At 45.1% G+C, this 144179-nt stretch overlaps 1 long non-coding RNA gene across 1 annotated transcript; it reads left to right on the plus strand.

The window, feature by feature from the left end:
• Positions 1 to 35297: 35297 nt before the first annotated feature.
• On the plus strand, positions 35298 to 106023 carry LOC146829605 (uncharacterized). Its single transcript, XR_014962020.1, has 4 exons — positions 35298 to 35388; positions 51845 to 51961; positions 67387 to 67495; positions 105441 to 106023. It is a non-coding gene; the product is annotated as an uncharacterized LOC146829605 (long non-coding RNA).
• The last annotated feature ends 38156 nt before the right edge of the window (positions 106024 to 144179 follow it).

Raw genomic sequence — 144179 nt, forward strand, 5'->3', positions numbered from 1 at the left:
GTTCTGCCTTCATCCTTGCCTGGATGATCCATTCCCTATACTGGGAGACAATGTCATTGGAAGATCTAGAGGTGTGTTGCCTGTTGGTCCCTGCTATCTCTGCCAGGTTGGTGCTGTCCCAGGTTCTTCAATTTATTGGTGCCAGGTAACAGACATGGGTGTGTATCTTTTCTTCTAGTTCAAAAGGTTTGGATTTTATAAACTTGCAAGTGCTCTGGCCAAGCTGTCGGAGTCTGCTTAGAGTTGGACGCTCAAGTGTTCTGGCTCCTACCGTACTGATAAAGTCCTGCCAATCTCCATTTGGTTCCAGTTTCCTGATGCTTCTGGCTTTGAGTGTCGCATTATCTGGGTTTATTTTCCGTTACAGACCTTTTTTACTTCACAAGGTGCCCTACTCGCTCAGCAGTCGTGTTGGGACTCTGGGTCTTTTGTTGGGTGTGTCAGAGAACAGACTGATTTTCTGGATAGACTGCCTAGGTATGCTTGACCTGACTGACAGACAAGGACTGGTACAAAATGGAACTGAAAACCTCAACGAGCAAATATAAGTGAGTAGAAAAAAAATGGCGCACCAGCAAGTATCCCGCAGACCGAGCAACCTTCAAGTCACCACTCAATACCACCAACTCCTGAATGACATGAAAAAGCGCGCCCTATCCAACAGCATTGAAGCCAGTTCAAACCACGCAAAGAGCTCTTCAACATTGTCAGAGAATGTGCCAAACCCTCTGCCACTGAAAACACCATCATCCCCTCCCAGGAACTTAGGGACAGCCTGGCTGACTTCTTCCTTGACAAGATCTGCTCCATCTATGAAAACTTCGAACCACATCCCACCGGTCTCCAAACCCTCCTCACTTCCACGGACACAAGATTCTCAGCGTCCACGATTTTGGGTCTTACCCGTGCAGAGGAAATCAAGCCGCATTGCTTTGGATTTGTCTAAATGATACTGCACTAGAAATACTGATTAAATTGAAGAGCCTGCTTGCTTAGATGCCCTGAACAAGCCCGTATGCAAGTGAAACGTGTTGGCTGCATCCAAAATCTACAAAGAATATGAAATAAAGGATCAAATATCTAAAAGATAATTGCTTGTCTTGTTTGTCTATGTTTGGCATCTTTGCCGTTACCTCTCTAAAAGTTGGTCTGATTGCCTCTTGGATTTTTGTGATTGATCTACTTCAAGACAGGATGGTCTAACAAGAGGAAGCTGAGTGGCAAAATTAAATCATTTCCTAAGATTCATGGTGAACTGGCATGGGGGGAGGGTGTGCATCTGTGAGGGGGTATGGCTGTTCCTCGCCATGTGCTTAAACTTCCCATTGCACTCCAATGTCCTGAGGGACATATGGGTTTGTCTGCATCAAAGAGGCATATCTATGAATATTTTTGGTTTCCTGGTTTAGATGAAATGGCTGACAATTTTTAAGGGACTGTGAACTTGGCAACTAAAGTGATAGGATAACCAAGCCTAGTGTTGCACCCTCCTATGTTTGTAAATCAGGACTCTGAGAGTGCCCTGTGCTGTGCTCACAAGGGCTAGTGCTATGTTGAAAACGCAAGTGAAAACACCCACATGCATTATGGTGCACTATATATTAGGGTACACTTACAATTGACATGACTTACCCTATAAATCCCTAATAGATAATAGGGCATGGGAATTAAAACTACCTATACGTCCATAGTATGTATAGGGCAATGTAGTTCCGAGGCCAGCAGCCCTTTCTGCACTTGCATGTGTGCACTGCTGAGCACCCGAGGTCATCTTAAAAGCAGCCCTGTATTGCATCACTGCTTTTAAAAGTAAATTCACTGCAAACTCAACTTTGGTGGTAGTGGTACTTTAAAAGGGATAATCTACAAAATTGTTGCATATTCAGAACCTCCAAGGTCTTCTCTAAGCAGGGCCCTTATAAAAGATGTTTTATATGCCGTGGTGTTGGAAGAAATTGCACATTTCATTTTCCCCATTGTAGAATCCCAGCCACATAGGATAACATTGCAATAGTTTATGAATGCATAAATATTGCTAGGAATTAAATAAATATCCTTCAAGAACTTAGGACAATGGCATTGATAAATCCAACAATATGCTATTGTTGAATTTATTCTACATTGTACAGAAAATAAGTTACAAGAATGTCTTGTCTGTAAGCCAAAATTCAGCCTTCCTGTAATCTTCCCTAATTGGTCAGGATTAACAGGATTAGCCAGGCTGCTTTGATGAAGTGATAAGTGGCTCACCCAAGGAGAGGCTTTCTGGCGGTGAGGGCACTGCTACACAGGAATGCCAGAGCAGGGGGTAGGAATCATAAAGCATAAAGCTTCAAAGGAGGAATAGGACAGGCAGAGGATGCCAGGACCATCTAGCCCCATCCACTCGGACCCAGCCAGATGGGAGGCTTAAGAAAGGGATCTGCAGTTGTTAGGGGGTGGAGAGCTATGGAAATGAGCCATACTGAGAGTTGGCTTAGTGCTTCATGCTCTGCTGAAATTTCAACAATGTTGAATTTTGGAAGAATAGTGCTCTCTGTGAGAAGATTATGCCACACTGTGGAGGACGTGGACATGCTCTGGGGTGTTGCCTTGCACCTCATTGGACATCTAGTGCTCTCCTGCTTGACCACAAAGAACACTGAATAAATATGTGAGAGGTGAAGAGCCTTTCAGATCTACTGCTTGAAACTCAGAGAAGGATTGCCATGCTGGATCCTTGATTTGCACCACCAGGTCTTGTATTTTGACTGGCTGCGCCTGTTGCGTTATCTGGAACTACAGGCCTGTGAATGTACCTTGCTTCTGAAGGAATAAAGAGTGGACTCCCGGCAAGCTACAGGTCAACAGAGCTCACCTGCATCATCACCACCAAGAGTCCATTGCCTTGGAGTGCATCCAGTGGACTTTTGCAGGTTTTGTCCAGGTGCATTTTGAGTTTGTGGTCCCAGACTTTCATTGACCTTCTTAGAGCTTCCAGACTCTTGGATTGCATGCATCATTAGTCTTTATTCGATTTAAAAAATAAATCATAAAAGACACAAACATAAATCCAGACATGACATATAAAATCCATTAAAACTTTAGAAACCATCAATAAATCCGTTAAATTTTTTTTTAAAAAAAAAGCATTAAACAAGTCAATATAACAACAAAGTTACTAATACATGATTAATAAACCCCCATCAACTACAGAATTATGAAGAATCAGTAGGCGTAATTTCAGACTGTGTTGCAACAATTTGGGCTGGATGTTATGTTATGTTATGTTAATAGTATTTATAAGGCGCACAGCTGCCCCAGCCAAGGGGCGTCCCGGCGCCTGATCAGGTACCACAACACAACAAATCGATACTAGTAAGGGAAAAGGAGGGAATCAGTCAGCGATTGGAAACAGAAAAGTTTTTATGGCGCGCCTAAAGGAAGTAAGACTGTTCAGGGCTCGTATATGGACAGGAAGAGAATTCCATAATCCTGCTGCTAATACTCGAAAGGAGCGCCCTCCCATCCTACTCAGTCTAAACCGTGTATTGACCGCCAGATGGAGAGATTCCGATCTAAGAGACCGCGTAGGAACATAGGAGGAAACAAGCTTAGCGTGGGCTGGAGGAGAGGAAAGCTTCAAGATTTTAAATGTCAGGCAGAGAGCCTTAAATTTAATTCTCTGTCTGACCGGCAGCCAGTGAAGGGAGGTCAAAACTGCAGAGACAGAACACTGTCTAGGGAGGCCAACAATGGCACGCGCCGCGGCATTCTGCACCCTTTGCAATCTAGTAGCCTCCGCCTGATTCACTCCGAGCAGCAGCGCACTCCCATAGTCCAACCGAGAAAGAATGGAGGCTTGGACCACCAGTTGCCGAGTAGGGGGGTCGAAGAATTTGAGGACCGGTCTCAGTCCTCGCAGAATACCATAACAGGTAGCTGCAACCTTCTTCATGTGGCTGGTAAAAGAGAGTGTAGGATCCAGCCAAACCCCCAAGTTCTTAACTTCGGCAGCTGGGATGGGAGTCACCCCCAATTCTGGAGGCCACCACTGGTCTCCCCAAAGCTCCGCCTGCTTACCTAAGATCAGGACCTCGTTTTTTTGGCATTTAACTGCAAACAGTTGGTTCGCATCCAATTTGCCACGGCTATGAGTCCTGCACGAAATCTGGGAGCGTTCACCTCGGGGGCACCGCTGAGTGTCACCGCCAGCTGCGTGTCGTCAGCATACGATGTCATGGTTAGGCCACATTGTCTGACGACAGCAGCCAGCGGCATCACATATAGGTTGAATAAAGTGGGGCTCAACGCAGAGCCCTGCGGAACCCCCAGCCCCAGTGGATGGAAAGAGGACTGACAAGGTGGAATAGCCCCTTTAAAAAACCGGTCCGAAAGGAAAGAGCGAAACCATTGGAGAGCAGTCCCCTCAATTCCCACTCCCTCCAAACGCCGGATCAGAATGTCGTGAGACACCGTGTCAAACGCGGCGCTCAGATCTAACAGGAGGAGCGCCGCTGTCTGCCCAGCATCCAGCACCGTTCGCAAGTGCTCGGTCATAAAGAGCAGTGCAGTTTCGGTGCTGTGTTGTGCACGAAAACCATTATGGCTCTGGTCAAGAATGTTATTTCGAGAAAGGTGGGCAGACAAGATGGAGTTCACGTGTGCCTCAGTAACCTTGGCGGTCCAGGGCAGGAGGGAGATGGGACGGTAGTTTTCTGGCAATAGGGGGTCAAGGTTAGGCTTCTTTAAAATAGGGCTGACCACTGCCTGCTTCCAGTGAGAAGGGACCACGCCCGATGTGAGTGATAGATTGATCAAATCCAGTAAAGGCTCACGACATAGGGGAGGAAGAAGTCTGAATAGCTCTGGCTTCAGCGGATCTAATGGAGAGCCGGATTTAATTTTGAGGCTCAGAGTGTCGAAAACCTCGTCAGACATTACTGGCAGGAAGGACAAGGTTTCGTGAACCGTAGCCATCACACCAGTTTGCTCAGCTCCGGGCACAGATGACGTAAATCCTCGGTAGATCGCCTGCACTTTCTCCACGAAAAAGGATGCCAAATTTTCAGTGAGAGTCCGTGCAGATTTCCACCGAGGTGGCCCGTTTCCCCATAAGGTCTTTAAGAACCTTAAAAATTAATTTAGACGGGTTGGGGCTATTCTGAAACTCAAAAGCATAGTATGCGGCCCGGGTTTGACAGATTGCCCTATGATAAATCTTAAGCTGGGCAAAATACGAAGATTTCAGGGTGGGATCAAAGGATTTCCGCCACGCCCTCTCAGCTTGCCGGCACGTTCTCTTAAGCTCGGCAAGAGTATCATTATACCATGGGCTGGGAACTTTAGCATGGCATTTCGACCAGCGCATCGGTATAAGAGAGTCAAGGGCGGCTAGGACCCAGTTACAAAACTGCTCGTATCCTTGTTCCACGTTCAGCAGATTGCCCAGGAGCTGTGCCTCCAAGATCTTATAAAACTCCTCCAGTTTGAGCTTGTGCCAATTTCTTTTAAGGAGCAGTCTATCCACAGGTATAAATTGAGGATCATCTATAGGGCATGAAACTTTAACCAGCAGATGGTCCGACCAACCTACCGCCATCGGGTCAGAGACCCTAACCCGCTCCAGTGTGGTAAAGAAGGGGTCAAGGATATGACCTCCAATGTGGGTAGGGGAGGTAACTAGCTGGGTCATTTGCATGGCTTCAAGATCCGCTAACTAGGTATTAATAGGTGTTGATGACCTCTGATCAAAATGGATATTAAGGTCACCTACGATGTTAAAATTGGCACATCTCGGGGCTAAAGAGCTGACCACGTCAGTAAGAGCGGCCTTGAAGACAGTGTCATTCCCTGGCGGACGATATATAAGCATACCACTAAGTGTAAACTGATGACTGAAAGCTACCTTAAAAGAAGCGCTCTCACATGCTGGTAAATCAAGAGCTTTCCATGGAGGGGATGTTTCTGGTGTTTACCACAGGCTTGCGCCCTTAGGGTCCATGCCCAACCCAAAAATTTGGCTATAGGTATAGAGATAGTTGGCGAAGTGCTAGTGCATGAAATTCTTAAAGCAACAGCACTGCTCCTTGTGCCCAAGTTTCTACACAAAGGTGTCAGCCACACTCGTCTGGGAGTGACTAGTACTGGGCAAACAAACAGGAAATGGGCAATAGATTCTGTCTGTAGCCCACAAGCAGGGCAGATTTCCTCTCGAGGACTAGACCACCTGCCTGTAAGAGATTTGAGTGGTAGGGAGCCTGCTCTCAGCTGGAAGTAGAGCTTCCTGTCTCTGGGTTTCGTAATCAGGTCCCAATATAACTCAAGGACGGGCGTGGTCTTCACCTCTAGGTAGCGACCAGCCATCCCGTTGGGGTTTGCTCCGCTCCATACCTGGTGGTCAACTCGTTCCCAATAAATAGCTTTTATAATTTTCTTAGAGGGAAACTGTGCAGTTGCAGGGTCGCTCCATAACCCCGCCATGCCCAAAACTGTCAAGGTCTGGCGTAGCTGCCTCAGCCAGTCAATCTTGTGGAAAACGTCTAGATCTATGACATCCATAAGCCCTTTGGCATACAAGGAGAGCTCGGGAGTAGTCCATAGCCTTCGCCAGTATAAAACCGGACGAAGTCTGGCAATGTCCACGATGGCCTTCCTACCAAGCTCATACCTTACAGGAACCATAGGGGAGCTCTGGGGAGTCCTGTTATACTACGGAGGAATGAATTTTCGGCTAGGGTTAAAGAAACCAGCCGCTTAAACCCCCATAGTTCTGCCCCGTATAAAACTGAACCTAAGGCCTTTGCCTCGTAGACTTGGAGCACAGGTTTTATGGGCCTAGTAAAAGATGTTTTGTGCTCTCTAATTAGTGTTACCGAGATTTGCCTAAGCTTCAGGGCGGCTACCTCTATATGCTTGTCCCATTTGTTACTAGTTGTTATGTGTATGCCCAAATAAACAAAGTTGGAGACCATTTCAATTGGTTGCCCATCCAAGAAGAACTTTCTCCCTCCAAAGCTTGAGTGCGGATTAAAAGCCATGAGTTTCGTCTTGGCCACGTTTACCTCCAAACCATGACCAAGGCAAAAATCCTCAAAGACTAATAGAGCTCTTTGTAAGCCACTTGGGGTTTTTGATACGATTAACGTATCATCCGCAAGCATTAATATCGGAGTAATAACTCCAGCAAGCTTCGGAGCATCAGTGGTAACACTAAGCATAGATTGGACTATCCCATTAATGTATAGGGAAAACAACGTAGGAGCCATGGTGCAGCCCTGCCGCACTCCCCGTTCAACCGGGAACTCTGTAGTGACCTCACCCGCTCCTCCCCACTGGATTTTAGCAAAATTAGCCTCGTGGAGCCTCTTTATCAAGGTCAAAATTTGTACGGGGAGCCCTAATTTGTCAAGGACTGCCCACAACCGATGGCGAGGCACAAGGTCAAAGGCAGCTCTCAAGTCCACAAAGGCTACATAGAGGCTGCCTTTCCCCAAAGTAACTACTTTCCAGTGGAGTTGCACGAAACGGAAAACCTGGTCCAATGTGCTGGTTGACTTGCGAAAACCAGCTTGAAAGGGAGACAGAATCATATTATCTTCAGCCCACACTAAAAGCTGGTTCAGTATCATCCTCCCTATGATCTTCTGAATTGTATCGATCAAGCTGATTGGTCTGTAATTCCCAGGGAGGGTCCTGTCACCCTTCTTAAACACGGGGATTATGACAGCCCCCCCCAGGATTTAGGAACTGGGGCACCTACAGCAATAGCATTTGCCAATAAGGCAATATATTTACTCCAGGACTTTTTGTTATGAAGGAAGAGATCAGCTGGAATCCCATCAAGTCCTGGAGCTCGTCCAGCTGCTACAGATCCCAAAGCCATTAGTGCATCTTTAGTACTGAAAGGACCATCAGAGAAAAAAACAAGGGATTTCTCCCATGTAGGGATTGTCTGAGGGTCGCATGCGTATTGGGGTCTAAAATAGTTTACCCATTCTTCTTGCGAAACATGGTTTAAGGGTCTGTCAGGTAACCCACCCCTGCCCCACTTAATGATATTCCAAAATAGTCGCGTGTCCCTAGCATCACTAGCATCCTTTAGGTCAGACCAATAGAGCTCGTCCCAGTTCTTTTTAGCCAAGCCTATGCATTTTTTATATAAATGACGGGCTTCTCTTACGTAATTAGTACTACCACTGGAAAGAGCTGAGACTAGATTAGTTCTAGCTTTCTTGCAATCGCTGTTATACCATCGTAAACGCTTTGGGGGGGGGGTCTTTTACCTTTCCTTATTGGTTTGAGAAAAAACCAACGTAATCCCTCAAAGAATGTTTCGTGGAGATCAGTGATTGGCGAGATACCTGGGTCAGTGATCCCACGGCTCTCGATCTCCAGTATAACTTTGGACAGCAGATTATCGCCATTAACTGTTGGACAGCAGATTTTCAATGCTATCAATTGCCTTTTCATTAGTCTTAACCGCGCTCCATTTAAGCCTACGCATGTCATTAGAGGGGAATACTTCAGGTAGCGTGGAATTCACCTCCACTGCATTGGTGCTACCATTCTTCCACCAATGATGCGTTACACATAGAGGGTTATGGTCAATTTCTGGTCTAAGTTCAACTACCATATCTTTTATGAATTGCCATAACCTCGTACTACAAAGGACGTAGTCAATTCTACTCCTATGACGGCCATTGTCGAAGGTGTAGGCCCCTTCCTTGTCCCCCAAAGTTCGTCCATTCAATGCCCTCAGGCCTTTTTCATAGCAGAGGGCATTAACCTGCACTGCAACCTCTGACCAGCGTTTGATTGGGTCCATGTCAAGTCCAGGGATGCCCCATAGCTGATCTTCCTCGGGGTCGAATCCCCAACAAGAATCTGATTTAAAAAGTGGTTCAAAAATTACATTCAGATCCCCCGCGGCCAGCACTCCCCTCTCACATGAGTGCTGAGCAATAAGGGAATCCAATGTAACCAAAGTCCGGGACCTTGTCCCGTTGGTCCCTCTCAGATACAGATTATAGATATCCACATCACCCACTGAACCCAGGGATACTCTGACTAATTGGATATCGGGGGACCCAGTATTGATCTCTTTTGCCACCGAAAATAATTCTTGGCGAACCCACATTGTTAAACCGCCCATAGGACGCCCTTTGGGTCCCTTAGATGCGGGGACATGAAAGTTCAAGAAACCCGGAAGAAGCTGAGGCTCACAGGACCAAGTCTCCTGAAAGAGGCAGACATCAAAGTTGCCAATGAATTGAACCCACTCTGGGGAGTCCATTTTTGTCTTCAGGCCGGCAACATTCTATGAAATCATTGAGCCCACTCCTGCTCCTGATGGGTTAATCTGATGGGTAGTGCTAGAGGTTCCATCTTGATGGTTGGAATACTCTAAATACGTGGGGGGGAGAAATCAACTTCATCCCTTCTGGCCATGGGCACAGCTCCAACTGCTGTGGCATCCCTTAAGGTCTGGGATTCTGGTCAATCAAAATAATCTAAATTGCAGTTGGGATTGTGATAATCGGGATGGGGAATAATGATTTCTGGCAACATTCTCGACTCTCCCCAATGATGAGTAAATTTATCAGCCTGGTAAATTGCCGAGTTATAAAAATAACCCAGGTCATGCACCCCTCTCCCCGATTGATCCCCGGAAAGCGAGTCATCACAGATAGAACGCACTATGCGTCTATCTTGGAAGTTAACGACTATAGAATCACCCTCAACATCTTTTGGTCTTGTTCCGACCCAGCAGACCCTTCTGGCAAACAAGATTTTCCCATTCAACCCAGCAGGAATGGGTCTGTTTTTATTTAACCAGAAGGTTACTTTATTTTTAAGTTCAAGGTAAGATTCAGTCTTGCCATCTTTTAATTCCGGGACGCCAGTTAGTACTGCTACGTAAGGAAGAGAAGCTGGTGGAAGATAGATATGGGCATTTGGAGATTTTGCAGGATTAGTATAAGTAGAACTGCTTGGACCGTCCTTCGTACCCTTGTTTGCCCTATTAAGGTTCCCCCTGGTATCATTACCCCCAGATTTTCTTCTAGTAGGACCTGTCCGTGGATTAGTGTGGCTAGCATTAGCCGGAACAATAGGAGGGTCAGTTCCTGGTCTGTCTCTAATGGTTGCAACAGGGTCGACAACAGGGATAGATGTAGTAATTGTTGTGGGTACTGCCATATCTGTTTGGTTAGAATTAGAATTGGCTCTCTCTCGTGTTGCAACTTTAATGACATTTTTCAGGGAACAAAAATTATCAAGCATCGTCTGCTCAAGGCGTTCAACTTTTGTGTTAATCAATTTAACCCTCTCAATCAGTGGGAGTAATGGTGAACGCACCGTCAGTTCAATTTGGCTAATCATCCCATCGGATTGTAGCTGATCAGGGGATTTCTTCTTGCCCACCCCATTAGTTTCACATTCCCTCAGAGATGAAGTACGAGAAACATTATTTGGAATATCAATTTTTTTAGAAAGTTTCGGCTGCCTCCCACCTTGGGTATCCCCGGTCCTTTTCCTTTTAGGATTAGCCATGCCTTTAGCTTTCTTACTAGCCCGTGTCTGAGGATAAATTACTTCAGGTCTTGTAGAATTTTCTTCTACAGGCACGACCTCACCAGAGGCCTCGAAAGTCCCTATGCTATTTCGGATCATAACGGGACTTTCCTCAAGGTCCCCGAGCTGGGAGGTGTTATCCACCACAGGTCCATCGGGTCTAATAGGAGATTTAACCAACGCTAGAGGTCCCATAGATGAACGTCTTGTCATTAATGGTTCAGTGGAAAGCCGCCGCTCAGTTATAGCAATTTCATGCTCTAGGACTGAGACGGCCCGCGTTATAAACTGGTCTAAGGTGCCAGTAACGGTCCCACCCCCCCCGTACGTTTGCCCTTCCCCGCCATTACCCAATCTGTAGTTAGAGTACGGATCAAGGAACTACTTTAAAATGTTAGACTATGATGGAAAAATCAGAGTAAAGCTAGATTAAACTGGAAAATATAATATAAAACAATTATGTAGCCGTAATAATAGGCATAAAGTTACATCCGTGTATACAAATGTAAAACCCACAGGATTCACGAAATATGACTCTGTAAAAACAATTAAACATAAAAAGAGAGAACAAGTTTGCGCCCTCTACAGGTTTTATATACAAGCAAATCACAGCCCCAGAGTCAAAGCAAGTAGGGATAACAAGCCCCGTGTTGGTCACAGTACCTTTGCAGATGAAAACCAAAGCTAAGAGGGGGGGGGCCCAGCCCTGCCTCTTCCTGGCGATGACGGGCGCGAGACGGGCCCGCCCTTGGCCCGGGCTTCGCCCGCGCGCGTCCCGCGCTGCTGTATGCCCTCGCTGCCTTTGAGGGCTCCAGGCGCCACCTCCGTGATGCGGATGCTGTGCGCGTCAGCGAGACTTCTGGGGATTGGAGTTCCCAGGGTGCGAGAATGCCGTTCACCTCACGGCGCGATTACGGACAGAACAGCCGTTCCCCTCACGGCAACGCTACAACAGGAGTCCTCCCAGCCGTCGGATTAATCACCAACAGGTTGGTGAGCGCGTCTTGGATTGCGTTTTTGACACTTTGGGCCCTCAAGTGGAACTTCAAGAAGAAGTTCCAGAAGTTTAGAGAAGTTTGGAACAACTTTGGAAAAAAGCTCCATAAGGTGGTGACTCAATCGCAAGAACCAAGACGGCTACCTTCAACCGCGACCTGGCCCGAATTCCAGGTTCGTTCCACTGAAGAGCTCCGGGTAGAACTTCCACAGTTTGACTGGGAGCTCCCTGAAAGTCAAGCCAGCGAACCCTGTCCGAAACTGGAATGGTGAAAAGCATTGAGAGACCCCGGCAGAAAAAGCTCCAGAAACATTTCTAAATCTGAAGGTAAAATTTTGACATTTGACTTTTAGGAGTAGCAAAGTTAGGAATCCTAACTTTACCACTCCTAAGTGCCTTTTGTGAATACCGAGAGTCGTATAGTTATTATTTTGTCTCAGTTTAGGCATAGTAAAATTAGGAATCGTAACTTTGCTCCTCCTAAATGCCTTTTGTGAATACCGAATGTCGGAAAGTTAGGATTTTTCTCAGTTTAGGAGTAGTAAAGTTAGGAATCCTAACTTTGCTACTCCTAAATGGCTGTTGTGAATACTGGAAGTCGTGAAGTTAGGATTTTGTCTCATATCACTTTTGTGAATTGGGCCCTTAGTTATTTACTGAATTGTTGTTTTTAAATGCTTTACATACCTGTCTCTTAAGTTAAGCCTGCCTGCTCATAGCCAAGCTGCCCAGGGTTGAGCATGGGAATAATTTACTGAGACCTGTACTGAGCCCTAGATTATGTTAGTGGCCTTATTGCCAGTGGTAGATGCATATTTACCACTACTAATAACCCACTTTCCAACACCTACCTGGTAGCACGTCCAGAAGGACCTTGGTAGAAGTTGGGACTTGACATTCTGGGTCCATTCCATGCAACAACTAAGGAAGAAACATACACCATAGTTCTCGTAGATTATTTTTCCAAAAGGCTAGAAATGAGATTGGATGTGATGATTATTCTTTAAAAAATATGTTTTTCAGAGAATAAATCTCAGAGTTTGTGGTTTCAGACAATGGTCCACAGTTTACCCATGATAAGTTCAGGAAGTATTTGGAGTGATGTTGTGTGACTAATAAGAGGATACCAGGTAGAACATTTCAATTGTCTAATCAAAGAATCTGTGCAATAGGTGGATAGTGGAGGCTTGGAGGGGTGCAAGACCGTGATGGTCACATTCCTTTCTTATCGGTCTACCCCCAATTCGGTTAACATTTTTTCCCCATTAGAGTTATTGAGAGGCTGCTAACCCAACATGCAATTGGCCCCATGGTGGCTGAAAAATAAGTTGAAAACAGCAGGGTTACCAAGAATGGTCAAGATGCAACTCTTCAGGAGGTGCAGTTCAGAGTCAATGGGTATAAACAGAAGATGGGTTGGAATTGAGAAGAAGGAATAAAAGGCACTTAGAACGGTAATCTAGGCTCTGGATATTGGCTGCGAGTGAAGCTACCCACCAGGGGAGAACAATAGTTCAAAGCGGTTGAATGCACTTACAGTGACAACGTTGTTGAATGGGGCTGTTTGAGTGGATGGAGATTCAGTGTGGAATCTCAATAGGGCATCAGTCTTTAGTTGTCAGAGGAAGCCCATGGTTTCGGTGAGAATGAAGACACAGATGCTCCATTCTTTGATGTGAATTCTATACCGACGCTGGATGGGACTAGTGTCCCTACAGAGACTGACAGGTGACGATTTGCACAGGAGGAGAATAGTGTTCTTAATGGTATCCTAGGATACACAAAATGTTGGTTCTGATGACGTTGGTCTGAGAATGAGTCAAGGAAGCAAGAAAACACCTGTGCATTGTCAAGTTATGAACTTCTCTCATCTTTTATATTTTCTATATTTTTGTTAGAAAAGTATATACTGAGGATAGTTTGTTCCTTGAATTGTTTTACTAAGTATTGTACAGTTTTGTTGTTTTTGAGCCCTTCCTGAAGGTTTTTAAGAATGTTCTTTTGTGTTGTTGCAAAATGGAAGGTTTGTGGGATCCCATCTAGGTTCCATTGGGCAAGATTCCTAATGATATCCTTAGAAAAGGAGGGGACCCTTGAATCGAAGTGGGAGTTAGAGTGGACGGCGGATAGAGGTCCGTCTCTGGGGCTGCTTGCTGCTCTTTACTATACTATTTATACTAGTGATAGGGCCGGATTCTTGCCTACCTTGTTATCTCCAAGAAACCTCACAGGTCGCCAGGATCTTTTTATCTGCCTTGATAGCGTGGAGGGGATGAACACAATTATCAAAATATATCTACCACAATTAGACTTCATTTGGAAAGGACCACTGGTTCCGAATCTAAAATTTGTAAGATTTTATTACAATCAAAAACAACTGGACATACAAACACCTCAGTACCAGGTGCAAAAGGTAAATAGGCACTAAAACAAAAGTAAGCCTACGCAGGATTCTCATCCGACTCAGAACGAAAAGAATTACAGATTCCAAAATCATCAAAAAGGCTATACTTAATCCGATGTCTAAATTCGGAATCATTAGTAAAAAAAGAAAGCATTAATCTATCCCTACTCTACCTCTAAGGTGACATCCCTACTTAGCATTCCCATCTCAGGCAAGAGAATCAAGGAAAAAAGGTGTCAGAAGTAAAGACTTCCTAAGAAGTACATTCACTTAGTTAGAGCTCGATCTAAGATGCTCCTTCTAGCTTCCCATCTAAGCCTCATCTGCTCCGCCCACGGGGCACTGTCCCTAATACAAAACCCCAAATTCGTAGAACAAGCCCTTCGACACACCTCTTCGGCCAGGTCTTCTCTCTGTACTTTTCCATCAAAATTGTCTGTCGTCCAACGTCCGTTAGCTTGACCTTGGGTCCCAGGTAACTTCCTCGCTAGGAGTAACTTCTTCACATTCTAAGGCACTCCCCTGTTGGCTTCTCACAGTATCGTAACTCCTAAAACAAAGGCTTATTCTCACTAACGAGCTAAATGTCCTTGCACCTGCAACAGAAACATGGGAACGAAAAACCATTTCGTCTCTTTAAGATTTCACATTTTCCTGCACCCAAAGCCGTTACCAAGGGAATCATTTTTCGGCCTACAACATTAGCTAACATAAGAAAATGAACAGGCCTTCTCTTCTAACGTATATGCGATCAGGCCTCTACAAAATTAAACACACCATTACATCACACTCTAAGCATTTGTTCATTACTCTCAAATGTGTAACCAAGCAATCTATAAGTGCAACTTTAACTTGGCACGCGTTTAACCTAATGCATAACATTGCACAAAACTAATAATTATACACTTAACTGACTACATTCACAATAATCTGCAGCGTTACTCTTCACGAAAAGCATTATTACATTTTAATTAACCCTATGTTAAACAATTACAGCAAATGCATTTCTATGGCACTTTTAAAAATACATCGATTAATATGCGGGTGGTGACTAACGGTGAATATAATGCACCCCTACAAATTTCAGAATCTCATGGCGGTCTATCACCAGCATTGGTTCATAATACTTAACTCCACTTTTTTGACCATGAAAATATATATGTCTTCAGGGTACTGAGATGGGAAGCTCAGAATGAAAAATGTATACTTGCCTATATATTTCCTCAATATTTTGGCCTGGATAATTGGGCTATGATACTTTAGCAGGTCGATACTTTCCAAACTGTCCTCTCTCAAAGAACCCAAGAGATGCAGCACCTCAAGCACATTGCCCGCCCACTGCTGATTCCTCATAGCAGTACTAGCAGTTGCTGTGGGTTACGCGGCTCTTCAAGTTGAAGACCCATCAGAGCATTAAGAGCAGCATCAGTCAGGACCAGTATCAGAGACAGGGTCACATATGCACCTTGAAACTGGTGAAAATGCCGCCTGGCATGTGGTAAGCAGGTTAGAAGGCACGCACATTTGTTTGTGGATTGTGTTCATGACAAATATAAAAACAATGCTATGCTGGTTAACAAAGTATCTATGTGTTCTCTCACACAGCAGGGGAAGGTCCGCTACCTGCAACAGCTCAGGTAACTCTCTCAGGAGCCTCCCCCATCGTTCAAATATTACAATTCTACATGCACACGATAACTGCACTATATGTTGCACAATGCTACTTTCAACACACCCAAAAGGAAGGTAACAACGCACAGTCAGTACAAGACATGATACTGTAGCGAGCGGTGTGATGAAGATTTTTTCCATAATGAAATGCTTTATACATCTATCAAAAATAATGTCTCACGCAAATGCATTTTCTGCCCGTTGTTGTTACTTTTTTTTTGTAAATCATGAAGCTTTTTTTAATGTCAAAAAGCTGAAGCATTAAGAATGTGTTTGCAGCACTTAGACATAGATGCCTTTCTAGATTCCTTTAGATCACCTGTTCGAACTTTTTCATCACCATGGGCGATGGACCATTAGAAATTGGGTCTCTATCAGGTTCTGAGGTTGGCCACGCAACAGCTATTTTACATGCCGACCACAAGTCACTCGGAACCACAATGTCAAACAATGTGTTCAAATCAACCCACAACACCTTCGAGATTTTGACAAAGCGACCAACCTGCTTATACCATTCCACAGGCTTCTCCCTTAACCGGGTAAAATAATTTGTAAAGGCAGCCAAGTCACCCCTACTCCAAGGTACATGCACATAACCTCCATTCTGTACCACTCGCAAAGGGTAATTCCCTACCTCCGTCATCCCCCCACCTGGAGGTGGTATCTCTCCTATTGTTCTCCTAGAGCTTTTCTTCTTGGACCACCTTTCTTCCCACTTATCAAGCATGATCCATGCACGCATTGCTATGATCAAATCCTTGATATGGGTCCTCAAACCTATGACCCTTTTCTCTTCCAATTCTTGATCGCTATACTGCAGTCTATGACTTCCTTGTAATGATTTCGTTTTAGACAAATCCACATCATACTTTTTGGCCAATTCAGACAGCTTCTCATGTGCAGTTCGTGCTTTGCGAGTCACATCCTTCGCTACAAAGAGTAACTCATCTTGTTCATACATGTATGTCCTCTCAAGAGGCAAGTTTCCACTTATTATCTCATCTACTTCTGCCTTCAACCTCACAACATCTAACATTCTCCCTTTCAGGGCTCCCTTCAGTACTTCTCGACAAGCTGCACCATCTCTTTCATCAGAATCGCACTCCCGTTCCTGAGATCTACTCTCTTCTGACATACTCATAGGACCTGAACGGTTCACTATTGTGCCTTGTTCGCTTTCTGCTGTTCTCACACTCTGATTCTGTCTTCTCACTGGTGGTGCCCATGCTGCAGATCGGAACATATAAATTCTCCCTACTTCCACGGACAGAGTAATTCCACAGTCATACGCACATACACTCATCATACGCTAGGGCCCATCACACTAACATTCATTTTATTACTCTATCCACACTGAATATATAGGAGAAATCCTAAACAATATGCGTCTAAAGCGAGGTCAATGCAACCTAAAGAAACTGTCTTGAGTCATGATTTTTAAGCATTAGAAATACATTTGAAACTCAATAAATGACAAAGAAATAACCACCCGACACTGTAATTCAAACAAAGGTCATCTTTATCTAAATTAGTTCAAAAGAAAGTCAATCAATAGCAAAATCATTATTCTCATAGTTACCTATTCTAGCTATATGTCGTAAATGGGTCAGGACAGGTCTCTCAGTAAAGTCTCCCGAGTCGCCGTCCTCTCAATCAGCGTCGATCCTCTCGAGCATAGGTTCGGGAAGAAGTGGCCTTAGACCCTCTCTAGTCTAACAATATTTATATGGAAACTAACAAATTGAAAGTAACAAACAAACTCTAAACGTCCGTTGAGCCGTTGAGCAGAGCGAGCAGGAAAGGATGTTGACTCGCAACATTTAGAAAAACCTCCGCTCACAAAAATCACAAAAATAAAAACACGGAAGAAGGAAGCTCAAACTAAAAAAATGTTACATCCATGAATGCTCTTCCTCGGAATCATAGTGAAGCCACCGCAAGTTTATCAGAGTTCATTGTGGCTTTATTCTTCTCCAAGGGCAACTGGCAGCATGCCTGGAGCTGCTGTCCTCACGGAAACTTTTAATACAGTCAGAGGCCGAAGTCAGGTGGTTTCCAACCATATTCAGCGAGGCCTCTCATCATATTTCATCTACTCAAATGCGGGCTGTAAATATCGGCCATCTTGGATTAGGCCAAAACGGACCATCTTAATTAAAAGAAATACAAAACAACGTTACTACATCGTAATGATTAATCAGTGTTAATTCCCTCTAATACCCTTATGTGTATGTAATTATCTAGCCATCTGCGACATAAAGAAGCATTAAAAGCACGTTATTTAAAAGCGCAATCACGAAACAAATAGCACTTTAGCAACACTTATTTTATTAATTTGCTCACCAACTTAGTTCACGTTTTAATAAAGCAACATAAATGCAATCCCGCGTGTAATTCTTTCATTAGTAAGGTTGATTAGTCAGAAACTTTAACAAAATTAATATTTAATAATTAATTATCAGTAATTTTAATTATGACATATAAATATAAACTGGAGTTTAAATCTCAATAAATTTTCAATAGAAAACCCTGCTCCAGTAATCCCCCCTTTGGTGATATATTATCACCACAAAAACCAACCCAAAAAAAAAAATGTAGTCCCCATTTCTTAGGAGAAATTGAAATGTCGTTTTATGACACTACACACCAGACTCTCTTTCATCATCCCTCTTCGACTCCAAGTAAACACTCTCCCTCAATTCTTCTAATTCTATTTCTTGTGGGTCTCTCTTTGACCTCTTTTGTTTCTTAACAGAATTTTCTCTAATAATTCTCTTTTTCCCTCCCCTGTTTTTACAACACAAACACCCTAATCTAAGCATCAATAAAGCAACAATTACACATGTCAAAGGAAATAATATTTTACCAATAATGGTACTACCTATCTTAGCAATAAAACTCTTAACAGCAAGTAACTTATTAGCCATTTTAGTCCAGATACTTTCAGCTTCCAGTGGTACTAATTCTTCATGCAAATCAGTAATATTTTTGATATAGACCTTTAGATCTCTGCTTTCGTCAGGAATGTAAGTGCAACAATGTTGAACTTTCAGCATTCTACAGACTCCACCCTCTTTGGCCAATAGAATATCAAGGGCAAGTCGATTTTGCATAGACATGGCGCGTACGGCAATCATCTCCGTATTTACCAAAAGAAACCCTCCAGCGGTACTTGTCGATAAACGATCCACCACTGTTGACAGTTTCCGAATTCCATATGCATTTAATGAAATTCCCACTGCTGGAATCAAAGCTCCAAAAATATCTCCTACAATTTCTGACCAAGTTTCTCTCTTAAAGCGTGTTAGTAGATTAATTTGTTCTACATCTTCTATCTTATCTATATGAAAAATCTTTGGAAAGACCAGGCCAACATAACACGTGCCATACCAATGGTCAGGCAACCTGTAATAAGACTTATTCCCACAAATATAATACACTCCCGGGAAAACTGGATCTTCTCCTCCCTTGAAACCCCATCCTGTTGCAATAAAGTATGTATCATGACACTCACTAGTCCCAACAAAATAATTATCATATTGGGATTTCCTTCTGGTAATGCATAATTTACCCTTCTGTGGTGCATCTAAAGCCAAAGTTGGACTGGCCCCATTCTTTAACTCCTTTCCCATCTCAATGTCCCACACTGTCTCACTCATTTTATATTCTCCTGCCTTTTCATGCATGCTCACTCTCCTTTTCTCTACCATATCCAGGAAAGCTTTTTCTTCCTCTTTCAAACTGCAAGTTAAATTGTTTTTAAAAATATAATCTAATGTTAATTCTTCTATTTCAATAAAAATCTCACCAAAAATGTTAGCTTCTTTAGCAGGATTTAGTTTCTTACTCATAGGCAATTGCCCCAAAATGTTATCTTTATTAGACATCTCATAATCTATTTTCCCTAACAGATAAAAAACACTACTTAGCACACGACATGAAATCCCATACGTGGCTGGTAAATGATGATAAGTAACACCCTCTGAAACGGATGCAGGTAATTGCATACAGACGTAGCAATCCCTAACTTCCATCGTCTTTACGTATTCGTACAATAATTTTGAAAAAACATTGCTAGAAAAATCATTAATTGACCTATCCTTATGTATGTATATGTTACTAATTCTAGTTGGAACTACCTTCTGTGAACTCTTCTCTATGTTAGTCACATTTTCAGTATGTATTCCAAAAGTGTCTATTGTAATTCTAAAAGTAACTAGTAAAGCAAGTACACCCCATAACAGCATTAATAATCCTGTACAGCAGCAGCACATTCTACACCATCTTTTCAAGAAGGCACATCTACTTTGATTATTCTCTGTGTTAGCCATTTTACTACTTTGGCAGTGTCTTTTGACTTAGCCTCTTCTACTCCACTACTGGAAACACTAGAACACTAGATTATTTCAATCTGCTAGTTTTAGATTTCTTTTTTTCACTCCTCCAAGCGACTCCTTTAGTTCACTCAATTTGGATTTTCATCACTTTTTACTTCTTCTTCAGCAACATCAAATTGTATCAGATCTTCAACATCCTGAGCATCTGACTCTTCTCCAATGTCAGTCAAGATAACTTTCAGGACTCCGACTGTTTTCTCTTCCTCAACCACTTCTCGTAAGGTCCCCTCTGGATTTCCTTGATTCTCTGCCTCTTCACCTTCAGACAGTGCCACGTACGTCCATTTCGGTGACCTATACTTCTGGTTAGGTTTTCTGATTCTCTTGATCTCTTCTGGTTCCTTTGAGACCTTTTGTTTATCACCCTTTGCTTGATTCTGACTGGACACCTCGTTCACCTGTTCAGCTTTCGATGAACTTGAACTTGCACTTGCTCGTGTCAGTCTGTACCTTAGCCTCTTTATCTTGTTAGGCCAAAGATCTCCTCTTACACTCCTTTTCGGTATCACTTCTTTATTATTTCTCTCTCCGATCCAAGTTCTCTTTCTCAGAACTCGACCCTCTGATTTCTCATTCTCACTTTCATCTAATTCTGTTTCATTTGCCTCTTGTTCTTCAACAATTCTCTTTTGCTCCACAGACTTCTTCCCCACCGATTGAGATTTCCCTGCTACTGTCCCTCCTCGGGTCTCCGACACGCAATCTTCTTGCTGTCTACTTGTCCCTTCACCTAGCTTATCAGGAATGTTCCCTACACCTCCTCGGGGGTCTTCCGCAATCTGTCCCTCTCTATCTCCTTCTGACCCTACTTCTTCAGAAATAATCTCAGGTGGATTTCCAATCTCTTCATCTGACTCAGGTGTAGTCTCTGTGGAATTGCTCTTTTCTCCTCTTTGTTCTCCACTGCTTGTTGGAACTTCAGGCACTCTTACAGAATCTGAACTCTCCCCTGAAGCTCTCAATGTTTCTCTTGAAGCTTCTCTTGGTAAGAAAAAAGAATCACCTGACTCTGACTCTCTTTCTCCTTCCCCCCCTTCAGGATTCTTTTTTCTTCTCACTGGTTCAATCTCCGCATCATCACTGGAATCTGACTCTTCAAAATACTCTTTACCAGTCCCATCCTTTGGATTCGGAACTCTTAGAGTATGACTTGCATGAACCCAGTTTTTCACACCAGCACACTTTACTGCAGTTGTTGTAGTCAGAATAACTTGTCTTGGCCTTCCCCACCTTGGAACCAAGCAATTTATTCTTCTGTGCACCTTTATCCTCACCCAGTCCCCTGGACTCAGATCATGGGCTTGCTTCTTTTCAAGTGTGGTGGCATCTTCTCCAACCTGGTGAAACCCAGAATGAACTGCGTCAGCCAGGTCTTTACAGTAATCCAAAATCATGTAATGAGTTATTGTCATCAACTTGTTGACAGGCACAAAAGCATGTCTCATCGCAAGTCCCATCAATATTTCATGTGGACTCAACCCTGTGGTTCTATCTGGAGTAGACCTAATAGTCATTAGCACTAGAGGCAAGACATCAGGCCATTTCATTCCAGTGGCTAAACACATCTTACCAATTCTGTTTTTGATTGTGCCATTCATCTGTTCAACAACACCAGAAGCCTCTGGTCTGTATGCACAATGTAGCTTCTGCTGTATGCTCAATGCTTCACAAATTAAACCCATAAGCTCATTGTAGAAGTGTCCACCTCTGTCTGACTCAATTGTCACTGGGAACCCGTACCTAGGAATCAACTCTCTTAACAGCAACTTGGCCACTGTTATTCCATCATTTCTCCTAGTTGGATATGCTTCCACCCACCTCGAGAACAAACAGACTACCACTAAAACATACCTCAATCTATTGACTTGGGGCATTTCAATGAAATCTATTTGCATTCTGGTAAAAGGACCTCCTTCTCTGCCTATTGTTCCTAGGCTTACCACTGTCTTCTTTCCTGTATTGAACTGCTGACAAATCAAACATCTTTGACAGATGCTCTCTGCAATCAGCCTGAATTTTGCATTGTACCATGTTTGCTTAAAGGACCTAATCATTGCGTCCCTCCCCAGATGTCCTTGGCCATGATACATTCTTGCCATTGTTGATAGCATCGAGTTAGGCATGACTGGTCTTCCATCTCTATAGATCCAAACATGATCTGTCTCTCTTGGGGCACAACCTGCCTTGATCCAATCTCTCATTTCCTCATCTCCTGCTTCATCCTGCAACTGTTTCACCTCATCCCATGTTTCCAGGACATTAGTAAACATCACAGAACAAAAAGACATTTCCCTTTCTCGTCCCCTATTAATCGAATGATTGTTCTTTGCACAATACTGTGCTATGTCATTAGCAAAACGATTACCAAGAGTAACAAAATCATCTCCTTGTCCATGAGCAGCACATTTTACAACTGCTAGTTCTTTAGGCAGCTGTATCGCCTCAAGCAACTTCCCAATCACTTCAGCATTCTTTATTGGAGTCCCACTCGACGTCAAAAAACCTCTCTGTAGCCAAAGTTGGCCAAAATCATGAACCACTCCAAATCCATACAGACTATCAGTCATCACAGTCACTCTCAAATTTTTCCCAATCTTGCAAGCTTTTGTCAATGCCACCAATTCAGCTACTTGAGCAGATCTAACTCCCTTCAAAGGCGAAGCTTCCATAACTTCTGAAACCTTGCACACCGCATATGCTACACTCAGCACACCATCATCAGTTCTCAAACATGATCCATCCACAAACAGCACATGATCACTCTCAGGTAATGGCAAATATCTTATGTCTGGTCTGGGTTTTGTGCAGTAGTCAAGCACATCCAAACAATCATGATCAACATCATCTTCCACACTCACATTTTCTGCATCTGGCAAGAGTGTTGCTGGATTCACATTCACACATCTCTCAAGAGTCACATTTGATGCTCCCAGAATAATTTTCTCATATTTAGTCAGCCGACTGTGTGACATATATTGAGTCCTGCTTCTTGTCAAAAGAATTGCCACATCATGAGGTACGAATACCCGTACAGGATATCCCATTATTATACCCTCACTCTGTTCCAAGCTTCTGCATGTAGCAGCTACTGCTTTCAGGCAACCTGGCAAACCCACAGCTACTGGGTCAAGTGTCGATGAGAAGTACGCAATTGGCCTTCTCAGTTGTCCATGTTTCTGAATTAACACTGAAAGTGCACATCCATTTCTCTCACTGCAATACAACTCAAACTCTTTCTCATAGTCTGGCATTCCCAAAGCAGGAGCTTCACACATTCTGCTTTTCAATTATTCAAATGCTGCCATTTGTTCTGCATCCAGTTCCAATGGGTCTTTCACTTCACTTTTGGTCAATTTAATCAATGGCTTTGCTATCAGGGAGAAATTACTTATCCACTGATGACAATAACCCACCATTCCCAGAAACATCCTCACTTCTCTCTGGGTCATTGGGGCTCTCATTCCTCTGATAATTTTGATCCTATCATCGGTCACCTTTCTCAGACCCTTTTCAATATTGTGTCCAAGATAATGCACCTCTTTCTTGCAAAATTGCAATTTGGCTGGAGATACCTTTCACCCTCCATCTGCCAGATGATTCAGTAAAGCTATGGTATCTACCTCACAAGCTTCACGTGTCTTCGATGCCACAAGTAGGTCATCGATGTACTGCACTAGTACTGAGCTTTCAGGCATGATCAAACTCTCCAATGATTTCTTCAACAACTGATTGAATATCGAAGGACTCTCTGTATACCCCTGTGGGATACGGCACCATGCCAAAATACGCTGTCCAAACCGAAATGCAAAAATCGGCTGGCTGTCATGATGCAATGGAATTGAAAAGAAAGCATGACACAAATCAATCACCGTGTACCATTCAGCATCATGAGGAATCTGATACAAAATCACTGACGGATTTGGCACAATGGGACAACATGCCACCACAATTTTGTTAACTTTTCTCAAATCTTGTACAATCCTGAACTTTCCATTAGGTTTCTTTAGCCCCATTATCGGTGAATTACACGGGCTACTCAGTAACTCTCTCAAAACACACTGTTGAATCATCTTATCAATTATAGGGGTTATTCCCTCAATTATCTCTGGTGTCAATCTGTACTGTGGGATATTAGGATAAACGATTCCCTCTTTCACTGAAATCTTCACTGGATCTACATTATTCATCAATCCCACATCTTCCCCAGTAAAATCCCAAACCGCTGTTTTTACTGTGTGTCTCAACTCTTGAGGCAAATCATCTGGATTGAACACAGCATACGTACCAACAATCTCACTCTCTCTATTATCTAGAGTCATCCTGTACAGAACATCCTCATCTGGTGTCTCAAAAGCTATTCCATCCGGAGTACAGAAAATTGTGCAATTCATCTTACACAATAAGTCTCTACCTAACAAGTTCACTGGACTAGTGTCACAGACTACAAATCTGTGCATATCTGAAAATTTCCCTATTCTTACCCTTACTGGTTCGGTAAGACGAGTCTTAATTTGTGTATTAGCTACACCAACCACTTGGATTGCTTCGTCCGAGAGAGGAAGATTTCTTATATGTGCTGACCTGACAGTTGATCTCGTCGCTCCTGTGTCTACCAAAAAAGTAACACTCTCCCCATTTATTTTCCCATCTACAAATGGTCCTGCCTGGTCTATTTCTAGAGTTGCACCAAGTATGCACTCTTCCTCCTCTCTTCGGCACCGTCAATAGTCCCCTTCAGACTCACTCCCCTCATTCTTTAACCAGTACTGCTGTACCGGGTTTGAACGTCTCGGTTTGTTTACCTGCTCATCATTGTAGAATCCTGAGTCCTGGTTATACTTTTGGGACCCTCTATTCTGCGGCAAGGGCGATTTTGGCTCTTGACTCTGCTGTCTGACAACCTTCTGCTGTTGTTGCTGATGATTACACCCCTCGTTCTGCACCTGTTGATTCAATGATTTATTCTCATTACTCACTAATGGTGGATTGGTATCCAATGCCCCAATTGTCCACAGTTGTGACATGGGAACTTTTTCTTGGCCTCCTCTAAATTCCCCTTTCCTTTTCCTGACCATATCTGGGCCTATTTCCTGGATTATTTGCTTGTTCCACCATCTGTGCTTCTTGTCTTTCAGCAACTTTCACCTGTGCCCACATTGCTTTCTCTTTCAGCTTTCTTTGTTTTGCCTCAATCTCATCACAGAAGTACTTTGCATGTCTCAAGATTTCATCAATCTTTTTACTCTGCCAATCAACTGTGTGCTCTCGAATCCTTTCACTGATTTCAGGTCTCAAGCCATATACAAATCTGTATACAAAATGACTCAAATCCTTATCACCCAGGTGTTCATCTCCACTGAACTGTTTAAAAGCCAGTATCAGCCTTTCATAAAAAGCATGAACTGATTCTTTTGCTTCTTGATGTGTTCGATCTATCTTAACCCAGAGTCTGTCTCTTTCGGGGGTACCTTATTTTTCAGGAACACAATAACCTGCTCGTACTTCTTCATCACCTCTGGGTCTGGTGCTCCCGTTTTCGGATCTCTTGGGTACTCCTTTGCGGGTCAATCTACAACTATCTTACACTCTGCCCACAAGTCTGCTGGAACAATTATATCAAACAGACTATTCAGGTCAATCCACAGCACTTTTGACAATTTCACAAACCTATCTACCTGCCTATACCACTCGACGGGCTTTTCTCTCAATCGAGGAAAATCATTCGTAAATGATAAAATATCCTGTCTAGTCCATGGGACATGTACATATCCTCCTCCAGGAATCTCTCTCATAGGATAAGCATCCACTGTTTTTTCTTTTTCTCTCATAGGGAAAGCTGAATAAGTCCTGTCCACTGAATCTTCCCTTTTCTTGTACCACCCATCCTTCCATTTTTCCCCATCACCCCATTTTTGCAATAAGGAAATCATTTCCTTAATCTGCCCTGTTCTGCCAACATCATTTAGATTCTCAATATCTTTGTTGGAGAAATCCACCCTGTAAGGCTTCTGCAAAGCTTTCACCTTATCAATATCAACTCCCATTTCACTCGCTATTCCCCTCAACCTGTCATGTGTACTCTTAGCCCTCCAGGTAATACTCTTGCACATGAATAACAACTCTCCATCATGATGATTTTTCAACATTTCTGTAGGAATTGTCCCTGCTATGAGTTCCTCCAGTTCTATGCGCAACCTAGCTACATCCACTGCCTGTGAATCTTTATCCTTCTTTTGGAGAACTTTCAACCAGTCATTCAAATCCTCAGCTGTTATTTCTGTAGACCTTTTCACTGTAGTCACTCGTTCTGCCATCCTCTGTGGTTCTAAAATTGATCTTTCTAAACAACCAGTATTCAATCCTGAATTAGGCTGTACATCTGACCCTCCACCACATGTCATGTCCCAGCTGTCTCAAATTATTTTCTTCCATCCTCATTCCTGACTCTCCCAAAGAATTAACCAAACCATTTCCTACATATGGAACTGTCAAACCATTTTCACCCATTCTTTGCTTATCAAAAATAGGCATAACCGGACCTATGGTTACAGGCACTGTAACAGCTTCTAGATTTTTCGTCAGCTCTCTAATTTTCTCAGTCAGCTCAGATGTGGTTCTGGCTAATTCTCTTGTTTTCTCATCACCGATTTGATTCACTCTCTCTCGCTCTCTCTCTCTCTCCCTTTCCGTGAAAGAGCTACCACTTTTCAAATCAGGTGTCACAATCTCAGTTTTAACAATTCGTAAAGTATCTCTTATGGGAGTAGCAACCGGTGTTCTCTCTTCTGGTTCTGGTCTATATGGAGGTGGTCTCTTATAAATCATGTCATCCAAGACCTCATCCTCATAATCATTAGCCCCATACCTTCTCACTTCTGTATCAGGTACCTTTTCTGCACCTTTTCTCCCTTCCGCTTCCTCAACAGTTCTCATAGGATATAATCCCTCTGACATACTAGCATCTCGCCATCTCCTCATTCGATCATGATGAGTTTCACGATCATATTTCTTCCCAAAAATATACCTATAATTGCCTCCACTCCTCTGCTTTTCTCGCTCATGCACCTCATCTTCCCATTCCACCAACGCCTCAAACTGTGTCGGCCTTGGTCTAGGCTCTAGACACATCATCTTTTCCCGTAAATTTCTCAACACGGCCAGATTAAATGAACCATGTTCCGGGAACGCTAAAACACCATCCTCCTTAGTGTACTTAGCCCAGTTGTCTAACCAAATACAGGTATGATACCCATATTTCGCAACCATGAAGGATGCAGGAGTTCTTGTCGGAGGTAACAATTCACCTTCTCTAGTTATTATGTCCTTATCCTTGTCGAACCATCTTTTAATTTTACCGAACAAGGATTTCTTTTCCTTTTCCTCCGTTTGGTAATACATTTTCGCGTTTACCACTATCCTCTAGTCCCTTCCGCAACTGTATGATCTTTTGTCCAATAACAGCGCGACTCACACTAACGCACTAATCCTGGAGCGTCTACGTCACCCTGTACTCCTTCCAATCCCTGCGCGGCTCACACCAACACACCAATCCCAGCGCGAGCACTGTTCTAATCCACCGTCCAATCACAGCGCGGTTTGTCTGACGTCAGTAGTCGCTGCAGTCGCTTCTACCCTGTCTCCTGTCACTCGTCTACCCCTCCTTTACAAAGCCTTCTCAGTAGACTTCGTTTCAGATTCTACAAATCTATTAGTTACAACATATAAACATCTCCATTGTCTGCTTCGCTAACCACAGAATAGTAAAGAAAATTCTTTTTCACAAGAATCCCGCTTCTCTCTAGAACAGCGCTTGCCTCTGCTCTACCACGGAATTATTACTTTCGTTGACACAGTAGCACATCCCTCTACTCTGCCCTTCTAACATGTATCCATTAACTGTTTCCTCCAGGAATGCTCCAAAGAGTCTCACAATCAACTAAATGCTCATACATTCACGCACTTTCACACTAGAAAATGTAGCACATCCACACAGAATCCTGCCTTTCCTGAGAACAGCAAACAGTCTGTCCCACTACAGAATTACAACACACGTTGACCAAGCAGCGCTTACCTCTGCCCAGTCCTTCAAACAAGCTCAGAGAATACCTATTACTTCTCCAACGATAAGCTTTAACGGCAAACCTTACGGATCCCTGGGACTTAAGACCAGAGTTTCACAGATAACCTTTGCTACCATACGCACTCCTTTTATACTGAAAATATGTCTCTAATAGTAACACGCGACGATGTCACTGATTCCGAACCCAGACAATGTGACGCGCAACTTCAATTGTCACACGTTTTTCCCCGCACACGTACAGGGCCAACAATCCCGTCTTTCCCGAGAGCAGCACTCACTTCCCTCTGCCCTACTACGGAACCGTCACCAGCTCCCTACGTTCCAGAAGCCGTACACACTACATATAACTCAATACGACGACTTCAACATATAGTATTAGTACATATACCAACATCAATCAATAAATCAATGAATCCAAAAGCCTATGTACAAGCAATCTATCAGATCAAGACAATAATCTAACCATCATACTGCTACCAGGAAACTGCTGCAGATCGGAACATATAAATTCTCCCTACTTCCACGGACAGAGTAATTCCACAGTCATACGCACATACACTCATCATACGCTAGGGCCCATCACACTAACATTCATTTCATTACTCTATCCACACTGAATATATAGGAGAAATCCTAAACAATCTGCGTCTAAAGCGAGGTCAATGCAACCTAAAGAAACTGTCTTGAGTCATGATTTTTAAGCATTAGAAATACATTTGAAACTCAATAAATGACAAAGAAATAACCACCCGACACTGTAATTCAAACAAAGGTCATCTTTATCTAAATTAGTTCAAAAGAAAGTCAATCAATAGCAAAATCATTATTCTCATAGTTACCTATTCTAGCTAAATGTCGTAAATGGGTCAGGACAGGTCTCTCAGTAAAGTCTCCCGAGTCGCCGTCCTCGAAAATCAGCGTCGATCCTTTCGAGCATAGGTTCGGGAAGAAGTGGCCTTGGACCCTCTCTAGTCTAACAATATTTATAGGGAAACTAACAAATTGAAAGTAACAAACAAACTCTAAACGTCCGTTGAGCCGTTGAGCAGAGCGAGCAGGAAAGGATGTTGACTCGCAACATTTAGAAAAACCTCCGCTCACAAAAATCACAAAAATAAAAACACGGAAGAAGGAAGCTTAAACTAAAAAAATGTTACATCCATGAATGCTCTTCCTCGGAATCATAGTGAAGCCACCGCAAGTTTATCAGAGTTCATTGTGGCTTTATTCTTCTCCAAGGGCAACTGGCAGCATGCCTGGAGCTGCTGTCCTCACGGAAACTTTTAATACAGTCAGAGGCCGAAGTCAGGTGGTTTCCAACCATATTCAGCGAGGCCTCTCATCATATTTCATCTACTCAAATGCGGGCTGTAAATATCGGCCATCTTGGATTAGGCCAAAACGGACCATCTTAATTAAAAGAAATACAAAACAACGTTACTACATCGTAATGATTAATCAGTGTTAATTCCCACTAATACCCTTATGTGTATGTAATTATCTAGCCATCTGCGACATAAAGAAGCATTAAAAGCACGTTATTTAAAAGAGCAATCACGAAACAAATAGCACTTTAGCAACACTTATTTTATTAATTTGCTCACCAACTTAGTTCACTTTTTAATAAAGCAACATAAATGCAATCTTGCGTGTAATTCTTTCATTAGTAAGGTTGATTAGTCAGAAACGTTAACAAAATTAATATTTAATAATTAATTATCAGTAATTTTAATTATGACATATAAATATAAACTGGAGTTTAAATCTCAATAAATTTTCAATAGAAAACCCTGCTCCAGCACCCACATCCGCAAGTCTGATCTTGACTCGGCCAAAGACTTCGGCCTCACTGGTCTCGACTCTTCCTGTTCCCTAGAGGAGTCTGCTGTAGCTGGCAATGGCGTACTCCATTCTATAGGCTTTGGAGTTTGCTCCATTCCACTCACTGATCTATTTCTTTCTATCACACTCCTCGCTCCTACAACTGACTGCACTGAACTTCCAACCTTCTCTTGATCTGGGTCATAAAAGGAAACAATGGGCCCAATTGTAACCGGTACCTTCAAAGCATCCGGTAACCTCACACCTCTCCCAGCATCTGCGCTAGCTTCAGACGGATTTCTAGTACCCTCAGCTCCTGTCGAGATCTTCCCTTCTACTCTCACTTCTGACTGAGTCGGTACTCCGCTAGTCCCTTCTGCTTGAGCCGACCTTCCTTCACAAAGATCGGGATTGTATGGAGGTGGTCTCTCGGACAAACACCTCTCTAATATCATCTGTATCACTGTCATTATCATCTGTACTCTTTATTTTTGAGCCATCAGTTTTTACCATTAAGGGATACAACCTGTCTCGTTCTACTGTTTACACTCTCCACCTTTTCTCTTCTGCATCCCATCTTGCATTCTGAAATGCCTTAATCGACTTTTTCACCCTCTCCTGACTTCGATCTCTTTTCCTATCATGCGCTGCTCTAATCCACGCATGCAATGCTTCAAACTGGGTTGGTCTCGGCAACGGTCGTAATGCCGCCATCACAGATTTCAACTGATACAACACTTCTAATCTGAATGAGCCATATCTCGGGAAAGCTAATTCTCCTTCACCCTGGGTCATTTTATGCCAATTTTCAAGCCAAATTATAGTATGCAACCCCACATTTCTTGCCATATAATGTGCTGAAGTATCCTCGGGAGGAGCCTCTTCTCCCCCACGAGTAACCACATGTTTATCACCTCTACATAATTCTCGGAAAACTTTAAAACATTTCATGATGAACAATTTCAATCACACACAATGTTTTCGTCTACTTCCTGATGTCAAACCCACCAATAACAGCGCGACTCACACCAACCGGCCTACTGCAGCGCGGCACCTTCTGACGTCACTCTTCCTCCACTCGCAGCAGTTCCCCTCCTTCACAACTCACGTCTCACCCTTGCATTCGTCCCATTCATACGCTGAAATAACCGTTTGTCCCAAACAAGTTACTACTCTGACTGTCCGTCCACAGTCTCTCGAAGTTGTCGACCTCGGTTGGCAACTGTCTGTCCACGTCCGGCCAGACAGCCACCTCTGATAGGTTACAAATACTCAAATCCACGTATAACAACCCACGACCAGCGTCGGTTACTCACGTACTCACACATTCGCTCCCCCTATCTCGGTCCAGGTGATCGATGACGTCTCACGATCCCCTTTCGGTGGTCAACAAAATCTACCTCGGGTGTCTTCTACACCACAATCGCTTAAGCTACTCGTCGAGCCTAAGACTTTCCCGGGCTGCGCGCGCTCTCAGCCTGATCTCACAATCACTCAACATTCACTCCAACTCCGCAAGACATCACACAACAAATCAACACCGCAATCTACAAACATCTCACCCTATTCATACTCACTCCTCCTCGATCTCCATCAGCCGCCGTCGTCCGCTGCTCGCCATCCAATGAGTCACCATCACTTGACTTCTATGGGCCTCAAGGATCTCTTATCCTAATCTAGATCTCCCCTCGCTATCGGAAATAACCATCCTACTCTGCTACCAACTGATAGGGCCAGATTCTTGCCTACCTGGTTATCTCCAAGAATCCTCACAGGTCGCCAGGATCTTTTTATCTGCCAGATAGCGTGGAGGGGATGAACACAATTATCAAAATATATCTACCACAATTAGACTTCATTTGGAAAGGACCACTGGTTCCGAATCTAAAATTTGTAAGATTTTCTTACAATCAAAAACAACTGGACATACAAACACCTCAATACCAGGTGCAAAAGGTAAATAGGCACTAAAACAAAAGCAAGTCTACGCAGGATTCTCATCCGACTCAGAACGAAAAGAATTACAGATTCCAAAATCATCAAAAAGGCTATAGTTAATCCGATGTCTAAATTCGGAATCATTAGTCAAAAAAGAAAGCATTAATCTATCCCTACTCTACCTCTAAGGTGACATCCCTACTTAGCATTCCCATTTCAGGCAAGAGAATCAAGGAAAAAAGGTGTCAGAAGTAAAGACTTCCTAAGAAGTACATTCACTTAGTTAGAGCTCGATCTAAGATGCTCCTTCTAGCTTTCCATTTAAGCCTCATCTGCTCCACCCATGGGGCACTGTCCCTAATACAAAACCCCAAATTCGTAGAACACGCCCTTCGACACACCTCTTCGGCCAGGTCTTCTCTCTGTACTTTTCCATCAAAATTGTCTGTCGTCCAACGTCCGTTAGCTTGACCTTGGGTCCCAGGTAACTTCCTCGCTAGGAGTAACTTCTTCACATTCTAAGGCACTCCCCTATTGGCTTCTCACAGTATCGTAACTCCTAAAACAAAGGCTTATTCTCACTAACGAGCTAAATGTCCTTGCACCTGCAACAGAAACATGGGAACGAAAAACCATTTCGTCTCTTTAAGATTTCACATTTTCTTGCACCCAAAGCCGTTACCAAGGGAATCATTTTTCGGCCTACAACATTAGCTAACATAAGAAAATGAACAGGCCTTCTCTTCTAACGTATATGCGATCAGGCCTCTACAAAATTAAACACACCATTACATCACACTCTAAGCATTTGTTCATTACTCTCATATGTGTAACCAAGCAATCTATAAGTGCAACTTTAACTTGGCACGCGTTTAACCTAATGCATAACATTGCACAAAACTAATAATTATACACTTAACTGACTACATTCACAATAATCTGCAGCGTTACTCTTCACGAAAAGCATTATTACATTTTAATGAACCCTATGTTAAACAATTACAGCAAATGCATTTCTATGGCACTTTTAAACATACATCGATTAATATGCGGGTGGTGACTAACGGTGAATATAATGCACCCCTACAAATTTCAGAATCTCATGGCGGTCTATCACCAGCATTGGTTCATAATACTTATCTCCACTTTTTTGACCATGAAAATATATATGTCTTCAGGGCACTGAGATGGGAAGCTCAGAATGAAAAATGTATACTTGCCTATATATTTCCTCAATATTTTGGCCTGGATAATTGGGCTATGATACTTTAGCAGGTCGATACTTTCCAAACTGTCCTCTCTCAAAGAACCCAAGAGATGCAGCACCTCAAGCACATTGCCCGCCCACTGCTGATTCCTCATAGCAGTACTAGCAGTTGCTGTGGGTTACGCGGCTCTTCAAGTTGTAGACCCATCAGAGCATTAAGAGCAGCATCAGTCAGGACCAGTATCAGAGACAGGGTCACATATGCACCTTGAAACGGGTGTTAGAGCCGCCTGGCATGTGGTAAGCAGGTTAGAAGGCACACACATTTGTTTGTGGATTGTGTTCATGACAAATATAAAAACAATGCTATGCTGGTTAACAAAGAATCTATGTGTTCTCTCACACAGCAGGGGAAGGTCCGCTCCCTGCCACAGCTCAGGCAATTCTCTCAGGAGCCTCCCCATCGTTCAAATATTACAATTCTACATGCACACGATAACTGCACCATATGTTCCACAATGCTACTTTCAACACACCCAAAAGGAAGGTAACAACGCACAGTCAGTGCAAGACATGATTCTGTCGTGAGCGGTGTGATGAAGATGTTTTCCATAATGAAATGCTTTATACATCTATCAAAAATAATATCTCACGCAAATGCATTTTCTGCCCGTTGTTGTTACATTTGTTTTAAAATCATGAAACTTTTTTTTAAGTCAAAAAGCTGAAGGATTAAGAATGTGTTTGCAGCACTTAGACAGAGATGCCTTTCTAGATCCCTTTAGATGATGCCTTTTTTTTGCCTGAACGAGTTAAACTCTTGAGCAGATGCCTGCCCCACTTGTTGGACAAATGCTTATCCGGTTCATAGGTACTGCCTTTCAGATACTTCCTACATTTACACCTTCAACCTGACTTCTCCCCAACTTGTCTTGGCTTTTCCCCATTTCAGCCAAGTAGGGTTTTATCTGCACGGGACATTGAGTCTGCTTTCTGTTATCTGAGACAACTTTGTAGTGATCTGCTTTTAATGTAGTGCATTTCCCTTGCCCTGCTGTTCTCCCCAGCTATGTGATGTCATGTAGAATGTTGGGAATGTTGGGACTTGAAGAGTGGCAGTTGTGGAAGATGGGCTGAGTGGCCAGGAGGCTGCTCCTGGTGGGGCTTACTTAAGACTTACTAAAGAACCTGTAAGGATACAACTAAGAAATAAACTACGACTACGAGACCCTGTCTATGAGACTTCTTTCATTTCTACATTGGCGACGATTGGAGAAGAATTTACGCGTGAAAAGGTGAAAACATTTTGAAACTGCAACTAAGGTACTAATTTTGAACTAATTAAAATTAAAATTATCTGGCACCTGCCCCACCAGTGACCCCAAGATCGGTCGCCCTAGAAACTAAGGTTGCCAGATTCATTTAATTATTGTAAAGGTGCAGAGAAGTTATGGCGTTTTACCGATTTAAATATGAACTGTGGCAAGCTGTGAATAATTTGTGAGGCAACTGAGAGTGAGCCCTAAAGACTTATGAGTGCCATATTCAGCTGTGAAGATCAAGGTCAAGAGCCAGTGTTAATTAAATAAATGTTTAGAGATGACTGTTGGTGCGTACGCACTGCGTCCTGAGTCAAGTCTGTTAAATCGAAATCCATGTTTTCTCAGAGAATATCGACTCGACATTACAAGCTGCATGTTCTAATTTTAACTCTAAGCAAGAGCGTTTCACAAGTAATTTTACCGATTTAAATATGAACTTGAGAAAAGCTGTAAATAATTCATGAGGCAGCTGAAAGTGAGAGAATTCGACATCCATTTGTGTATGAGACATGCATCAAAAGCAGTAATGGTAAAGCGGACCCCAAGAAAAGTCACTACATATCTAACTCAACATGACAAGTCACGAAAGTACTTAAGAAGCGTGAAAGTGCATGTTATGATATTTAAGTGAAGGAAGGAACTCGGCATTGGCAATACTGAAGAGAAAAGTGAAGCGTGTCAAGCTCCTTCTTACCGTCGCTGTGGAGAGAGATTCGTCCCATGGGCTGTCATCCTCACACTAATGACGTAGTAGAATCTCCGTGGGTACTAGCGGAGTGGCAGAGTCTTCAGCATCTTACTTTCAGAATGCTCACTGTTCTTGGGGTTGTCCGGACTACATTCATGGTTAATAGTGCTTTCTGAACGTCATCGCGCAACGTCATGACGCGACGTCAAGCAACCATTTTGTAATTCTATTCTGCCTGTGTTGTGTTGTGTTCCGGTAACCAACGTTGCCATGGAAACAAAACTACACCACAATGCCGCAAAACATAAGGTGAGTGACTAAAAGCATAGTTATGAATTACCGGGAACATAAGCGCTGGCAGTTATATTCTTAAGCGCGTGTGTTATGCTTAAAAGAAGACAGGTGCGTTAGTGGACACACGAAGAAATGTCAAGCATTGGTGATTCCTTTAGGCTACACTTTGATACCCCTTCTGACTACGGAAATCAGTCATAGTCATAACGTTTCAAGGGAGCACGAACGAGCAAAATAATGAGTGAAATTAAGACTTTCAATTCCTTTGCAAGAGTGCCATCTAGTGGATTTTCGAAGTATTTTTTCTTTGTGTTTTAGTTTCACAACATGGATTTATGGAAAGCAATATTTGAATGTAATAAAACCTACTGCAAAAGTGAGAGAACAGAAAAAACGGCATAGCAACAGTGACTGTCAATTCAGTACAAGGAAAGAACAGTACTGTAGAAAAGGTTGCAAGACTAGAGTGTTAACTCGATACCCGACGGAGAGCTGAAACAGAAATGATTGTCTTTCATTAATTTGATGTGTATTTTCATTTACAGTCTATTGTAGGGAGGAGGATTCCCCCTACAATGGTCATGTCGCAAATCACATGTTGTTATTAGTAATGAGTGTTATGGGTGGAGGATGTCAATATGCTATTTCATATTTACTGGTGAGTTTACTCACGTTGCATTCAATAAGCAAAATGTTATTCATTTGTTGAGGTTCCCCATCTAGATATTTTTAGGGTACTAGGCTTTGATTGGTTTTGTGTGGGTCTTTGTGTGTTGGAGCTGGTCTTCACACACTCTATTATTCTACAGTGTGGGTTGTGCACACCCTTTACACTGATTCTACCCTACAGAGTTTTCATTTGTGCCTAGCATTAGTGTTTCAATCTGGTTACCCTTTTTGTTGTGATTTTGCTGTGTGTTTGATGGTTACCTCTAGTTGTTACATAAGGTTGAAGTGCGCAATGAACAACATTCTTATTTTATTTAGTTATGCGCAATAGTCACTATAGGGAGGAGGTTTCCCATGTTCAGTAGGTGAAGTGTGTATGCAGCAGAGGGCATGTAATACTCCCTGGTCCTGCCATTTGTATTGGGAGGAGGTTTCCCCCTTTACATTGTGTTAAAAAATGGTCGATATGTGTAGGGAGGAGGATTCCCCCTGTTCAGTTGGTGAAGTGTGTATGCAGTAGAGGGCATGTAATACTCCCTGGTCCTGCCATTTGTTTAGGGAGGAGGATTCCCCCTTTACATTGTGTTAAAAAAAATGGTCGATATGTGTAGGGAGGAGGATTCCCTCTTTACATAGAATTCTATATTTCTTGTTATTTGATTATACTTACTTATTATTATATTTACAGTATATTTCTTGCTAGATGTTTATCTTCTTTTACTATGCTTATAGTATTGTATGCTATTTCATTTTGTTAATATTATTATTATATTTACAGTATATTTCTTGCTAGATGTTTATCTTCTTTTACTACATTTATAGAATTGTGTGCTAATTCTTTTTATTAATATTTAAAGGGGGGAGATATGTAGTGATCTGCTTTTAATGTAGTGCATTTCCCTTGCCCTGCTGTTCTCCCCAGCTATGTGATGTCATGTAGAATGTTGGGAATGTTGGGACTTGAAGAGTGGCAGTTGTGGAAGATGGGCTGAGTGGCCAGGAGGCTGCTCCTGGTGGGGCTTACTTAAGACTTACTAAAGAACCTGTAAGGATACAACTAAGAAATAAACTACGACTACGAGATCCTGTCTATGAGACTTCTTTCATTTCTACAAACTTCTAATAGATTGTCTTTGCATTTATGATTTTGATTTGCTTTGAAATATATTGACTAATCCCATTCATGTATTGGCTATTGATTTACAACACATTTGGTGATTTGAATTTGTAAGTTTCCTAATATTTTTATAAACTTTCCTGGTTTCAAATCGAATACTCTCTGTTGTTTTTGTGTGGCCTAATGTTATTGAAATGTGTCGATTTCTGTATCAGCCTTGGTCGGAGTCATGAGTGCAGCCTGAACATCGAATTTGCAACAGAAACTTGCATGGTGCAACGTGCTGCATCAGGTGCATCTATTTTCGATACTACTTTAATTCTAAACTGCTTTTATGCGTGCACAAATGAGAGCCTACAGGTACAGATTGGTGGCCCTTTGGAGACGGATTTGGTCTTCCCCCGACCTTGCCTCATTTGCTAAAGAGCTTGCCGAGGTTAGGTCCCTGGAGGGTTCCGGGAGAATTCCATGGCTATGTACGGTTAGAACCATTTTGGTCCAAATGGGTCTGGAACAGTTGTGGTTGTCTCCTGGAACTAATGTGTTTCCCTCCAAACCAGAATTTAAAGCACTGTACTGGGCCTCGGTCAGACAAACCCTAGTGTCTGTTTCCAGCTCCACTAGTCTAACTGGCAGGTTCCTGGCTAACAAGCTGGACCCTTCCCGCGAGAACTATTGGGACATTATTACCAGGCCGTTGGATAAGAAACTCTACCACCAGTTTCGGGTGGGTTCTCTGCCCCTGAACACATTTGTTAAAAATTGGGGCACGGGAATAACCGAATTTTGCAAATGGTGCCCTGGCCACAAGGAGTCAGAGGGCCACCTTTTATTTGCCTGCCCCAAGTACCACGACCCTCGCAAAAAATGGTTAAAACCCTTGTTCCTACGCTTTACTTGTGGCAGGTCCGCTGAGGCTATTCGGGTACTAAAGACCAACACTTCAGAGTTGTTTGTAGTGAGCACAGCGAAATTTTTGGGTTGGGCTTGGATTATTAGAGCCCAAAAATAGTAAGGAGTTGCTTGATCATACGATTCATTTTTAAAAGTTTTAATCTAAAATTGGATATTGTACAGTATCTTAAGATGGTTTTATTTATTGATTTTATGTTTTAATAAGGAACTGTATACACAAACGGATCGTCTTAATACAATTGGGATGTTTAACTGGGATTATTTTTAAATGTATAGTTTATATTGTGTGTAAATTGGTCAGCATGTGGTGTTTATAATGTATGAATTTATCTGTTTGTGTAAACCTCGTTGTCTTTTGTGATTTTATTATCGAAATAAAGACTTTAAAATCTGAATCTGAGAGCCTGAGATGTAATATTGCAGGGAAGATCGACGAGGAGGTAATGGCTGAAGCAAGTTGGTTTTTGCCCGACAGCTTTCAAATACTCACAATCCGCTTCTTCAGCTTGCAGTTCCACAATCACCCTTTAGAGGGCAGACGTAGCTTGCGTCTAATTTCTCTTCTATTCCTTTTATATTATCAAGAATTTAAAGAAATACAGAGGTGTAGGCAGCTGCAAGGACTTTTTCCAACATAATGTTTTGACTGACTCATGTTTTGCAGAATTTGAAGAGGAACGCTCTGCGTACCTACGTAGCACGCACGTCCCTGCAAGTTATAACTGTTAGGTTGCGCTACAAGGACATTATGATTATGTTTTTCGATAGCCTTGCTGAAAACACAATTGATGCCCGCTAAGAATCCAAATGGAAACTGGCGCCTGTGTGAAATGACGCAGCATAGAGTCAAGGCCTCATCACAGGACGTCCCGGAATCTCCATTAGCACCCATGTGTCCCTGCCATCGGGCTGGGAAGACCTTTAAACGTAAGACAAGATACCTGCAAGGTTTGATTTCATCAGTAAACACGCTTTGTATACCTATATATACTCTGTATGAGGAATGAAGGCCGAGAATGAATCATTCTGAAGTTGAACTGTGTGCTCAGAAAAAGATGCAGACATGTCTGTTCTTCATACTTACGCCCACCTGCGTGGCTGCGCCCACGCCTCCGGTTCATCCTTTAGAATTCCTCCCCGGAGCGAGGTCCATGCTTTAGAAGACACCATCGGCATCATCTTTGGTGATTTATATTGGAAAACATTCCGGATTCTAACATTCACTCAACTAGGGAGACCAGCTTTTCAAAACTAAACAAGCATTTGCAATGCAACAGGTCTCGCATTTACCTGAGCATGAGCTATTGGCATTGTAAATAAAAAGGCCTTTTATTTATGTTTTGGTTTTTGAAATATAAATAAAACGCATTGTCATTTACAATGCTAATAGCTTAAACTCGCGTAAATGTGAGACATATTGCATTGCAAATGCTTGTTGTTACCAGTCATTGGTACATGCTTTTTCATCCTTGCCTCATCTGTCGACGTTCCATTTATAACCAAAAATTATTCCATCAGTTTATCTACTCATGTTCTGTATTTTCTGTTAACTTAGCTATCTGACACATGCTGGTGATCCAACATCCTTAAAATTATTAGCTGATTTTGCTTCAACCACAACCATAAATGTTTTCTTAATGAGCATTACTAACCCTAATGCTGCCTAGGCGAGACCTAAAAAAATATGTTTTGTGGTGCTAAGAAAGCAGTTTATATTCACTTTATGCTGTGTAAAAAGCATATTTGAGGAAGGTTGTTAGCAATGTATGGTTTACCACATTTTGGAAATCAAGCATTGGTTTTGTAGCCATGAATACAAATTAGAGACTGAATATTTTTTACATTTTGCATTTTTTCCATCAGGGAGCAATCACAAGGAGGCAGTGCCACCTATCGCACCACCATAAGTTTAAGATGTGGTTATAAATATATGGATCTCGGGAAAAAGAGTGTGTGTGTGTGTGTGCGAGAGAGAGAGAAAGAGCGAAAGAAAGAGAGAGGGGGAGGGAGAGAGGGAGAGAGAGAGGGACAGAAAAAGTGAGAGGGATAGAAAGAGATGAGAGAAGAGGGAGGGAGAGAGAGAGAGGGGAGAGAGATAGAGAAAGAAAGAAAGAGAGAGAGGGGGAGAGAGAGAGAGAGAGTAGAGCGAGAGGGAACGAAAGAGAGAGAAAGAGAGAGGGAGAGCGATAGAGGGGGAGAGAGAAAGGGAGAGAGAGAGGGAAAGAGAGAGGGAAAGAGAGAGGGAAAGAGAGAGGGGGGAAAGGAAGCTAGAGTGGGAGAGAGAAATAGAGAGAGAGAGAAAGAGAAACAGAATGAGAGAGGGAATGAAAGAGAGGGGAGAGAGAGGGAGAGAAAGAGAGGGAGAGAGAGGGAGAGAGAGAGAGAGAGGGACAGAGAAAGAGAAAAAGAGAGGGAGAAAGGGAGAGAGAGGGAGAGAAAGAGAAAGAGAGAGAGTGAAAGAAAGAGAGAGGGAGGGAGAGGGGAGGAGAGAGACAAAGCACAGTGGGACAGCAAGAAAGATGGAGAAAAGTCATCATGGAAGAAGCGAGGGGGAGAGAGAGAAAGAGAGTGGGAGAGAGAAAGAAAGAAAGAGAGTGGGAGAGAAAGAGCGAGAGAGAGGGAAGGAAAGAGAGAGAGAGAGAGAGAGAGAGAGAGAGAGCGAGAGAGAGAGAGAGAGAAACTGACAGGGAAAGAAGAGGGAGAGAGAGAGGGGTAGAGAGAGAGAGAGAGAGAGAGAGGAGAGCTAGAGGGAAAGAAAGAGAGAGAAATGAAGGGAGAGAGAGAAAGAGTGAGAGAGAGAGAGGGGGAGAGAGAAAGAGAGAGGGAAAGAAAGAGAGAGGGAGCGGGAAAGAAAGAGAGAGGGAGCGAGAGAGAGAGACAGACAAAGGGAGAGAGAGAGAGAGACAGAGAGAGAGAGAGAGCGCAGTGGGACTGCAAGAAAGAAGGGGAAAAGTTATCATGGAAGAAGAGGCTGAGATAGGCAAAGAGAATGAAAGGTAATAAAAGTGGAGAGAGAGAATGGCGGGAAAAAAAGATTTGCCTATTAGCTGAAAATATAGACTAGCATGCCAAAGACATGAGACAAAAAAAAGTACTAACAAAAAAAGACAACAGTAATAATAACAAGTAAAATAATAACGCCAATACAATAATTATAGGACTGCAATAGTTATTATTGATATTAATAATGATAATAACTATAAGAAAGATTTAATGTTGATACCACTATAAGTAAAGCTATTTTATCTTTCTATTTATTATTTTACTGTTTTAGTGAAATGGTCTAATTCTTAGATATGAATGGATTCAGGTGTGATATAATTATTGAACGTGAGGGGCGCCTTAAACTATTGTGAAATCAGGCTGGTTATCTAAACAAGTGTTCATTTCTGTTTATGGCTTCATCAGTGTCACAGTAGGGTCAATATTGCATTCGTCTCGGAGCCGGTGTGCCGATGTTTAATACTGGCACTGCCCACTGTGTAAGCAGTAGTGCCATATGTGGTATCCATGGCTTTAAGGCGCTGCGTCAATGTGAAATTCATATTTAAAAGCAAGTAAGAGGCTGGCACACACATCACTGCACATGCATAATCCCTTCCAGAAGCCGTGTGCCCTGCTCGGTGGGTGCGACCACCGTGCACAAAGGCCGTAGATGTCCCTCGGGCTGGGGGATGCCACGCAGGTTTGGTACAGCGCACTCTGGGCTTTGATGCTGTGCCTGCCAGCCCCCTCACATGCCAGGCCTACTCTGCGGGGGTGAGCCAGCTGCACGGGGCCTGGGGTGTGGGCAAACATATGCTCCATTTGGGAAGGCTAGGCCCCGGCCCGGGGTAGCTTGCTCTGCAAAGGGGGCTGGACTCTGATTATAGGCAAATTTGTTTACGTCTTTGATGTCCACTGCCAGTGACAGCGCTGTGCTATGTCCTGTTTTACTAGGAAACATTTAGGTCTACAGCTCGAGTAGGGGCATCTAAGTATACGTGAGTGGTTCCGGAGCGAAGATAACAAGCATTGGCAAGGTCAAGTTTCAGATTGCCGATGTCCGACATTTGTGTCTGCCAATGTGCAGTACGCCTCGGCGGGCTTCTCCCTACCTGAGCAGGGAGATGGTGGAGGCCTGCTCGCAGAATGGGCGGACCACCAGAGGACTGCTTCTGCTGTGTTTGTGTTCGGAGGGTGGAGGGCGGCTGATAATGGAACAGAAAGCAATTGATTAAAACAGCGCGTGTGGGCTTGAAGTCAAAGCAGTGCACTTCATAAATATACAAGGAAGTTAACCGCGAAGTGACAGAATCTTGCCAAATTGCATAACGGGAGCTTGTTAAAGTGCGGCCGCGAAAGTGAAAGTGATCAAACATCAAAGCGGCCGAGCGGCCGCAAAAGTGAAAGACAACGAGTGCTTTCAGGCTGCCAAATGGTGCGCGCGCCCGGAGCACATGCACTGTAGTTGGCGGCCTGAAAGCACTCGTTTGCACTTCCAAAAGTGCTTACTATAAGTCTCGCCAGAGCAGCGCTAAAGCGCTGTCTCAGGCGAGACCTAAAAACCGGGACTTTTCGCAGACATAGAAGAAGGACTACAATTGTACATCAACCCAGTGGCGCAGAATGATAGCTCTCATCAACACAGAAACACAGAAGAGGCACTAAGATAAAATGGAATTTTGAAACCCAGTATAATACTTGTTAATTAAATTGCTATTTTTTAACAGCTGCTAACTACCCTGATTTGGAACACATGAAAATGTACCTCCTACTGTTTTCAGTTGACGCTATCAAAACAAGCATTTGCAATGCAATAGGTCTCGCAATTGCGAGATTTTGAGCTATTGGCATTGTAAATGAAATTGTCTTTTATTTATGTGTTTAAAAAACCTGCAATAATACAAGGCATTGTCATTTACAATACCAATAGGTCTATGGCCCACATGCATCAAGCTAATTTGCGATCGCAAACATTAGGAATCGCAAAAAAATGCTGCTTGCGATCGCAAAAGAGCTTCTTCCAAAGCATGAAGCAAATTCGCAGAAAACCTTACTTTTCGGAAAATTAGCGATTTCTTAATCTCTGAATCTGTAATAGCGAGTCTGTATTACGGAATCGCAAATAAGAAATCGCAAACTCATATGCAACAAGAATTCGCAAATACAGAATCGCAAATTGCATCTCCTAAATAAGAAGACATCATATCAGGTGGTAAAAATTTCAAATACAACAAATCAGGTGTGAATCATTAGCAAACTACTTAAACAGTCCCAGAATGCATCAGAGTGTCACACAATGGCAGCGCTCTACGTCATAGTGAGGAGGATGAGGCTAAGAGCAGCAGCACAGAGAAGAAGGAGGATACAGGAGAGAATCTTCAGAGTGTGCGTCACTTCTCTAGGGCAGACGGAGGAAGAGATATATGATAAATATAGGCTGAATGATGCCACAATCTTAGATCTCATTGCTGATTTAGACCCAATACTGCAGCGTCAGACTCGCAGGACACATGCCATCTGCTCCCATGTGCAGGTCCTATGCTCACTGCATCTCCTAGCTTCAGGGACCTTCCAGGGAGTAATTGCAACAGCTGGCAGTGTCTCTCAAAGTGCCCTATCGCGCTTTTTCAATGCTTTCGTAAATGCCATGTTGCAGAGGATACACCACCACATTAGGTTCCCCACAACACCACAGGAATTGATGCAAACCAAATTATATTTTTATCAGGTTGCACAATTTCCACATGTCATTGGTTGCATTAATGGGACGCGTGTACCCATATGCCCCCCCTCAGTGAATGAACATATCTACCGGAACCGCAAATCATACCATTCACTGAACATTCAAGTAATCTGCAATTCAAAAACAATAATCACAGACATAGTGGCAAGTTACCCTGGCAGTGCACATGACTCCTACATCTTCAGGCATAGTGGCATACACAGACGTCTACTGGCAGGTGAATTTGGAGAAGGATATTTGCTGGATAAACAGATATCATACTGTCTTGCACACCTGTCCTCCATGGTGAAACAAAGCAGCACCTAATGTATGTCTATTTTTCACATCCTGTAGGTGATAGTGCATACGCTGTGAGGTCTTTTATCCTCACTCCCTATCTGAATCCTACAACAAGAAGGGAGCAGCGATACAATCATGCACACATTGTGACATGCAATGTTATTGAGAGGACATTTGGTGTACTCAAATCCAGGTTTCGCATCCTCCACAAAACCGGTGGGGCTTTACATTATAGGCCGGAGACATGCTGTAAAATCGTCGCTACATGTGCTATGTTGCACAACGTTGCCACCAATAGGGGCATTACCCTGGAAGACTCTGATAGCGAGCCAGAACTAGACATCCAGTCAAGAGAACCACACCAAGCAGCACGCGGTCCAGATGCAGCAGAGGGGAGACGGAGATGGGCAGAAATCACGCAGCATTACTTCTAAGGTGAGTAATCAAGACACAACACAGTATTTTCGTAAAGGTTTATTCTGTTAGGTGGGTAGTTGTGTTGATGCACACATACCATTGTCAGACAAGTGCAGTGTGGGTGCAGACAATTCAAAAGTCATTGTCTTGGCAGTGCAACATCAGTGTGAAAGGGAGTCCTATTTCTGGTTACATCACCAGATTGGTACAGGGCCAATTCACTACTTTCTCCTGCCACGCGCTCCTGTGGCCCTGTTCGTAGTCTCTGCTACCCCCGTCTTTGACCCCTCTGTGACGGCTTGACTCCTGGTACTGCGCCTCCTGTCATGTGACACATGTACCAGTAGACTGCTCAGGCTGGAACCCTCCTCACTGTCCCCCTGCATGCATGAGGCTTCCACTAGCTGCTTCAGTCTGTAGTCTTTCCACAGCAGTGGTGAACTGGATGAGGCCCCTGGCAACATCCGCGCAGCAGTGGACCATCTCCACCTGCATGCTGACTGCACGCCTTGAAAGCTGAGCTGTGGTGTGACTCAGCCTATTAATGGCCCTGGTGTAACTTTGCATGTGTGCCATGGAAGTCTGATGCCTCCTGCCATTTGTGACAAGCTCTGCCTGAATGACCCTGCCCATATCCTCAATGGCAGTCGCGACACGGTCTAGTCTCTCATTGTTCGCCCTGTTCCCTTCCACTACTGCAGTAGTTAGCTCCCTCAGGCAGTCATGAATACCACCCATGTGTCTTGATATTGTTCCCAGTTGACCCTGCATGTGACAGATATTCTTCCCTTGCAGGCGCTAGACCCTCAGCATCTTGGACTCCAGGACACTTGCGGTGGGTTCGCCATAGTCATCAGCAGGTGTGGCGATTGCCCTGGGCCTTCGCCTGCCGAACTGCACGGAACTGCGCTGCATTGTTGGCTCTGGTATTGGCGATGGTGCGGTATGTGCAGTCTGCTGTGTGTGGGATCCTGTGTTGCTGTCCTCATTCTGCAAATCAGGAAGTGGTTGTACTCTTCTCCTGCGGTGAGTGGGAGCAGGTATGGGTGAGGATGCTGGCATTTCTTGTCCCTCATCATGCTGTTCCATGTCTCCCTCGGACTCATGATCGTTAGCCACATCACTGTCCTGTGCTGCATCTGTGATTACAACAGTGCAAGTTCAGTTAATTATTGTCTGCACTTGTTGGTAACATTGCGCCTGCGCAGTTATATTAAATCTACTTCTGTCATGTGAAAAGTCTACTGTTGTCACTTCCTTGCTGTACTCTGCTGCACTAGAGCTTTGTTGGTCCCTCCTTGCCTTGCCCTTACATTTGTCTACATATAACTCCCAGATTGCATTAGGGTGTTGCAAGTAAAAGGTGGACTGGACTCAAGTGTGCTACACTATGCAGGGCATGCATTTGGGGCAGTTTGTGATTACATTTGAGATACAAACATGTTTAGCTGTGCTCTTACCTTGGGAAGTGCCCGCATGTCCTCAGGTGTCGATCTGTGTCAAACCAACAACTGCCTCTGGCTGCAAAGTGGATTCCACCATGTCCTCCAGTGGGGTGTTAGGGCGCTCGCTAGATGGTCCTCCTCCTGTTTTCTTAGCCTGCGGCTAGCCTGTCTGTCACCCTCTCTTTGGCATGGCTGCGAAGGTCATACCATCTCTTCTGTAGGTTAGGTATGTCAAGGTGTGTCACCCCCACAGCATCTACCTTGGCTTGTAACCCAAGCCAAATCTTCCTCTTCTGACTCTGCAACATGCAGGGATTGTTTCCCAAACAGCTGGTCATGTCTCTGGACAACTTCCTCAGTGAGGATTTCAAGTTCCTTGTCACTGCACTTGACTTTTCTCTTCCTGCCTTCTCCTTTTTGTTGTGCCTTTTCAGTGGCCATGGTGTGTTTTTCTCACAGCTCCTGTTCCGCAACACTTCCTCCAGGGTGTGCTCCACCAGTCTTCCTCCTCCTCCTCCTCTCCCTGTGTACAGGTGTGTTGAATCTGTGAAAGACTTCCTGGTTTGTGATGTCATCACAGTGCAGCAATATGGGTAATTCGCAATTTCTGATTCTGTAATTGTGAATTCGCAATTACAGATTCGGAAAACACGGAATCGGTAATGATATTTGCGATTTTTACCGAATCGCAAATATTTACCAATTTCATTGCTGCATTCGATTTTGTGAATCCATAATAGCGATTCCTTAATTTTCGCTATTATGGAATCGCAAACACAATTTTTTATGCATGTGGGCCAAAGTTTCTAAAATTCGAGACCTATTGCAATGCAATTGCTTGTTATCATCTGGCAACAGCACTGTGTCCTTGGAGCTTGTGCAGCACTTGTGGTGCTTGGTCAGTAGATGTCAGCACAGGCTGTCATAAATTGTGTCCATCACATTACATTGAGTATATCGCTTTGAATACGTTAAAAGAACTAGAATGTTTTTACATTTCCTGGTGTTTGGGCGCATTATTAATTGAAAATATTGCAATAAATGTGTGTTTTTATGGCATTTACAAAATATGAAGTGGTGTTTAGAAATGGATAATATTCTTAACAAAAAAAAATCTGTTATTTAAAAAAATATATATCTTGCTACCGTCTTTTAAACATCAATATCTTCCCATCGAATGCCTTATTTCTTAAATATACTGTGGCGTGAGAGACATGAGACCTCTATTGGGGCTTTAATAACAGATAAATCAAATCCTAAACCCAATTTCACTATTTGAATAATTGCGTGTTTCAGCGCAAATTATATTATCTTCCAGTTTATTGCCCTAATTTACCAACATTATTTCCGATTAGATTTCTACAAAAATCCTCGATATTTAATGCTATATAGAAGCATAGGAGAAATCACGAAAACCTGTCACTTCTGGGTGTTTCAATTTAGAATGCTGCTCGCTGTTACTATTGGTTACAGGTTGTACTTGAGGCTCAGCTTTTCGAACGCGGTGTTCTTGGATCAACAACTAAAAACCAGCGGCGGTGCGTCCATTGGGGCGCAGGGGCAGAGCCCCACTTACCGACACACGCACGCAAACCAATCCCCAGACCGGCAGCAATGGCAATGCAATGATGCGTTGCGTCGGACATGAAGGGGGTGGGGCCGGGGGGCTAGCACTGACACAGTTGACAGGCAGCGGCTCGCAATTTTATTGCGCATGCTCGAGTTTGTCTCACGACAAGCACGAGCATGCGCATTCGCCGCACTGTCTGCCACTGACTACTGTACTCGAGGAGGGGGCCGAGAGGCCGATGGTTGCCTCATGCAGCAGCCCCCCTCTCGGTATCCGGGCGAGCCCTATCTGTGCTCTTTCGCCAATCCAGGGCAGGCACTGCTAATGCAGCGTCTCTGGATTGGCTGAGAGCCTGATACAGTCTCTCAGACCCGCGGCAGCCTACGAGTAACTGCTGCTAATTGGGTGCCGCGCAACTATGGCCAATCACTGTGGCTTATGTCTGAACACAGTGACAGTGATTGGTCATGAGGTGCGCACTCCCAGCAGTCGGTCGCGTCATCACGCACGCGGTGGTGCCACACTGTCTGCATTGCATAACCTCGTGGCGGCGGTGCGTACAGAGTCAGGACCCGTCGTGTGACTGACTGAGTGACTCGTCGTGTGTGTCGTGATCACTGCATAAAAGTACCTGAAAAGTAAGTATTGCACAACCTGATAGCTGCCTTGATTGTTGTCTTTTTCCAGTCTGACTCTTGATATAAAATTGTGTGCAACTTCAACTTCACTTGACACTCCATCGTCGTGCTACTCTGAAGGAAATTCTGTGTATTAATACAGAATGAACACTGAATGTGAGACAGTACAGAACCTACAGTGTACACGGCTTTAACTGACTGAGAACTCAAGGCAATGTCTTGTGTGCCATCCCGTTTGATTTACACAACTTCTCAACCCAGGGCTAGCCCATGAATTTCTCGGTTTTTGCAGCCAGTCGAGGTGTACTCTGGGAAAGACCCGCAGGACAGCTGGAACTGTACGGGCAGACCAGTTCAGGCCCCTGCCCACGCCGTTAGGGTGGTAGAGGTCCGGTGCCTCCAGCGGCGTCTCTGCTCAAGGAGGGGGGATAGGCCTGGTACTTCCAGAGGTCCGAGCATCTCATTCTCATGCCACTACACGTCCAGAAGCGCGCCCCACCTCTCACGAGACCCCCCTGCCACCCCCGCCCTCCCCCCAGGGCTGCCAGTGCGACCCCCCCCCAGGGCTGCCAGTGCGACCCCCTCCCCTCCCCCCAGGGCTGCCAGTGCGACAAGTCCTCTTTAAAAAGTGCAACAGACGGAGCGCAGTGTTTGAGTACTAACTTGTAGGTACTTCGTAAACATGCTGCCCCCTCATGCCCTGGGGCAGCTGCTCACACTTTAACACCTGTGGGGGGTGGATACCCCAAAAAGATTTAAATAAATAACAGCGACACGTGTGAAATTCGGTTTGGGCGTGGAACAAGCGTTGAATGTGCCCTTTGACACCAGGTGAAGAGGTCCTGATGCGGTGACCCTTTGCGGGTCAGGTGACCCACTCCTAGGCGTGGGAGATGCCTAGGAGTCTCTGCCGAGGTCAGAGTTGCGGAAATAAAATGGTATCCCATGCACTCCCTATGCTATTGGTTTCATTTAGAACACACCACAAAGTCGACTTTAAGTTTACTCTTTCAAGGCGTCATGTCTTGTATTTAGAGCGTTGCATGGACTCGGACCAATTCCACTTCAGGGTCTGTTTTCATGGTATCAAGCTGTCCGACCTCTGAGATCTTCATCGGCGTTCCTGGTGCGGATTCCCAGGATTACTAGAGCATGGATAGGTGGCCGTGCTTTTAGCTATACGGCCGCCACATTATGGAACTCCCTACCTCTGGCGCTGAGGGGTAGTCAAGATCTGCTCTCTTTTAAAAGGGATCTTAAGACCTACCTGTTCCCAAGAGCACTGTAAAATACTTCTTCCGATGGTTTAATAGGGTCTCAGCGCCAGGATACCCTTTGGGTGACAGCTGCGCTTAACAAGAAATAAATACATACATACATACATACACCAGCTCGCATACACACAGAGCGTACCGGCCCCGGAAGGATGAATAGTTGAGTGTGAGCCCTGCCAAATTTCGAACTGACCTAGCGCACCGGCTGTCCCCCGGAGAGCTCTGCCGTAGACTTTAGTGCCTGGTAGACATTACGTTTCGAGATGCCGACAGCTGAGTGAGCGTTTAAACTTACATTTTTTCAGAGAAAACGCAGTAACTATTAGCCACCTGTCACTCGCACACAGCCTTGGTGCTTGAATAACATTTTCACTGGGCCTCCATTTGTGTACGGGTCTTTGTGCCTAGAAAGATGAAAAGTCGAGTGAGTCTGCATATGAGATTTTATACTACCCTCTAGAGCATGCTCCCACCTAGTCATCTAAGTTCTTGGCTTGGGGTGCAGGGCGAGCCGGTGATGTAGTGGTGTCTCCTCCCTGGCTAGACCTACGCTTTAGGGTTCAAATCCCTTGACTGTAATTACGAGAACAAACAAAACATAAAACCAAGACGGTGTTTGGCATCTGAGGCTCCTGGGTGTTCTCCAAAAGCAAATACGTGAAATTAGCATTTTTTCTCCCCAGTAATAACCAATTCTTAATATACAGGGGAGTAGCTTCAGGTGGGGGGGTGTTTGGGGTGTCACACCCCCTAATAAATGTACTTTCTGATGTTTGGGTGGGTGCATGTGTTTTCAGTCGGGTACGCTGGGTGTCTGTCGGATTTCACTAGGCATTTTTACACACAGGCAAACGTGCACACACACTCTCTCCCTCTGTTTTGAAAGTCCTCAAAAATGTTGATTATTTCAAAAGATTGTTTTCTTCTGAGCACTCCTGCCTGGCCGCATTCTTCTCCCTTTCCACTTCGCTTAAGCCACTCTCATGAACCCTGCTTGGCTTAATGTATTAAAGTTATATGCCAGCCTTGTTGTTGGTGGATCTGAAGCCCCCTTACCCTCATCTTACTGACCAAGCTACGCTCTTGTTAATATAGTGCTCTTTGCCAGTATTGCTGTGTCATAAGTGAGACACTGTATATGTTGTATGTCTCCAGGTGAATGTCTCCATGTCACTGTGTATGTATGCATGTTCCTCTGTAAACATATGTGAGCGTGTATCTGCTTGTCTCCTCAAAGCATGCCTGTGTTTTAATATGTCCGTGTGCACATTTGTGTGTATGGACAAGTGCCCAAGTATCCGAATGTGACTGCTCGTTTATGCGTTTGCATTTGTGTGCGCGTATTTCTCTCTCGGCATATGTGCAGGTTGTATGCATATGGACATGTTTTTTTGTGTGACTTATTGTTTTATTTGCTTTACCTTGGTTACAACCACATAAGAAGAAACTGTGGTAGCTTTATCGCTCAAGAAAAAGAAAACATAACTAATATAAGACTAAATAAAGCATAAAAAACGATTCTTTGCTGTCTCTCAAGTTTTTGCTTGCAAAAGAAAGAAGTTATTGGCAAACTCTCTTGCTGGAAAAGAAAACAAGACAATGAAATTATAAACACAGGTCTGGGCTAAAACGAATTAATTAACCAATAGTTGACAAATATCTTTCGCTATTGGAAAACTAAACAGTGTGCAATGCTTAGTTGTCGCTGAAAGAATGACTGACAAAATATTTGATTTGTAAATGCTCAAACTTAGCATGCAGGGGGACTTTAACAGAATTCTTGAATTAAAACTGAAGTTCATGTAGCTTTCTGTATATGGTTGTTCTGCATCAGTTAAAACTGTTCGAAGACACACAGGAACGTACTAAAATCCGAAAGTTGAAAACCTGTTCCAGGGAAAACGTTCTTTAAAATTCTGCAAGTGCGTCCAGTAAAGTAATTAAATTGCCGAAGTTACTGAATTATAGCTCAGTCACTTTGCGGAATTACTCTGTTGTGCAAGGATAAACAATGCATTCGAGTTTTGTTTAACAAAATACAAGCTAAAGAAATTTTGGATAGGTTCTTGCACATATTTACACTATTTCACAAGTTATGGTTCTCTGCTGCACTTCTTAATGTATTGATTAAAGGATAATTTGAATTTAAAATTGTGATCTATTGTATTCCATAAAGATACTGAAAGCTAAAAATCATACCATTATTACATTTAAATGTAAGCAGGTTCCAATGGATAATTTTAACGTAGCAGACTAAAAAAAGTCTGGTTTCCCCGAAAATCAAACAAAATAAATATTTTAAGAACACTGTAGTTATTTTATGTTAACTTGAAGAACTGACACTGCTAAAATTCATTGGGATTACTTGTATTTTAAAAGCAATGCTTGTCTAGTTACAGCACGTTATTTTTATTTTCAGCACCTTCTAAAGCTTGACAACCCTTACCAAATTTTTGGTCATATTTCCGGAGAAGAACAAGACCTCCTTTGCTGCTCTTTCACCCCGGCTACGACCCAGCAAACACCAGAGTTAAAGGTAAGGACACTGATGCTATTTTTTTTTAGATTGGAGTTAGAGCTATGTGTGTGGTCACTGTACATGGTGGTTGGGGTAGGCACACATTCTGAACATTGTACCCTCAGTGGATGGAATTTACTAACAGCCTTAGCCCTGTGATTTGGGCAATAACGGTTGTTAACAGCACTATCTATCCCTTGCCTTGTTCAAGGCCCTCAAGCAGTGTCTGTTTCAGTGCCTTCAGCAACCACTATGGCACACAGAGGCAGCAGGCAGTAAGGCTGTATTTTTAGCAGTCATGTTGTGCAAAGGGGAGCTGTTGGAGATTTATTGCGATACTGCACAAGATATATGTATTTATACTGAAATTTGATATTATTACACCGCACCTTATATGTTGTACTTTGATTATTGGCAGGTTTCTTTAATATATATTGGTAAGGCCAGCATCGGCATCATGAATACAGTACAAGAGCTGATTACAAGGTCATTCCAGGCACGGCCACTTCAAGAGAAAATAGACTTAAAGCAATTGGGACCTCATCGGCCTGACCTAAAACTACAGCAAACTTCCCAGGACAGAGGAAAAATGTACACACGTACATTCTCAAATGCCTGGTACACAAAAGCTGATTGGCTTACAGGGTGCCCTTTAAGAAATTCTCTGTTCTGCTTCCCCTGCTTGCTGTTTGGTGGTGAGTTTTCTTGGACATATCAAGGAGTAACAGACTTGAAGCATTTGTCTGAAAAAATAAAGAAGCATTCACGCACAAGAAAGCATATGGAAAACCTGACTAGACTGGGAATGTTGGGGGAAGATGCTCCGATTGAGCAGCAGATAAGTGATGCATACCGCAAAGCAATACAGAAACACAATGAAGCAGTTGATAGGAACAGACAGATTCTATCCAAAATAATTGATTGCATTCATTTCTGTGGTGCTTTTGAACTGGCATTGCGAGGCCATGATGAATCGGAAGGTTGCCCAAATCCTGGAATATTCAAAGGCCTTGTGGATTTAATAGCAAGCATAGACAAGGATATGGAAGCACATTTAGCACGTGCTACAGTCTTTAAGGGCACCTCTAAAACAATACAAAATGAACTTCTTGAGTGTATGCTCGAAATTATGAGAAGCCATATTGTGCAAGAATTGCAAAACACAGACTTTGTGGCTATTCAGGCTGATGACACCACTGATGTGGCCACTAAAACACAGTCCGTATTAGTGTTTCGATACATTGACAATGACAGACAAGTTGTGGAGAGGTTCTATGGTTTCACACATTTAAGAGACTCTAGTGCAGAAACCATTACTGCAGCTATACTGCGTCAACTGAGCTTAATTTTTCCAGAGCTGCCTCAAAAAAAAAAACTTATTGCGCAAAGGTATGATGGTGCGTCCGTAATGAGTGGAAGCCTTAGTGGTGTTCAGAAGAGAATTCGAGATGTGTACCCTAATGCTCATTATGTGCACTGTTACGATCACCAACTTAATCTTATTATGCAACAGGCAGTATCAAAGATCACCGAGACACGAATTTTCTTTCAGGATATAGGAGGCATAGCAGCATTCTTCTCGCGTTCCCCCAAAAGAACAGAAGCACTTCATGACATTGTAGACAAAAGCGTTCCAAGGGGATCCTCAACTCGTTGGAACTTTAACATCCGTACAGTCAACCTAATCTATGAACATAGAGAGGACCTTCTGAAATGTTTTGAAGCCATAGAAGCCAATGATGAGTTTGATTACAAAAGTCAGATTGAAGCCCATGGCTTTGGTAGAACACTACAAGACAGAGAGTTTCAGTTCTTACTGTTTTTATTTCATGATATAATGGTAGCTGTCGACCTGTTATACAATCAGTTACAAGCACGAGAGATAGATACTGTCAAAGTGCAAGTATATACTACTATGTTTGTACAAAGCATAAGCAAAGTGAGAGATGGGGTTGACAATTTAGACAGCAAACTGCCAGAGAAATCTATTTTCTCAAACCACAGGAAAAACATCACCACTATGGTCCGAATTGCAAAGGAGATCTGTGACATTGTAATTGTGCAGGCAAAAGAGCGTTTTTCTTTCACAAAACATTTGGTGAGTGCCACATTATTGCAAAGTCAACAGTTTGCCAAATATGATGAATCCTTCCCGGAGCGTGCTCTGAATGAGGCTGTGGGAGCTTATCCTATGCTCAATAAAGAAGAGCTGAGAACTGAGTTGACTGTACTGTACGGAATGCCTGTGTACCGGAAGGCCACAAGTGCCGTGTCTTTGCTGGCTTTAATACATAAACTTAATATGGAAAAGTCACTTGGAGAGACAGTGGCTTTACTTAAAATTGTCATAACCACTCCTATGACAACAGTCGAGGCAGAACGATGTTTTTCAGCCTTAAAGAGGATTAAGACATTCCTGAGAAACACCATGCTTGAGGAAAGACTCAATGCTTTGGCAATGCTCTCTGTAGAGAGCAAGCTAGTTCAGAAAATCCCGGACTTTAACACTAAAGTTATTGAAAAGTTTGCTGCTCTTAAAGAGAGACGTGCTGATTTCATTTACAAAAAGTAAACAATTTTGAATGCTGCTACTTTGCAACCAGTTTAGTTTGTTAATGTTAAATGAAAAACATCTGTGAGTGAGGTACTCAGAAATGCATTCTATCTCGAATTCTGTTATGAAGCTCTGTGGTTATACTGAATAAGCAGCTACCGATGTTATATGACATCTCTTTATTAATGTTATAACTGCACTTTCACAATTGCTTTATTAACCTTCCTGCTTTCTCAAATTTGCTTGAAAATGCACCATTTCTCTTCTCTTTTTTCAAAATTTTCTCGGGGGGAGAACCCCCCCGAACCCTCCTTATAGGGGTTCGGGCTCGCTCGCTACGCTCGCTCGCAACGGTGAAGTATACCAATCATTTTACGCCCCACCACTTTAAAATGTCACCAGCCGTCCCTGCTAAAAACATACAGAAGTCATATACATGTGTGATTAAAGTTCTGGCAGTACAGTGCATTTTAGGAGGATAACATTTGCATTCACTCTAAGGTATGCAAAGCATAGGCAGTTTTCCCGTTATTAGCTTCTCTGTGGCACATACTGGACCACTGGCAAACAAGGCAGTTTACTCTAGCCTCACAGAACCAAGCACAGAGTTAATTATCGGGTCTAAGGGAACTTTGTCCCTGTCTTTACAAATCTCATTTTGTTGACTGTATTATCCTGTACGTTTATTTACTCTCTTTACTAAAAATTCATGTCAGTTTCTATTTTGCTAATAGCAGTTTTGCAGGTGTCCAGTCACAGATACTTTTGACCCAGTCGGGGTCGGAGGTCAGAAAGCCAGGGGAGTTTGTGAAGTTGAGGTGCCCTGTGAGCGGGTTTGATGTTAACAGCTACTGGATGAGCTGGGTCAGGCAGGCTCCGGAGCGAAGACTGGAATGGGTAGCCAGCCTGGTATTATTCTAGGAGCAACCCCGCACATTATTTCTCAGATGCAGCAAAAGGTAGATTCACGCCCTCCACAAACAGCTCCACTTTCTATCTGCAAATGAACAGCCTGAAGACAGAAGACACTTGAGTTCATTAATGTACCCGTGATGCACAGCGAGGAAAGCGAGGCAGCGCTCAGTACAACAAGGCCACAAATTAAACTCTCTTACTCATGAGATCTTTAAGAAAAAGAAAAACCAGCGGTGGCGAGGTCGGAAAGGAAACGGCCGCCATTATCCAGCTGCCTCAAAAATTAAAGTGGGCGTGGCCGTTGAATGAAGCACATCGTCGTACTTGAGTTCAACAACAAAGTAAAGGGACCAGTAACCATGAGATGAATGAAATGATGACAATCAATCAGAAGACAGTATTTAGAAGAACAAACACACAAGCCAATGAAAATTATGCGTGGGACTTCTCTCCCGTACTGAACTACTCCAGATCAACCCCAGGGCTTGACCTAAAAACCAGGACATGAGACAAATGTGCCGGGACAGCTGGCAGAAAGCCGGAACTGTACTGGCAAATCCGGGATGCGTGGTCACCCTACACTCCTCCCACATCCCTTTCCAGTTGCTGTACTACAGCAAGGGTTGCAAGGACCACAGGACGCACCAAGTGCACAAGTAGGCTTTAATGAAAGACTGCATCAGCGATACATCCCATTCCTTCGTAATACATCATTAGGGTGGGAATATCATATTAAATCAGGCAATGTAATTAATACCAGCAGCAATTCTTGACATAACAACATTTATGAATAAACTAGGTGGGATTATCCATGCCTATGTGCCCTTAATAGAATTTAAAATTCATGTACATATTTGCCTGACAATTTTTGATTCTATGGCAGAGCTGCAGGCTCAGATTATGCAAGTTTAACCCCTTGCCTGCTCATGACGAAACCACTCCGTCATGAGCCACGGGCTCCGTGTGCTCATGACGGAGTGGTTCCGTCATGCTGCGGCCGTTGCGGCCGCTCCGCCACGTGGCGCTGATTCCCCGCCTGTGCGGGCGAACAATGCAAGTGGGCGGAGTCGTGACGGAACCACTCCGTCATGAGCACAGCGCGCCCGTGGCTCATGACGGAGTGGTTCCGTCACGAGCATGGCGGCGCCGCGCTCACCCCGAACCCCCCCGGCAACGCGGCAAAATTCGTGCCGCGGCGAAGGGGTTAAAGCTGCTCAACAATCAAACACAAACATTACCAAAGCCAAAAGGGCTCGCCTACTCGAGGTACAGGCTTTGCCAATGTTTTTTAGCCATGTTGTACAGCAGCACAGCAGCTGATCAATAATGAGCAAACAAATAGGAGTGACAGTGAAACCAACAAATGGGAAGCAATGGGAAGTCTCTAAGCCCAATAATAAAAAATAAAAGATCTGGAAGAGGCAGCGCATGCGTTGTCTAATTGGGACCTAAAAAGTGATTACTCACTGGCTTAAGTTAGAACTTCTTAAACATGGAGGCTCAGTTGTACAACCACTTTAAATTGGGTACAAGGCTGAAGTTAGCTTCTTATTCGGCCAGTTTCTTATTCGCAGGCTGATGTTAGCTTCTTATTCGACCAGTCTCTTATTCACTGGTTGAAATTAGCATCTTATTCGGCCACCATTTTATTTGCAGGCAACATTTTATATAAAATACAATTATGAATAATTCCGCAAACTAGAAATTTATGGGACTCTGCATTGCCATATAGTGAATATGTTGTTTTTCAAATACAACACATACCACTGTTACGTCTATTAGGATTTAGTCTGACACAAGCAACCTTTCCACCAAAATATGGGACAACTTTTCCACCATCAAAATTCATATTCATTTTAAGAAATGGAGCACTCCTTTACAATACCTGTACGTAAGTTGTCTGAGCTGATCATAATTTTTGGCACCATATGGGTCACCTTGATCTCAAGGGGAGAGAAGTTGGCTTAACAGCCAGGGCGGTCAACCTCAAATATGGTGAACCGGGTTTGAGTCTCAGCAAGGATGCGCAGCATCCTGTGATTCTGGGCAAATCACTTAATCTTCCTGTGCCTAACAATAATGAATGTGTCCCCATGTAATGCAACTGCTGCTCTTGTAAAGTGCTCTGATACCCAAAACCTTCAGGTCAAGTTTGCGCTATATAAAACTCAGTAAAAAAAGGGATCCCTAAGCAGTTATATTCTAATAAGTAATCATACTTTCCCTATAGGAAATTCACATTGGATCACAAATATTTTAAACACAATACATCCCTCTACAAGCTCCATAAGGACTTACACTGAGCCAAGCAATGTTACCACCTGTGCCCACTGTGCCACCCTCAAGCCAATGCATTCCCATGGAGTTATAGATGAATAATTAACCATCCTTTCTCTCATCAGGATCAACTTGGCTCATCAATTTTCATATTCATCCTTACAAATGGAGCTCCTGTATACACTACCTATATGTAAATTACCTGAGCCAAGCAAAATTTGTCACAACAGGTGGCACCAAACTGGTTGCCCTCACCTCAGTGCATTTCTAATGATTTACATCCGAATAAGTAATTGTGGTTCTTATATCAGAAAAACATATTGGCTTACAAATATGTATTTTGTTTTTCAAACACACCACATCCCCTACTAGGTCCATAAGGATTCAGCCTGAGCCGAGCAATATTTCCACCAAAACATGGACCCAATGTGACACCCACCAGCCAATACATTCCTATAGAGGTATATGCAAATATGCAAATAAGAAACCATCCTTTCTTCCATGAAGATAAACTTGGCTCACCAATTTTCATATCGATACTAATAAAGGAAGCTTCCCTCTACACTTCTGATATGTAAATTGCCTGAGCCAAGCAAATTTTGTCACAACAGATGGCATCACATTGGTTGCCCTCACCTCAATGCATTCCTATATAGTTACGTGAGAATAAGTAATTGTGGTTCTCTTATAGAAAAACACATTGCCTCACAAATAGGTATTTTGTTTTTCAAGCACATCACATCCCCCTACAAGCTCCATAAGCATTTACCCTGAGCCAAGCAGCGTTTTCAACTGTGCCCACTGTGCCAATTTCAAGTCAAAGCGTTCCTATGGAGTTATAGATGAATAAGTCACCATCCTTTCTCCCATTAAGATCAACTTGGCTCACCCATTTTCATACTGATCCTAATAAAGAGAACTCCCATGTATACTACCTATATGTAAATTCCCTGAGTCGAGCAAAATTTCTCACAACAGGTGGCACCAAATGGGGTGCCCTCACTTCAATGTATTCCTTTGCAGTTATGTCAGAATATGCGATTACAGTTCCCATTTAAGAAAAACAGATTGGCTCACAGAGATGTATTTTGTTTTTCAAGCACATCACATCTCTCTATAAGATCCATAAGGATTTAGCCTAAACCTAGGAATATTTCCACCATAACATGGGCCCACTGTGCCACCCTCCAGCCAATACATTCCTATGGAGTCTAGGTGAATAAAAAAACGTCCTTTCTCCCATAAATATCAACTTGGCTCACCAATTTTCATACTTACTAATAAAGAGAGCACCCTTCTACACTACCTGCATGTAAATTGCCTGAGCTGAGCAAAGTTTTTCACAACAGGTGGCACCAAATTGGGTGCCCTCACCTTAATGTATTATTTCTAAATAGGTAATTGCATTTCCCTTAAAGGAATATCACATTGCTTAGAAATATATATTTTGGTTTGCAAGCGCACCACACCCCCTATACAATCCATATGGATTTAGCCTGAGCCAAGCAACGTTTCCACCAGTACGTACTGTGCCACACTCAAGCCAATGCATTCTTATGAAGTTATAGACAAATAAGTAACTATCCTTTCTTCCATGAAGATCAACTTCACTCTCAAATATTTTGATTGGTCTTAATAAATGGAGCATTGCAAATGATTTATGCACACTTTAACGTATTTTGATACAGTTATGTCCAAAATACGATGGATGAGTTGCGTTGTGGCAATTAAGATGTCCTGTCATCTGTCAATAAGGTACCTGCAAGGCTGAAATAATGTGAAGTCTTTATCAAAAGTAGCAGGACTTAGGCTCAAAACATAAAAATATGTTGAAAGATAGCCTGTGTGTTTGAAACCTGAAAAGAACCTTGACAGTCAGAGCTAATGCTCAGGCTCCATGCTGAAGCATGCTGAAGATGTTTGTTAAGAAGGAGGCTCAAGTTCTTCTCAAAAAGCCTTGGATACATTCTAGTCAAGAAGATGTTGATGGGAAAATGTTTCTCTCTGGTTTGCTATGTCCATGAAATGAATACCCTCCATGAAAGTTTGTCTAGAGTACATATGCAAAGTATACTTCTGTTGCAGACTCTCACGCAATTATGATGTAGCAACAGCTTCTGGACTAACACCTTTACTGTCCCAGAGACAACAACCAAAAAAAACTGACTAATATGTAGTCAGACTGCTGCTGCCTTCAATTTGTATAAAATAGTCTAAGCCCCATTATCACACTCACCTTCTACACTGTATGAAAGTAAAAGATGAACCACAGCAACTCCATTAGAATGTATTTCAAATCCAAGGATTCACTTGCCCAGGTTGTACAGATATTGAATATACATATATTCTTATTGATGCTACATTGTAGATGCTGTCCAAATGACCAGTGGATGAAATAATACTTGTAATTTGTCATTTGAAGTGTCTGCTATCTGTTGAATTGATGTGGCCAGTTAATATACATGTAAACCCAATAATGTTACATTTTACGAACAGAAATGTCATAAAACAAATCACTTTTGCATTTCTGTAGGGTTTTAGTGTAGCAAATGAAGATATAAAAAATAGTTACTTTACAATCAGTTTGCTACTTCAGAGTGTTGTTTATACACATAGACGTGATGATATTTTAAAAATTTTCCTCATATGTTGCATGTACACACAGTTGCTGTTTGTCCGTAGTCTGTGATAAAAAAAATCCATAGCCGAAATAGTATAAAAAGTAAAAACAAATAGCTGCAAATGATTGTTGCTACCAACATAATTGTCAGCAGAATTTATATTGTCGTCATAATTTGCAAGTGTTTGCTCCACTTATATTTTTTCCATGCAGAGTATCTTAGGTGTACATATGCCGCCATTCATTTTGTGTATGTTCACTTCAAGCCACTCTTTTGCTGCCTTAGTATCATGAAACATTCTCATTCCCTGTCAAATGAAGAACTATATCTAAAAGTGTAAATATCAATTGACCACATTAAATGTTTTGCTTCAGTGTCTTTTCATTGCAGATGCATTTTTAGGAACCATTTAATGCCAGTCTCCCCATAGTAAATTCTATCAACAAATTTAAGACTAAATGTGAGCAGGACGACCTTATCTCTACTATTATTGAGGGAAATAATAAGATTTGTTGGATGGATTCCGATATTTGGGACCTGTACTATGAAAAAATGTTTTAGTGATCTTTTAAATATAATTTTCTAACGGCTTCAGAAACTGTCTGAATTCCCTTATCAAACTTATTTACAGATCTTTGCAGTTATAGAGACAACCTTACATATCAAATTTGACATTGCTTGTGATCCGCATTAACTATGAGACTGGGGACTTGGCTTGAAATGTAAGGTCAAGACTGCAAAGCATCCTTGACTCTCCAGATAGCTTGGTTGAGCAGTCAATGCATAGCTTACAGGAGATTGTATGAAGGATGACATGAAGTAGAGGACAACACAGTGATTGTAGCTGCACTAAAAGCTGAATATCAGGCCAAAGTAAGGTAAAATGTTGCTTCATGGATGAAAAGGATCTAAATGTAATTAAACAACATAACACAATAAAATGCAGTTGCAACACTTTACAACTAACTTACACACTGATGGCCTCATTCACAAAGGTAAACTTAAATACAGCTGTAAGTTTACTCTTGTTTGGTATTCACAAGCAAGAAGTAATAGGAACTTTACGACTGCTGACGCTCCACAATCGAGGCAGAGAACTCTGCACATTAAATGATAGGACAGGCCCGTCTTTTTATGTGCTAAGTTCTCTGCCCAGACTGTGGAGTCTCCACAGTCGTAAACATACTATTACATTTCAATTTTGTTAATACAGAAAAAGAGTAAACTTACACATAGATGTAAGTTTACCTTAAAGAATCTGGCCCACTGTGATCTGTTTGCAATCTATAAATATAAATACTACCTTGTTCATAGAACAAAGATAGCACACAAGATTGTGATCTCCCTCCCCAATCATGCCAAGTTTCAAAACATAGTTTGTGATTGCTACCCAATCGTAAATGCTAGAAAAAATACAAATATGCACAATACAATTAGGGAAACCTGTAAAGGAACGAAACACATTCCACAGCAGTAAAATCACATGTCTCTGATTCTTTGATCATAGTTATGGAATCGCGAAGATACGCTTATCTCCCACTTTGGGGTTATTATTTTCCAGTTTTTTCGAAAAATGTATCTCTCTAGACTGAGGTTTGTTTGACTCCAGATCAACATATGCACAGTATTAAGGGGACATGATGGTGGTTTCACCCCCTAGAGTAGTCAGTGTGTAGGTTGAAAGGCATGAGTGCCCATGCTGCAACCATGTAGCTCCTTTCTAGCTCTGTGAATTCAGCTAGTACACAATCCAGCAATCCTGCAATGCAAGGCAGGGGACAACAAAGTGTGTCTTGGGTACAGTTTTTCCAACACCCAAACACTTTTAGACAGGTTATGAGCCCAGGCTCATTACAGCAGTGTAAAGTCATGTGAAATCAGTGGTAGGAACATTTGGTCCCTGCAATTTACAGATGTACATTGGTTTACTAATTGCAAACATATATAGATTACTTCCAACAACTTAATATCGTGGGACAAAATATTGTGTCAAGAATATAGATTACAAAAATAATGTGAAGGTAAGTTTCTATAGGCAAGCAATGTTTTACTATGTATAACTCCACATGTAGGTACCTATACAATATATTTATATATCCAAGGTACGTAGATGTGGAGTTACGAATAGGCAATCTATACCTTCTTGCTATTTTGGCCCTCGATATTGTTGACACAGGATTCTGTCCACACGATTCTTTTGTTTCTGATTTTCTGTCAGTGAACCCGAAACAAAGATCAGACATCATAGAGGTCTCTAAATAAAAAATGTCATTGTGGTACTGGGTAAAGAAGTGAAAGAAGTGTGTAGAATATGAAACAAGGCTACATAATATGCCTTTGAAAATATATAACACATAATAGCCATGGTTTAATCGCTACACTAGCCCCTAGTGAGACAAAGGATAACACAGAAAATTGTATTTACCAATCTCTCAAAGCATTGAAGGCAAGTGACTTAGCTGTATAGAGAAACTGCTTATGTTGCATCCCCACCAAACATCTAAGGTGCCTCAAGCACTCTGATTAAATAGGCAAAACACAGAGGCTGGTTACAATGCAATACGTTATGCGTCTTCTTTTACCCATAGCCAAGATTACAACCATTCTAAATTTTGTTCAGAACTAGAAGGCTCTTTTTGTTAGACAAGCCATGACCTTTACTATGTCAGTGAAAAAGCACAACTCCTCTGCTCCAAAATAGACCAGGTACCACTACACAGTTGATTTTGACACCACAAATATTTATTATCCTGCTTTTCTCACCATAACATTATGATCCCTTCTCCCTGCTCTATTGAAGGTATCTGATTTGGTAAACACCATACATGCCTTGAAGGCCTGGTTGTCAGTGGTCTAAAATCAATCTTGGGGTACCTAAACTAACCATGCTCTGTAGTTGAAATAGCAGTCATAAATGCCCATGATAACACATGCTTTTGGTGTTGCAGAAGCAATCAAGGAGCAAGAAATGTTTCCCCTGTTACCTCAACCTCAAACACTGCATCTGGTTAATTAAAAAAACTGCACAATCTCAAAATCTCTCTCTAATATGCAGAATACTTCATGGTTTCATCCTCTCCGACATCATTTTAAACACCGGTTTGGAACACTTCTGAATGATACACCATCAAGATACATCAATATGCCAACAACACTCAACTGTATCTACAAATCTCTTTACCAAATGATTTTATTTGACTCAAACCTGCCTTAAATTAATCCCCAACTGGGCGTCAAGCACATGTCCAAAGCTCAACCCAAGAAAGCTTCAGGCAACCACAAATCCAATCTTGTCTCACTGACATGAACCACGAAGACTTCACTCTATAGCTAATAGACAATGTGAAATCATTTTGATTCACCCTCAACAAACCTTCATGCAATGTGTTCATGAATATTCAAATAACACATTGCTAGGAAAGCCAAGATAGGACAATATGAGAAATCCTCTCTGAATAAAGAAAAATCTTTTTCCCAGAAGCTGATTTTAGCACTTTCTCCTTCTTGGATTGAGGAAACAGTTTGATAAGTGGCGGCCATGACTCCATTTAAAGGTATCATATGTATTGCCATAGCATGTTCCAGTTTCTCTCATAAATTGAAAGTGCCTCTTTCCACATGGAACCTTAAAACATATATAGTCATAGGTGGCAAAGAGTGAATAACAGGAATTCTTTTATCAAGGGGTTCTGAGTTATGTCAAATTGACAAGATTGAAGCTCAACCGTCCTATGATGTAAGCCAGAACTCCGAAGTGAAAAACATCCTCATTATTCACATTCTACGCATCGATAATTTTATGCAATGTATGCCCCTCATTTCATCTACCCCTTCTTTCAAATGCTTCACAGTTATAGGGGAGCCATACATACGTGGCCTCTCCTGCCTATGCCAAATGTAAAAAAAAATCCTTGCCTCCTGTGACCCACCCCCACTGCCATGAGAGTCATCTACCTCTTTCCCATGCCTCCTCTCTAAAAGATATGCCCTCTGCTATCCATTGAGGCAAAGAGCTTGTCTGCACTGACAGGCTCTCAGAGAGTGCTGTCACAACAGTGTGGAATTCTTTAATGACGCGGCAACGGTGAGAAACAAGTTTTATTTCTCACTGTCTCGGCGTTATAGTAGTTCATTACCAGACTTAGAGTCTGGTATTCACGAAAAGGTGCACAGAGGAAGCCACACATAACAATCCACTTTATTGCTTGATCAGGATGTTGGTGATACACTTTTCAAAATTGTATTTCGTGGAACTGGTTAGTGATTAGACCTGTTTACACACTCGCTGCAATTAACAGTCTGACATTGGCTGACATGCAGACTTCTTTATCACTTCGATTTATTGTCTGATCTGTAGGTTATTCAGGCCCTTTTAGCATTGCTTAAATCTATACCCCATACTTCATCTGAAAAGTTATTTCCTTGAAAGTGTTACCGAAAAAGAAAAGGCTACATGTGGTCAGGGACAGTCCTCAAGTAGTGTGCGTGTTATAAATTATAAAATAACTTAACATAACTGGGAGGCTTACGGAAGAACAAATAAGTGCACATATTTGGCCAGACAATATTATGCAGAAAAGCTATAACTACTGCTTTGATTGTTCTTAGATATCCACAACTTTGTGAAATAGAAATTGGAGATGCCATACTCTCGCTAATGCACCACCATAGTCTCATATATGTCTCATTGATATAATTAACATAATATCAGACTATGATTCATAAATCATTTCTTACCAGACTTCAATCGAGTGTGTTTGTCTCATGATCAATGGCTCTGGATAAAGGGGGACATTGCATCTTGCTTTAACAGTAGTGATCAGAAGATAGTCAAGACGGCAGACAAATAGGTCATTTTCAGTGCCAAATGTATCCCAAAAACTTTTGCCTTGAAAGCGTGAAAATTATTTTAACCACTGAATTATTCCTTTCACCCACTGACCTTTGGTAAAATGTGCATGCACTGTCATAAGTGCTTGAATCCGTGGCTCTTTTTGTGCTATAGCCATCAACTCATGAGAAACCTGAGGATATTTCTGTATTACCAAGTGAATAACAAAAAGCAAGTTGTCAATTGTACAAGTGTTACATGATTTAATGCTTCTTCTTCCCAACTTTCCTGTGCCTGACCACGGTAAGCATTGGCTTGCAACTTTCTTCAACACTGCTTTAGGTGTTGGTGAGCTATAGTACTTAGCCTGTTTTGTTTTCCTTTTGGGTCTCTTTTTCCATTGTTTTTCATGAGTTAACACATGGCCTTTATCTTCTGAATCATGGATTAGCCTTACACCTACCTCATCACCCTGTGAAATGTCCTCTGTAGTACATTCACTCGCATGTGTGTATGTTATGTTGTGTTGTTGTTTTCTTTTAGACTTCTCACTCGTGGCACATTTTATGTTTACTAGTGCAATCTCACGCATTTTCGCCTCTACAAACTCTTTCATTAGTTGCAAAAAGACACTATGAAGAAGAAGTAACCGTACACCCCAGAAGTGACCCAACGGCGCCAAAGAACCCCAACCGAGTACCCGTATCAGCCCCTCACTTACCTCTTCATCCTCAGCTCGGGGTGCTGCTCCGACAGCCCATATCCTGCAACAAAGGAAAAGAAAAAGTTAACCAGAAGGACGGGGAATCGCGGTCAAGAGGAATGCGGAGCCAAGGAGAGAGATGGCCAATCGACAACGCTGAAGGACCAGGAAGTAGAAACACTTGGGGCGAAGGTCAGAGGAAGAGGGCGGCACCAAGAAAACACCAGAAAAGAAGAAGGAGAGAGAGACACGCATACTGGAGAAGAGAAGGAGAAAGACGTTGATTCCGATAATGAAGAGAAGTGTCCGGCTGTCCTAACTGAAGAGAAGAGACAGGAAGACGACGAGGCTCCAGAGACGTGGAGCGAAGAGTGGTGGTCGCCTGAGAGGTGTGATTTCCCGCCGCAACTCAGGAGAGTTGTGGCATTTCCCGGTATGTGCCAGGAGGGAAAGGGCGCATTCTTGGGAGCTCGGGAGTATGGGGAGGTAACGGGGAGTGGTGGAGGGCAATAACTGAGGGAGAATGCGAGAGGAACTGGACACCCTGCATGAGTATACAGGAAAGAGCGAATAAAGAAGGGAGCCTGCTAGCATGTGTGCAAGACTGTTGAGTCATATTTTTTTTTGTTTTACTTTGAGAATATGATTGCACGAAACATTTAACAAGAAAAGGAAGGAATTAAAAGTAAAGCCACCATAAGTCATCCCGGATGCTTGTAAATGTCGGATGACTATTAAAGTGGTAGTAGGCAAAGGATCCTAGTGAAAAACCCAAGAGTGCAATGCTCCTATTGAAAGAATGAGGGAATTCCCAAAAGGAGTCATAGAGGGGTGAGAAGCATCCAATCAGAATATTAGAGTACAAGACAGAATTGCACCTTGTTTTGTCTTTATTTCTTCTCATCCCCCTTTCCTTTCTGTAAGGCCTCTGTAGTAAAGACTAAGAGTACATTAATCCTTAGGCATTCAGGTGTGGTGGAGGTCTCTATCCCTTGCAAGTCCACCACATAGACCATTTTACTCACCTTGCTATCCAACCTTTTTTTGTCTTCTTCCTAAAAACCCGGGGGCGACACACCGCTGGAGTCTAAGCCTGGGATCGAAGAAACAAAGAAAGAAGAGAAGAACACTCGTGAAAGAAGGGGACTAAGGACTGAAACCAAACAACACAGACCCAAGACGAATATACGTTTATTTTTCCCCCATATAGTTTTTTTGTTGTTGTGTGATATTCCTTAATGAACCGCCACAATTGAGAAACACATTCGGCCTTTCAGGTTTATTTTCCGCCCATCCCTCACAGTCACCTAATCTCCGATGTAACCTATCATTTAAAACATTTTTTTTACAGTCCTGAACCAGTTTTCCACGGTTGCATTAGTGTCTATATGTTGTCCTTCACCTAACATTATTCCACTCTAAAGTGGTACGGTTGTGACATATTTGCCTAGCAAATTAACAAAGTGGGGACAGTAATTCGTGTTTTTTGCCTCAGAATTTTATTTTCATTTCCAGACTTCAGTGTTTTTTTCTCACTTTCAGATAAATATTTTTGAAAATGGAGAAGACTATTTTAAGGTGGATTCTTTCAAAAGGTCGTCTGTAGTGTCCGCGTACCGTGTCTTCTAACCCATCACTACAGAGCTTAATGGTATGTTTGTTGATTGATGATCTCATTTCTGTCATGTATTCAAAATATATATTTGTCTCAGTTTTCACAGTTAGAACATAGAGTACTCTCCTAAGGTGTATTTTAATCTCATTTATTTACTTGCATTTTGCAAAAGGGCAACAGAATACATAAACAACTCTTTGGCTTCTTTTCTGGCTTCCGCTTTTCTCCCTTTATTGGCCACAAGTCTAATCATGTGAGCTGCACAGATATGGACCACAGTCAATATATTTTTCTCTCCACCAGTGCACATGTTCAAACAGTGTTTTAGGTACTGAACAAGCGTAATCTGATTGACAGCCTGCATGGCTGCATGAATCATTGCCCAACTGAAGTCTACCTCAACATTTTGTGGGATGAGTCTACAGTTCGACAGCTGGACGAAATCGCAACATACACAGCTTAACAAGTGCAAAATGATTGGTGTGCTTTGGTCAGAAGATAACATATCTGCAACTGGAACTGTATGATTACTAGGTGTCTTTGTTTGAAGACACAAAGCATAATACAAGACTCTGTGGTGGGTCTCTTTGTGGTTTGCAATGACTGACCCTGTTGCATTAAGATACAGATAACAATTACCCAACGCCTGAAGGTCCTTCAGCATGTGTAGCTGAACATCGTTGTACACATGAATAACAAGAGGGATCATGCAAATATATTGACTAAAAGCATCAGCAGCCACAATTGGATCATGTTCTTTCTGATCTTTTCTTTGTTGCAGTTCAAGGCAGTCTCGAAAGACATTTTTATTCATTCGGTTACTAAGATTCTTGTAGCTGGCTCTTTTCTATAGGATTGTAGTTGTTTTGACCATATTCAGGTTACCAGCTAAATGTTGTTCTGGATCTGCATTAGGTATGGATTTTTTATACAGATGAGAGGGTTGTGTCTCTCCTAAACAGGATTTTAGTTTCTCTCTTTCTAGACCACGAGTATGCCTCTTGTGAAAATGTAGAATGGTATGGTTGATCTCCACTTGAATAATCACATTGTTATGCTTTTTGTTTTTTTTGGCAATTGTGAAATGATATTTGGTGCAGCCACTAAATTTACAATGTCCTTTCCCATGCCAGTAAACAGCAAATAAAATTCTCGACCCTTTGCCTCTGACTCTTGTATTTGAAACAAATTACACAAAATTAATTAGTTTCATTAAAATTTCTGCAAATTAAGTCAGACCAACCATTCAATAACAGATGATACCCCTGCCTGCTCTCTGGTTTTATCTGTTTCCATTCTTCATTGGTCAGTTTTATTTTACATCTTGATAGTAGAGTGTCTTCCTGTTTAGTATTAGCCATAGATGGATCTGTTAGCATCATTTTTTGTAACGTTGTGTGGCTAAAATCTTTGCTTTTTTAGCATCTATTGCTTTTTCAGAAGAGCCCTCTGTTTTTTAATTTACTGTTGCATATTCATTTTGGTATTTAGAAGCAACAGCTGAGAGACATTTATCATTCCCACTTTCAATAGGCAAGATGATTTGACTTAGTATTTTGAATCCGTACAAGACTTAAGTTGTGATGTGAATAATCTTTTAGGAGATGCAAATGAAACATCAAAGTCTGTGAATCTTTTTTTCTTGGCACTGTTCTTTTTTGCTTTACATTTAGGGCAAAATCATGGTAAAATAGATACTATATCTATTATGCTCATATAGCCAGGACAAGTTGGATGAAACCATTCTTTACATAAAAACTACTGGGCATATGGTTGCTGGGGTCATTTGTTTGCCTGCGTACACAATAAAGATTTTCATCTTCTTCTTGAGAAAATGAGGGCTGATCCTTGACAAGCAAGTTTGTTTTTTTACTATTTTGATACGCAAGTTTTTTTGTCTTAATTGTTGCCCAGTGCGTGTTCTTTCAAATGCCAATACAATTTTTCTCCACACAAAGTTAGACTTATGGTAACATTCATTGTTTAGAGATGCAATGTTTTCATTGAATAACTTTGTAAGTTTACCTTCCGAGCTTTGATCAGAAACAAGTTTCTTGGACGTGTTCAACTATTTACAATTCTTGCATAAAGTTCTGTTTGAAAATAGTATTTGATATAAAAGTTGCCACCAAACGTTTCAATTACATTGAAGTACCATATCACAGCACTGTTTAACGTTAAGATGAAGATGTGAGGTGCTTTATTGGCAAAAAGAGCAAGAAAAGTAAGGAAAACTGACAACAAGAAAGCAACTTTGCAAAAGAAATAACAATAATTCCAAGCATGAAATGTTTCCTGTGGAAATATACTTTTGACTTCTTAGGCTTATAGTAGGAAACAGTCCACTGATGACAAAATGAAGACCTGAAACCTTTGGAGACCAATAGTAATGTTACAAAATGAACAACAACATTTCCAAACAGTAAATGTTGATATGTGAAAAGGTAATGCTTTTGCTAGTTTCTATAAACTGCAAAACATCTTTATAGCATATCTCCTTCTTGTGTTTAAGTGAAATTCTGAGATCTTTAGTAAACAACTGACTCAGAAATTGCAGACAAAGAACTGTGTTGCAACCTAATCAGCACTCAATTACTTTGGTGCCCTCTGCAGGCTTACAGAGTAATGTATTAGTATAGGAGCCTCAAAAGGGTATTTTGTATCAGAGAGCAAACCTTCAACACATATAACAGTAGAATAACAAAAACGAGTCTCTAGGGGTAAAGCAGGACAGCCCTCCTGATGTGAAATTAACATTATTAGACAACTTGCATGGCGTGGTGCTTCTATAAACATAATGGATGGTCATTGAAGCTTGAAGGTGTCACACATAAGTTTAGTTTCGATTTGGCAGTTCTTTAAGTACAGAATACTGCTGTGAAGGCAATACAAAATGTTTGAGTTAGTAACGTTTTTTTGAACAAACAATGGCTAACCTGTGTTGATATTAAGAAGTCAGTGTCCTGATGAAAGGTGGCATCTTATGAAGGAATCCATAAAGTAACATAACTTAACTGTGGAATCTGTAGACTGCATCTCACACAGAGCACTGGACTGTGATCATACCACTGCCTTTGGGTAGCCCACCTAGGCTTTGGTTGCTGCTGCATCATGACACATGGATTACTTTCCCCTACCTAAGGCTGGGCAGATAAGAACTATGAGGCTGCCATCTGCACAGGAGAGGGATGTATGCACTCCAGTATTTCTCCTAGCCTGAGGAGGAACCCTTTGCTGGGAGTTTCTCTCAGCACATAATAATATGAATCCAAACTTGTAAAGCACAAACATATCACCCCTTAAGGTTTCAAGGCAATGGGGGCCGTCGAGCAGATTAAGTGAGCTATTGCTCAGAGTCACATGATGCTGAGCTGAGCTGAGTTGCTGGTGGTGATCAAACCATGACTTCTGCGCTCAGGAGGCAGCCTCTCTTGCCGCAGCACCACACCTCTCCCTGCTCTGGTGCATGGGATACATTTATTGTATTTTTGTGTCTGGGACTGTCATAGTTTACATGTTAGACTCAGACAGAAAGGAGTCCTGCCAGAATGGTGTAGGAAGGCAAGCTGTGAAAGATGGAGCATCCTGAGTGAGGTAGTTATAATGCACCCTTGGAATTTCCCAGACAGTTTAGAAGCTCAAGGATTAAAAAAGTTAATGTGGAAAATGTATGACAGCCTTTGAGTGGTCTTCTCCAAACGTTTTGTCTGCTTTCTTAATATTTTTGCTGATTTCTTTTTGTTGGCCTTAGAACCCTGAGCACTTTGTCACTGCCAACCAGTGCTAAAGTATATGTGCTTTTCCCCTAAAACATGGTTTGATTGACCTATCCATAATTTGTATATTCAATTTACTTATATCCCCATAGTAAAGTGCACTACATGAACCCAGGGACTTTAAATTAAATGCTACTAGTGGGCCTTCACTACTGATTGTGCCAGCCACACAAGTAGCACCTTAAACATGTCTCAGGCCTGCCACTGAAGAGCCTTTGTGTGCTGTTTACATTGCCATGTCGACTTGCCATTTAAAACCCCTTGCCAAGCCTTCAACTCCACTTTTATTACATATTAGTCACCTCTATGACAGGCCCAATGTAGCCCATAGGCCAGGGCGCTGTGTAATTAAAAGGTAGGACATGTACTTTTAAGTTTAGGTTTTACATGTCCTGGTAGTGAAAAACTCCCACATTTTCACTACTGTGAGGCCTACCCCTTTTCTAGATTGACATTGAGAATTTCTTATTACACTTTTAAGTTGTAATTCCTGATTGAGCAGGAGTCGGCCTATAATGTTTCATATCATAGGAATGGTAATGATAAATCTTCTTTACTCATGAAGTTGAATTTATCATTGCCCTTTTAAAAATGCCACTTTTAGAAAGATGCCTTTTTCTGCTCTTAGCCCTCTGTGCCTACAGCCTGTCCCTTATACACATCTGGAGTGGGTGACAGTTGGACTATGTACATTCCCTCTAGAGAGGCACACACAAAGGAAGCTTAGATGTGGATGATGTACCATCCACATCCTGATGGGTCATCCTGGCCAGGATGAGAGGGAGGAGCTGATACGCCTGAATAGGCTGTGTCCTGCCTCCACACAAAGAGCTGCATACCACCCTGTGGAGAGTCTAGAGCCAGGGTATGAAGAAAATACCTCTTTGCACTTTAAAGACCATTATTCTAAGTCACACCCACTTTAAAGGCACAAGTGGTTATAAGTACTGGGTCCCTACCACTTGAGTACACTACCGGACCTGAAAAGAACTCTGCCAGGAGGAACGACTGCTGTGCTGCTACAAGGACTGCCACTCTGCTGGACTGCTGCTCTGGAAGAACCTATTTCATGCTGTGCTACCCTGCTGTCTACTTCCCTCTGCCCTGCAGTGGAAGGACTGGACCATTTTCACTTGAACCCAGAGTGACTCCAAGGACATGCTGGCTTATACCCTGTTCTAAGTCTCAAGGACATCAAAGACTTCGCAGCTACATGCAACAGCACGTGGACTTTGCTTGCTGCATGTCTTGCCCTGCCAAGTGGTGCCAATCCAGTCCTGGGCCCTTGGAAGTGGGTAGAACGTACTGCAACTGCTAGAATCCACACATCAATGCTAGTGCACCGATCGGAACTGGTGCATCTCACACCATGCAGATACAACACTGCTGCCACAAGGACTGAAGCATCGCATTGCCGACTGCACAAGGCATTGCCTACAATTCCCAATGTATCTCCTACATCTTACATTTTGACCACAGTGCAGCATCGATTTGCACCTCTCAATGACAACGCATCACCCACAATCCTTTACTTTGGTGCCAAAAGTATCACCTGTTGCTTCCCACATCTCATCTCTGTTAACAACGCAACAAAGGTACTTTTCAGTGGGCCAAAGCTGTTCCCTGTATCCAACCCATGCTTCATAGTGGTGCTCACTTTATTAGGCTCAGTATGAAAATTGGTGAGCCAAGTTGATCTTCATAGGAGAAAGGATGTTTACTTATTCCTCTATAACTCCATAGGACTGCATAGGCTTAAAAGTGGCACAGTGGGAACAGACAGAAACATTGCTTGGCACAGACTGAATCCTTATGGAACTTATAGGGGGTGTGGTGTGTTTAAAAAACAAAACACATATTTGTGAGCCAATGTGTTTTTCCTATGAGAGAAACACAATTACTTATTTGCATGTATCTGTATAGCAATGTATTCAGGTGAGGGCAACCAGTTTGGTGCCACCTGTTGTGACACATTTTTTTCCGGCTCAGTCAATTTACATAAAGGTAGAGTAGAGAGGTGCTCCCTTTGCTAGGATGAAGATGAAAATAGGTGTGCCAAGTTGATCTTGATGGGATAAAGGATTGTCACTTATTCGTCTATAACTCCATAGAAATGCATAGGCTTGAGAATGACACATTGCTTGGCTCAGGCTAAATCGTTATGAAGCTTGTAGGAGGATGAGGTATGTTTGAAAACAGCATACACATTTGTGAGCAATGTGATTTTTCTATAAGGGAACTACAATTAACTATTCAGACATAATACATTGAGGTGAGGTCTCCCCATTTGGTGCCACCTGTTGTGAGAAATTGTGTTCCGCATAGGTACTTTACATACAGGTAGGATCAGTATGAAAATTGGTGAGACAAGTTGATCTTCATAGGAGAAAGGATGGTTTCTTATTTGCCTATAACTCCATAGGAATGTATTGGCTGGTGGGTGGCACAGTGGTCCCATGTTTTCGTAGAAATACTGCTTGGCTCAGGCTAAATCCTTATGAATGCAATGGGGAGATGTGGTGTGCTTGAAAAACAAAATACATATTTGTAAGCCAATGTGATTTTCCTATAAGGGAACTGCAATTGCATATTCAGACTTAACTGCATAGTAATACATTGAGGTGAGGGCACCCCGTTTGGTGCCAACTGTTGTGCGAAAATGTGCTTGGCTCAGGCAATGTACATATCAGAAGTGTAGAGGGGTGCTCTCTTTATTAGACTCAGTATGTAAATTGAAGAGGCAAGTGATCTTCATAGGTGAAAGGAAAGATTCTTATTCGCCGAGAGCTCCGTAGAAATGTATAAGTTTGAGAGTGGTACAGTGGGCTCAACTGGAAACTTTGCTTGGCTCAGGCTAAATCCTTATGGATCTTATAGAGGGATGCGGTGTGCTTGAAAAACAGAATACCTATTTGTGATCCAATGTGATGTTCCTATAAGGGAACTACAATAGCCTATTCAGACATAACTGCATTGAAACACATTGAGGTGAGGGCACCCTGTTTGGTGCCACCTGTTGTGAGAAATTCTGATTGACTCAGGGAATTTACATATAAGTAGTGTAGAGAGGTGCTCTCTTTATCTTTATGGGAGAAAGGATGGTTACTTATTCGCCTATAGCTCCATAGGAGCGCATTGGTTGAAAGTGGCACAGTGGGCACAGATGGAAATGTTGCTTGGCTCAGGCTAAATCCTTATGGAGCTTGTAGGGGGATGTGATATGTTTGAAAAACCAAACAAATATTTGTGAGACAATGTGTTTTACCTATAAGAGAACCACAATTATGTATTTGCATGTAACTGCAGAGGAATGCATTGAGGTGAGAGCAACCAGTTTGGTGCCACCTGTTGTGACACATTTTGCTTGGCTCAGTTAATTTAAATATAAGAAGTGTAGGGGGGAGCGTCCTTTATTAGGATCCATATGAAAATTAGCAAGCAAAGTTGATCTTCATGGGAGAAAGAATGGTTTCTTATTTGCCTATATCTCCATAGGAATGTTATGGCTGGTGGGTGGCACAGTGGTCCCATGTTTTGGTGGAAATATTACTTGGCTCAGGCTGCTTCCATATGGATCTTAGAGGCGGAAATGGTATGCTTGAAAAACAAAATACATATTTGTGAGCCAAAGTGATTTTCCTATAAGGGAACTGCAATTGCCTATTCAGACATAACTGCATAGGAATACATTTAGATGAGGGCACCCCGTTTGGTGTCACCTGTTGTGAGAAAGTTTGCTCAGCTCAGGGAATTGACATAGGTAGCGTAGAGGGGCGCTCTCTTTATTAGGATCAGTATGAAAATTGGTGACCCAGGTTGATTTCATGGGAGAAAGGATGGTTTCTTATTTGTCAATAACTTCATAGGAACACATTGGCTTGAAAGCGGCACAGTGGATACAGGTGGAAACATTGCCTCACTCAGGCTAAATCCTTATGGAGCTTGTAGGGGGGTGTGGTATGTTAGAAAAACAAAATACATATTTGTGAGCCAATGTGTTTTCCTATGAGAGAACCACAATTTCTTATTCACATGAAACTATATAGGGTGCATTGAGCTGTTGTGACACATTTTACTGGGCTCGGGCAATCTACATAGCAGAAGTATAGAGAGGTGCTTCCTTTATTAGGATCAATATGAAAATTGATGAGCCAAGTTGATCTTGATGGGAGAAAGGATGGTTAATTTATTCGGCTATAACTCCAAAGGAATACATTGGCTTGAGGGTGGTACAGTGGGCACAGGTGGTAACATTGCTTGGCTCAGTGTAAGTCCGCTTGTAGAGGGATGTATTGTGTTTAAAATATTAATGATCCAATGTGAATTTCCAATAGGGAAAGTATGATTACTTATTAGAATATAACTGCTTAAGCATGCCTTGATGTCAAGGGGACCCATATGGTGCCACAAATTATGATCAGCTTAGACAAATTACACACAGGTATGGTAAAGGAGTGCCCTTTTGCTTAAAATGACTATGAATTTTGATGGGTGCAAAGTGATCCCATATTTTGGTGGAAAGGTTGCTTGTGTCAGACTAAATCCTAATAGACATAATAGTGGTATGTGTTGTATTAGAAAAACAACATATTTACTGTATGGCAATGCAGAGTCCCATAAAATGGAGTTGGCTGAATTATTTATGGTCGTATTTTACATAAAATGTTGCCTGCAAGTAAAATGCTGGCCGAATAAGAAGCTAACTTCAACCAGTGAATAAGATGCTGGCCGAATAAGAAGCTAACTTCAGCCTGTGAATAAGAAGCTGGCTTTATAAGAAGCTAACTTCAGCCTCATCGGTGTTCACATTACTTTTTTAATGCAAATCTGATGCAAAGTGTTGTGGTGGGATGTAGAATAATGTGGCTTTGATTATAACCCAAAGTAATCTAAAGCTGCACAATGCTCTGCCTGATTAGAGGTTGAATTGTCAGATCTTGTGCTCTCATCCTTGTCTTGAGGCTTATTGTGGAAGGCACTCGAGTAGGCCTTCCACTGCATCCGCCTTAGATCGAGGCTTTTTTCCCTTTGAAGTGAGGCTAATCAGCACCCAGTGGATGGGCATTTAGGTAAGTAGGAAAATCCTAGCGGGTTGGGAACAGAAGCACAGAATGCTCCAAGCTGGTGGGCTAATGGGCCCAGGGATGTCTGTATGGATTTCTGGGTCTACTGTTGTAAGGCTTGATTCAAAGCCGATTTATGCAGACCAAAAATACAGTTAGCCGCATCTTTGACAGTGAATTCAATAGGAATAACGGGGGTGGGCCCTGAAACATTACGAGGTACTTAGTACGAGATCTGGCAGAAACAACTTAAGTTCCTGTTATAATTACCCTATACATGTAACAAAGGCACTTTCCACTGTTGAATAAACGGTTTCATGGGAAAGGAGGCCGCTTGTGGTGAGTAAAGGTGCAGCTCAATTGAAAGAAGGAGGGCAAGTTAGAGAAAAATAGAAGTTATATAGGAAAAAGAGAGGAAAAAGGGACTCAATTAATCAATCAATTATTCAGGATTTGTAAAGCTCAGATTTGCTGTACCTGTTTTCTTTATTCATGTTCTTAAACCAGCTCTCTGACTGCTCAATAGCTTTACCAGTTATGAGGATTATACCTACTGTAGGGCATTCCATTACTCGTAGATATCCTGCATCTTTTACTTTGCGTGTTGCCCTTTGGTTGGTTTTCGGAGTATCTCTTGTGGGGCTTCACCCAATTTAAATATTGTTGAAAAGTCTCTCATGGCGGTGGCGCTCGGCGGAGGAACATGGCGGCCGCTAGCTAAACGGCCGCGGCTCTTCTCTCCCCTGGACATTGTATTGGAATGACTATATTGTAACTTTTTTTCACCTTACACCTTCAAACTCTCTCTTTGCTGGATTATACTCCTCCCAGCCCCTCCTAACAATTCATCTGGAGGATATGCCCCCGGAATTTATCGAGGTGCTCCGGGTGTATGCTCATACCGAATGCGCGAGCGGCGCTTCTGCGAGAGCAGGCACAGGCACAGGAGCCGACGGAGGATAGAGCTCAGCAGCGCGGGCGCTGGCGCTGGGAGGAGGCCGCACGAACGTACCAGAGAAGGGACCTCGTCTGCTTCCTGTTCCGGGTTACAGGAGGCAGAGACAGAGGCAGCAACAGTCTAAGCAGCGGTGTTTCCATCCTCCGGCAGGTTACTTTTGATCCACGGGCTGGTGGGGGTTGTGGAGTGAAAGTCCCCCCCACAGATAGGAAGTCAGCGTTTCTCTCTTTTCTTTGTTGGAGGTAAGGCCTGTATTAAGCTAGGGGATTTTTTTGGTAAGGAGGAGACATATGAAAATCCTCCTGATTATACCCCAGGCAAGGCCAACCCTTTAAAAACTAGTCAAGACACCCTTGATGAATGTATGGAAGCAGGGCTGAAGTCGGAGTCAGGCTCTGGAGATATTAAGAGGCTGGAGGCAAGGAAAGGCGACATACCTAAAGTAAACAGATACACCCTCTGGACGAGAGTGATTTGTGCTTCAAATATTGACAAGCCTGGCTATCCCTCCCGTACTCCCCCAGTAATATCTGAAGTGAAACGGAGGGGTACAACGGAGAGAGGATTTACAGAGGGGAGAGCGGAGATTAAGGGTAAAAGGACAGATAACAGTAAGAGAGGTGGGAAAGGCAAAAAGGGCTCTCCCTCAAGGGTTAAAATTACCCCCTCTCTTAAAACATTTTATAAGGTCATGTCTTCCTCGAGCACGAGTACCTCCGTTTCCGTATCCTCTGCTCCTGCTATTTTAGTCAGTGCTTGTCCAAAGGCGACTTAACTTGACTCCACATCACCCACTCAGCCATCTGTAGGGAAGGAGGGGGTTACACCCACCCACGAGATAACAACTTCATTGTCAGTCGAGGTGTGCCCCCTCTATCTCTCTCTAACAGATATTCCCCCTAAACTCTACATGAACCTCAGATAGTTGGTGAAGAGGTGTTCAAACTGAGGGCTACCAATACCGCTTCCTCTGTCTCAGCTGGTGTGAAAACTGTACCAGATACCTCAGATAGTTTAGGTATAGCTATGGCCATTGGCTCAGTAATAGCAACTTCCGACACGGCTCCATATTCGGCAACCTCGGGTACAGAACCGCATTCCTTGGCTGACATCTTGCTTGGAATAAAAGAGGAACTGTCCAATAGGTTTAGGGTATCTGAGCTGAATCAAGCAGAGCTGTCAAAAAGATTTATCATTTCTGAGACAAACCAGGCAGCCATTCAAGCTTCTTGTGAGGCCCTTTCTAATAGACTGGATGAGGTCACTTTAAGAACTGATGCAATAGAGACAAAAATTCCAAAAATAAAGGACACTATTAATTCTACTGTCGGGGAGCTTGCCAGGATATCAGCCCAGAATAAGGACCTCAGGGAAGATATTGAACGCCTGGAAAATTACTCTCGCCGGAACAACTTAAGACTCCTGAACATTCCAGATGCCCTGGAGGGCGCGGATTTATGTTTAAAACGTTTTTATTGAAACAAAACAAACCATGGGGGAGGGGGGTAGGAGGTTAGGGTACAGTTAATACAATCAAAGAAAAAAGGTGCAACTCAAGAGGGTTGGCCGATGGATAGCTCGATGGGCCAGGGGAAAGGCACAGTAAACGAAAGGCTAGAAATGCAAACTGTGGAATCCCTACGTGCATATCCAACACCCCAAATCTGAGCAATGAAAGCCAGCAGCAACTCGACAAAGCACAATCCACCCCCCCCATCCCCCATCCCCCCAGTAAAGAAAGGAAGAAAGAAAAAACAATACCCCACCCCCCCCGTCCTATGGTCCCGCGTCAGATTAGTCCTCACCAAAAAGCCCCGCACCCCCCCCCCCCCCCCCCCGGAGGCCTCTGTCTCACATGTGATCTAGTCCGCCGGGATCACCGGCGGCATCAGCCTGAGAAGCCTAAGATACCTCGGACAGGTGAGCTCCCGGAATTCGGTGGACAGCAGCGCTAGAAAGGGTTGCCACAGCTCTTCAAATTGGTCTATTTCCCCCGCCACCGTGAGCGACAACTTCTCCATTCCCAGCACATGCCAAAGCCTATGCAACCAACCCGTGATGGAGGGAACAGTGTTGGTGCGCCAGTGGATAAGGATGTTCTGGACCGCAGACCCCAGCGCAATCGCGATCTGCCTACCTCTGCGGGACTTCAGTGGGTACATTAGGTCATTGGGGAGGCCCAGCAGAACATACGCCGGGAAGCGCGGCAGCTCTATCTCAAAGTGCTTATCCACCTCGTCCAAAACTTCCTTCCAGTAAGCGGTCAGCACGGGGCAATCCCAAAGTATGTGTGAGAGGGTACCCTCCTGCCCGCAGCCCCGCCAGCACCCCTTGTCAGTGTGTTTATGCATTTCATACAGTCGCTCCGGGGTGTAATACCAATAAGTGGACACCTTAGTGAAGGTCTCCGTAAGGCCCGTGTGATATGCAGAGTGCCGCGCCCGATACGCAATTTTGTCCCATTCCTTGTGGCTGAGTGTCCTACCCAATTCCCTGTGCCAGCGCTCCCTCCCCGGGTTGTAATAGTGAAACGGCGGGGGTTGTAGGTACTTGTACAGATCGGTAATTAGCTTAGCGTCGGAGGTCCGGGTAGCCAGCCACCTCTCATACGGTGTAATTTGACGAGCAGCGGTGTCACGCACCTGGGGCTGGAGGGCCCAATGCCGAACCTGCATGTAGCGCAATCTGTCCAGCTCCGTCAGGCCGAACTCCTGGCGGAGTTGCTGAAACGGAGTCACTCCCTCCGGGCCATAGATCTGGAAGAGCGCCCTGCAGCCCGCCTGCACCCAATGGGAGAAAACTCCCGGCTCCATCCCTGGGGAGAAGTCCGGGTTGCCCGCTATGGGTGTGAACGGCGAAGGGAAGGTGGTGAGGCCCCGAGCCTCACAGACTGCGTCCCACACCCGCAGGGGGACCCGCGTAATAAAAGAAGCGTAAAGGTTAGGGGGGCGGTGCGCGCGGCGCAAGAATGGAACCTCTTGTAAAGTGCGGCCCGCCACTGCCTGGTCTTGAAAGAGCCAGTGTTTGTCGGACTCCCACCTGCTCCACTCCACCAAATATCGCAGCTGTGCCGCCTGAAAGTACCTACGGAGGTCCGGAATACCGAGGCCCCCCGCCTCCGGAGCAAGCGTGGAGAGGACCCTCTTCATTCGTGGCTTGCGGCCCTGCCAGACAAAGCGGGAGATGTCAGCCTGCATTTGTCGTATCCAGCCCACCGGGGGCTGGAGAGGGAGGGCCCGGAAAAGATACAGTATCTGGGGCAGCACCGTCATCTTAACCGCCGCGATTCGCCCCAGCCAGGACAGTAGGCCTTTGCTCCAGCGACCAAGCTCCTCCTTGATCTTCCTGCTGAGGGAGGCATAGTTAGCCGTGACCATCTCCGGTAATGTGGGCGCCAGCAGAATCCCCAGGTATGGCACCGTGGAGGAGGACCACTGCATGGGGAAGAGTCGCTGAAGGTCCCTCCTGGTGTCCGCAGCCAGGGACACGTCTAACGCCACCGACTTGCTCATATTCATTTTGAAGCCGGCCACACAGGCATAGGCGTCTAGTTCCTGGAGGCAAGCAGGCAGCGACCTCCTAGGGTCGTCCAAGGTCAACAGGACATCGTCCGCGTAGAGACTGACAGTGTGGACATACTGGCCCATCCGGACCCCAACCGCATCCGGGTTATCGCGAATCCTCTGAGCAAACGGCTCCATGTAGAGGGCAAACAAGAGCGGCGAGAGGGGGCAGCCCTGCCTTGTGCCGCGTTCGATGGCAAACCCACCGGAGCTACACCCGTTGACCCGCACCGACGCTGAAGGATGCTTATAACAGTTGAATACCATGGTGCGGAACTTATCCCCGATTCCCAATTTCTTGAGAACCAGCTCGAGATACGGCCAGTGAACTCTGTCGAAGGCCTTCTCCGCGTCGACGGACAGCAACATCCGCTCCCCCGGGATCCGCGAGGCCTTCTCCAGAACATGCGCCACCCGCTTGGTATTATCAACCGTCTGTCTGCCGGGTACAAAGCCAGCCTGGTCCGCCTCCACCAATCCGGGGAGGTGTGGACCCAGCCTGGACGCTAGAATCCCTGTATACAACTTGAGGTCGACATTTAAGAGCCAGATGGGTCGATACGAACCGCGGAGGGCCCGGTCCTTCCCCGGTTTCGGAATTACCGCGACCGTCGCCCTCAGGAGATCCGGTGGGATGGCTCTCGGTTCGGAAAAGGAATTAAATAGCCGAGTAAGGACAGGGGCCACAGCCGTGCAAAAAGTCTTATAAAACAAAGACGTGTACCCGTCCGGGCCCGGGGCCTTACCATGCTTCAGCTGCGCGATAGCGGAAATCACCTCCTCAACATGGATATCCCGCTCCAGGTGGTCCGCCTGAGCCGGATCCAGCACCGGAAGGGTCACCGACTCCAAATAGCCTTCGGCGTCCTGTGGCGAGGAGGGTTCCTCCGCATACAGCGCTTCGTAGAAGCCGCGGAAAGATTCCGCTACCTCCGCGTCCCCGGAGACGACCACCCCGTCCGTGCCCACCAGTTCCTTCACGACGCCACGCTGCTGCGTGACCCGGAGCCGGTGTGCTAGGAGCTTGCCACATTTGTCCCCCCAGTGTAGAAGGCGTGTTTCAAGCGCAAGGCGGCATACTCCGCCCTATCAAGATCCAATGCCGACAGGAGCTTCCTCGCAGCCTTCAACTGCCTCCACGCCCTTGGCGCCCCCGTACGGCGGTGGACCTGCTCAAGCTCCCGGACCCGAACGGTCAGCTCGTCCCTCTTCCGTTGCCGCTCCCTGTTTTCGGCTGCGGAGATAGAGATAAATTCCCCCCGGAGGACTGCCTTCAATGCCGTCCACTGTGTCGCTTGCGAAGTGTCGGTGTTGCTATTGTGAGTTAGGTAGTCCTGTATGACCTCCCCAATGCGCTGGACTACAGACTTTTTGTGTAAAAGGGTATCCCGGAGGCGCCACACCCCCCGAGAGGGGGAGGCAGCCGGCCACTGGAAAACGCCGGTGACTGGTGAATGGTCAGACAAGGTCAGGACCCCGATGTCCGCCGCCGTGGCAGCGGCATGCATCGGTCCACTCACCAGAAGGTAATCCAGCCATGAGTAGGTTCGATGTGCGTGTGAAAAGTAAGAGTAGTCCCTATCCATGGGGTGCATGGAGCGCCAAAGGTCGTGTAAGTTCATTTCCGCAATCCTGGCCTTCATAGCCTGGGACAGTTCCCCCGTCTGCGGGAAGCGCTGCGCCGATCTGTCCATCACAGAATCGAAGACAATATTAAGGTTTCCCCCCAGAATGACGTGGCGGTCGGGGGAAGCAGTGACATCCACCAACACGGAGTCTAGGAAACGCTCTTGGTGGTCGTTTGGGCTATAAACGGAGCCAACCGTAAACGCTATGCCTCCTAAGCGCATGCGATACGCAAGAAGCCTCCCCTTCTGTTCAGCACACTTATACAAAACCTCCCCCCTAAAGGAGCTCGCTAGAAGAATGGCTACCCCGCCGTCTTGTTCGCTGCCGAGGAGAAGAACTGGGTAGGGAACTTAGCAGAGCGCAGCCTATGGCAATCCCGGGACAATAAGTGGGTCTCCTGTAAAAGGCAAATGTCCGCCTGCGTCCCCTCCAGCAAAGATAAGATCGCTCTGCGCTTCACGGGGTTGTTCAGACCCTGAACATTAAGGGTCACTACCTTTAGGGCCGACATTCCTCTCGGGGATCGGGAGCGCCGTGCAATGGGCAGGGGCTCAGCGGGTGGGGCGTGCGGGGCAGCCGCGCAGGACAAGTCATAACAGACCAAGCGTGGGCATGGACAACGTCGGACGGGACCTCTCCAACCCCAGAACAACCCCTACACCCACCCGAAACACAACCCTGGCAACTAGCCAAACGCAAACTCAAACACCCCATTGTCCCAGTTAAGCCCCAAAACGGGCAAGTCCGTAGAAAGGAACGAAGTGGACGTCCAGCCACTCACCTTCAGCCGCTCCCCCCCGACCCCCCCGCCCCGAACCCAGCATTTAAAGAAGCTAAAGGCATCTCCCCCCGGAGTGAGTGTTAGGCCGTCAAGGCCACGCCGGTGGAGCCGGCCGAGTCCCTGGCCGCCGCCCTCAAAGCGTCGGCCATGTCCGCCCTGATGGTAGGGGAATCAGGACGCCCTGCGCTGGCCGCTGATCGTCGCCTCGCCGACCTCCGCCGGCTCCGTCTCTCCGAGGCCCTCCACGACGGTGTAGCTCCTTCCTCCTCCGCCGCCGTAAGCCCCAGGACTCCACAAATGTCCTGCAAGGAGCGTAGCTGGTGTAGCACCCCGTTCCATCGGAAGATCAGGCGGAAGGGATGACCCCAAGAGTACGGCGTCTCGTGCTCGGGCAAAAAGTCAGTGGCAATCCTGAAGGACCTGCGTTTCTGCAGCGTGATGGCGGAGAGGTCCTGGTAAAGCGCCACCGGCCGCTCCCGGAAAGTCAGGGGCTGTTTCCTGCTGGCCTCAGTCATGATGCGTTCCTTCAGCGGGAAATCGGGCAGGAAGGCCAGAATGTCCGGTGGAGGTGCCGATGATTGGCGCTGCCGGCCAACCCTATGTGCCCTATCAATGCTAATGGGGAAGTCCGCAGCCTCCCCCAGGATCTCTCGGAACAGGTCCCGCAGGTAGCTCCCCAGATCGGACCCCTCGTCTGCAGTCGGCACACCAAGCACTCGAATGTTGTTCCTCCGTGATCTGTTCTCAAGGTCCTCAGAGTGGGCCTGGAGCTCAACACACTGCTCCCGGAGGCGGAGAACGTCCTGTTGAAGATGGACTATCTCCTCCTCCCGGCGTTGGGCCTCCGTCTCCACCGTTTCAACGCGCTCACCAAGGCCCTCCACTTCCCTGCGCACTTCCCGGACCTCGCTGGCCACCTCCCGCTTCAGTGTCTGGAAGTCCTCCCTGAGGGAGCTAAACAGTTCCTCCATAAAGGTCCTCGTGACGGGTGGCTCCCCCCCAGTCACGTCCGCCGAGGCCCGGGAGGTCACCGGCGAAGGCTGTGTTCTGTCCCACAGTTGCTGGGCCCTGCCAAGCATGTCCGGCAGGGTGCGGTCCCCCTTCTTCGAGCCTCCTCTTCCAGACATCGCAAGCACTGCGGTCGGGCACTGGTCCAGCCGCCCCAGGGGTGCCCAGCTGCTGGCAAGCGCTCGACGTGGGTGTCCCCCACAAGCAGGGTCGCTGCGTCACAGGTGACAAGATGGCGGTCCAGCCCGGTCACCACCAGCCGCGGGTGCCCATCCGAGACAGGAATGGAAGCTACAGTGGGGGGCTCCTCATCAGCACATCCCCCAAAAAGTCAGCCCGGCAGCAGCGGCGGTCACATACATCCACCAGCAAGGGCTCCGGTGAAGGCCAACACCACTGATCCCACGGGGACAAGATGGCGGCAGGGCGAGGCAGGGCAGAGCGACCAGGCCCGGCGACACCACCGGGGCCCCCAAAACGCACAGCAATCAAATAGGTTCCACCGCCGGTTTCAGTCTATCACACGCAGGGGCCCAGGTGGTCCGACCCCAACAGAGAGTCCGCCGTACCTCGGCCAAGGGACAGGGGCCTACACAGTGCGAAGCGTCGCCGACACAGGTCTGATTGCCAAAGCACCCGTCCGAAGTCTTCCGCACCGTCGGGTCCCCTCCCGCAGGGCTCCTTCACCCTCCGTCGAACGACGGGCCAGATTCCCTCCAGATCGCAACTTTCAGCACCAGGCCCAGCCGAGGCGCCCGGACAGCACTCCGATGCGCTCCGCCCCTCAGGCCCTCCTTCGCTCCTCGAGCTTGATCGGACTTTTTGGGGGCTTCCCCCGAGGCGATCAGAACCAAAATGGCAACAACGTGCGCACCAGGTGCTCCGCCACGCTCCTCTACCACGCTGAGCCTCAGCGGGGGGAGAAAAGCATAAGAAAAGGGCTCAAGCTTGGCCGGGCCGGAGGAGCTACGGGAGGAAGCGTCCGCTCACCCCGCCATCTTGGCCACGCCCCCCGAGGGCGCCGATTTAAAGGGATTTATCCTCTCTCTTTTAAAAGAAACAGTCCTGATAGGTGCTCCAGAGATTGACCTTGTTCATGATATCCAGAGAATCCATTGAGATCCTTTTAGGAGGAACCTGGCTAAATCAAAGCCGAGGAAAATACTGGTTAACTTTCTAACTTACTCAGTAAAAGAATTGATTCTGTCCTCTGCCCTTAAAGAAGGTTCCATTAACTTCAGGGGGTCTACTCCTTTCTCCTTCCAAATAAGATCCGATATCTCCCAAGCGACTGATTCAAGGCAGTGGGAGTTGGGGAAAAGAATGGAGGAGCTGAAGAGTATTGGAGCTAAGGTCCAGCTGAAGTTTTCCGCTCTTCTCCGAGTAATGTGGAACAACCAAATGCACCAAATAAAAACAGGAGAGGAAGCGGATGCCCTAATAGAGAGGATTAAAAGTAGCATAGGGAGGTAGGTGAGGAGTTATATGTAAAGTAACTCTAACAGGAGTAGAGTATGGAAGTTAATAACAATCACTAATGAGAATTTAAGTTAGAATCCATTAGTAGACTTAAGCTTCTGATTTTTCAGTCCGGGTGGGGGGGGGGGGGTAGGGGCCGAATAGGCTTGCCTATTGAAAGGGAGGGTTCCTCATGGTAGAGGGGGGCACAGGGGAGGTAGGGGAGAGGGTAGGCGGGAGGGCACGGGTGGGGAGCAGTGGGTAAAAAAGGAAAAGAAAAAAAAATGAACCTCATCTCACATTAAGTACATGTATTGGGAGCCTCTGGCTTAAGGGGTGGATACACCGAAAATGGATTTAAATCGTAGCACGGGGGTAGAAAGATCATCTTCACCTCCTGGAATGTCAATGGGTTAAGGTGCCCCCGCAGACAAAGGCTGATTTTAAAGCACCTTTAACTTTCCTCGGCTCAGGTCTGCATTCTACAGGAGACTCACCTGAGTCAAACCGAGAGCTCCCTCCTTTTCTCTAGGGTCCCCTGGATAGACTGCTTTTGTACATCTCAGCAGTCATCCCACAACAGAGGGGTGACGAATATGGTAAAACAAGGCATACGTTGCACTATAAAAAACCCGCAGTCAGGCGCATCTGGGAGGTGGTTAGTGGTGAACTTGATGGTTGATAATACTAACTTAACATGTGTGTCATTCTATGGCCCAAACATAGATGATCCTACTTATATCTGTAAACTCCAGTCGATTCTAACATTAGTAACTCCTCCGTTTGTTATTGGGGGTGACTTTAATCTCCTCCTTGATCCGGTTAGGGATAGATCTAACTTGAGTTATTATACCGGTGCTCCAAAATCCCGTCGAGCTCTTAATAATATGTCACAGGATTTAGACTTGGCAGACGTTCGGAGGGCAAAGAAAGGAGATTTACAGGGATTTACGTTTTATAGTAAGAAGTATGGACATTCCTCCCGGATTGATTATGTTTTGTCAGATACACCATCCCTGAATGATATCGAGGAGATAATAGTTAAGCCTAGCCACCTCTCAGACCATGCGCAAGTTCAGTTTGCTTATAGAGCTAAGGGGACGTTATTACAGTCAAGATGGACGCTAAACAGAGCTATGTTGTCTGACCCCGAGATTATTAGGGCTGTTAAGCTTTCCTCTATTGATTTTTTTGAGCTAAATAGGGGATCTACGTCAATGGATTTTATATGGGACGCCTACAAGGCCAACTTGAGAGGTAGTCTCCACAGCCTCATCTGTTTTAAAAACAGATCTGAAACTAGTGTCCTAAAATCTGCTGAGGAGAAAATAAGTCAGTTAGAGAGGGAAAGGAACAGATTACCCCTCGGGGATTTAGATCATTTACCGCAAGTCCTAAAAGACTTAGAAGATGTAAAGCGGGAGTATAGAGGTAAGTTAGAAGCAAAGTGCAGGGCACAGTGGCATGCAAGGTATATGCAGAACTTTGAGTATGGGGAGAAAGCAGGAGCCCTTCTTGGTTGGAAGTCCAGAATAGACCGGGCAAAAAACAACATCAGTAGCTTGATAATCAACACCACGGGGGAGACATCAAGTAGATTTGAAGATCTGCAATCTTGTCTACTTTCCCTCTTTTCAGATCTATATAAAGAGGATCTGGAGCCCTCCCCTAGCTTAGTCCAAGCTTGGCTAAGTACAAAGTCTCTCCCCTCTATAACAGAGGACAGCAGAAATAAATTAGAAGCCCCTATTACCTTGGAAGAGATAAGTGGGCAAATTAACAAATGTAAGAACAAAAAGGCTGCTGGTATGGACTCACTCCCAAATGAAGTCTATAAACTTCTGGCTGAAGAACTGACCCCCGCCTTAGCTTCTTTGTTTAACTCAGTTTATAGTCATTTTGGTAAGGTTCCGGAGTCCTGGAAAGAGGCAACTATAGTGTTGATCCCTAAACCCGGTAAAGACCCATTAAGAGCTGTTTCGTACCGTACAATCTCCCTGCTTAATGCCGATTACAAGATCTCTATGGGCATATTGGCAGGGAGATTGGCGAAGTTGGACCCCATGTTGGTCCATTCGGACCAAAAGGGTTTTGTAGAAGGTAGGCAGATACAAGAGCAAACTCAATTAATGATAGGTAACATCGACTTGGCTACTACAAGATCTGATCCATTGGCTATAATAGCCTTGGACGCGGCCAAAGCGTTTGATAGAGTTTGCTGGGTCTATCTATGGGAGGTCTTGGCAGCATTAGGGTTTGGCCCAATCTTTATCCAAACCCTGAGGAATTGTTACCAAGGCGCATCTGCCCGTATCCTTCTGAATGGGATACTCACCTCAAGTTTTAACATCCAGAGAGGGACTCGGCAGGGTTGCCCGATTTCCCCACGTTTGTTCAATATCTATATCGAACCGCTGGCACAAGCCATCAGACTAGACAATGATATCTATTCCTTTAAATCCCGACTCTACAGCTGCAAATTAGCCCTTTACGCTGACGACTTGACAGTATATACAAACAACCCTGGAGTGGCTATTTCCCGTTTAGAGTCAATCACGGAGGAATTTGGGGCACTGTCAGGTTACCTGGTTAATAAATCTAAGACAGAGGTGATGGGCTGGAATGTTGATCAATGGGGAGTAGTCGACTCCTCAGAATTAAGATACTTGGGCATTTATATAGTTAAAGATTTGGAAAAAATCCCTCTTGTAAATTTGACCAGAGCAATTAAGGAAATCGATCGCCTTTTCTCTAGATGGATGAACCTCCCTTTGACTGTATACGGGAAAGTCAATCTGGTGAAGATGGTCATTCTCCCTAAGTTCTCCTATGTTTTTTCTGCTATCCCTCTCACATTTCCACAAAATTTAATAAATAAAGTTCAGAGCAAGATTGGGAGTTTCATCTGGGGCGATAAGGGCACCAGATTGGCTTGGAAAAAGTTGAGGCGTAGACTTGCTAAGGGGGGTTTGGCACTCCCGGATATAAGCTGGTATGCAATTGCTTTCAGTTTAAAGCTATCCGTATGCTACTTATGAGTCCTGAAGAGTCAGCGTGGGGAAGCCTGTTGGGTGAAATGGCAAGAGTGGAAGGAGGGGGAGGAAGAGGCCTTTTTGTATAAGTTCGGCGCCCCAAAGTACTTCAAAAAAGTTCGCCTAAAGGTCCTAAGGGCAGCCCTAGGTCTTTGGTATAAAGTAAGAACTACATGGGGGATAGGGTATTATTCACACTATGCCCCCATCTGGGATTCCCCAGGGACACCTCATTGTTTAAAGGATGGTTTGGCTATATCCATTAAGAGAGCTGGAATCACAATTTGGTCGGAACTGGCAGATTCAGAGGGGATTCAAGGTTTTAAGGTCCAGGATAGGCACCGGTCTCTCTAGATTCAAGTTTCTACAGTTGGCTTTGTGGTTCGAGGAAGAGAAAGAGGAAGTAAACGGAAACTGGGAGATAGAAAGGCTATGTCACTCTGCCCATGTTATAAAAAAAGAGATATCGGTGTGGTACAATCTAGCCCTAGAAGCTGTAAACCCAAAGACTTCCCCTTCGATTAAAATATGGGAGCAGTCCCTTCTCGAGCCAACAATAGAAGCACTGTTTGAGCCATCATTGAAGCTGCTGTATAAATATATTAAACCAGCGGCTTTAAAAAAGAACCACTTTTTTGAAATTAATAGACTTTACTACACCCCAGCTAGAATAGCGAAATTTGCCCCAGCGCCAACCCCAAAATGTCAAAGGTGCAAGCTTCCCTTAGCCAATGATCTCCACATATTTTTCGAGTGCCAAGAAATAAAGATCTTCTGGAGGGAAATCGGAGACATTCTTAAAGATGTTTTTAAGTCCAACATCGAGATTAATTTGTCACTGATTTTCTTTGGCGATGATGGCTCATTCTGCATAAAGGCATCACAACAGCAAAGAGGATTACTGTTATATTTGGCATTATTGGCACGAAGAGAAATATGTAAGAGATGGAAGGATCCCCAACCACCCAATAGAGAAGACTGGCTGAAGGCTTCCTTTGCTATGGCCCGACTAGAGTACGATGGAGTAGAGGAAAATCTACCAATCTATGGCATCCTCTTATGAGCTGGGGTCACAATCTATGACTAAATACAATGGTCCAATGATTACACCAGATACCCATACTAAATAAGGGCCTGGTCGACCAATGGAAACATATGTGGTAAGCCGGGTGCCTCTTTCCCCACAGAATGCATTAGCGGCTTCATAAGACCCACAGATGTTTACTGGTGAGATGAGGACAAAAAAAAAAAAGTCTCTCATGGCTGTCAAGAATTCTTCAAAATGCTCCTTATCTGTCTGATGTTTGGTGTTTAAATGATACCTATTATTGTTAACATCGCCTTCCATGACTAATGAGTGTTTAGGTGGTGTCCTAAATATTTCCTGGCTGAAATAACGTAATCAACGAAGACATCTCTTTCTGCATCCCACAGGTATTCTGTTTGTATCAATATCAATCAATTAAGTGAGTAATCCCTTCTTTAGTCTTTGAGAAGGTAGTGGGGGCTCTAACTTTTATTTTGAACATTTCTCTGGGGGGAGTAAAATTGCTTGGCGAGTGTAAAGTAAGAGTACTAGCAAATGCTAATTGATAAATGCACACTGGCTAAAAAACAGAATATAAACAGATAACCACATGTAATTATCTTCAAAACCTACTGTGCAATAATAATGGATGAGAAGGAGGTTTATCCATATGGTTGACACACATGGAAGAGAAGACCAGATAACCATATGTTTTTCTTAACCATCCATCCATTCAAGAGTGATAAATTAATGCATGCACATCGCAGAGATGGTGTGTGCACAATGTCACCAGTATAATGTGCAGAGTAGGTGTGCAACAGTGACACAATTAAATGCCTGTTAGTTGGATGAAATTCACCTTGTCCATAGAGTTAAATGAGAATTATGATGACGGCCCCTTTTAAATATGAGGTCTGAAGTGACGTAATGGGGTGCTATCTGTTGAAGAAGGGAAAGTAGCATGAACCATGTTGCTTACCAGCGCCTCTTTGTGCAAACCGGACAGCTTAGTGGCCGAACTTCCTGCTTCTAAGTAAACTGGTCAAAGCTACTCTTACCTTGAAAACTTCGATCCAAACAGTAAGGATCCCACCCAAGTAAATGGTAAATTTAAGGCTGCCCAAAGTCTCCATATCCAGTTCCAGGTGAATTCAGGGGATCCAATAGCCAATGGATCTCAGATTGGTTTCCCTCCTGTGCTCCCTGCCTCTGTTTGTTATCTGTTAGAAATGAGATTCTTGGTTGGCTGAGGCATGCACCCAGGCCAGGCAGGAACCACCACTCTAGTCAGGGTAAGCTAGATACACACTAAAATATGGCACAGAGTAATCAGGTTTATCAAAAGAGGCAATCTGTAAAATATTTGTGCAACACACACACACAGTAACATAATGAATACTCCGCATAAAGACTCCACGTAGGTTTATAAAAATAGATTAATAAATTCTAAATAAAACAATACCAAAATGACAAAAATCCAATGTATAGAAGTTGAGAAATTGAATTTGAATGGAATTTGAAAGGAATAAATGCAGTAAAGCTCTCAGAAGCAAGTAGCACTAAAAAGGTTGCTTTAGGTCGTGCTGGACCGCAAAGTCAAAGTTCGGGCCAACCATCATTGTGCACCGGCCGTCTTCAGGATCCACGCAGGTTCTGGTGAACAAAGTGCCTTTGATGTGGGGGTGACTTCAAAGCAGCTGTCTGAAGTGCACAAAGATCCCTTTCAACCCAGTCCTGTCTTCTGTGGGGGGAAATCAGTCCTTTGTGTGGGGACGGAACACAGCCTATTATAGGGCTACTTAGGGCCTACCTTAGTGGTGACATTATATGTAATAAAAGGGGAGTTTAAGGACTGACAAGTAGTTTTAAATGCCAAATCGAGTTGGCAGGAAACTGCACACTCAGGCTCTGCAGTGGCAGGCCTGAGAAAGGTTGGAATGGATACTTCTGTGGGTGGCACAATCGGTGCTGCCGGTCCGCTAGTAGCATTTAATTTACTGGGCCTGGGTATATGGTATAACACTTTACAAGGGAATTACAAGTAAATCAAGTATGCCAAACATGTGCAAGCCAATTATACCATGTTTAGAGGAAAGAGCACATGCACTTTAGCACTGGTCAGCAGTGGGAAAGTCCCCAGAGTGCTCAAGCCAACAAAAAGAAAGTCAGAAAAAGAGGAAAGAGGAAGGCAAAATGATGCATCCCAGTAGCAGATAGTACCACCATGGCCAGCAAAGTGACGTGTCCCATTCCACCCCTTGAGTCTGACTTTTGTTCCCAACCCAAGGAAAAATCTGTCTACAATGACAGCTATCAACAGAGGCCACAAACAGCTGTCAGTGTCAAGGGCCAGACCCAAGGCCATTCAGGGATCTCTGTCCTCTGTGGTTTCTCAGAGTGGGAGGCAGTAGCCCCGGGTGTCTTGCATATTTTCTCCGCTCTCCCTCCCATCAGTTCAGGGGTGGTATCCTGTAACTGGTCTTTCAACCCAGAGCCTGCACCCTTAGGCTGAACAGGAGTCAGGGCTGAGTCTTTCCTCCCCATGCCCCTCCATTTGGGGTTCTGTACCCTCCTTCTGGGAGTGGTACCCCCAGAAAATAAAACTGTCAGGTGCTTGTGGCAGTCACCCCTACCACCAGTTCAGGGGTGATATCCTTAGACTGAACTTTTTTTTGGCAAGCCAGAATTTCCAGAGAAACACACTCTGCATGTGTTGTGCAAGAGTCTGCCTGGCGTAGGTCTCCAGCCCTCTGTTCCTGTGACAGTGCATGGAGCCCACTCAGGTCAGAAGTGGCCTCACCAGGGTCAGTCATGGTGTACTCTGATCTCAGAGCTGGCAACCAATGTTCCTCTGGTGAACCCACTGTGGACTGTTTCCACCTCTTACCTCTCCATCTGGGCTTGTGCAATCTCCTCTGTGAAGTGGTATTGCCAGAAACCAGAACTGATTGGGCTCCTGTAGCAGACACAGTAACACAATGAATGCACCACAAATGACTCCACACTGGTTTTTACATATAGATTATTATATTCTGACCAAACCAACACCAAGATAAAAAAAATCCAATGTATAGAAGTTGAGATATTGAATTTTAAAGGAATAAATGCAGTGAAGTGCTAAGAAGCAAGTAGCACTAAACAGGTGAGTTTAGGTCGTAGTGGACTGGGGCAAAATCAAAGTTCGGGCTGACCGCGATAGAGCGCCGGCTGGATAAGGACCCACACAGGCCCCCATGAACAAAGTACCTTTCCTTGTCACAAACAGCAAGATGTGTCGATGTCGAGTCCCACAGGAGTAGGATGCATTGATCTTTTCCACGCAGCGAAGGAGTTGCTCAGTTCTGAAGATGGGTGCCGGGGTTGAGTAGTATTGAGCGAAGAAGGACTATGCCATGCAGTAGAGGGGCTGCATTGATCTCACCAAGCCGCAGCGGGGATGATACGCTGTCCGACACTTCGATCTCTGGAGGAAAAGTGCTGGTTCCTAGGTGATGCTCTAATTTTACTCACAGAACCGGGTCGATGCGTCCTCTCTGCTTCACGTAGACAGGAGATGTGTCAAAATCTGTGTTGCAAGTATCTGAGTCACTTCCAGTCAGCCAGGCACAGAAGCAGGGGTTGTAGACTTTGATATCCCTGAGTATCAGGCAACAGGTGGTAAGCCAAAATGTCTTTGAAGATCAGTTGGAGTGAAGGCAGAGTCCAGCTCTTTTTCAGGAAAGTAAGAGAGCAGCAGGCAGAAAGACAACAAACAGAAAAGCAGGTCTTCCAGATCAGCAATCCAGTTGAGTCCTTTAAGCAACATAGCAGTTCTTCTGGTAGAGCTTCAGTCACCTTCAAAGCAGCTCTCTGAAGAGTAGAAAGATCCCTTTCAACTCAGTCCTATCTGCTGGTAGGTAATCAGTCCTTTGTGTGGGACAGGACACAGCCTATTCAAGTGAAGTGTCAGCTCTGCCATTCCATTCCATCCTGCCAAGGCAAGGCCATCAGAATACAGATTTAAATGGATACTCAGACACACCTATCCTTCCTGTGCTGTAGCTGTCTAGAGGGAATGCACAAAGTGTAGCTGTCACCCAGCCCAGACATGTAATGGAGACAGGCTGCAACGCACACTCAGTTATAAGCACAGAGAAATGTCCACTTTCTAAATTTGACATTTCTAAAATTTTAATTCCAAATCCAACTTAACCAGTGAGGAGGATTTGTCATTACCATTCCAAAAATATGAAACATGAAAAAGCTACTTCTCTCTGATCCGGGATTACAGCTGAAATTGTATTAAGGAATTCCCAATGCTAACCTATGAGAGGATTAGGCTCCCAGTACTGAAAAATGAAAATAGGCTGTTTGTTACTACGAAGACATGCAAAACATAAAGGTACATGTCCTACCTTTTACTTACAGAGCACCCTGCCTTCAGGGCTACCTATTGCCTACCTTAGGGGTAAATTATGTGTATAAAAGGGGGGTTTAAGGACTTACAAGTAGTTTTAAATGCCAAATCGAGGTGGCAGTAAACTTCCACCTGCAGTGGCAGGCCTCAGACAGGTTTGAACGGCTACTTCTGACGGTGGCAATCAATGCTGCAGGCCCACTAGAAGCATTAAATTTACAGGCCCTGGGTATATGGCATACCACTTTAGAAGGAGCTTACACATAAATCAAATATTCCAAACAGGTGTGACAGAGTAACCTGTTTTGCTGAGATCTCAATCAGGCCCTAAGACTTGTCCAAATGAGCTCAATGCTGGTGTACACAGTCCATTGGATAACCAGAGAAGCACAGGTTACTTTAATGGATTAATCAATTTTTTAAAGTTCAAAGTTTTCCACCAGTTTTGAACAATTGCCTTTTGTTTTTTTACTTAATCATGGCGGGCTTTCCTGCAGTGAGTGTCACAGGTCAAGCCAGTTGAAATGAGTCGAGGTCAGGATGTGGATTTGACTTCAACAAGTTGATTCCTCAGATTGCTAGGCAACAGTCTGCAACGCAAGAAAAATGGGGGAAGGATTTACTAAAGCCCAGGGATTGCAAGTGTTTGAATTTGTTCTGCCTCATGAGTGTCAATAATTATCGGCAACCTACAAGAAAAGTACTCACTAAATGCAGATTCAGTAAGCATTAGCAACTTATGAGCTCAGTTTTGGGTATTTTTTTTACAATAATAATGACACATTCTATGCCTTTGATATGATGCCATTTTGTCCAGGTTCCTTGCACCAAAGCTCGCAAATCTGCAATTGTATTTATTTCATTGAAGATATACAGAGCATGACAAGCCCTCTAGATGTCCTCAGAGCACTGAAGCAATGGTTGGCAGATGATGAAGCCTTAGAATGGATAGATCACTAATGCCCAATTACGAACATGGGCTGGTTTTAGGTGTCTAACCAGTCTTGGACAAGAGCAGGCAGTGGGAATGAAGGGTGTAGCAATAGGACTGTGTAAGTAGATTCGTTTTTTTTTCATCATCTGAATCTGACGACATCTCGTTCAAATCTTAAATGCAATGGGAGGTATTCCAGAGGAATGATCATAAGAGTGCAGAGTCTTACCACCATACTTTATAAGAGTTTGGCAGATGGAGAATATATTGGGGTTGGCAGGTCTGAGATTCCGGGATGGGAAGTAATGACGCAATACTTTAGTCATGTAGCCAGATGACAAACCATTCAGAGCTTTATTGACATAGCATTGACATTCTCCTTCACTGGGATCAAGCAGAGAGACTGTATGAAATGATCATGGTGATTTAGCCTTTTTTAGGGAAGGCTAGAGAAGGGGTGTTGGACGCTGGCTTATTAGTAGGGGTAAGTATGCACCTACCACTAGCAATAAGGCCAGCAATGCAATATAAGGTCCACACAAGGTCTTAATAAATTATTCCCTTGGTAGCTGGCAATAAGCAGACAGGCTTAATTTAGGAGACAGGTGTGTGTAGCATTTAAAAACGCCAATACATTAAATAAGTAAGACACAACACACAATACAAATTCTCAATCAATTAAAAAAATAGGAAACATTTTTATGATTAAAATGACACCAAAATGACACAAACCCTATATAGGGAACCAGAGATATGAATTTCTACAGAATAAACACTTTCTAGTGCTTTAAAACATAGCATTAACTTGAGACATCTGGTCGAGCTTGACCGGGACATAGTCAAAGTTTGAGGTCGACCGCGATGGAGCCCTAGCTGAATACACAAAGTGGAACATTTTAAATTCACACTTAAAAGCGTTTCTGGAGGATTTTCGCCTGAAGTCAAGTGAGCCTCTCCAGCAGGCTGGATTCACAGCAGCTGTGTCTGCTTGGTTCAGTAGGAGCCCTTGGTCAACTCCTGGAAGTCTTGAGCTCTGGAGCTTTCAACGGGATGAACCTGAAATCCAGGCTGGGTTGGGGTGCGAAGTAGAAGGTTTTACTCTCGATGTTAGGCTGGTCACATTTCTGAAGTTCCTCTTGAGGGTTCAAAGTGTCTACAGCCCAAAATCAAGCTGTCCAGAGTCCCTGAGTTGCTCCGGTCCCATTTCTTCCCAATTGAAATTACACTTATAAGATGTAATAAGGTAATCCCAGTGTTAACCTGCAGTAGTGAAAAATGAATGAGTTTTTCACTACCTGGATATGTAAAACTCAAAAGTGCATGTCCAACTTTTTAATACACTGCACCCTGTCCTTGGGACTGTACAGGGCCTACATTAGGGGTGAATTATATGTATGAAAAAGGAAGGCTGGGCCCTGGCAAAGAGGGTTAACTTGCCAGGTCGACATGGCAGTTTAAAACTGCACACATAGGCTCTGCAATGGCAGACCTGAGGCATGTTTAAAAGGGTTACTGAAGTAGGTGGCACCATCAGTGCTGCAGGCCCACTAGTAGCATGTAATATACAGGCCCAGGGCACATGTAGTGAACTTTATTTTGAACTTATATGTAAATGAATATGCCAATTGTAGAGAATCCAATGTTACCATGTTTTAAGTAGAGAGCACATGCACTTTAACAGTGTTTAGGAGTGGCAAAGTACCCTGGGGCTTATTTACAAGCCCCTTGCGCCACCCGTACGTCACTTTTCCCATGTTAAAAATGATGCAAAATTGCCGCAAGAGGCTTGTAACTAAACCCCCAAGAGTCTTAAAGCCAGCAAAAACGAAGTCATCAAAACAGGAGGTCAGAAGGCAAAAAAGGCAGAGAAAAACACGCTAAGGATGGCAGGTCTACCATGCAGACTTGCCCCTTAATTTATAATCTGATTTTCTACACGGTGGAAAGACCAACCCTACATTTTGGGCAGCAATAGACAAACAGTGACATGGCTGAATATATCTTTCATATATCCTGCCCTCATAATAAGACTTACATTTCCATCACAATCCATTGATACATTCCTCTCCTAATCAGAAATTGGAAGAGGATGCCCCTGTCATGCCCCTTCGTATTGGCAATTTGAAAACGATCACTAAATTCCTCTTACAAGTCTGAAAGATGTTTCTGACCTGTAAAATGGCTTATGTAGAGATATTGCCACTACTTCTTGGATATACCAATCTCCTGACGGTTTTTGGGATGGTCTAATCAATTACACAATAAATACAGAAGGTACAGTTCTTGTAGAGGAGAACGGTAGAAAACTAGGTTGGAAGTGAATAATCAAGGAAAATCCTTATGATTATTATTTAGTGCTCTCACACATCCAAATTGGCTAGGTACTGTGTGTGTAATAACACATGTGTGGGAAGGGAAAAGGGGGCCATTAAAGGTGTGAGTCAGAATAGGATTGTCTTGATGACCTCAATAGTAGTATCCTGAGGGTTCCACTGTCAGGCTTTTTTGCTTAGTATCCCTAGGGATGTTTGTATACAGGGCCTCCATGTCCAGGATGACCAGTAAGTCAATACGCTGTTGAAGGTTGGAATCTGTGATCAGATCACAACATACCTGGTATGTTTCAAGAAGGATGGAGGCTTCTCGACCAGTGGCTGTAGGAAATGGTTATAATATTTGCTCAGGGGCTCAAGCAAAGAGCCTATTACTGATTTGACTGATCTTCCTAAAGGAGGAAATTCCCCCTTGTGTATTTTAGGTAAGATATAGAAATAGGGGGTTCTCAGAGACAAGTTGACCAGGAAATCTGCTTCATGGTTGGTGATCCAGCCATGGGCCTCCGCAGCTGTCACCATTGATTGGATCCTGAATATGAGTCTGTCAGTGGGATCGAATTCCATTGGAAGGTAATATCTACCATCAGCCAGTTGTTGTAGGCACTTCTAGTCACAGTCTACTATGTTCATGATTACTATTACTCCTCCCTTGTCAGCTGGTTTGATGGTTACCGTAGGGTCTTCTGTAAGGGTCCTTACAGCTTGGCATTGTTTGAATGACATGTTATATGGTTGAGGATGTCGCATTTGTGCCACATTTTTAAGCACAGCTTTCTCAAAGGTGAGTACTTCACTCGGGATCATCACCATGGTTGGTGTAAACTTGGAAGGACTGTGTAATCTGGAGTCATCTTGGTTGGGGGTAGTCTTGTCCTGGAAAAATGCCAGTAAGTGAATTTTACGAAAGAAGTGATGGAGTTCACTCATCAACCAGAAGGGGTCCTCTCGTGGAGTGGGCACAAACCCCAAGCCTTTTTGAAGGATCTCATTTTCATCTTTAGTCAGGATTTTGGTAGAGAGGTTCACAACTATATTTTTTGGGCTGTTTAGCTCCTGGTCTGTATTTGGGATCCCGTTGCTGCCAGTGAGCTTGTTTGTTCCCCCTCTTTTTCTTCCTCTATCTCTTCCCCAATCTCTGCCTAAAATAGGTGGAGCAAAGGTTTGTTGAAAAAATGAGTGCAGTGGTTGTGGGGGCATCTGGAAACCAGGGTACCACATCTGTGGATATCCTGAGTATGAGATCATCGAATATCCATACATCATTGGGGGGGGGGGTACCCCCCGTCTGCTATCATTACTACCCCAACTGTCTATGCTGGAGGATCTACTGAAGGAATTATGTGTCTTGCATGATGTATTTGAGCCCTCATCTGAGGAAGTTTTCCTGAAGGGAGATTGGTAACCATCCCTTGTAAATGGAAATACTTTTTCCCTTTTAAATTTCGTGATATCTTTTTGTATTTTAGATATCTTCTGTTGAATGAGGTAGTCTTTGTGTTTGTTCATTTGCAAGTTGATCTCTGCCAAGCGTGATTTAAAGGCTGTACTGCTAATTCATGTTTTAAGAGCGTTTTCTGATAGAGTGATCTTGATAATGAGTCCTTCGGACAATTGTTTAACAGTATTAATGATCAGGATAAGCCAATTGTGTGCACTTCCACGTGATTTGTAACCATTCTCACCTGAAGATAATATCTTCTAGGAAGAGGCAGGGTGCAGTGGTTACCAGAAGCCCATTGGGTGCAATGTTGGCTCTCAAATATTCTGTCATGATTGCCCCATGCATAGCTATCTATACCTGTTGCTTTTTCAGGGCTGCAATAGTATTCCAGTCATCCTGGTTACTGCTAGTTGGAATGCCCCCATCTATCCCTAACAGAGACAGTGTTTTAAGGGTCTCTGTGACAATGTTGTCACCATACCTAAGACCCTGGTTCTTGTTCATAATAAAAATATGTCTGAACTGAAGTGTGCACTAGGCCTATAAAACAATGGAAATAAGCCAGAAGGAAACAGAAAAGAGTGAAAAAGGAATACAAAATGTCCCTCGGCTGAACGATCGTACTATAGCTATATAGACAAGAGGGGGACAGGGAACTCATAAAGGTACAGTACCCAGGCACCTAACGCATACTCAATGAATACTAAAGGTACTGTTCCTACAGCAAAGAAGGGAAGAAAACTAGGTTGGAAGTGAATAATCAAGAGGAATCATTATGATTATTATTTAGGGCCCTCACACATCCTAATGGATGTGATGCTTCATCATAGGGACGGTGCGGCACTGCCCTGCAGAGCCCACTTGAAGGCTCTTCGTCGGAGATCTTTTTAGTTTTACACCATAATGATGAAGGTATGTGTGAGGATACAGAATGTGTAGGGTGCAGCCAGTCCAAATGGAGTGCCAAGTGGATCAAAACTGTCTAAGGGATACCTAATTAGTTTTAACATTGTGGTTCTCTTGGCAGGGATTAAAAAAAACTATGGAACGTGGGATCATTAGGGCTCAATGAACCAGGATAGCTTTATTGTATATGTGAGGTCGACTTGTTTCACGCCTATTGATCCAGCTGGATCCCTGGCGTTTCTTCAGGACCTGAGAGATCCATACCTTACACCTAGAGAGGAATGTGTAATGACAGGTACTCATCTAATTGGCAAATACCTCAATATAGAATTTGTTCAATCAATTAAACCCCATATTGAATCAGCATAACATTAGATTGGCACGACCTACTGACGGTTGTTATGAGATATTCCTCTCATTGCTACATGATTTATTTGTGCTAGTTATTACCTAGGTTCTTTGGTGCATCCATTAATTCTTTTTCATCCTGATGATGACACGTGTATAAATAACCGTTAAGGGATCGAAACATTGACAACTGTATAAATTGACTGTCTTATAATTTGATTTGGATTATAATAATCTGACATAGAGTGCAGTGTAACAACAAATGTATCCATATCAGCCAGTTGCATAAATGCTTACTGTATAGTACTTGAGCACTTTAAATTCACCCTTTTGACTTTCACTGCGCTGTAGTCTTTGGAGCACCTTGTCTCAAAATAACATTGTAAGATATCTTTAATCCTATTGTTTAAGATGAACTGAATAAAATCTCGATTTGATTCCTGTGCAAACCAATCTAGTTTTTTTATGGTTGCCAAGGAAGTTGAGGCTTTAGCTTACCCCATGGGGACCATTGTTTTTCCTTTATGCGGAGAAGAACATAGTGGGAACTAGTGAGGAGTCAGGCTGACTGGTGATGCCCCTCAGGTGGATCGGTAAGCAGGTAGGTCCCAGTCTCCTGTCAGTTCTCAGGCCACTTCATGGTAAAAAAGGTCCCATGTTTCAGGTTTTGGTTGGAGAAGCACCTTTGACACCACTTCCAAAGGCCCAGGACTGGTTGGGCATCATTTGGTGCATCAGGACTCACTCGAGGCAAAGGCCAGGTGCAGGCTTCATGGTCTCTGTAGCTTGTTATGTCCCTTTAGCTCACACAGGAGGCCAGTCAACTAACCCTTGGGGTCACTCGGACATTCCTGGAATCAAGCAGCAAGTCAGGTTTCAATCAGCAAGGAAGGCCTCTGGCAGCAACAGGGCAGGACTCTGGGGTACAAAGCAGTCCTTCTGGAGATCCTTCGCAGTAACATGAGTGTACTGAAGAGCTGGTCTGAGAGTCCAATATTTATACCTGGTGCCAGCCTTAGTAGTGGTGGAAACTTCCAGACTACCCCCACATCCGTCCTTCCTTCCTCTGCCAAGGCTCCAAGTGGTCTAAGGTGACAATAGATTGGTGTCATGTTTCTTTGTTTGTGTGCTGGAGGCATCCCTTTGAAATGTAAGTAGAACAGGGAACAGCTCTACCCCTCCCATCCTGACAGGACTGTCCATTCTGCCAAAACGAGTCCTCCTATGTATCACTGTCTGAGAGTAATACACAGAGGCCAAGTGCCAACTATTCACAGTCATGGAACCCAGGAGGCAGGCAGCAGGCACCAAATGGCCAGGACAAGAAAAGGCCAACTTTCTAAAAGTGGCATTTTCAGAATTGTGACTTAAAATCCAACTTTGCCTCTTTAGAGCATTTTTAATTACAATTCTTTTGAGACCAGACATGGCATTTCTACTATTGCCCAAACAAATGTTACCACTATAATGAGATAACTCCATGTTATCATATAGGAGAGGTAGGTCTTACAGTATCAAAAAACAAATGTGGGAGTTTTCCACTGCCAGGATATGGAAAACTTAAAAACACATGTCCTACCTTTTAAAAACAATGCCTCTGGCCCTATGGTCTGTCTAGAGCCTAACTTACAGGTGACTTATATTTATTAATAAGGGAGATTTAGGCTTGGCCAAAGGTCTATTTTGCCAGGTGGGATTGGCAGTTTAAAAGTGCAAACAGGCTGCAATGGCAGGCCTGAGACATAATTTAAAATGCTAGTAGTAGGTAATTTACGGGCCTTGGGTAGACTTTACTAGGAACTTAGATGTTAATTAAATGTTCCAGTCGGGTGTAAGCCAATTCTACCATTTTTTTCAGCATTGACCACAAGAACATTAGCACTGGTCAAGTTATGTGTATCTGTTTAGCGTGATAATCACCCAACAGGGTATCCAGGGGCTTGCAGATAAGTAGGCTGTGCCGCCTCAGGGGGTGGGTATTTGAAGAGCCAGGTCTTCAACTTCTTGCAGGACTGGAGAATTGACGAGGAGGCTCTGATGTGCTGTGGTAGGTTGTTCTAGGCTTTGTAGGGCAATGTGAGAGAAAACGCTACGGGCAGTTCTGCTCCTGTGTTAGCCGTGATGAAATGTACAGTAGAGTCCTAAAGCCAACAAAAACGAATTTCAGCAAACAGGTGGGGAAAAGGCAAAAAGTATAGGGAAGACCACACTGAAGGCTGTTAGGTCTAACAGATACTTACAGAATGTTACATAAGAGCAATTGTCTCCCAGGATATCTTGTAAAATTACCTTTTTGATACATCATTACCAGTGTGAGACATTTGACAAGGTGATACAGTCCACTTTTGCAACATATTTACATTGACACACATCAGTTAAAACGGGTGACAGTGCTCGAGACAAGTGAGTGAGGAAGAGTAGGAGGGGTCAGATGACTTTGTTTGTGAGAAATACAAATGGAACTCAAATAAAGAAATACAGACGAACGTAACACTAAATAGAATCCTTCCCCACTAAGGATCTGCATTGTGCCTTTGAGGCTCAGTGCAGAAGCTGCAGCATCTATGGTGTTGCAGGCAAGTTAAAATAGGAGAGTACCATCTTTTTAACTAGTGAGATAACTCAAGAATGTTGCATCTTAGTGTGAAAATAGTGCTGACCTTCATTGCATCAGCCAGTGACAATATTGTATGTATGTGGCCCTATGGAGCTCAAACCTAGCTACAAAGCCCTTCCATAAAGGGTGACCAGGGTGTAATGCATAGGAAGGAGGAGGGGATGCGACAAGTGGGCTAGTGTAGCAAGGTGGAAGGGCAGTAATGTTTAAGGAGTGGGCAGGATGCAGCGGTAGAGGCAGGAGGCAGAGAGGTGTAAGTCACACCGGTGGATTCAGTGGCACTCTTTAGATGTGTACAGTAGGGTTGAGGTTACACTGAGCACACACAGACTTTACAAACAATATTACGCATGTTGCGAATAGCAAATGGCCTTACTTTCAGCTAGAAGCTGGAAGGGTTTGGTTCAATGATACAGACAAATTGGTCATTGAGCTAGCAAAATACAGAAGCATTTTGGAAGGTGTAGGGGGTGAGGAACTATGGTGGCTTCAAAGAATAGAAGTGAATCAATGTAGCCTTAAAGCAAGAGCTCTGAACACATCAATCTATACCTATATACTTTCATCATTCTAGTGAAAAAAGTTCTCTGTGGGTTTTTATTCATTTATCCTCAATTTATTTTCTCACATTAAAGAATTCTACAGTCTCTAGTGTGATTTTGGTGAATGGAATTCACTCAGGGGCTTATTTATGGGAGGCTTGCGTCGGCGGAGCTCCACTTTTATTTACGCTCCGGTGGCGCAAGTCTCTCAATCATATCTATGAGGCAAAGCAAAGCCGCTTTGCGTGCCCTCATAAATATGGAGTAAGACACAAGAAGCACAAGTCTCTGCGTTGCCTTACTCTGCATCAAAGAGGCGTTCCATGGATGTTGCAGTGGGTTTTCCCACGCAACACCCATGGATTTTGACATTGCTCCATACTTATTTAACCACGTTAAACCTGGGGCAGCGGCAAAAGCTTATGCATCTCAGAGCAGGCATAACGGGGAGAAATACTTTTATTTCTCCTCGTTTTTGCATCTTTCCATTCTGCAGCGTACATAGAAAGAGTAAAACGTCTCACGGCATTGTTTTTATACAGGAAGGATTTACTGCACAAAAACAATCCTGCCTGTAATGGAGGCATTGTGCACCAGGGCAGAGGGAAAGGACAGGAATGCACTGTATTTCCAAAAAGTCCAAATAGGGGAATGTGCATCAAGGCACGGTGCCTTGCCTTGTGGGGTTCCGCAGGGCTCTGCATTGTGCCTCCCTGCTTTTTAATATTTATCTCCAGCCTCTGATAGAAGAATTGGATAAACTGGACTGCCAGGTTTACAACTATGCCGATGACACCCAGCTAATCATTTGCATTGATAATTCCCCCAGGCACAGCTTAAGGTACAGAACATCCTTCAGTTTACCATAAACTGGATGACCTTGAATTCACTCAAAGTAAACCCGGACAAGACAGAGGTCCTTGCTTTTGCCACAGGGGCTAACCCCCTGGTCTAGCCTCTTCTGGCCACAAGAGCTCGGAACCACTCCGATACCGGTGCCAGCTGTGAAAAGCCTGGGTATTAGGTTAGATTCCATGCTAATGATGAATAAGCCGGTAGCTGCAGTGGTGGGAGGTTGCGTGGGATTGATGAAGCAACTACGGAGACTTGTACCCTTGCTGTCTTTTGCGACCATTCGCACTGTGGTGGCGGCCTTAATCCTGTCACGCTTGGATTATGGCAATGCAGTATATATAGGACTCCCCGATAAACTTCTAGGAAAACTCCAGGTGGTCCTAAATGACCCAGCACGACTGATTCTCAAATTGCAGAGAAGAACTCACACCACTCCCTTGTTACAGCAGCAACGCTGGCTCCCTATTAAGCAGAGGATCAGATTCAAGGGCCTGTGCATTGCGCATAAAGCTAAGTATGGAGCGGCGCCCAGCTACATTAAAGACCGTCTGATGCCTTATGTGCCTGGTTGCTGTCTCTGCTCTTCAGAAGCACATCTTTTGGCTTGCCCACGTTTTAATAGAACAACCCTAGGGAGACATGCCTTCTCGGTCGCGATTCCCCAGCTTTGGAATAAGCTTCCAGAGGGTCAGCGTGGTGAGGTGACTCTCCTTCCATTCAGGAAGAAACTTAAGACTATCTTGTTCACTGAGGCGTTTGGAGAAGCTTACCCCAAGCTCTGTTCTGTTTGCAAGCATTATGGTACTCCTGGGTTCATGGTTTGTAGCGCTTAGAGACCGTTGGTTATTTGGCGCTTTACAAATATAAATTAACAATAACAATAAATACGGTGCATTCCTTCCCTTTCACATTGGTGTAGGGCAGCGCGCAAGAAGACTTGCGGAGTTGCCCAACACCAATTCCTCATAAGTGAGGCCCTCATTTCTTTCATTTAGTTTACAATGATTGGAAATAAATGTATCATCTTTTTGCCTATTCTTTACAATTCATCCTCAGAAACACTGCCCAATTCCACTTGTATGATGAGTAACAAACGTGACATTTTCACCCTGTGCAGTTACAATTGCTTGATCCATACAAGGTATCCAGTAGAGAACTGCCATTGTGTTCTACCATCAAATGTCCATGAAATTTCTAGTTTAGTCATCACACCCAAGAGCGTTCCCAGTGTACTGCCATGTTTCTCCATAGGTAAGAGTATATTTTGTGTTAAATATTTTTCGTTTCAGACAACTTTCTTGCCTTCCACAGCTGCAGGATCCAGCATGCGCGTGAAGACCAGTCAATTTTCAGCTCACCAGTCCACGGGGCTCTTTTATATCCGAAGGCGCAAATTACAGTCCTGGCTGTGCCGGCTGCAGCACTGAAGTGTCAAGAGAGGATGAAAATCTGAAATATGTGTCGCCTTCTGTGATGCTTTTCTGTTTTGGAATGTGGAATTTTTGTATTGCATGTTGTGGGTGACGTGGGTCTCATCTGCCACTCCATATGCTCCTTCCTCAGGAAATCAGTCACCTGCGGATACTGTTCGCTGTACCCGGGATGACTCGTTGAATAATGTACATATATATCTTGAACATAGTGTGCAGTGCCAACTGCATTTTCCAAAACATTTAAGAAGATCAGAAGAGTTTCAAGCCTCATGCATTAAAAATGAATTTGGTAAAAGTGTTTACAATTTGTGCACTGAGTTTGTATTTTGTGGACTGACGTATGAATTAATAGGTTAGTACACAAAATACAGAATTGTAGTGGGCCATAATGGAGCATAGATCCTTCTATCTTAACTACTTAATGTAATCATTAAACAGGACTCTCCAATTGGCGTATGCAGGAGCGGCCCTTGCAGGTAGGGGGGTGGTGTGGGCGGGCGGGGTGGAGGGGAGTCCACAGACGACGAGGGAAAATTAAGTTTGAGAAGAAGAAAAACACTTACCTTGCGCTCTCCACATCACAAGGTAAGTGGTTTTCTTTTTTAAATTTAAGTTTCCCTCGTTGTTATCTGTCGACTCCACCCTCACCCCGCTCCACCGCTCTTATCTGCATGGGCCGCTCATGGTCGTATGAACCTTTGGTTGTTGACTTGATGCAAAAGAAGGAGCTAACAGCAGCAGTACATTTCAACCACAGTGGATCCAATGTGGCTCCACAGAGATGACAGAGAGGGTGCTGTCCAACCCATAAGAATTTTGTGTTAGCCATTTAGTCAAGTTACAAAATTGAAACGATTTGCAAATATTTAGTTAGAATATGATAAGACCATATGTATTTAAATGATCATGCAATCTTTTATATATTATGAGGAAAAAAAGTAGAAATATAACTACATAGAGCAAACAAAATATCAAATAGATGGGTTCCACAAAGGAGCTTCCTTATTCCAAAGAAAGCATTGGAAGTGAACAGGGAATTTCTAAGAGGAAAGATGCCAGCATCAGTTAATCCAAGTTTAAGGTTTAGGGGCAAACCATGTGTACTAAAGCATGGAGCTCAACACTCTGGTCAGGGGAAGTCAGCAGAGACGGGAACAGCGAAGTCAGGGAAGGTGCTGCTAAACATTTCTATGGCACACACAGTTAATACTTCGTATCAGTTCCCACCAAATAGACCATACAGCATGCTTTATTCTCTGGGATCAGGAAGACACTCCAGTTTCTCAGCATTGGACAAAGAAACACACATCTGTACGACCACAGATGTATCTGCTTGGTACAGGTGGATCTTGGCCACCACCACAAACAGGTGGATCTTGCCCACCATCACAAACAGGTGGATAAATGTAAATGTAAATGTCAAGGTACTTATAGAGCGCACTGTCACCAGACGGCCACCTTGCGATGTCACCTTTTTTTGCGGTTTCCTGGCGCTGATACTCATACCGCTGTGGAACCCCTCCTGGCTTTCCCTGTGAAGTGTCCACTACTGGGCACCCCCGGGGTGAAGCCAGGCATCCTTAGCGCTGTTGGGGCCGGTGTGGAGGCTAAGCAAGCTATTGCCCAGAGTTGCAGCGTGGGGCCCGTGATTGGAATAGGCACCGAGGCGAGAATAGACAGGTCCGAGGAAATTGAGCCCGAGCCCCGCCGAGGCGGGAATCGAACCCTGGTCCCTGGCCAGAACTCTGCTTCAGGGTCTGCCGCTCTAACGATTGAGCCACACTCCTCCACGATCTTGGCCACCACCACAAGCAGGTGGATCTTGGCCACCACCACAAACAGGTGGATCTTGGCCACCACCACAAACAGGTGGATCTTGGCCACCACCACAAACACCATGTCCACAGGCAAGTTACAATTACTGTCTGAGTATCTACAGTTTCAGTACAACAATGATATGCCTATTCTAGCTAACAAGCAGTTGATAAGACACCTGAAGAGGGGAAAAGAACAAGAAACTTGCAGAGCAATTTATAAATGTGCCATACATGTGACTCAGGCCTGGTTACAAGTTAGGCCAACTTTAAACCAACATGCCTTCTAAGCACGTACAGCTAGCATAAGTAAATAAATTGATTATATGTTGAATATATATGTGGCTGGCTCTCATTATGACTGAACAGAGCCACCAATGACATTTTGTTAATACATTGCAGACAGATTAATACAGTTACATGTTAAGCATATTTGTTATATAAATGGGTGTAGCACTAAATTAAACAACTTCAGTCACAATGCGACCTACCTCATAAATATTAAGGAGGTAGGTCGCAAATTGTGACCCACTATGATTGTCTACATATTGGTTAATGGGGGAAAAAACACTAGTGATAATCGGTCACTTGCAGGTTGAGTTCAGTGGAAACCACTGGGTGGTAAGTTGATGCGGGTCCCAGGAACAGGGTCTGACAGTCAGTTACATTTTATCTGGCTTGTAGGGCTCGGGTGCAGAGTGGAGCTGGATGTCTCTGGTGCTGATCGTTGCAGCTACGGGTGCTGGTTTTGCTGCTGGAAGAGCACTGGTGATGAAAAGAGGACAAATGCTCCATAACTGGGCCACTGGGGCATCGGGTTGAATGTGTTGCGGAGTTCCCTTGAGGCACAGTATTGAGTAAGAGTAGTGGTAGCCGGGCTGGCCACCAACAAGCCTTGGCCACAGCAAACCCAGCCTTGGGTTATTTTGACGCCCTGGAGTCCAGGGGAAAACAGGAGTTGCCTGAAACTTGCTGGAGGTCAGGACTACGTTTCCCGTAATGCACTAGACCATTTACTTTTGGGTGATCCCTCAAAGGGCCTGATGGCCAGTGATTCTGTGGTTCTGGGACTGCGTTTTACCTGCGAGCTGCAGGGGACTAGTGCCTCTAGTCCAAGTGAGTTCTGGAGCTCCTTTGGCTTGCAGAGGGTTCTTCTTCCCTTTGTAACTGATCTCTGGTCCAGGATGAGTCGCCCTTCATGTAGTTCCAGGGTGGCTGCTACAGGTGCAGGGTATCACGGCTTTGCTTTGTACAGGTCATGAAGTCACAGACTCTGATCTCTTCATTTGTCCTTTGTTGCAAGCCGATCAGATCTGAGGTTCTGGTGCCAGAGGAGTCCCTTATATCTGATTTAGGATTGTTAGGGGTGTGGGTGCTGGTAGCAAATGGGCTATTAGCCTTAACAGCTAATCCGTATATGGACATATAAGCTTGTACTTATATGTCTACACCTTTAATATAATGTACTCTGGCATCTGGGCTCATGGGGCCTACCTTAGGGGTGACTGGCGTATATTAAAAATGGCGCTGTGACATTGCTATTCATGGTGAGGGCAAAGTTGAGTTTGAACAGTTTGCATTGCTCATGCAACCTGAAATGGCAGGCCTGCTGTCATCTGTTTACATGGGTCACTCTAGGTGGCACAATCAGTGCTTCAGGCTTGGGGGAACACTTTAACTCCCATGCTCTGGGTACCACTGGTACCACTTACCAGGTATTTATAAGAGGGTTAAAGTCCTCGAAAGTTGGGGTTACCAATTCACATACATCATTTTTAGGGAGTAAGCACTGGAACTGGGGCCTGTTTAGCAGGCTCTATGGCATTTTCAGAGCCAAACCATCAGCATTGGAGAACAAAGTGTGTGCATTACCATACGAAAAGGGCTACGGAAATATTTTACAAATCCTTTTTTCAATGTGAGAGATTTTTTAGGTAGTGAATGCATCACCACCTCCTTTGAGATGTTGGTGAAATATAATGTTTTTAATTTGAATTTCAGTCATGAAATATTAATACATACCATATGGAATGGGTATTTGGATGGGACCTCCTTAACACACTCCTTCCAACTACTGATTTGTAAATGTGTCTGAAACCCATTTTGAAATGTAGAAACCCCTTTCCATATCATTAAATGGGCTTTGTACATTTTTAAAAGGTATTTAGCATTCACTAACTATCTGTATTACCAAATCTGAGGGTTTGTGAATGCTAAACCTGTTAGTACATGAGGCCCTTCTTTTACTAATATTCTTCAACTAACAGCATTGGTAATTGTAACTCCAAAATTTATTGTCATCAAGTCCTATTGATGGTTCTCTCGTCTCTGACCGGTACCGGGTGGACCGTGGCACCAGACAGGGGTGCTCGCTTTCCCCGTTGCTGTTTGCGCTGGCAATAGAGCCCCTCGCGATAGAGGCCAGGACGGGCCATTGCTACAGGGTGTTGGTCTACAGAGGGACCCCGCAGTTCATCTCACTCTATGCTGATGACTTGCTTATGTTCTTGGAGGACGCTGCAGACGCACTGCCTGGCGCGGAGAGGCTTCTAGCGAGGTTCGGCAAGTTGTCGGGACTGCAAGTCAACTGGTCCAAGACTTGCTTGTTCCCGCTGCGCCGGGGCGAACCGAGGCCGGACGTCCGACCAATGCTCAAGTGGGAGCCTCACTGCCTCAAATATTTAGGGGTCCATATATACCACTCCGCTCCGGATATGCTGGAGGGTAATTTGGGTCGCTGTATAAGAGCACTGAAGGGCAACATGGCCTTTTGGGCCACTCTCCCACTCTCGGTGACGGGACGTATCTCATTATTTAAAATGATCGCCTTGCCGCGCCTTTTATACTACTTCCGCACGCTCCCGGTGTGGATACCGAGTCTGGTTTTCCGGCAGCTGCGATCCTTATTAGTGTTGTTCCTCTGGGGTACGGGACGGCGCAGAATCGCGTTGGCAACCCAGACCAGGCCAAAGGACGAGGGGGGCCTGGCAGTCCCAGACTTCGAATTCTATTATCTGGCGGCGCAGCTACAGATCTTTACGCAGGAGGTGGCCAGAGTATACCGGGGCCCGGAGCGGGACAGAGAGGGGGGCACTCCCCGCCATGTGCTAGCGTATAGTACGCTGCAGCAGCGTTTGGTTCTTAGGGACTTGTCCATGGAGGAACAGACATTCCGACAATGTTGGAATCGATCGCAGCGTCGAGCGGTGGGGCGGCGCCCATATGCACCGGAGATACCGTTGGGTATGGTGACGGTGCTCCCGCACGGGGGAGATTGGTCGAGCCTACAGGTGTGGGAGGAGGCGGGCCTCCAAATGCTGGGCGATTTGTACGAGGAGGGGGAGATGCTCCCTTATCAAACGCTGCAGGAGTGGTTCGACCTTCCGAGGGGGGACTACCTGCTGCACGTGGCGGTGACCGGGGCGATGCAAGAGTACTGGGGGGAGGGGCTCCGCGAGCCTCCTACATCTGCGGCTTGCCAATATGCTATGATGTCGGCTGACACCCGCAAGGCGGTTACCTGTCTGTACTCCAGAATGCTGAGCGAAAAATTACAGCCGATGACAGCCCTGAAGGAAAATGGGAATCGGATCTACAGACAGAGATACCCGACGCTACGTGGGCGGCTTGGTTAGAAGGACCAGAAAGAGTACAAGGAATGCGCGCTTCCAACTGATCCACTTTTATATCCTCCACAGAGCTTACCTCACACCAGGTAAACTTCGGAAATATTTCGGAGCGGAGGAGGCGGCGTGCCCTAGATGCAGCACGGTTGGAGCGGAGCTAGGCCATATGCTGTGGGACTGCCCCCGCCTGCGCGACTATTGGAGGGCAGTGGGCGAGACGCTGACAGAGGTAACGGACAGGGAGTTGCAATATAGTAAAGCGGTCTGCGTTCTGCACTGGTTCCCACACACTCCCAAGAACAAGACCACGAGTAGATTCATAGACATGGGCCTCCTCTTAGCAAAAAGGGAGGTGACGAGACTGTGGAAGTCGAAGGTGGGTCCCACGCATAGGAGATGGCTTAAGGAGCTGCAGAAATGGGCGGCGAGTGAAAGCACAATCAGATACCAGCTGGCGAGCCGTAGGGAGGACGATAAGGCGTTGGAGACGGCCACAGCCTGGGAGATGTTGGTGCAGGCCCTGCACAACAGTGAGGATGGGGACGGAGTGGGTCCATCGGACAGTGAGGATAGCCCCCGGACTATTCCGGTCGCACACACACAGTAGATAGGTATACACTGCAGATATTTACCCGAGAGCACTTATTCGAGCCGCCACCAGTCGTCGACGAGAGCACTGTTGGGTGGGGAGGGAGGGTAAGGGCGAATAGGGATAGGGGAAGGGTTTTGTTGGGGTGGGTGGCAAGGGGGGGCGAAAAAAACGTCAAAGCGGAATGTAGACGTCCTATGAGGATACTAACGACACTAGCGGCTGATGTAGATTGGGGACGCTGGCCCACATGTTGAAGCTGCCCGGCCTCCGGGATGTGGGCTAATAAGCTGTGTATGAATGCCTCCTGGCTTAGCAAAGAACTGGCACCGATGTTTGAGGCGCAGGCCCGTAATGTATGTACATTGATAATCCTGTGATTCTGCAATAAAAACGGTTTAAAAAAAAAAAAAAAGAAATCAAGTCCTATTGATTTTGTGATAAATCATTGGATTTTAAAGTGCTAGCAGTTCAAAGCTAAGATCATCGATGCAGAAGAAAATTCACATTCGCTAAGTTTACCTCCATGGGTCTGAACTCTAGAGGGGGCTAATAGAAAAGCCCACAGTTTTTGGAGGAATTTGTAAATTATGAGAAAAAGCCACTTTCAGAATCTTAAGGAAGAATGTAGCCTATTAATGGAAGCAAGGATGGACCTGGGCTTCATGGTTCATCAGAGTGTGACTGTGAGAGTGAACGAGTTTATACCTGGTGCTGCTGGTATGGAAGAAAGTAAACATGGTTGTGATTCTGAAATAGTAGTGACTTGCAGCTTGGCAGTCAATGGGGGTGTAAGTGCATGTGCAGCTGCTGTGAGCATGTCTCTTTCAGTGCTTCATAGCAGGCATCTGGCAGTCCTGGTTTCAGCCTACAGAAACTAAAGCAGCAAACAGCCATCCAGTCTGGTACTGGAGCATAATGCATTATAATAGGATGCAAGGAAAGAACTGTAGGCTGACAGTAAGTCCTTTGCTGTTGTGATAAGGAGTGACTCCTTACATTCTTGCTCAGGCACCTGGGAAAATGAGAATACACTGAGGTGCATGCACCCTGCATGGTATGTAAAAGTAAGATATGTAAACGTTTAATGTCAAACATATCCTTACAGTGAACATGCGCCAAAAGCTATTTTCACTGTAGAAGTGTTGGCTGTTTGATAGGAAAGCATTGGAATACAATATGTTGTTATGATATGTTGACTTGTGGAGCACACTAAGCACCCATGAGGATATTCAGGCACTTCAGCACTCCAGCAGGTGTGTCAGCTTGTATTACCCTTAGAGTTATTCAAAGAGCCAGGTTTTCAGCTTCTTGCAGAGCTTGAGAAGTGAGGAGAAGGCTCTGATGTGTTGTGGGAGTTCAGTCCATGTTTTGGGTGAGATGTAACTAGCGCCCTCCTGCTCTGCATTTGGGAATGCGGGGGGTTTGTGCCAGTGAGAGTGAGGCTGAGCGTAGGTGACTGGTCGGTTGGTGGAATTGTACGCAGTTGTTCAGGTATAGCTTGGTCCTTCGTTGCTTGTTTGGCTTGATGGATGCAGGGTAATCTGTGCAGTTATTGATCCTGTTGGTGAAGTTGACAATGTCCTCTTTGAGTTTTTCCATGAGGTTGGGTTGATTTGCTCTGAGGGCGTTGAGCATGTTAGCGTGTGAGATTTTGCCCCAGCTGTAGCCGGGTATGCTGGTGATGGTTTGTCGTGTGTGTTGATATGGAGTGGCTGGTCCATGTGAGGAGTGAGGTTGAGCTGTGCTTGATGCTGTCACTGGTGGTGAAGATAGGGTCAAGTATGTGACCTGCAAGGTGTGTTGGCTCTGTGACAAGCTGGGTTAGTCCAATGTTGGAGGAGGGCAGTGAAGCATGGGTCACTCATGTCATCTAGGTGGAAGTTAAGGTTACTGAGGAGCTAGAAGGCTTCAGGGTTAAGGGTGCAATGAAGTCCGTGATGAGTCTGGGAAAGGTGGCTCATGGTCCTGGTGGCCGGTAGGTGGGGGTTCCAGTCAGGTTGAAGTACTCAGAGATTTGTAGCTTGAAATGCAGATGTTCCATGAATGAAGTGGTGTCTTCCGTGGACATCCAGCACTTGATAAAGTTGTTGTAGATGATTGCAAGTGCTCTTCCTGTCTTGTGAAGACAGTTATGATGTGTGATCGTGTAGCCCCCTGTAATTGCCGTGGTGATGTCGGGTGCCAGTATAAAGTTGATCCGGGTTTCCATTAGAAAGAGGAAGTTTGGTGTGTCATTGCCCAGCAAATCTCACATTTCACTTGCATGTTTGCTGAGGGAGCAGGTGTTGAGTAGCATGCAATTGAGTGGGTGTTTTGATGTGTGGGCTTACTGTGACTTATGGTGTTGTGTGGGGGTGATGGTGATGTTGCTGTCACTGGGGTGGGATATGTGGGTGGTCTCCTGCAAGAGAAGTGGCAGTGGGTACATATGAAAGCTCCTACTGTGACAGCATGGGGAGGAGGGGTGGGCTGGGCTGAGCGACCAAAGGAGCACTGCAGTGTATCACTGGGAGTGATTGGACCAGGGTTTGTGGTGCTGGGCGCAGTCCTTACGTGAACGGGCACAGACAGGATTGCTTTTGGCATGCCCACTGTGTGCATCTGCACAGCAGTGCCATTAATTAGGTTCTGGGAGGGGGAGAAATGCGGGGGCAGTGGGCGGGCCTAGCCAAGTGCCAGAAAACCACACAAGAAGAAGACGCAGTAAGAAGATGGAGGAAGAAGCAGGTGAGGAGGAGGGGAGGCCGGAGGCAGGAGATAGTGTGGGAGAGAGCAGAGTGACTGAGTGGAGCACGACAGAGAGGAGCTGAAGGCCTGAAATGGGGAGAAAGATGCTAATAATAGACAAAAGTGGGATGGAAAAACAGAGAAAGTCAGAGAAACCTGCTAAAAATATTCTAAAATAGAAGCAGAAGTGGGGTAAAAAAAACTGAGAAAGATTGAAACAAAAGAGGCTGAAGCTGGATGGATAAACAGAGAAAGATGCCTGTGATAAGCAAATACAATTACAAAAACAAAAAGCAGAAGAAAGTGCAAAGAGTGTGGAAGAAAGGTGTGGTAGAGAGGGCGAGGTGAAAAGGTGGAGTCGCAGGAGCGAGATGGGAGTCTAGAGGCAAGAAATCCAGGTACGAGAGGGCCTTGACTGGTTGGAGGACCGGTCACAAGTAAGAGGGGGCTGGGCCTCAGATATTCAATTTAATAAAGTTATCCCCAGCTAGGAGACAACTGCAAATTTAATTCTTGTACATTTTGAAATATTGCACGCCCAATTCACTGGAGAAGCTGGAAAAGGTACTTTTAGAAATTTCTTTTACCCTGCCTAATGCCCCTGGGGCCCATTTACATGAGCTCCATCTATCACCTGGGAGCAGAATAGCGTCTTGATGAGGTGTGAGAAGTACTCTCACTCAATCGATCAGGGATTTGTGAAGCATGCTACTCACCCGCGAGGGTCTCAAGGTGCTGGGGGAATCGTGCAGCTAGGTTTTACCCAAAGAGCCAGGTCTTGAGGCTCCTCCTGAAGGCCTACAAAGTGGGGGAATGTCTAATGCTGAGCGGGAGTTTGTTGCAGGTCTTAGCTTGGATGTAGGAGTAGGCTCTTCCACCCGTTCTGGCTCTGCGGATGTGAGGAGTTTTGGCAAGGACGAGGTTGGCGAGGCGGAGGATTATCTTGGGTGTGTAGAAGGAGACTCTTTCATTGAGGTAATGGGGTCCAGTGTTGTGGAGGGATTTGTAGGCGTGAGTGAGTAGCTTGAAAGTTACTCTCTTTTTGACGGGGAGCCAGTGGAGGTCCCATAGGTGCTGGGTGATGTGGTTTTGTCGTGGGATGCTGTGGGCGAGTCTGGCGGAGGTGTTCTGGATGCTCTGGAGTTTTCAGAGCAGGTTTTTGTTGATTCTGGTGTAGAGGGTGTTTCCGTGGTCCAGCCTGCTGGCTACGAGAGCGTGGGTGACAGTCTTTCTGGAATCGGGGGGGGGGATCCATTTGAAGATCTTGTGGAGGATACGGACTCTCATAGAATGGCAAAGGCTTGGGTTTTTACAGATGTTTTTTGGCAGGATGACCATTTGAGCTGTGTACAGGAGCTTGATTAACTTCAAAAAGGACTATCCTGTTGCAAGCAAATGTTAGCTGACACCTGTTCCGGGCTCTTTGTTCCCTTCAGTCAGGTGCAAATCCCAGTGGGAGAGGAGCTGCCCCCAGAACTGGTGTAGAGTGACCAGCGAGAAGGGACTGCTCATTTCCCTGCCCACACCTCTGGGGCAGGCACACAGGCTCTGCACAAGGGGCGATCTTAGATTTAGGCAGAGAGATGTACTGTGGCACTGTTTGCAGTAGGTGACACAGAACATGCTGCTCTAGTAGGCATGGTTCACTCTGAGAACCTTTAACTTATGAGTTAAGGAGCAGCCAGCAGTCACACCCACCCTCAGGCTGGTGCCAACATAAATGTAAAAAGAGCAATTGATGGACAGAATGCTGAACAATGTCAAACATTCACCCCAGTACAGGGATCTGGGCCTAAATCCATTGTTTGTTTGCTCCCCATGCAATTCCAGTTTGAACCCAGCCATATGCAAATCAGTCCTCACCCTGCTCCCCTTAGTAACAGCCCAAACTGCCAGGCCATGTACTCCCAAGACCGGAAACAAGCATCCTGGGACCAGTTTTCGTGTGTTCAGCATTATGTCCTTAATTTATTCTTTTTGCTTTTGTCGACCTAAATGGGAAGGGTATGCCCAGAAGTGGGTCCTGTGCTCAATGCGCCACTGGATTCATGCTGGCTAGGCTGATGAGGGATAATAACCTGAATCCGGTCCTAGGATGCTTGTTTACAGACCAGGGAGGAGCTGGCTTCGCAGTTCGGGCTGGAATGTTCCCACAAGGAGCAGGGCCAAGACTGAATATGGCTGAGTCCAAACTAAGGTGGTGTGGTGAGCAAAAGAATAATGGAATAAACCCAGAACCTTGTAACTGGGGGTGAATGTTTGCATTGTTCAGTATTCTGTCCATCATTTGTTCTTTTTGCTTTTGTCGTCCTAAGTGAGAAGGGTATGCCCAGACTTAGGTTCTATGCTCACTGCACCACTGGATTCAAACTAGCCAAAACCGATCCTAGGATGCTTGCGTCCGGTCCAGGGAGCACCTGGCTTGGCAGTTTGGACTGAACTGTTCTCATGAGGAGCAGGGCCGAGACTGATTTGCATATGCCTCGGTCCAAACTGGGGTGGTGAGCAAAAGAACAATTGTCTAAACCTAGATTCTTGTGACTAGGTGTGAATGTTTGCATTGTTCACAGTAGACTTCTGAGAAACATTTCTGGTCCTATGGAATAACAGAAAAGGACTAAAGTGCTGTCTATGACCTGGGAAGAGTCTGGAAGGCTGGAGCTACTCTCTCTCTCTCTCTCTCTCTCTCTCTCTTGGATTCGGCACATCTGAAAAAGTGCAGTTTTAGGCATGTGATTGGTGAGTCGGAGGTAACTTGTATGTCATTAAGTGGCCAGTTTAAGTGTTGGATTCACCAGCCTTTTCACCCTTGACCCACAAGTCACTTCTGGCTCATAAATTTAAGCACTGTTAAAAAAGTACAAGCAAAGCCAAACACTAAAATGAGTGTCTAGCTTTGATCTTGAAGGCAGGATGTAGGGCAAACGGGTTAGGCGTGGGCAGCAGGGGTTTAAAAATAAGAAAATAATAGAAAAGTCAATGAAATTCACTGAAAGAATACAGTTAGAAAGTGAATTATGTTTGAGGCTCAAATAGACAATGCCATGGAAATTCAACAGTTATATTTAGGACCACGTACGCCACACGACATAGCTCTTGGATTAACTGACAATTACCCACCATTAACTAAACACATATTCAGCAAATGGTGATGTTATGTTATGATGCACTCGTTCACCCAAAAAGGGTATCCTAGTGCAGGAAACTAGGTGACAGACTGTGACTGAGAGAAAAACAGTTCTAGAATAACCAGGTTTCAGCCAATCCTTGAAGGCAGGAATGGAACTAATTATATGCATGTCAAAGGGAAGTTTGTTCCAGCTAGTGCTCGCCAAAATAAAGAAGGAATGCCCCACAAAGCTGGAGAGGTGAACGCAAGATACACTGTCTAACTGCGAGTCACAGGAACGAGGACGACCAGTTGGCTGGTGAAATCAAATTCTTTTAGACAGATAATATAGGCCAGTATTATGAAGAGCCTTGTGGGTATGGCAGAGAAGCTTGAAGAGAGCCCTTTATGGGATGGGAAGCTAGCAGTAAAGGCCCTTGAAATGTAGACATATAGTTGAACCATACATGTAGGTTGAGACTGCAGGGGTGGGCTGAACTTGCGGAGTTTTACTCTACGGAATTCCAAAGAGTTACATAACAACTCTACGAGATTCCACAGAGTACTGCCCACCCCTGGATACGAGTGAGATAAGCGAGAAAGAGGTGGTGAGTGGGAGGGGCGCGACCAGAATGGGCTGCTCAGTAACTAGATACAAATCTTGACCCTGTGGGAGAATGGGTTTAAATAGATTGTAAGTGCGCCTTGCGGGTAGGCAAGCACACAGCAATCCCTTCCCCTGCCCTGCCCAAGGAGTCCAGAAGTAAACTACCGGACGTCTACGGGCTGCTCAGAGCAGCTCCTGCGAACAATTTTAACACCTTCTGCTCTTTTGACAATACCTAAAGTCCACCCAATGACGGCCCCCGGGGGAAGTGAAGGTCACAGACAAGTCTTCCCCCCGGCTATTCGCGCAAGGCCTAAGGACAAGGTGGGGGTGGGATTTAGAGTATTGGGGAAGGGACGGGAGTTTAGGAATGTATATGAGGTGTCAGGAGAGGAGGATCCGGCCTCTTCCTGACACCTTAGCACCACCGGGGGGTTTAGTGATAAAAGTTTGTCCACCCACCCGCCCTAAAGGTGGAGGGCAGGATATTAGGTCGGTCTTAGCTTGCCAGTTTAGGGCAGGTTGCAAGGTAGCGACGTTTTCGTACTTTGGAGGGGTGGTGAGTCACATACGGGCAGATCCGGGGCGCGGAAGCAATGAAGGAGATTCAACAGAGGATGCTTGGAGGGCAAGTGAAGGTGAGAATGGGGAGAGGAAGGAGGTCACAGAGTGAATGGGGAACAGTCAAACTGGTGAGATGGTTTTGAGAAGGATGAATGGAGAATGAGTCGGTATGGGATAGGAAAGTAGATGTATTGCATTTATGTACTGTTTAATAAAGTTTAAATGGTTGCAACCTTGTCCTAATAAAATTGCCTTTTACGCTTCAAGTAACAGCGTGGAGTGTAGTTATTGTGCGACACCCCTGCAGTAAGCAGGGTGTAAACATCACATGAGCCGCATCATCACCTCCTTGCTTCTTTGTGAGGGCACAGACCCAGGGTTGGATTGGGATTAGAAATCAGCCCGTGCACGCAAAAAAAAAGTGGCGCACATTTGCATATTGCTTTTCTGCAAAAAACTGCTTCGGCAAAGTTTTATAAACACCTGAAACCAAGTGAGGCCACTTCTGCTCCGGGCCGCTGCCCCCGCTCAGTATGCACACATTAACTGGCCCGCCCAGCGAGAGAAAGGGATTGACACCTGTTCCTGTTGATAAAAGGGAGGTAATGGACGCCCATCTGTCTCCCAAAAGGCCACGCAGGGCTCCACTGGGCTGCTGGTGACAGCTGAACACACCAGACACAGCCCAATTCGGCCCCGTGGCTGCCAAAAATGCAGCCCACAGCTGGAACTTTGACACCGTCCCCTCGGCCATTGCCTGAGTACCTGCCTTGCCAATCCGACCCTGCACAGACCCTAAGCACTTGCCTTTTCCATATTACATATCCTACGCTATTACATCTGTACAGGAGTACTTACCAGGTCACAGAATGTCGTACGCTGTTTCCAGTCTTGCTTTTTTGTTTTTCTCCTTTTTTGACTGATAATGACTGCCGCATGCTTCAAGCAAGAAAATGGGACAAGTGCATTGTGACCGACATAATGAATCCTATGCTACACACAGAGTGATTGCAACTGCGTCTTCTGCTTTTGTTAAGCGAAACATACAATAATTTGTGGCGACTTTAACATGGTTGGGTCTGCTGCCTCTGCTCCTCCATTTTATACTATTTTAATTAGACTCTTCTAATAAGGACACTTTTATTTAAATAATCAGCTGGGAGGGTTGCACTTCACTGCAAGCTCCTTTAAGAGCTTTTTTGTAAATGTTTAATGTCACATGAAGTAGCGGTTTGTAAATTACCAAACCTGTTCCTGGGTTGACACGCACAACAATATTCACTTCACACAATAAATGCTCATCTCTGTCAGGTGATTTTCAAATTTCTTAGTTTGCTTTACTTTAAATAATTTCCTGGGAACACTAGCTTTGAATTATGCCTTTATTTATTATTTTATTTATTTTATGCAATTTTATGTGGAGTGAACATTACACAAAGGTGTCAGAGTGCTTTACAGTAGAAGGAAGCGAGTTACATAAGGTGTTCGTGATGAAGTTTACATATTAACAAGTTACATATAAAACCACGCTTATGCAAATGGAAGGTGGCATAATTAGGGTGAAACAAGAATAGAATAGATATTCACAAAAGTGAGCTCATTTGAATGCCATGTGGCTATGAGGGTCATGACTTGGGTTGAATTATTCCTGGAGGTGTCTTCTGTAGAGAAGAGTTTTAAGGTCAGTTTTGAAAGACCAGAAAGAGGCGGTGGTTGGGAGGATTGGTGGTAACAAGTTCCAAATTCTCATTGCATTACCTGAGAAGGATTGAGCCATAAATCTTTCCGTTTTGAAAGTAGGAAGTTTGAGCTGTAGATTTTCGGCATTGAGTGAAGGTCTGGAGCTGACTGATAATTTGAGTTTGTTGAACACACAGACTAGTATTAAAAAAGGTCATATATGTTTTTGCCACCAAGAAATAATCTTTATGTCAGGCGTGAGCAGCTCAGAGAATCTAATTATTATTTTATTTTTTTCTGGTTGGTGTAGCCCATAGATTTGAAATATGAAATACAAGGTGCTTGGACGGATGCCCCTGCCGAAATCCAAATCTCGGCCTCACCACACAGACATTGCTTCTCCTGGACTTGCCTTGGCGAACATGTGATGTTATTCCAGCTAATGCTCCTTCCCCTAATGGGAATGTGACACTGCCTGTGCAGCTACTAAAATAGAGCTCTAAGAAAGGAGGTGAGGGTGAGGAGTAATTTTGCAGGGTGGGGAGCTGGGGAAATGAAGTTAGCAATGGTATGAGGACTGTTAAACTGGCAAGGTGTTGTGAGAATTCACATGGCTGGTGATATAGGCGTGAGAGCCCTGTTGCAGCAAGATGACATGGGAGGGGACCAAGCGGATGAAAGAGGTCAAGTGGTGAGCATCAGTAAACTCATTTTGCTGAACTCCGTGCTCCAAGTAGAGCATGGAGTAACAAAACTCCACCAATTCCGCTGGAGGAGTGGAGTTTACCACCCCCCAGCGGGGAACTACATTTTGGATAATTTGGAATCTTTGGGTCCGGAAAGCAGATTTGCTGACAAATAGGGCATTCTATATTGAAGTTGGCTTGTGACAAGGGCCTGCTTTACAGTTTTGTGTGATCCATCTAAACATTTTGTGGAGTATTCCTACAATGCCGAGACAGGATGTAGAGATAGAATTAATCTGATCAGCCATAATCAGATTATTGTCTTTTATAATACCTAGGTTTCTTGTGGAATGGTGGGACAAGGGGCAACCCCTAACTCTGAGGCCCTTCAGTTTCAGTCCACTGAGAAGTGATTTAGAAAAATAGCATTGCTGTGGTTTCATCATCTTGCAGCTTAAAACAATTGTTTCACAACCAGATTGAAATGTGGAGAATGCAGGCATATTAGCTAGTTTGAGTGGCCATTATTTGATCTGAGATGGAAATGATCAGTTGGCTATCACAAGTTTAGCAAACTATATTGAATCCGTAAGAACTGATGATATCGGCAAGATGTAGTATGTGCACATTCAAAAGAGTTTGAAAGGGATATGCCCTGTAGAACTACGCAAAGCACAAGCAAGGGGTTACAGAGGAATGGAGAAAGGAAGATGAATTGAGAACTCTTAGAAAGAAAGGATCTAATCCAGTTGAGTGTATCAAGACATATACCAAATTTGTGTAGAGTAGCATGGCAGTGGAAAGATCGAGGAGGATAAGAAAGGCAGGTAAACCTTGATCCAACAGGAGGCAAATCCCATCAGTAGTTGTAATAGGGCAGTTTCAGTGCGATGAGAGCCCTAAACCCTGACTGAGAGTGGTGAAGAAAGTTATTTTCCAGAAACGTTCACTCGATAACCACCTGGGGGTTGACCATGAGTTCTATCATGTGTTATGTATTTTCCTGAGCATACCTGGTAGAGTTCATTGATATTTAATGTTTGAGTCTCATACATAGCTCACTTTTTTAACTGTGTTTTTAATGAATATGTGTATCTGCGTGTGTGTGTTTGTGTGTGTGTGTGTGTGTGTGTGTGCATGCGTGGTCACGTGTGTGTTTCCCTATTACTGTGTATAATCATTTTTATTTTTTGTAGGAAAAAGCCCAGCCATCTTCTGATATATTTAGAAAACAAAGTTCGAAAAGATGTTAATTTGTACCAGGAAACTAGAAGTGGTTACCAAAGGTAAGTTGGCTGACATTTTGTTACCAAAGAGATTGAAAAGGCTGAAGAAGTGCTCCAGCCTTTGTGGGAGAATCAGCTATCCAGTTGGGGATGAACATCACTGGACTCTACAGGAACCTGGGCAGGCAAGAGATCTAGACCCCAGAAGAATGTCTGGGAAGCCTGAGAGTTTTAAAAAAGACTAGTACAATGTTTTACAATACCAACCTTTTTTTTTTGTTTTTTTTTGTTTTTGAAAAACCTTTATTAAGCATAAAGAAATAGTACACAGCTGTACGCCTACATCCTGAATGATCAGGCCGGCAGCGACAACATGCGGCGGGGGCATCAATGAACATATTTTGAAAAGCAATCACTGGTTTACACAGCATGTCGCCTACAACGCGGGACCCATCCAAGGTGCCGACGTCACGCGCCCCAAGGCACCGTCAAATGATCTGGGAGGGCATAGCAATGGCCCTAGTAGAGGACATGACATGATGCTGCCTCCGGTAGTGTCGCGCATGCTATGCCGTAGTGGGGGGGGGGGGGGAGGGGGGGGGGAGGGGGGGGACAATCAGCTCGCAGCACCCACCACCCACATATCCCGTGGGTGTTAGGCGATTCCACGGGACGTGTGTAGCCCAGCCGAGTGTAGCGAGAGCGCTGGCGTCGCATGTATGGAGCACTAAGGGAGCGCGGGAGGGGGGGCCAAACCAGTGTCCGCTGGCAGTGAATTAGGCGCTGGAGCCGGCGAGGTGGACCGGCCCTCCACTGTAACAGCCCCACTCGCACCTGCAGTGGGCTCGTCTGGGAACTGTATTTTCAGGAGATACGCAGTGAGGGGACCCCAAAGGTCCTTGGGTCGCGATTTGTGAGGCAGAAGGTCCGAATAGTTGTGCAGTTGTTCCTGCCAAGTTGTCATCGTATCTAGCCAAGTCTTGAATTTAGGCGCTCGCCCTCGTCCCCACCTGCATGCGACATGGCGTTTTGCCAACAGTAGGCTCATCGCGAAGAATTTCCGGTGCGCCTTAATAGCGGGGTTGGATTGGCCCAGCAGGGCAATCTTAGGACAGGGAGCAATGCTTACCCCAATCATTTCAGTAAGAGCTGCAAACACCTCCTCCCAATAGGCGGCAACGGCCCGGCAGGACCACGCCAAGTGCATGAAGTCCGCGCCTGGCCTCCTGCAGCGTAAGCAGCAATCGTTGTCCCGAAGGCCGAAGCGGTGTAGCTTAGCGGGTGTAAAGTAGAGGCGATGCAGGAATTTAAAATGAACCAGGCGAAGGCGGGCATTTCCCGTCACCGCGCTGGTATGGGAGCAGCTCTCCTCCCACTGAGCGTTCGACAGTGATTCCCCCAGATCGCAATCCCAGTCATTACGCGCTCGGAGAAGGGGGGGGGACGGGGCGGCCTGTGCGTGAGTATATAACATAGAGACCACATGTGTCGGTGTTCCCTTCTGCAGCAGGGCATGTAGGGGCGCCATTGTGTCAGGCTCGCTCAGAAAATCGGGGGTAATCGCCTTGATATTTTGCCGGAGCCGAATGTAGAGAAAGGTATCCATAACGGAAGGAGTGGTATCCCTGAAGAAATGCGTAGCTGTGCGGAAACTCCCCTGGTGGTACAGATCCCCCCAGGTGTGAACCGCAAGTTTTGCGAGCAGTCTACGGCCAATTTCCTCACGGGCCACACTCACCCTTGGATCGTGGGCTAAGGCCATACGAGGGGAGTATAGGAATTTTACTTCCATGCGGTCCGCCAGTCGTTTCCAGGCGCTGACAGTGCAGTCGACCGTGGTGGGGTCTCTATGGTCTATTCGGGCTGGTGTGTACAAATATCCGGAAGGTTGTTCCGGCCGCATATACCCATCTTCGACTGCCAGGTGCGCCATAAAGGGGGGAGGGTGCAGCCAATAAGCGGCAAAGTGACCTTGTGCGCAATCATAGTATCGCTGGAAATTGGGGACGTCAAACCCCCCTTGGTGGTAAGGTAGCATAAGGGTTCGCAGCCCGAGTCGGGCTTGCTTGCCCCCCCAGATAAGTCGAGATAGCTGAGAATTGAGGGCACGGAAGAAATATGCGCCAGGACTGTATGGAATGTTCGTAAAGAGATACAGCAGCTTGGGGAGGACCACCATTTTGATCAGTGAGATCCGACCCGCCATTGACAATGGGAGGCGGATCCATTGGGTAATTTTGTCTGTGAGTTTATCCACAACTGTCCCGTAGTTGGCTCTAATCAGGGCCTCCCGATTTCTTGTCACCTGGATGCCCAGGTATGTGATCTCCTCTTGCTCCCAAACCAGGGGATAATCCAGGGGGAACTGCGTAGTGCTGTCAGTCAAGGGGAACAAGGCAGACTTTGCCCAATTTATCTGAATCCCCGAGAGGGCACCGAATTTAGTGACCTCCCGCAGCAAAGGGTTCAAGTTTTCACGTGGCTTATGCACATACAGAGTCATGTCATCCGCATATAGTGCGATGAGCAGTTGGCGCTCAGGGTATATGAGAGATCGGTGATTATGATGCTGCCGAAGCTTGGCCGCTAGGGGCTCTATGGCTAGTGCGAACAGCACCGGGGAGAGGGGACATCCTTGTCGGGTCCCCCTGTGGATCTCGAAGGGGGGGGAGCGGGCACCATTAAGCAGCACCATTGCTCGAGGCCGGCAATATAACAGTCGGATCCAATCCAGGAAATTGAAGGGCATGCCCATCCGTTCCAGCAAGGCCAGTAGATAATCCCACTCGAGGGAATCGAACGCCTTAGTGGCGTCGAGAAAGACCGCGGCCGCCTCGCTCTTTGGGTCAATATCTTGTATCACCGCCTGGAGAGTGCGCAAGTTATGAGAAGTTGCCCGGTTGGGGACAAACCCGGCCTGGTCTGGGAGCACGAGGCGCTCCATCAGGAGATTAAGGCGCGTAGCCAGGACCTTCGCTAATATTTTAACGTCTGTATTTAACAGTGAGAGGGGCCTGTAGGAGTCGCAATGTTCCGGCGCCTTACCAGGTTTTAACAAAGATGTTATGAGGGCCTCTCGCATCGTGGCAGGCAGGGATCCCTCCTCTAAGGAAGAGTAATACACCTGCTGCAGAATGGGGGCCAACACATGCTTGAAGGCTTTGTAGAAGTCGATCGGCAGCCCGTCCGACCCTGGCGCCTTCCCCGACTTCATGGACATAATTGCATCCGTTATCTCATCTAGTTCCAGTTGATGGTGGAGGAATTGCTGCTGTGTGGGGCCCAACCATGCCAACGCGGTGTCATCAAGGTAATCATGTAACGCAATCGGCGCGGTCCGTTGGGAGGTGTATAGCCTAGTGTAGTGATCCGTGAGGACCTTGAGTTGGTCAGAAAGCTCCCGCTGCGGGGTGCCATGTTCATCCAGCAAGGTAGCAACGTAGTTACTATACCTAGGGGAGCGAGTCGCGGTGGCTAACGCCCTGCCAGGTCTGTCGCCCTCACCATACACTCGGGAGACAAAGGGTCTCCCCAGAAACTTACTCTCTGTAGCTGCGGCTTCCGTGTATTCATTTAGCTTCTCTCGCATCTGCGCCGCTGTGCTAGGTTCTCGCCCAGTTCGCTCCATTTCGCTCTCCAGCTTACGGAGTTCAGCCTCGAGCCGGCGTAGATCTCCGCGTAGAAACTTAAGGACCCCACCTCCCTTAGCTATGCACCAGCCTCTCACGGTAACCTTGAACGCTTCCCAGACTGTAGTAAGGCTGGAAACGGAATCTATGTTACGCTCAAAAAAATCCTTTATGTCTTGCTCAAGTTCCGCATGAAACACCGGGTCCGTGAGGTGTGCAGGATTCAGTCTCCAACTCAGATAAGGGGAGATCGCGAGGGGAATACGCAGGGACAGAAGGACCGGAGAGTGGTCAGAGAAGGTGCGAGCCAGGTGAAGCGCTCCACCCAGCCAAGGGGAGAGGCCAGATGAGAGGAATACGTAGTCAATACGCGCCCAGGTGGAATGTACTGCAGAATGGTGGGTGCCCTGTCGGAGCGTGGGGTGAAAGTGCCTCCATGCATCAATTAAACGGTGCTCGTCCACTATATTCAACAACGCGCGCTGCGTGTGCGTGTAGTGCGATGACTGCGGGTGTGACCTGTCCATCCCAGGCCGAAGTGCAGTGTTGAAATCACCCCCCAGTATAATGTGGGAAATACCTAGGGACTGGATCTTACCCCACATAGAGAGGAGCGCAGAAGGGTCATCCGTGTTGGGGCCATAGTAACAAGCAAACAAAATTGTATGCGAGTGCAGTGTCCCCCAAGCCATGCAGTACCGCCCCCCAGAATCCACCTCAGTGCCTGCCAGTGTAAACCCCATCCCCCGTCTCACTAGAATGGTCACTCCCCTCGCGTAACTCGAGTATGACGAGAACACCCTGTTCGTAGCCCATCGTGACGCAAATGGGGGGGTCGTCCCAGGCTGTAGGTGCGTTTCCTGGAGCATGGCGACGGACACTCCCTGCCGAGTCAGATAGCCGAGGATTTGTCTCTTCTTCCTCGGGTCGTTTAACCCGCGCACATTCCATGAAAGTAACTGAAAGTTCTGCGCAGGGCGCTTATCAGTTAAGTCCCCCATTCCCACATGTAAAGGCATAAGTGGCATGTTATCTCAGCTGGCAATTGCTCGTAGCACTCAGTAACTAACTCCATAACAAAACCCCATTGAACTCCCCCCCCCACCCGCCCCCCCACATCTTGTGCTGAGGAGACAGCGAACCCAGATGCAGAGCGGAACATTCGACCACCCACGCCGGCTGCCCCAACTGGCCGGGTACACATCACCCACCCAACCCCTCCCCCCACTATCCAACCCAACCCATCAAACAGAAAAAATACAGTAACTACCCCTGCCTTGATGAGGAAAGGGGTACTTTGGGGTGCGCCCATTGGGGGGTCGTACTCTAGGGGCGCCAGACCTGCCGACCACCTCCCTACTTGCACCCACGGGGACCCAGAGTCACACTAGGCCCTCAAAGTGGGACGGAGGTGGGCGACCGGGCACCAAATGTAATAACGACCCATCCAAGTGATTTTGGCATGAAACAAAGAGAGGTACCTCACCAGGATGATGATCCGTTCGGGCAAGTGTTGACCCAACAGCAGAGTGAGTCCAAGGGGGGGGATCAGCCCCCTCGATATGTTCAGTCCTGTTGCTCCATCGGCGAGGGCGACCGGGAGGGCCGCGGCCCAGCAGCCCCCCCAGCCGAGTCTCCGCGCTGCCGCTTAAGGAAGTCCTCCACCTGCTGCGGTTGCTGAAAAAACAATTGTTTGCCCTGATGTGTGACCTTAAGTTTAGCAGGGTAGAGCATTGCATACGGAATCTCCCGGGCCTGTAGTTTCTTTTTTACCCCAGCAAATTTCCGACGGGCCTCCTGCACCGATGCAGTGAAATCGGGGAAGAAGGACAGCGTAGTGTTGCAGTAGAGCACTGTTCCCATCTCCAGTGCACGTCTGAGCACCACATCCCGGTCCCGATAGTTAAGGAAGCGTGCAATTATGGGCCGAGGCTGGCCGCCAGGGGGGGGGCGGGCAGCAAGGGACCTATGTGCCCTCTCCACAATGAAGTGCTGGGAGAAGGATTCTCGCCCGAACAGGTCGGCCAGCAGATTCTCGATGAAGACCTCCATTTTTCCGGTGTTGGTGGTCTCCGCAAGGCCCAGGATGCGGACGTTGTTGCGACGGGACCTCGCTTCTAGGTCCTCATTCTTGTCCGCTATTATCTTAAGGAGACGATCCATTTGAGTAACATGTCGGCCTGTAGAGGTGGCACCGTCTTCCAGTGCGGAGATCCTATCCTCAGTCTCTGTGATGCGGGTATCGTGTCGCTCCAGTCTGGCCACCACACCATCCAACCTGGTAGTGATGGTGTCGATTTTAGAGTCTATGGTAGTTAAGCTTTGTTTTAATCCCAGCAGGAGAGATTTCCAGTCTTCGTCAGGAGGGACAGCAGCGGATGGGCCAGGCTCGGACGCCGGCGCGGGGGCCTTCTTGGCGTCAAACGACAGCTTGGACTGTCGCGCGTCGTTGCGCCCCATGACGCCCAGCCACCGAACCCGCACAGGCCACCCCACCGGTAGTTCAGGCGAGGCAGGGGGTCCCGTCCAACCCAGGCCACGACCCCACGAATAGAGAGGGGTGGTGCGGCTCCTTAAATCCGCCGCTAGGATCGCTGAAGCGAGGGAGGTGGCCAGTCCAGGCGATCGAGTGGGCAGGGAGGACGGGCCGCCAGCCGGCGAGCACGGGGGGGGGGCCTTAGCCGTCTCCGGGCCCCACAGGTCGCGACCCGCACCCCCAGGACAGCAGAGATTGAGTCCCAATCCGCCCAGCTCAGGCAGCCCCTAGGGAAGTTCAGCAGCAAGGGGCGGCCGGTAGTCCGCAAGGTTCGGGCGAGGCAAGGATATGGCAGGCGAGGGACTCCAGGCAGCACCCGTCCACGGAGCTGCAAACCCCCCACGCCCGCAGCCACAATCGCCAAGGCGGGGGCAGCAGTCGTCACGGTCACCGTAGGGCAGCGCACGCCAACGAGGCCGCGCTCCGAAGCTTCACTCGGCGCGATCCGGCAGCCAGGCCCCGGACGGATGCCTCTCCACACGAAGATGCGTGAGGAGGAGGGGGGAGGGACAGGATAGCCCCCAAGGCCGTGCTCGGAAATCACCAGCGGGGTCAGCAGTAGCCCGTGAGCGTGAGCCACGGGCGCAGGCCTCAGCCAGCGGAGGGAGGGCGGGCGAAGAGCCCCCCGGCCCGGCCCAGCCCCGGAGATGTCGCAGAGCCCCCGTCTCAGCACTCGTCTCAGGTAGGGATGACCACCGACCTTCCGGCGTCGCTCGCAGCTTCACCAGACAGAGCCGTCCCACGTCGCGAAGGCCCCGGAGCCCCGGGCTCTCGTGGATCGCGTCCCCCGCAGCGCGCCGGCCGCAGACAAGCTCCAACTCCCGGCCGGGGGAACTTCAGCGAGTATCTCCGCACTCCGGCGGGCTCCAGGGACGTGTCGGGTATCGGGGTGCAGCGTAGGTTACTGCCTATGCAGCCGTGGAGGTGAGGCCGAGGATAGACTGGTCAGGATGGCAGGAAGGATCTTGAAAGCGCCCGGTCTGGCGAGAGCCTCACTCTTGTGCGGCCATCTTGGTTCGGCGCCCTCTAGCGCCCCCTACAATACCAACCTTACGTGGGTCATTTTTCAAACTCTATACCTCGGGCACAAGGTGCCAAGACTTCCACAAACAGATGCAACCTCTGCTAAGATACAAGTTTGTCCATTTGAAAGATTTTTCAGGTGCAGCTGGAGACTGCTGCAGACCCACTGAAAGAAGTATCTGTCCTATTCTCTTGCCATGTTGAAGGATTGTCCAAGGTAAACCTTGGTACTGGAAGAAGGTACCAAAGCCACCCCAATAGTGAAGCAACCACAGTCAATATAGAATCCAACATTGTCACAATTGAAGCCAAATCTGACAGCTATTATGGTACATTGAGCTCAACATTTTGACTTTGAGGGACCCTCAATGGCTACAATATCTTACTGAAGGAGTTATGGTAAGATTTTTACCAGTGTGACCAGCTAAGGAGTCTTTCCAGTCAGTCTGAAATCAACTGCAAACATTGATTTTAAATGGGGCTTTGTACTTTCTTGCCATTGTTTGACTTTAAGCTTTAGAAATTCAAATCTTTTGGATGTTGACCTAGATCCGAGAAAAGGAAAACAGAAGTCAACATATCCTGTGGACAATTGCTGTTATAGGTGTGTAAATTGCTAGAGCATGATTGATGTAAGAAATTAGATAGTTAGTTGAGAGGTATGCGAACTGCAGTCAAATAATTATCAGAGTCCTTCTAAGGGTGAACTACTAAAGCCACTAAATTAACCTGCGCTCAACCCCTGGTAGCTATGGCACAGAGCAGGCAGGCTTAACTTAGATGCAAAGTATGAATCATTTATGCAATACTCAACAGTAATAAAAACAAAACACAATCCTATCCCAAATAATTTAGAATAACATATTTAATGTCAATGACACTAAAACAACTAAATTCTAGTACGTGGAACGGGAGTTATGATTTTTGAATGTTTAATGTGAAAAATATCATTAAAAGCATTAAACGCCAACCATGGTCATCTAGTTGCACTTAACCACTGCCTAGGCACAAATGAAGGCTGACCGTGATGGAGCACGCGTCGGATGCATAAACCACTTCAACCCAGTTGAAAGTTTTACCTTTAAATTTAGGGGCTGATTTAAATATTGGCAGAAAGCGGTCTCCATTACAACGGTGATGGACCAGTCTTTTTCGCAGCCTGTAGGTCTGCCCATTTCATAAAGAGTCTGGTAGGCCTTCAGTGCGTAGACAGCAGATAATTCTCCATCTCCACCACTTACATACTCCTCAAATAGCCGGAAGGAGTAAAGGATAGCAGAATTTTGGCCATGTGTCTGCCTGCGCGATTTAGAGTGTGCTTAAAGAATTGCCAGTTCTCACTGTCCGTCACCACCATGAAAAACATGGTGGTGGGGGGCAGTGAAAACTTTTAAATGATCACTACTCCATTGGAGAATTCTACCATAGCGAGGGGATCATTGTTATTTTTATTTACAAAACAAAAATCCCACTTGTGATTTTTTTTCGAGAATAAAAAAAAGTTGCATGTTTTATGTACGGCGCTGTCATGTTGATGGACCCATCCATCAAACTTGCAATCCATTTCCATGACGAACCCTAGAAATACAAGCTATGTCCACAGGAGCAGCAGACATCTCTATATACAGCGGGCAGAGTACCCTTGCCATGGAATGATTAAAGTACTCCAGCATGATGACAGTAATTAATCTGATACCATATACTAGGGCCTACAAGAAAGTTAAGTTAAGCCAATTGGGGATTTTACAAAATGGGTTCTGCCCCTTTAGTACACCAGGATTTTTGCCTTTTTGATCAGCCGGTTTTGGACATGTAAAGGTGGGTGAGTCTCACTACATATGCCTCACCCATAGTAATCACATGACAAATGGAATGTGAGTGTTTACAACCAGTGTACACCTTTTAAGATAAAGGAGCTGCAATACAGCTAGGGTAAGCAGCATTTGACTGGTTGCATGTGAGCATGTGTGTACACGCATGTGCGCACCTGTGCGGGTTGTGTGTGTGAGACTACCATTGTTCGCAGCCTGGTAACTGAGCACAGGTAGCCTGGCATGGAGGGGACTCTACAGGGTTACAGATTGACTTGGGATAGGCTTTATAATAGTTGTGGGCACTTATAGGTGAAATCAGTATGATTTACTGTTTTGTCTTCATTGACACTTTATTATACATATAGGGGGAATTGTGCCTTATAGTGCAGTTTTGCTTCCCTTAGGCCTACAAAGTCCTGTGAGGTATGAGACTGAGGTGGAAGGTGTGTGCACAGTTTATATACATGGGTCTCAAGATCATATATGTTCTCTTTATGGGTCATACAAAAGTTTCATATTTCCCTGGCTCAGCTCAGGATCAGAGCCCCGGTTTTTTGGCCACCCTGCTGGAGTAAGTTAATTACATTTCTCCCCAGAAAGGAAACAAAAGCCTCCCCACACAAAATGAGTAATTAACAGTGCTTCTTTAAGCTCCTAAGGTGGAAGGGGTGGGGACAGCCCAGGCCCACTAAATAAAGGAGGAAGTCCAGACAGCTAGAGCTAAACCCTCCCATATGATGTTTTAGTGGGAAAGGCACTGGCAGTGAGAGGTGGAGCTGATGCTTTCAAAGGAAATATGGACTGTGACCTCTGGACAGCACCATTGTGGACTGTCCAGCATGCTGAGCGGGAGGGTTGTGACAGGGGTGGGGAGGTGATGTGGCACCCTAAGATTGTCCAGGGATGCTTGGCTTCCAGAACCTTCTACCCCCATTCAAAAGCACTTGCACAAGGGAGAGAGAGGGCTACTTTGTGCCTTTTCACTGGGGATGTGTTGGTGGCAGTAGTCATGGGCAACAGGAAGGACAAACACCATGATGCCCAAAAGGACCACCCCTCTACTCCAGTAGACCCTAGGACCAGTGGGTCTCTACAAAGGCCAGTGAGGCTGTCCCCCTTGCACCTTATGAGGACCAGTTGGTAAAAAGATCTTGAATTCTGTGCCCAACGACAAAGATCAGGAGGAGAGCTGACGCAGGAAGCCAGTGGAACCAGCACCCTTCAAAGTTCACCATCGTGGAGGCTGTAGACCAGCTGGAACTACTCCTAGTGGCTAGTGTTCGTCACTCGGAGTAAAATAACTCAGGAGTATCCAAATCAGTCCCACAGGGACTGCGTTATGACCTTTTCAAGGTTGGCGACCTTTGACTTCCTTTGTGAGTGAACGAGTGTGTGGGGCTTTGCCTCTTGCCTGAAAATTACCGCCAGGGTGAGCCAGGGCCTAGAGGTTGGGCAAGATGTATTCTGTTATTTTGACCCAGGGAGGAGGTGTATGTGGGATACTGCCCCAGGCTCATTCCTGCCCTGCTTACCCCCATCTCCCCGGTGGCTGATGCAAGAGGGCTGTAGGAGCACTGCTGTTCCACCCCAACACAGAGAAAAGGAGCCCGGGACCTCATCTCTGGGCCCCTGATGTAAGCAGCTGAGGGGGTGTGCCATCATGCTCCCCTGAGAAGAGGAGGAGGAGGAGGGACACAGGACCCCATCTCTGTTTCCCAGTCAACCTAGCATTAAGGGGGAGTGCTGCCTCGCTCCTACAGTTGTGGATCAATCCCCCGCTCCTAGTGCCTGTTTCTAGACAAGATATAAACTGCCTGCAGGAGTAGGGTCGAAGAGAACGGCTGGCTACCGCAGTGGCAGAAGGAGAGTAATGGCCAGGTGGGGAGTCAGCCAGGGCAGCTGGAGGTGGGCTCCTCAAACTGTGCCCATCAAATGAGACCAGAATATGCCCGGGTGGGACCAGGCACCCCCTCCTCAAAAAAGGAAAAAAAGGAAATCCATCAAGAAAGTTGTGGGAGGCTGCAGGAGGCACAACAACATTCCTAATAAATTTACAAAATTACTCCTACATTTGCATGGTCTCAAAATGTAGGGCCCTAATGATTTTCATCATGATTTTCAAATCATTCCCCAGGCTGGAACATTTGCTCTACAGCGGGGAGTGCAGCACTCTCTAGGGCTGGTTCTATGGCTGCATTTTCTGTGACCTGAATATGTATAAAAAGACACTGACACATGTTATGCTTGATTTCAATGCTTTAATAAACATTTATTGTTGACAATGATTGTTGAGTAATACTGAAGAGCTTTATTAGCAATGATTACTTCCTTTACACATGGTTATTATTGATTACATGAAATGATGGTGTGATTTAACATGTGGCTTGTTGGTCTTTTAATATGGTGAACCTTTTATAAAGCCAATGGGCTTGTTTTATTTAAAGTGATTCCCCCTTACATTGTGAAATGCTGTCTAGTACAGAGCGGGCACTATGATTTAAGAGATCATGGCATGTTAGGAGTCAAATATGATTTCATAATGCCATCTAATGTATTTGAAGTAGGTATGGATTTGTAAATTAATTTATAGTGTTTAGTAGTGTGTGTGTAATAAATGCACTTTTCCTTTTCCTAATTGATGGGCCAACATTTTTTTGAGTGTTATTATTGCATGATAGTGAATGGTGATCACTAGCACACACCACCTTCCCTGAGTAGGGGTCAGGCTGCTCTGCTTCGCTATCCTCACAGAGTCAAGCGCTACAACTGGGCGCTTGGTTCTCAGTGAGGGTACATTGTCTACCTATTACTTTTACAGTTCTCACATTCTGCACAACTAATAGCCCAATTTCCTACAAGGGATAAGCCAATAAAACATGTACTTTCAAGGTTCAAAGCACATGCACAGAGTCCTGATTAGCAAGGCATTACAGCGTTGTTACACGAGTGCCTAGCAGTCTAAATGGAGCAAAAAGCCAGTTTGAACCTGAAACAAGTCTGTTTCCTTAAAAGGCTCGATACCTCCTCCGAACCTGATTTGCTACTGCAGAGTAGAACGTAGCATCAGCTGTGGGGATCTTTGGCCCAGCGCCAATGCCCTTTAGTCGGATCAGTTTGGCCAGGTGGTCCCAGTCTCCTGCCTGTTCTCAGAGCAAAATGTTGACAACAAATTTCTAAGTCACAGGTTTCAGGATTTGTTGGGAGGAGTACACTTTGACATTAGGCAAGGGTTCCGGACATTTGGGGGTCAAGACTCACTTTTGTAGAGGACAGCGGAAGGGACCAGGGCCGGACCAGTTGGGACTGGTCAGCTAGGAATGCAGGAAAAAGGCCTCTTGAAGCTTGGTGTGTCCTTATAGCTCAAACAGGAGGTTAGCCTTATGGCACTTAAGAGTCCAACTTTGTCCTGGGTACAAGAGGAAGAGTAAGCCCAGTCTTCTTGGCTCTTCTCAGGTTACATACAACAGGTCCAGTCCTCTTCTGTTCTTTCATAGATCCTAGAAGCTTTCTGAGGAGGGTACTGTGGGTGCCACATTTATGCCTGGCACCAGCGTGTGGGTTGGGGTGACTCCTGGTCCCTCCTTATCTTCTACCTAAGCTTCCAAGGCTCAAACCTGCTCACATTTGTAGACCTTTGTGCACTACTGCAAAAACCCCACGGTGCCCCTCTCTGCCCAAAGCCAATGTGGCAGAAACTTTCTTCCCTTTTGAGAAGCTCCTGTACCTACCCCAGAGGTGTAGCCAGGGAAATGTGCAGAACCTCCCATATGGTCACTCTAGTCTAATTCTTGAGGCATTTCCACTCTAACTGTGCCTGGTGGCTGACTGGCTAGGGTGGCAGAGGAAAAGTTAAGACTGAGGAGTTAGCTACATTTGCGTGTAACAGGGTAGACATCTTTGAAGTTAATTGAGTTCCTGGGCACAGCCCAAATGTTCAGCCTGCCAAAGGGCAGAACATTTCCCACACCCAAGAAATTTGCTCAACTCTGGGAACAAGTTCATACCTCATCAAAAGTGCTATTCAAGCTTTTGCATGATGGTTGCATCTCATGCAAATGGGTTTCCAGAAGCTTTAGGCAGGTCAAAAAGCAACTTTCTAAAAGTGCCTGAACTAAAATATTTATCACAATTATGACTTGGGTTTGGAATAAGTATTTTAATAAGTTCAAGAATGATCTTTGTAGCTGTTTACTAGGTGGAGATAACATTATTTAATGTTAATATAATCTCCCAGTGCTTACCTATGGAACAGTCAAACCTGCTAATTTGAAAATAGCTTTTTGGGCTTTTTCCAGTGTAAGGACATGTTTTCTATAACATTTTTACATGTCCTACTTTTAAAGTCCATGCACTATGCCTTTATTGGCAGTAAAACCTCCTTAGGTGTGACTTACTAATATTTAAAGAAGGGTTATTTCGACTTGTCGAATTTGCAATTAAGCCATGAACAGACCGGCTACTAATGACAGGCTTGCAGTCAGATTTAAACTGGCACAGTAGTGGCACTGGTATTGGAGTCCACATGTGACATTGGGGTACACATTGGGCCCCATATACTCAGGGTTTTAGGTATGTTAAATATGCCTATTAGTGGTATGCCAACTTCATCATGTTGAAAGGGGGGCACAGAGTTCTACAGCCAGCAAGGCACAGATATGGGGTACATAGCACAAAAGATGGTCATTTCCAAGATAGTTCCCCTCCAGCAGAAGGCCATGGTAGTTTTCTTCGCAAAGGTGTAAAAACCTGGAAAGACAATCAGCATTGGCATGGTCAGATCCAGGGCGATGTTCTACCATGAAGTCCATACCCTATAGGGAGATGGACCATCTCTACGGTTTAGGATTCTACCCCACATTGGCAACGGCCATCTGAGGCCTCCCTCTCAATTGCACTCCACCTTTGTTCCCTGGGGAAAAGTCGCCTGCTTATGAATGCTACAGGTTGGTCCCCGGCCCTCATCATTTAGCTGTGAAGGTATAGCCCCTATCCGATGCTCTGAAGCATCTGTCTACATTAGGAATTCTTTTGAGATGTCAGGTCCCTTTTACACATTGCCTCTTTTGGGTGTGTCAAAGGTTTTCTGATATGCCTCTGTCAAGATCTTCTTTGGCTACTTCTTGGAATTTAGCTCAGTCAAAGTGGCAACAATGGTGCCATACCCCTTGAGAAACCTCCTGCAATATCCATTGCTGCCTATGGAGACTATCGCTTCAGTCCCGATCTTGTGAAACTCCGAATCCACAATGGTCTGTATCTTGGGAATCTGTACATGGCCTCCACCAACTTGGTGCTCTTAGTACACTTCAGAGCCCTGTCTTATCTGGCATTTGCTGCCCTTCATAGTCATGCCTGCCTGTTGCAGGGCCAGGAGCACTTAATTAAGTTTGTGCAGGTGGCTATCCCAACTGGAGTGAAGACAGCAATGATATCCACATAGGATGCACTGACGTTTTCCAGCCCATTTAAGACCTGGTTGACCAACCTTTAGAGCAATGGTTCTCATAGTACGGCCCGCGGTCCGCCAGCAGCCCGGCAGGCCTATCTTGGCGGCCCACGGACCTTTCAGGTAATGTGCCCATGGCCTCCCAGAGAGAGAGAGAGAGAGAGTGGAGAAAGAGACAATGGAGAGAGAGAGAGAGAGAGAGAGAGAGAGAGTGGAGAGAGAGAGAGTGGAGAGAGTAGAGAGTAGAGAGTGGAAAGTAGAGAGAGAGAGAGTGGAGAGAGAGAGTGGAGAGAGAGAGAGTGAGTGGAGAGAGAGAGAGATAGGAGTTTGGAGAGAGAGTGGAGAGAGACACTGACTAACTGAGATACAGACTGACTGACAGAGAGAGATTGAGAGAGAGACTGACAGAGAGAGACTGACAGAGAGAGACTGACTGACTCAGAGAGACTGACTGACTGAAAGAGAAAGAGACTGACTAACAGAGAGAGAGAGACCGACTGAGAGAGAAACTGGCTGACAGAGAGACTGCCTGACTGAGAGAGACTGACAGAGAGAGAGAGACTGACTGACTGAGAGAGAGACTGACTAAGAGAGAGAGAGAGGCACTGACAGAGATAGAGAGACACTGAGATAGAGACACTGACAAAGAGAGAGAGAGAGACAGACTGACAGAGAGAGAGAGAGACACTGACTGACAGAAAGGGAGAGAGACTGACTGACTGAGAGAGAGACTGACTGAAACTGACAGAGAGAGACTGACTGAGAGAGACTGACTGGCAGAGAGAGACTGCCTGGCAGAGAGACTGACTGAGAGAGACGCTGACTAAGAGAGAGTGACTGACTGACCGAGAGAGACTGACTGTGAGAGAGACTGACTGAGAGACTGACAGAGAGAGACTGACAGAGAGAGAGAGTCTGACAGAGAGCGAGAGAGAGAGACTGACTGAGAGAGAGACTGACTGAGAGAGAGACCGACTGACTGAGAGAGAGACTGACTGACTGAGAGAGACTGACTCTAGAGACTGGCTGACTGAGACTGACTGACTGAGACTGACTGACTGTCTGAGAGAGACTGACTGACAGAGAGAGACTGACTGACTGACAGAGAGAGAGAGACTGACTGACAGAGAGACTGACCGACTAACTGACTGACTAAGAGAGAGAGAGAGAGAGAGAGAGAGAGAGAGAGAGAGAGAGAGAGAGAGAGACAGACTCTGATGGAATTGAGGTCAAAGTGTGTATGAAGCTATGCAATGGCTCTTAAGATTGCTATTGTCTCTTAATAAAAATGTATTATCAAAATGTACTCTTTGTAGTTACATCTGCTTTTGAAATACAGCATTGTTGCATTGTCTGTTTTGAAACGGGTTTGATTTTTTTAACTTTAGCCCTGCCCCCCACTGACCCTGCCCCCCGCTGACCTCACCCCTACCGCTGCGGCCCTCGGCCACAAACCACACTGTAATTTTGGCCCCAGGGAGAAAGTTTGTGAGTACCCATGCTTTAGAGGGTGGTAGGGACGTTCTTTAACCCAAGGGCTATCACTTTAAACTGAAAGTGCACCTTGGGGTGGAACATGCTGATCTCTCCTTGGCCTGAGGTATTTGGCAGTTGTGTTGATGGGGTGAGCATCTGACTTGGTGACTGGATTTAGACCCCTATAGTCTACACAGAACCTCAGTTCTAGGGTGATAACCTGTTGGGACCAGGGACTGCAGGATGGCTCAATCACCCTCGACTGGAGCTTCTTAGAATCCTCTTCTTTGAAGCTGGCTTTAACCTTGTCCGATAGCCTGTGAATCTTGCTGTCCCTGTGTCTGCAAATCTTTTTTTTTTTTTAAAGCTTGCTGTCCGCTGTGTCAATGTCATGGGTACATCAGCTCTTGAAACTTGGATTAAGTGAGAAAATAGAAGAGAACTGTTCCTGAAACTGGTGACAGTCTCCCTGTTGCCCTGTCGTCAGTGTGGGGGTGAGGATAATTCGCTCTACAGACCCATCTTGCTTCTTAAAAGACAGTAGATCTGGGGGGCTCGCTCTCCTCCTCCTCACCACCATCTGTCACCATGAGCATTTTTCATTTAACCCTCTCATACTATAGTTTGAGGTGGTTCACATGCAGTACCCTTAAGGAGTTCCTGGATCCTGGAGTTTCAACAAGTAGGTGACCTCAATCTTTTTCTCCTTAATTTAATAGGGCCGTGTTCACTGGTCCATTAAGGCTCAGGGCTGCATGGGCTCCATGATCCACAATTTTTGGCCAGGTTGGTATTCTGTCAGAGTGGCCTTCTGGTTATACCACTACTTCATCGCTTCCTGGCTAGCCTCCTTGTTCTTAGGAACTCTTTTCAGAAGCAATTCATCTGAGATCTACTGACCAATATGTAGCTCAATACATCTTTTGGGGGGTTCTTGTGGGCTTTTGCTTACCCCTCCTTTACAACTCTGAGAGATCCCTTAACAGGGTGGCCAAACAGAAGTGCAATGAGAATAAAGCCCACTCTCTTTTGATGCGCTTCCCTGTAGGCAAACAGTAGGCATGGTAGCAGGACTTTCTACTTACACCTCAGGGACTCTGATAAGCCTATAATCATGCCTTTCTGTGTTGTTTAATCTCTTATAAAAAACATTAGTCTAGGGGTGACATGGAGTGAAGAACTTGCAGGTAATCCTACACTCCCTCCACATGGTCCTAATGTACACAGACATGAAGTTTGTGCCCCTGCCAGACACAACCTCCTTGGCGGGGGGGGGGGGCGGGTTCACGCAGGCAAAGATCCCCATCCATGCCTGGCCACTACAGGCACAGTCTCTGACCTAAGGGCGATGGACTCAGGGTATTTTGTGGCATGGCCTCACCAAGACCAGGATAAATCTGTTGCTTAAGGCTGTATTTTGCTACTCCCACCTTCCTAAAGGGTATTCTCACTACTGAGAAGGGGAGTATGCTTTATCCCTAACTTTTCCCTGACCTGGCAGGTGACGCAAGATCTGCAGAATGGATCTGAATAGATCCTTATCTGGGACAACAGAAGCGGATGACCAGTCGGCAGCAGCGGTCCATGCAGGTAACTGCGGCGGGGCAGGGTGGGGAGATGTCGACAGACGACGGAATAGAAATTATTTATATACTTAATTTTCACTATTCCATTGTCTATTGACTTCCCACTCCACCACTTTGAAGTGCGCCCCGTCCGCCGTCTGCAATTGGCGGGTGGGGCAGAGTCGTGTGCAGATAAAATGGGTGGTCTATGACAAACACGCGCTTTGCGTTCAGTGACAGATTCTGCCTAGCCTCTCCTGCACTCCTTGTTTCACTTACCTGCCCTGTATCCTGTTGTTCCAGCTGCCAGGTCTTGCGGGACGTCTCTGACGCACTCCTACTATGGCAGGAGGAGCCTTCTCTTCCAAGATCTTGTTTTCCTCTTTAGGGTCATCGTCTGACTTGGCGTTCCCTTGCCGGCTGTTCCATGTAATTCAGCCCCTCGAGTTCTACGCACCTGGAGTTTTTTCACCTCTCACCTAGAACGAGAGAAGGGAAAAGTTTTTACTGAACTAATCCTAGCTTTCTGAAATATGGTAGGATGGTGACGTTATGTATGCTATGATAATAATACTTATCTGATTTCCTTGATTCCACGAAGAGTGGAGAATTGCTTATTATTTAGTTTTCCTTCCTTTTCATGGGCTCGCTAGAAGAGAAAATAGTTATAGTTTAGTTTCCTAAACATTTAAGGATATGCCTATTCTAATCTGACCCAGCACCTTTTTGTGTAGCGTTTTTCTTGTTACATCCTGACTAGGAAAATATGTTTTTTGTCTTTTTTCCTAGTAGTAGCAGGATATATCATTTTTGGGTCTAAGTGGAATAATACGGTGGCAATTGTTGAGGTTAGTATCTTTTACTCTTTTTGTGATTAAACAATTAGGTTCCTCAGCCATAACGCTAATGCCTAGTATTTTCTATTTTCATAGACATTTCAGTCCTAAATTATTTCCTACCTGTCTATACCTTCATTTGAATTGGAAGAGGGATGGTCATCAGGCATATTAATCCTACATATGTTTCAGGTCATCATTAAATACTACCCTCTGACATGTGTTTTAAGGATACTTACTGTAAGTTATTTTACATATGAAGCGTATGCAATTAACCCCATAAAGACATCATGCAAGCCGTGCCATCGCGTTTGACTCCTTTTACTTGTTTTGTTTTCCCCTCTACCCCACATTAACCTCCTTGTTTTCAACTGTGTTGGGCTGATCTGGTGGGTGAGGGAAGTTGGGATCCAGCATTGGTTCTTCCACCTCACTTCTGTGGAAATATCAGGTGAAATTCACAGCCCCACAGTGCTTACCTGCACGGACTGGCACTGCCAGTCTGTCATATGTTTTGGCCTACCCTGGATGTCCTGCCAATTGGATGTCATGAGCCAGCTCCAGTAGAAAGCCCCGGTAGCACTGGGGGGCCACCAACACATGGGTTGACACAGATTCAGAGATCTTAGGCTCACTATACAGGAGACCATTCCCTCAGTAAATGTGGTGATCATCAGAGGTGTCAACATTGGCCTGGGATGTAGTCTGCAAGTATAGGACCTCAAGAGTGGGGCACTCTTTTGTGCCTTGCATAACTCTTTCTGGGGCCATCCTCCTGCAGCTTGCCGATCGGATAGCTAGGCAGGTCTTCCAGGGCAGCAATTTTCTTCTCATCTTTAAACAACATAGCAGTGTCAGGAACGTTCGAGCTATGGAAAACAATACGTTTAAATGGTGTTGACTCAATGCTTACTGGAATTGGAATGCAAGATATGATGATAATTAGGATCAGCGGAATGGTGGCTTGGGCAGCGGTGAATGCTGCAACAAAACATAACTAAATTGACTCTCCATGGAAGCGGGATTTCAGAAATGGCTGCCACCTTGGATGTTATTGTGAAAAAGGAAGACGGACTCAGAGTCTTGTTTCTTCCAAAAGCAGTCTGTGGTTGGAAGTCATCAGGGGTTGATTGAGGAGGCCTGATCTTGCGGTTGGAGTGCCGGGTTGCAAATCTGACTTCCTGCTTTTCGTACTATCTTGCCTATTCAGATTGTTCTTATCATCAGGTATGCTCTGCAAGGCCCTGTCTATTGGTATATATATTTGGGTGCTCTATTTTCATAGCATTTTTGTTTTTTCGGGTACATTTCTATTTTGCATTTGGTGTTGCTATTGTACAGCTCATCATTTTCACAGATATACAAGAATGAACTAGTTTGGACCCCGAAGGGGCGTATTATAGAACGTGCCCCGGGGGTGAAATAGGCAATTGTGCCCATTTTTTGCGCCCCCAGGGCACTTTGGTATTACAGAAGGGACTGCAGATGCTTGTGTGAAGCCGTATGTAATACTGATAGTGCTGGCGCACATGTAATGCCAGTGCTATCTCAAGAGAGTTTCCCCTCATTTGCATGGGGGCATGGGGCCATGTAAATGAGGAAATCTCTTTGCCTCTCCATCCACACCGTATTATGGACGCAGACACAGAGGCAAACATGAATTTAGGAGGTGCACTGAAAGTGTTCCACAAAAAGGTGGAGAGGAAAAAGGGGGTCTCATAGACCCCCAAGACATCCTCTTGCAGGTGGATGCAGTCACTCACTGCAACACCTCCAAGGGGATCTCTCTCCCTTCTGAAAAATGCAGGAAGCATGCTGCCCTCCCTGTGAAACACAGCCACTCCATATTTCACTTGAATGTGCTACCTCCAGGGCAGTATGGGTTCACAGCAGCTCATTTACTGTACTACGGCACACTTTCCCTGTTTGCACATAGTGCACCAATTTTAAGGTATGCCTTTGCGCAAATTGGAATAGTGTGCCATATGTGTAAAAAGGCCCTTGTGTATTGAACTCTTTAGTGAGGTTGCAGTCATACGTGAAAACCACAGCGCATATGTTCCAAAGGACAAAGGTAGATATTATTTTCATTTCAGTGAGAGAACTGCATTTATGTTCAGAGAAGAAAGGGCTGAGTTAGAGGACCTGTTACTTGAGGTAATTAGGTGAAAGGATTGCATACTATACTGATGATACAAGGTTCTTTACTAATCTGATGTTGTTTTTTACAGACTTCACTAGCAGTCTTGGAGAAACAGTGACAAGTATCACATCAGTGTTTTCTCTTTTTTGTCCTTACCCTTTTGCCCTCAGTAGAGGCTGCAGTGATTTCTGTTACAATTAGAAGTCAAGGTCTCTCTGGACAGGTGAATTAGTCTAGCTTTGTGACACTTCCATAGACTGGTAGATCGAAATCTGTGAACTACAACAGCTGCCCCGCCTGAAGGTTCTAGGGTTTCATCTTCGTGCTGAGCCTCCTCCCAAACTGTGGAAATTTTTGGGGCGGGTTTCCTGGCAGGCACATCACAACTGTTTCAGGCTCCAGGGTCCCTGATGGACTGCCATGAAGCATGTGGGGGAGAAAGCAAAAGACACACAATTGATGGACGGAATGCAGAACAAATCAAAACATTTGTCCACAGTCAAGAAATCTGGGTTAAATCCATCATTCTTTTGCTCACCATGCCACCCCAGTTTAGACCTGGCCATATGCAAATCAGTCTTGACCCTGTGCCTCATGGGAACAGTCCAGCCCGAACTGCCAAGGCAGGTCCTCCCTGGACCGGAAACAAGCATCCTAGGACCGGTTTCGGGGTTTCACCCCTCTTCAGCCAGGATAGCTTGATTCCAGAGGCACAGTGAGCCCAGGACCCACGTTTGGGCTTACCTGGCGCACTTGGGGTGAGAAAGCGAAAGACACACAATTGATGGACAAAATGCAGAACAAATCAAAGCATTCACCCCCATTCAAGAAATATGGGTTAAATCCATCATTCTTTAGCTCACCATGCTACCCCAGTTTAGAATCATGTGGTCATAAGCACCAACTCAGACAGTCCCAACATCTCCAGATGAGACCTAAGTTCCACCTCTTTCTAGATAGTGTGCTCTAGGTCATTCACCAACAGACAATCTGCAAACATTGCAGGATTCACACCTACCTTTCTAGAACCAGAGACCCTCCAATCCCCACCTATTCTAGGACACCAAAAAGCAACAGGGCAGTGGCTTACCTGGTTGTCATAGCCATGTTGACTACTTTGGAGATAACCTTCTTTGAGGACATCAGATGACACTTAACAGTATTCATGCTGGCTTAGGTATCTCTAAGAGCCTCTACCATCTGCCCAATGAGCAGCCCCTGGGGCTTCTTATTAAAGATCTGTGGTCAAAGGATGATTGGGACTTCTTTTCCAGGAAGCTCTTTCGGCAGCCTTTAACTCCCAGTTACCATTCTGGATACTATGGTGCTGATCCAGAGATCAGGTTATTTCCCAAGCTCTCTGGGTACAGTGAGTCTGGAGTCACTTAGGTGCTGGCACAACTTCGTAAAACATTGACTCACTATGTGCTCCTTCATCATCGGATTATAACGTTCATCATAATAATTTACTTTGCTGTTCTTTACCCAACCCTCTAGACCCTTACTTGATGGATTTAC

The sequence above is a fragment of the Triturus cristatus genome, chromosome 5_2, assembly GCF_964204655.1.
Source record: "Triturus cristatus chromosome 5_2, aTriCri1.1, whole genome shotgun sequence".
In the NCBI taxonomy this organism is placed as follows: domain Eukaryota; kingdom Metazoa; phylum Chordata; class Amphibia; order Caudata; family Salamandridae; genus Triturus; species Triturus cristatus.